This window comes from Dendropsophus ebraccatus, chromosome 9, assembly GCF_027789765.1.
Source record: "Dendropsophus ebraccatus isolate aDenEbr1 chromosome 9, aDenEbr1.pat, whole genome shotgun sequence".
NCBI classification, from domain to species: domain Eukaryota; kingdom Metazoa; phylum Chordata; class Amphibia; order Anura; family Hylidae; genus Dendropsophus; species Dendropsophus ebraccatus.
This window is the reverse complement of record NC_091462.1, coordinates 109,454,642-109,566,042: the sequence shown is the minus strand read 5'-3', so window position 1 is coordinate 109,566,042 and position 111,401 is coordinate 109,454,642. Positions and strand designations below refer to the sequence as shown.

At 47.9% G+C, this 111,401-nt stretch overlaps 4 protein-coding genes across 8 annotated transcripts; 1 reads left to right on the top strand and 3 right to left on the bottom strand.

Annotated features, from left to right (window-relative positions):
- Positions 1-9,602: 9,602 nt before the first annotated feature.
- On the bottom strand, positions 9,603-25,225 carry RHOT2 (ras homolog family member T2). The gene is made up of 19 exons (XM_069984318.1): positions 25,112-25,225; positions 24,194-24,252; positions 22,419-22,500; positions 21,479-21,522; positions 19,060-19,113; positions 18,696-18,748; positions 18,509-18,617; positions 18,274-18,375; positions 17,941-18,039; positions 17,328-17,436; positions 16,522-16,642; positions 14,580-14,664; positions 13,888-14,033; positions 13,695-13,795; positions 13,470-13,600; positions 12,495-12,575; positions 11,596-11,718; positions 11,113-11,309; positions 9,603-10,383 (listed from the first exon to the last, which is right to left on the bottom strand). Exons 1-19 carry the CDS (start codon positions 25,146-25,148, stop codon positions 10,266-10,268), a joined length of 1,851 nt encoding a protein of 616 aa, XP_069840419.1. The 5' UTR covers positions 25,149-25,225; the 3' UTR covers positions 9,603-10,265.
- Positions 25,226-27,912: 2,687 nt separating this feature from the next.
- WDR90 (WD repeat domain 90) lies at positions 27,913-48,256 on the bottom strand. Of its 2 annotated transcripts, none has more exons than XM_069984316.1 (43): positions 48,159-48,256; positions 44,407-44,498; positions 44,121-44,297; positions 43,902-44,040; positions 43,656-43,826; positions 43,315-43,438; positions 42,782-42,852; positions 42,322-42,431; positions 42,065-42,244; positions 41,802-41,861; positions 41,635-41,703; positions 40,796-40,906; positions 40,572-40,717; positions 40,430-40,487; positions 39,931-40,049; positions 39,672-39,833; positions 39,463-39,593; positions 39,040-39,156; positions 38,718-38,953; positions 38,492-38,631; positions 38,285-38,415; positions 38,003-38,133; positions 37,639-37,800; positions 37,361-37,489; positions 37,114-37,247; positions 36,943-37,019; positions 35,914-36,042; positions 35,658-35,840; positions 35,172-35,248; positions 34,334-34,436; positions 33,854-33,975; positions 33,620-33,779; positions 32,603-32,793; positions 32,259-32,427; positions 32,073-32,184; positions 31,831-32,002; positions 31,637-31,759; positions 31,372-31,537; positions 31,161-31,291; positions 30,935-31,078; positions 30,537-30,656; positions 29,863-29,947; positions 27,913-28,188 (listed from the first exon to the last, which is right to left on the bottom strand). In XM_069984316.1, exons 1-43 carry the CDS (start codon positions 48,166-48,168, stop codon positions 28,031-28,033), a joined length of 5,532 nt encoding a protein of 1,843 aa, XP_069840417.1. In that variant the 5' UTR covers positions 48,169-48,256; the 3' UTR covers positions 27,913-28,030. The 2 variants fall into 2 exon arrangements, with proteins under 2 accessions (XP_069840417.1, XP_069840418.1); XM_069984317.1 differs by lacking the exon at positions 48,159-48,256 and adding an exon at positions 45,543-45,596.
- Positions 48,257-52,714: 4,458 nt separating this feature from the next.
- Positions 52,715-77,045, bottom strand: CFAP70 (cilia and flagella associated protein 70). Of its 2 annotated transcripts, none has more exons than XM_069984310.1 (28): positions 76,966-77,045; positions 72,728-72,815; positions 71,299-71,485; positions 71,049-71,147; positions 69,756-69,835; positions 68,107-68,283; positions 67,559-67,741; positions 67,167-67,261; positions 66,263-66,362; positions 64,945-65,082; positions 63,107-63,271; positions 62,114-62,200; positions 61,348-61,439; positions 60,534-60,594; positions 60,253-60,444; positions 59,936-60,067; positions 59,407-59,532; positions 57,986-58,119; positions 57,634-57,749; positions 57,380-57,544; positions 56,691-56,864; positions 56,211-56,299; positions 55,854-56,006; positions 55,608-55,769; positions 54,889-54,978; positions 54,695-54,796; positions 54,528-54,575; positions 52,715-52,883 (listed from the first exon to the last, which is right to left on the bottom strand). In XM_069984310.1, the coding sequence occupies exons 2-28, from the start codon at positions 72,803-72,805 to the stop codon at positions 52,803-52,805; spliced, it is 3,306 nt and encodes a 1,101-aa protein (XP_069840411.1). In that variant the 5' UTR covers positions 72,806-72,815; positions 76,966-77,045; the 3' UTR covers positions 52,715-52,802. The 2 variants fall into 2 exon arrangements, with proteins under 2 accessions (XP_069840411.1, XP_069840412.1); XM_069984311.1 differs by lacking the exon at positions 76,966-77,045 and adding an exon at positions 76,865-76,917.
- On the top strand, positions 62,138-101,952 carry MSS51 (MSS51 mitochondrial translational activator). 3 transcript variants are annotated; one of them, XM_069984315.1, is made up of 7 exons: positions 62,138-62,255; positions 92,099-92,294; positions 92,381-92,536; positions 93,236-93,360; positions 96,823-97,386; positions 101,322-101,415; positions 101,640-101,952. In XM_069984315.1, the coding sequence occupies exons 2-7, from the start codon at positions 92,110-92,112 to the stop codon at positions 101,860-101,862; spliced, it is 1,347 nt and encodes a 448-aa protein (XP_069840416.1). In that variant the 5' UTR covers positions 62,138-62,255; positions 92,099-92,109; the 3' UTR covers positions 101,863-101,952. The 3 variants fall into 3 exon arrangements, with proteins under 3 accessions (XP_069840416.1, XP_069840413.1, XP_069840415.1); XM_069984312.1 differs by lacking the exon at positions 62,138-62,255 and adding an exon at positions 63,799-63,961; XM_069984314.1 differs by lacking the exon at positions 62,138-62,255 and adding an exon at positions 83,803-84,047.
- The last annotated feature ends 9,449 nt before the right edge of the window (positions 101,953-111,401 follow it).

Here is a 111,401-nt window from a genome sequence, read left to right as displayed (position 1 = left end):
CTCCTTAGTTGTCCTGGCTGTGTGTTTCTTCCTTAGTTGTACCGGCTGTGTGTTTCCTCCTTAGTTGTCCCGGCTGTGTGTTTCCTCCTTAGTTGTCCCGGCTGTGGGTTTCCTCCTTAGTTGTCCCGGCTGTGTGTTTCCTCCTTAGTTGTCCCAGCTGTGTGTCTCCTCCTGAGTTGTCCCGGCTGTGTGTTTCCTCCTTAGTTGTCCTGTGTGTTTCCTCCTTAGTTGTCCCGGCTGTGTGTTTCCTCCTTAGTTGTCCCGGCTGTGTGTTTCCTCCTTAGTTGTCTCGGCTGTGTGTTTCCTCCTTAGTTGTCTCGGCTGTGTGTTTCCTCCTTAGTTGTCCCGGCTGTGTGTTTCCTCCTTAGTTGTCCTGGCTGTGGGTTTCCTCCTTAGTTGTCCCGGCTGTGTGTTTCTTCCTTAGTTGTCCCGGCTGTGTGTTTCCTCCTTAGTTGTCCCGGCTGTGTGTTTCCACCTTAGTTGTCCTGGCTGTGTGTTTCCTCCTTAGTTGTCCCGGCTGTGTGTTTCCTCCTTAGTTGTCCCGGCTGTGTGTTTCCTCCTTAGTTGTCCCGGCTGTGAGTTTCCTCCTTAGTTGTCCCGGCTGTGTGTTTTCTCCTTAGTTGTCCCGGCTGTGTGTTTCCACCTTAGTTGTCCTGGCTGTGTGTTTCCTCCTTAGTTGTCCCGGCTGTGTGTTTCCTCCTTAGTTGTCCCGGCTGTGTGTTTCCTCCTTAGTTGTCCCGGCTGTGAGTTTCCTCCTTAGTTGTCCCGGCTGTGTGTTTCCTCCGTAGTTGTCCCGGCTGTGTGTTTCCTCCTTAGTTGTCCCGGCTGTGTGTTTCCTCCTTAGTTGTCCTGGCTGTGTGTTTCCTCCTTAGTTGTCCCGGCTGTGTGTTTCCTCCTTAGTTGTCCCGGCTGTGTGTTTCCTCCTTAGTTGTCCCGGCTGTGAGTTTCCTCCTTAGTTGTCCCGGCTGTGTGTTTTCTCCTTAGTTGTCCCGGCTGTGTGTTTCCACCTTAGTTGTCCTGGCTGTGTGTTTCCTCCTTAGTTGTCCCGGCTGTGTGTTTCCTCCTTAGTTGTCCTGGCTGTGTGTTTTCTCCTTAGTTGTCCCGGCTGTGGGTTTCCTCCTTAATTGGCCTGGTTTTGGGGTCATTGTCATGCTGGAAGACCCAGCCACCACCCATCTTCACTGCTCTTACTGAGGTTGTTGGCCAAAATCTCACTATAAATGGTCCCATCCATACTCTCTTCAATACGGTGCAGTCATCCTGTCCCTTTGCAGAAAAGCCCCGAGAGTTTCCACCCCAATAATTCATGGTTGGGACTGTGTTTTTGGGGTTGTACCCATCCTTCTTCTTTCTCCAAACACGTAGAGTGGAGTTGATACCAAAATGTTCTATTTTGGTCTCATCTGAACACATGCCCTTCTCCCATGGCTCCTCTGTATCAGCCACATGAACGTCAAACAGGCCTGGACATGTGCTGGTGTGAGCAGAGGGACCTTGTGTGTCCTACAGGATTATAATCCATGACAGTGTAGTGTGTATTGTTACTCTATAAGACTGTGGTCCCAACTCTCTTCAGGTCATTGACCTGGTCCTCCCATGTAGTTTTGGGCTGATTCCTGAGCTTTTTTTAGAATTATCCTCACCCCATGAGGCAAGATTCTGCACGGAGCCCCAGGCTGAGGAAGATCTTGTGTTTCTTCCAATTTCTAATAATTTCACTAACAGTTGTTGCCTTTTCACCTAGTTGCTTGCCTATTGTCCTGTAGCCCATTCCAGCCTTGTGCAGTTCTACAGTTTTGCCCCTGGTTCCTTAGACAGTTCTTTGGTCTTGGCCATGATGGAGAGGTTGGAGTGTGATTGATTGTGTGGACAGGTGTGTTTATACAGGCAACAAGGTCAGACAGATGCACGTAATCCAGGTAACAAGTGCAGAGCAGGAGGAGCTTCTTATAGAAAAAGTAACAGCTCTGTATGAGGCAGAATTCTTGCTGGTTGGCAGGTGATAAAGTACTTATTTCATGCAGTAAAATACAAATTCGGCATATGCACAGTTTGGCCATATGTATCACGTTCATTTAAACATAGAAAACTAAAAAAAGAAAAGTCAATATATTGCAAAACTGCAGATTTCTTATAAAGAAAACTTTGTCACTGGTATAAATGTGGTGCAGCACTATGGTCGACTGGTCACTTGCCAGATGGTGCTGTGTGACAACACTACTGTGGTGGATGGTCGGAATATAGCTCAGCCGGATGGTAGGTTGTCGTGACTAGACATGATCGAACATCGCTAATTTTCAGGTTCGTTTGAACTTGAACCATCAGCATTTGACTCCCGCTGCCTTCCCATTCCATGGGGAAGATAAAGACAGCATGAGTACCGCCAGGAAAACAGGGATACAGCCTATTACCAAGGCTCTAGTCGTGATGCCAGTGCCGGTTGGGTACACAGGTATGGGGGCACACCTGTTTTTATTTTAGGTTGGTTGGCTATACCCTTTCCCCTGTGGTCGGTGACCTGTTGGGCTCTGAGGGCGTCCCTTGGGTACTTATCAAGGTGGTCCGGAGTGCAGTTGTGACCCACCTGGACTATCGGTAACGCCACCCATAGAAACGGGAGATGACCCAAAGACGGTGTAACTACTGTGAAGTTGCTGGAGTAATAACCCTGTTACCATAAATAAGATATTTTTTACTGAAGGAACACTTAGTACACCGGCTGACAATAGACTGCTGATTTGACTGGACAGAATCTGTGCCGAGAGCTTCAGACGTAGAATAGTAGAGTTGAACTGGTTACGTGCTGAGTAGTAGAGTAATTTCAGAATAGCGGAGTAGAGTAGGTCGTGAGTAGAGATGAGCGAATACGATTCGATCCAGTAGATATTCGATCGAATATTGTGGTATTCGAAAGATTTGAATTCAATTAAGTAGTGAGTCGAATACGCGGAAAACATTCGAAAGCCCTCCCATCGCAGTTGGCGCTTTTTTTTAATCCAATGACCATGCAGGGAGGCCACGAGGGACCCTGGGAGTACGCACGCAGCGCGAAAACAGCATCTACCCTCATTGGATGGCTGAACCACATGACCTTGAATCTTAAATACTTGGCTCCCGCCTCTTGACCGCAGATGAGTTTTCAACCTAGCCAGGGAGAGCACACCACTGAGTGAGGTGCGGTCCGGAGAAGGGGGGGCTGCTGCGGGGAATCTGCCAGTGAGCTGCGGACGGTAATGTGGCAGGTGATGGGCCGAGCGCAGGGGCAGATGATGGGGTGGGCGTGCGGGCGGCACGCACGCCGCTGAGTGAGGTCTGAAGGGTGCACCAGCGCCCCCTATCTGTCGGCGCCCTGTGCGATCACCCGGCCTGCCCGCCGCTAGAAACGGCCCTGATAGTTGGGATACAGGTAGCTTTTAAGAAGAAGGTCTCTGTGTCTCCCATGTGTGTCTGTCTACCACACTCCAGACTGGACTACACTGGACTTGTTCTCTTGTCCCTGATAGGGGACCTGGCCGAGTCAGGGCCCAGCTGAACTACAGCAGGGACCGTCTTGTGTTGCTTCCTCTCTCTCTACCAAGACTTGGATAAGACTCCCTAAGTGTGGGTGTGTACTTCCTCTCCCCATGTGACAACTTCCTACAGGGTATGTAATAACTCCTGTGAGTGGTGGAGAAGAAAGTGCAAAAAGAAGAAAAGGATAGAGATGGGTAGAGAAAAGGAAGAGCTCTCATTGGTGCACGGATCACAAATAAACAGTAACCCCTTACTTACTACAGCTGTGCAATATACAAGTACAATAGATAAATAGTAGCGACATCTAGTGGCAAAACTTAGGCATAACTTCATTACCACTTCATTAGAGTACAGGCTTTTGGGACGGGTGTACAAACTAGTAATACCGTGGTGGGATACCACATTAACACACATCACTATGCAGACATGGCATACAGCAAACTTCAAGAGACAAACAGAATAAAGTGACAGCTGCAAGTCCTGTGTGCTTAGGGCACAGTGTCCTACCCAGAGAGTCTTAGAGCACAGTGTCCTACCCAGAGAGTCTTAGAGCACAGTGTCCTACCCAGAGAGTCTTAGAGCACAGTGTCCTCCCCGAAGGGTCTTAGGGCACAGTGTCCTCCCCGGAGGGTCTTAGGGCACAGTGTCCTCCCCGGAGGGTCTTAGGGCACAGTGTCCTCCCCGGAGGGTATTAGGGCACAGTGTCCTCCCCGGAGGGTCTTAGGGCACAGTGTCCACCCCGGAGGGTATTAGGGCACAGTGTCCTCCCCGGAGGGTCTTAGGGCACAGTGTCCTCCCCGGAGGGTATTAGGGCACAGTGTCCTCCCCGGAGGGTCTTAGGGCACAGTGTCCTCCCCGGAGGGTCTTAGGGCACAGTGTCCTCCCCGGAGGGTCTTAGGGCACAGTGTCCTCCCCGGAGGGTATTAGGGCACAGTGTCCTCCCCGGAGGGTTTTAGGGCACAGTGTCCTCTCCGGAGGGTGTTAGGTTACAGTCTCCTCCCCGGAGGGTATTAGGGCACAGTGTCCTCCCCGGAGGGTATTAGGGCACAGTGTCCTCCCCGGAGGGTCTTAGGGCACAGTGTCCTCCCCGGAGGGTTTTAGGGCACAGTGTCCTCTCCGGAGGGTCTTAGGGCACAGTGTCCTCCCCGGAGGGTTTTAGGGCACAGTGTCCTCTCCGGAGGGTCTTATCACACAGTGTCCTCCCCTAAGGGTCTCAGAGCACAGTGTTCTCCTTGGAGGGTATCAGGGCACAGTGTCCTCCCCAGAGGTTCTTGGGGCATAGTGTCCTCCCCGGAGGTTCTTAGGGCACAGTGTCCTCCCCGGAGGTTCTTAGGGCACAGTGTCCTCCCCGGAGGTTCTTAGGGCACAGTGTCCTCCCCGGAGGTTCTTATGGCACAGTGTCCTCCTCAGCACATTCACTGTAAGTCATTCTTAGCTGCCCTTATAAAGTGCAGCTACTACCCCCAGCAACCAGCATCAAAGGCGTCCAGTCCAAGTCACTATGCCGGGATATAGGTCACTGTATAGCAGCAAACTGAACCCAGGCCACAGAGTGATAGTAGAGGGGACCTCTCCTGTTCCCAGACCCCTCTACCCCCTCACTTTATTTACCAGATTCCACCTGGCATTTTTGGGGTCCGTGTAATAAACAGAATTACACCCACTATTTCACAGTGTGAAGAATCTTAAGGACACTTAAGGAATAAAGTCAAGAAACACTGCATGGTCCGGGGCTCTAGCTTTTAACATTGGCTTTAGGAGCAGGGGTAGTCTGTAATACATCTCCTAAATATAGTATAGCAGCACAGGCAAAAAGCAGAAAAAATTAATTAGTGCACGCCTCACCAGACTGGGCTCAATGTCCAGGATAATCCAATGAATTTGAAGGAGACAGCACTTTGTAGAGTGAAAAACGGTGACCTTTATTCACACCTCGATGTTGCGACGTTTCGGCTATACACAGTAGCCTTCCTCAGGAAGGAAGGCTACTGTGTATAGCCGAAACGTCGCAACATTGAGGCGTGAATAAAGGTCACCGTTTTTCACATCTCCTGTCTCCTCCATGCTTTACACTGCAGCTCTGCCTGCTCAGATTGGCTGCTGGGTAGAAGCACAAGCTCAGCAGGAGGTCACCACATGGACAGCTGATTCCATTACAACAACCACATAAAATTATAAATTATAAGTAAGTAAAGTTTAGGAGGCCTTGTAATAATCTTGTAATGACCCTGTTCCTGGTGTATACACTGAGCAGTTCATAATCCATATTTTATTGCAGTACCATGGCAGCCATTATTCCTCACCAGATTTTGCCGCCTCTTCTCCAGGATCCCAGATATTTCATTGCTGGCTCTCTGCTCCATGTCTCCAGGTGATGTTGACCGGCAGCTCACCTGGCAGCAGCAGGCAGGTATATAGGTGGCAGCTCCCACCAGATCCTGCGCCAGGAAGCTCCTCAGCCTCCTGAACTTTGCTTCCTTCCTTGCAGTTATTGCTTTTATCAAAGTTCACAGTTGTGTCCCTGCTCCTGGGAGGACGACTCCTACCATGTTACCCTGGGGTCACTGGGATCTGGTTGCATAATTGCGGATTATCCATCCTCTTCCAGAGATGAATGATTGATGATGGCAGAATGGGTATAAATTAATGATCATCCTCATGACAAACCATTAAGCTTGAAAAGAAAAGTTCTCATTCTGAGAAACAAAGAGGGATCTAGAAGCCGCAGCGAAAGGCCCCATTCGTGTACACAACGGCGCTCCATGCTGCATTGTCTCTAGACGTATACAGGCTGCTATGCTTTGTGTGTCCTGCAGAGGGCGTCCTATGATGCTTCATATGTCAATTATAAAGTGTGTTGGAGTACAGTAGCACAAATATTTAAACAGCTTCGGAGCTCCCGGCATCATTATAAATGTGGATGCCGGGAGCTCTGAGGTCAGGCCTGCACAGACAGAATGAATAGCCTCTAAATAGAGCCACATTTATAAAGGGGTGAATGCCACGTCACAGATGAAGACAGATTTTCCCAACCAGGACCATCTGGGATGGAGGCCCTTGTGTATGGACATAGCGCAGGTATTGGGGTGTCACTCTGGAAAGTCACACATCGGGTTGGTGGCCAAATGAAGGCCAGCTACAACCGCAGTCATTAACTTCAGTGTGAACCAAACAATAAAAATAACTTTATTAAAGCAGCAAAATTTTGTTGCTATATTACAGGCATGAGGAAGGCGCTCATGTAATATAGCGCCGAAACACATTGCATTAAAAGTTTTTTATTTATTGGTTCACACTGAAATTCTGTCCCGTTGCTGTGGTTGTAGCTGGCCTTCACATGGTCACCATCCCAATGTGTGACACCCCAAAAGCTGCGGTAGAGGTGGTATATATATATATATATAGCTATAGAGTTGTGCCTATATATCTGCACAACTCCTCTGGGTGAGTGAAACCACTCATATCTATTGTTTTATGGACTAAGATTTACTACACCAAGACAGCCCCATAGACTTACACTACAAGCTTCTGGATTTGCGCTTCGCAGGTTTTTGGGGAGTGATGTTCTCGGACCTAGGAATGAAGACCACGGTAGGTAGTAGCAACACTTTTTTATTGTTCATTCCTTCTGCCGAAAACAGCGCTCGCAAAAAACCTGCAGAATTCAAATCCAAAAGCTTGCAATGTATCCCCTGTGGAGCGGGGGTGAGCAAACACCAGACTCCCTCCAGTGTTAATTACTTCACCAGGGTGGTGCCTGTCTGTTAGCACAGAAAATCACCGGAGGTCACTGTGCTAGGGTAGGGCTCCTTAACGCGCTTTTCTTTTCTAAAGACTTACATTATGGGGTCCATCTTGGTCATGTGGGACAGTCCGCTTACCATGTGCTTCTCCCTGCTTAGCTGCTCAAACCTTTGACATTTCTCTACCACGTGAAAAGTGTACTGTTCCCATTTAATACATTAGCTGGACCTTTGTAGGTGACACTTCCTCTCCTAAACTCCATTCACCTTTCTCACCACTGTTGCAAAACTACAATTACCATCAAGCTTTGGCTGTCCAGGCATGATGGGAATTGTAGTTTTGCAACAGCTGGAGGGCCGAATTCATTATTTTCAGGATCTCCACTATCTCAGTGAATGGGGACGTCATCTGTTTACATTGAGAGGCTAAGCAGCTGTCCGTGTCCTGCAGACACCGGCATAGAGAGCTGTGATACACAGATGCAGAGTTCGTCGCAGTGTATCGCCTCTGTGCAATGAAGTCTATACTTTCCTCAGCACACATGTGAGCAATGAACGTTCCTTTTCCTTCCTGAATGGAAACGAAGGACAAAAGAAAGTGGAACACTGCAGAACTTTTCATTTGGCAAAGGTTAAAGTGCACATCTAACTTTTATTATAGTGTAACTTTATAAGTGGGATAATATCTTAACAGCTTTATAATAATCATCCAAATCCAGGGTAAAAAAAAGAAATCCTGTCTGTTGGCAGCCTCCTCTAGGGGGAGCCACCTGCATACTGTGTTATTCAGTATAATGCATCATCTGTATACACTGATGCCCAACCTGTGACAAAACTACAATTCCCAGCATGCCTGAGCTGTAATTCTGCAGCAGCTGGAGGGTCACAGGATAGGAATCACTGCTCTAGTGATAGATAACCGCCCCCATATAACTATTTAAGAGATATGGAGATATTTTAAAGGGGACCTATCAGCAGGTAAGACAAACCTAACCTGGTGATGGCACCCTAATGTGCACAGGGCCCTAAGGAGGATGTTATGTCTCTTACCTTCATTCGGGGCACTGGGCCCACGGCCCGGAACACTGCCCCACCCCTTTCATGCCGATCCGGCCTTCGGATTCAACTGCTAACTGCACAGGAACGGCACTGAGGGGGAAGGTAAGAGATATTCCCACCCTCCTCAGGGCCCTGTGCACATTAGGGGCTATCAGCGGCTAACATTCATCTAACCTGCTGATAGTTCTTCTTTAGGAATAGTTTTTAGCACGCAGTTTTGGCCTATTTTATTACACACCCAAAACCCCTTAAACAGTCATTGCAGTGTGAAGATTATTCCTGAAAGCCTCTGCACTGCTTTGAACTTCTCACCAGTGTGCTTATCCTACAGCTAGGTCTGCGCTCTCTGCTGAGCGGTCTACATCTTGCCTCAGACCTGTGACATCATACAGACAATAATGTCAGAGCTGATGATGTCACTGAAATCTGGACCAGACAAAAGGCTCAATAAAAGAGGATCACAACTGTTCAAGTCCATAGAGGTAGCTCAACTGCTAAGTTACCTGATCAAAACAGGACATGATCATTTACCTTCTTCCACTATCCACATACTGCAATAGCTGGCCAAGCATCAACCTCTCCTTACTACAACTCCTATCATGCAGCACATGGTGAGGACACTATACAACTGTAAATACCCTACAATGTGTACAGTCATCACACCAAGAAAGATACAACTGTGATGTGTCCAGCAGGACAGAGTATTTCAGGAGTGTGGGAAGTCATGGACTGAGAGATGCATAGTAGTAAGAGCCGAGTCCTCCTGCAGCACAGAGTATTTCAGGGTAAGAATGCATCGGTGCACTGGGAGTTTAAAAGTCTTCCTAGTAGACAGTCACTTGAGAAAACAGGATTTAGTGATCCCACCCCCTATGTATACAGCCCCTTAAAGGGGTATTCCCATCTCTAAAAGGTCACCCCTATCCACAGCATAGGTGATATAAAGACAAAAGGCGAGAGCCCCATAGAGAATGTATGAAGCACTGGCCACACATGTACAGTGCTCTCCATTGATCCATTATTGTGATCGCCAGGGGGTCCCACAAGTCAGACCCCACCGATGAGCTTATTATCTTCTTCCCTCTGGATTGGGGGTAACCTTGGGAGAGGGCAATATCCGCTTTAACACTTAACACCACCAATGTGCCCATAGACATGAGATAGCAGCAGGGAACATGGCCCCAGGGACCCCGCAGCAGGGAAATGTGAAGAAAGGGCTGAGACCCCGACACCTCGTGTGTGTAGTGACGTCACAACAAAGTGATGATACGGTGAGGGACGTGACCATTTCTTTAAAATTGCTTTATATATAAGTAAATTTTTTAATGTGAAATTGTCCATTCCTGTGAGACTGTACACACGGCTGCAGAGCGCAAGAAACCCTGCGGGACATCGGGGTCCACATGGTCTATAGCAGAGACGCTACTACTGCAGACAATTATATCAATCACATTAGTTCATTAGGAAGTAAAAACGTGAACCTGAAGCTTCTGTATTCACTTTGGTCTTGGAAGGGGAATTCATAGCCGGCTTTTCTCCTCCCTGTGTCCTGATCTGGAGATAAATCCCGTCTTATGCTCCACTCACATCCAAAGCTGCGTTCATAGTCCCACTGACTCTATCAGGAAAGCAGCAGAACTGTGAATGCAGCTGTGGCTGTGACTGGAGTATAAGGCACAATGTAAATCTGGATCAGCACAGGATCAGTGAAGCCAAGCTGCCTGGTTTATACTGTAATGGGAGAATCCAACACTGAACGAGGCAGAAAAATAATAAAAAAAATAAAATAAAATTAGGACAGGACACATTAAGGTTCCTCATCAGTGTCCATGTCAGAGCTGAAGGGGTTAAAAGTGACAGTGGCGGGCGGCTGCTCCTCCTCCCCGAACCGGTCACAGTGGTCGTGCAGTGGATGCTGGTCTTGATCTGGATGTGCGGAGGCATCGCCGGTTATTTGCTGCGCAGTAGAGCTTTATAGAGCGTGAATCCCATGACGGCGGCAACGGTGGCTCCCAGCGCCACTCGAAGCCAGAAGGAGGCCGTGCTGAGCTCTGTGTCATGCAGGTGCCTGGAGGGAGGCGAGACGGGACCAGAGTCAGCATACGGGACCAGAGTCAGCATACGGGACCAGAGTCAGCATACGGGACCAGAGTCAGCATACGGGACCAGAGTCCGCATACGGGACCAGAGTCCGCATACGGGACCAGAGTCCGCATACGGGACCAGAGTCCGCATACGGGACCAGAGTCCGCATACGGGACCAGAGTCCGCATACGGGACCAGAGTCCGCATACGGGACCAGAGTCCGCATACGGGACCAGAGTCCGCATACGGGACCAGAGTCAGCATACGGGACCAGAGTCAGCATACGGGACCAGAGTCAGCATACGGGACCAGAGTCAGCATACGGGACCAGAGTCAGCATACGGGACCAGAGTCAGCATACGGGACCAGAGTCAGCATACGGGACCAGAGTCAGCATACGGGACCAGAGTCAGCATACGGGACCAGAGTCAGCATACGGGACCAGAGTCAGCATACGGGACCAGAGTCAGCATACAAGAGAGCAAACGTGTTCTAGGACCCTGCAAAACCACTAAGGTCATGACCCCGAGGACTCTGCAAACAGCTCTGCGTATCTCAGCATCCTTATATTATCCATACGTCTAAGTCACGTGACATAGGGCTGAGAGAGATCATACTGACAATCAGGGTGATCAGCCAGCTTGTCATGTCATGTGGGAAGCTGGATGACGTGTATGTAAAGGGGAGATGTTCTCATCAGTCCAATACTCACGGGAAGGCAGCGGCTGTCGCCAGTTTATTATAGATGGTCTTATCTACGGACCCCCGGCAGCTGAAGTGGTACGGTGGTGGCAGTCGGTGTTTGTGGCAGAATTCGGTGGGGGAGATCCCGTGCTGTTGCTTTACTTCTCCTTGGTCCCATTTACACCCCACAAACATACAGGGCGTCTGACTTTCCATGTAGTGTTGCTGTAAAGGGAAGAGACACAGAGGAGAGGACATATACAAGAGGCTTATATACATTTATATATATATACTGTAGGAATTCCAATAATCCAGAGCCCGACATCACGGCTAGTCTGGAGCCGAGGGGACAGACATCACAATCCAGGATCTTCATGATGATTAAAACTTCGGCCCTGGATCTGCAATTCTGTTCCTGGATACTCTATAGTCCAGACATTCTGATAATCCGGCACCACATGACCCATGGTTACCAGTGATGATGGTAGAATGACTTATTAGGGGTACACACCTTGTAGATACTGGCGCAGTAGTTGAAGGATTTGGGGTCACTGACATCGTACATCAGGCAGGCGACATCACAGGCAGCATCTGACTGCTTCAGGAACTCTGTGTCAACATCCACTTCAAAGAGCTGAAAGAAATCTCCCAAATTACTTAAAGTGATGTTGTCCCCCCCCTTCCATATAAGAAGTTATAAGCACCGTTGTGGACATTTCATATCTTACCGTATAGAGGATTTATTGGTGGTCTCTCCCCTCAAAAATGCATGTTATCATTGGTGCACAGTGCCGTAGGGGTGGGGCTTCACAGCCGTCGTGCCCCACATCCCCAGCTCCACCTGCACTTAGGCCCCACCCCCTCAGTAATGTCATCAATGCTTAGGCCCCTCCCCCTCCATGGCATCATCGGAATGGGCAGACCTAGGGGCATAGGCCCTACCCCCTCTGTGATGGCATAGGCATAGGGGGGGGGGGGGGGGGCGCCTAAGTGCTGACTTACGTGGGGGTATGGAGCACAACGGCGTACAAACTGCAAGGAACAGTCAGCATGATTATGTATGGTGATGATGTATAATGATGGCATCGGACTTTCATCTACATGGTCTCTAACATTGGTATCTAACCAGGACTTTTCCCAGCTGCACCACTACAACTCCCAGTGAGCTCTAATGCTCTGCATGCTTGAAGCCGTAGCTGTGAAAAAACTGGAGGAGCCAAAGTTGCAGAACACTGGGTCATATGATCAATAAACCATATTTACAGAAAACCAGGAGAAGACTCATACAGCTGGGTGGCATCCCCTGGGGGTGAGAGGGGCTTTCTGGAGTTCCCCTTTAAGTATTGGGATGACTGCAGTATACAAGGCAGGTGCTGGTCACAAGCAGGCAGCGGAGGAGGTATGACTTACAATGAGATACTTCTCCTGCCCCCCGACAAGCACCGTGTTCACAGAGTAGAAGGAGGGCGCCCTGCGGCTCTGCAGCTGCTCCTGAGGGAGAAGAAGAGGATAATGTCACAGCAGGTATGGAGGAGCGGAAATATACTGTATACAGGAGCGGTAGAAAGGCAACATATAACACAAGTCATAGAAGATAAGAGGGGCCTAGATAAGCCGTGCTGAAGGTCACCCCTACTGCTGAACGGCATCCATAACCCCAATGATTCACCATGAGAGCACTCACCTGCAGGATTAGGCAGCCAAATGTGCGGGGTAAGCAAGCGGCGGTGCTCGTTTACCACGCCTATTAGATGGCTTCATAATCGTGTGGACATCATCAGTGATATCTGTACAGCCCTTGGAATATGCTTACCTCTTCCCAGCACCTCAGCAGCTTCAGGGCTGGTTACTGCTGACCATGAATAGTCACTAATAGCTGCCTCCTATCTGCGGTCAGCCATACAGCTGAGACGTGTGTGCCGGGGAGCCTGCCGCCCTGCTCATAAAGAGCCTGATAACATTAGAAAATGACCGAGCTCCCTGATACAGAACAAGCACTGTTATCTGCTGGACTATGACTGTGCTTCCTGCAACACATAAAGGGCCCCATACACAGACTGGAGTCGGCCATACCTGACACACGCGGCGGTATGGGGCTGTCCCAAACAACCACTGACAGATGGTGTTAGAGGTTATAGGGGTCAGGCATGATGAAAAATCCCCACCCGACCCCTTTGTTCAGGGAGAGATAAGCTGCAGCAAGAGCTGCCAATTACCCCTCCTCATAGAGCATACAGAAACACTTGGCCGTGCTGAATGATCGGTGGGTGGGAGAGATAAATGACGGCCGGACGTTCATTCAGGTGTCACTGAAGGTGTATGGGGACCTTAACAATACACAGGGGGACAACAGACAAGCAATACCCCCTCCCCACCCCCCCTCACCTCAAGGCTCTGCCCCAGGAACGCCTGCAGGAAGGCAGATTTACCCGTCCCGCGGGGGCCAATCACTTTACACAGGAAAACGTTTCTCTGCGTCTGTCCCTTTTCCAGGTCTATCCGCTTCTCCCGGGTCACTGCGTAAGAGAAGAAACATCCAGCAATAAATAACCAGTAGCTAAAGCGGAGCACAATAATCGGGGGATAAGAGATGACATCACAATGACATACCTGTGATAGCCTGTGTCTGGCTGTCCTGCTCACACAGGATCGGATACCCTAAGTACCCCAAATGCTCCAGGCAACGATGGACGTCCAGATAGGCCACTAGTCTGCCCGGGGGAAGCAGAGGACAATGTGATCATTATTAGGGACATTCGGCTGGCCAGGATCATGTACGGGAGTGTGCGGTCTGAGAACTTACGTCCACTGGCACATAAACCCGTGAAGAGGAAGCAGACCAGTGTCCGCCATACACACTGTGCTGCTAAGCTCCGGGCCCCAGGGGATGTATGGGAAAACACTGAAGAAGCTCTGCAGCTCTGGAGGACTTAATACGCCATCACCATCCTATGAAGAGCGAAGGGGAAGGCTGTTAGGGATTGCTCTAGAATTGATATTTTATTGACTCCTATATGGAGGTACGGAAGCCACTATTGTCCACAGAAAGAGACGCTGCAAAGATGGGGTCCTGCTATGGAAGACATTAGAGTGGAGCGGACTTCGAGCATGCTTGAGCTCATCCAAACCTGCATGCGCAGCATTTAATTAGCTGCGGCTGCTCGAATTGGAAACAGCCCTAGGGGGTCCTGCTATATCCATGTTTTCCAGGCAGGCTTACGGCCTCTGTCAGCCACCGCTAAGAAAATGCCACACGCTCGGGTTTGGACAAACTTGATCACACTCAAAGTTCGCTCCAATCTAATATCTATCATTGCAGGACCCCATCTTTGCAGCGTCTCTTCCTTTGGACAAACTCAAGCATACTTGAAGTTCGCTCAACTCTAGAAGACATGTCTCATGACCCCTATAACAAAACCCAATGGCATCACTCCAGTAGCTCTACAGGAATCAGTCTGTATAGGTCCTCAGGACAATAACTTCTGCCATCCTTACCAGGTCATGCTTCTCAAAGATCTTCTGGAGGAATTGATAGCCGAAATGGTTGAGCTCAGTGGAGGAATCATGGGGGATCCGCAGGCTGTGGGGGAGGGGAGAAAAAAAGAGAGATGTCATGTATGGGAACACATGTACAGACAGCGAGCGAGGAGCAGCAAGAGGGGCTGCCCAAAAGGTCTTCAGATCATTCCGGTTGTCCACTGAAGTCAGTGGTGGAGCGATGCGCAGCAGACTGTCGCCGACATGATCGGGCTTTTTCAGCATGTTGACCACAATCAACCAACAACATGCATGATGGCTGATCGATGCCTTTCAATATAGCAATCACCCAAAACCATTATCGTCTGGGACGGTCAGTAATCAACCAAGTAAGGCTGATCATTGTTTCGTGTAATAGAGCCTTAAAAGCAGGGGCAATGAGGGGCAAGATCCACACTGACAGTTGAGATCCAACTTGCCCGACATCTTTAGCTGGAAAACCACAGTATTATGAAGGTTTTGGTCTTGGTTGTGGTCTCACTGCTAAGAAGCCGGGATCAGCGATCAGGAGAAGTACACAATAGCACATTTCTATCCCTGGCTCATAGCAATCTCCGTCCAAGTGGCTCCCTTTTAAGACTATGGGGCTGCTGGACAGAGATTAGTGACATTAGTAGGAGGGTCTCAGCAGTGAGACCCCAAAGACCAAACATTTTATTAATGAGAGGCATGCTTTAAAGAGTCACTGTCGTGAATTTTTTATTTTTTTTGCAGAAATCAATAGTCCAGGCGATTTTAAGAAACTATGTAATTGGGGTTATTAGCCAAAAAAATTATTTTTTAAAATGAAAAAGCAGTTTGAAGCTCTCCCCCGTCTTCATTGTTCTCCTATGGAGAGAGGGAGAAGAGACACCAAAACAGGACAACAAAGAGTTAATTAAAAGCTACATTACCCTCTGTCCTCTCTCCTCTGATGTCACCACTGAGCTATCTGACCTCTGAATAGCCCCCCCCCAATGAGGAATCCTTTGTTCTCAGTTTTCTGCTGCCCACATTTCTGCTCCGTCTCTTTTCCCCCCTCCCCTCTTCATAGAACAGACAGGGCACGTCTGATTGAGATTTCCTGATAATGAGCAGTGGATTACAGAAAGGAGAGGAGGGGGGGACCTGGGAAAAGGCTTTTTAAATGCAGATAATGGCATATTTGCCTAACAAACCCAATTACAAAGTTTCTTAAAATCGCCTGGACTATTGATTTCTGCAAAAAAAATTCACGACAGTGACTACGTTTCTGGGGAAGCTGAGTAACAACCAATATAGCCAATGTCACTCAGCTCTCCCAGATTCCTGAATGACAAGTGTATAACTATTGCCCCTACATACTGCTGCATAGCCAGACTCTAGGAAAGCGGGGTGACAATACTCGTATCACAGCTATAAATAAGAAACCAGAGAATTGCTCTCCTCTCTGGGGCGTAAAGGGTTAAGTAATATCTGGTAGCGTCTGCCGTGTGTGAACAGATTTTCTCCACAGATGCTACATTCAGTAACACGTTTCGTGATGGCTCAATAAAATCTGTTCTCGGATATGCAACGGCAGGAGCGGAGGCCGAACTATCCCCACAAAGTGAAATCAATCAGGAAGCGGGAGACTGAACACTACAGCTTACCCCAATATACTGCTGAGATACAGGGAGCCATTTACATGTGCCCCTTGTACTATGGGGAAAGGACGTCAGTCACCAGGGATTACAATTCCCAAGATCCTTATATCTCAGCCTCCTGGAAGTCTGCGAGTGTTACATGCAATGAGATTATGGAGTTAACTACAGTCTTATAGGGATTTTCCAGACATTTATTGCACTCTTACAGGGTTTGTCAAAAATGTCTGCTAGGTGGGGGCCCGCATGTATCTATACAACCAGGGCAAACTAGAATCCTATAAACAGAGGAGACTTACGGTGGGTAGAGGTAGTCATCGGTCAGCTCCAGTGTATCATCATATCCAAAGCGTCGTAGAATGGTCCATGTGGTCTCATGGCGCCCCCGCTGGATGAAGAGGGTATTGAGGAAAAGGAATCCTGAGTGTGAAAAAATCCCAGAAAATAATACATAAAAGAAAAGTTTATTGGTAGATGATAAACTGTGAGGAATTATAAGCCTTAGTCATGGGGGAGGGGGAAATACATGGATGATTCAACCAATGCCCCTTCAGGATCTGGAGGAAACCTGCACCATAAACTGCTACTATATGTATGGATCCTACCTCTAATGCGGCCCTCTAGCTGGTGCAAAACTACAATTCCCATCATGCCTGGACAGCCAAAGCTTCCCAGGCTTATTGGGTTATACAATAGCTGGAGGGACGCAGGTTCCCCACCCCTGCTCTAATCGGTAGGTCACTTATGAATTGCGCCCCTACAAGTAAGTTACACAAGGATACAATTTTTATACGTTTTGTGTTATTGCAGAGCTATAAGTCTCCATGGTAACAGACTACAGACAAACACAGTGTAGTCTGATACGGTTGTCAGGTATTCCATTCACTTCTACTAACACATGACAGCAGGATCAGACACGGAGTTTGTAGTCCGTTACTATGGAGACAAATGGGTCTGCATAGGAGCTGTATACTGAAAGCGGTAGAAAAAATTTTAAATGAACCCTTTTTGCAAAGTTTAGATGTTCTGAAGAAGTATTCATGTCCGTTCTTCTAAATGTATGACAAACAGTCACATATTACCACAGTCCAACATCCGCTCTCACCGTTTAGCGTCAGCCCATTCTCCCGCACTCCATCCGCTGTATTTTTTCTGACAACCATCTTCACGTCCTCCATGGCCTGAGGAACCAAAGGATTCCCAAAGCAGGACTGCTACCTCCCAGGAGACAAGAGGCAAGACACCAATCAGAAACACAGGATCAGTGAGAAAAGCTTTATATACAGATGAAAAGACACAATGCAAAGAGTTATATACCCCAGGGTGAACAGGTGGGGGACTGTGACTGCATCACAGAGACCTGGGGTCAGGGGTCACGGAGCCCTGTGACAAGTTTTAGCTTTGAGGGTATAAACCCACACACCGTATACGCAGCAAAAACGCAGCAAATGTGAAGGTGAAGATTTGATGCTGTGTTCAGTTATTTAGATCTAATCTGCTGCGTATTTGCTGCGTATCGCAGTAGTAAATACGCTGCATATACGGTGTGTGGGTTTTACCCTTAGTCAGAAACTTTGCTCTGTACTGACAAAGAGCATGACCCCCACAATAGTCATCTACAGATGGGGGTCTCTGGTAGGGCTAATAACCATAGTCATGGTTAGACGTACAGAGTAACCACCTATAGGCCGTGCTGCCATTTGTGCACAGTGACATACCTGGAAATAATTTAGTTCATCATCGCTCAGGATCTGGTTGTTGTCTTGATCGGAGATAGTGAATATGCGGGTCAGAGCTTTCCTGCACTGCGGCCTCAGCTGGAGAGAAAGCAGATGAAATCAGCCATAGTCTGACATACACCTACCCTAAGTGAATATTGGCCTCCTGCCGCCATATTGCCTGCTGTATCCTCACATACATTACTCTGGGAAGAAAGACTGAGGATTGCTTGGCAGCAGCCACATCACCTATTGGGGAAGAGGCGGTAGATCCCCCTGTGACCACGGCAGATCACACAGACCTGAGGGCACCTGCTGACCTGTGCTACGTACCTGCTTCTCCTCCGGATCGTACAGGGGGGCGGTGGGGTGAAGCACAGCTTTCTGGGCGTAGTAGAAGACTTCAGAGATGTTCTTGAGATTCTTAGCAGAACACTAGAGGAAGAATAAATCTGCATGTCATAGAAATCCGCAGGGTGAAAATACACATAAACCCACCACCTACAGGACCAGGTATACACTCGGGCAGCCTGGCATGGTGTGGCAGCACATACACTTGGCATCTTACCTCCACACAGGTCTCAATTTCAGAAAACTGGTTCATAATCGGCAGGATGGACTCCATGGAGCTGCCGCACTGTAGATCGGACTTGTTTCCTACGAGGATTATAGGAAGCCTATGGCAACAGGCAAATTGTATTACACTTACACTCCCAAGATGTCATAGTAGAGAGGGTTACAGTATACAACCTTACCGAGAGTTTCGCTCTGCGCGGCCGTTCACCAGGGGGATCCACTTAGAGGAGATCTAAGGAGAAATTCACAACGAATAATAAGGCTTTAGAAAATAAGGTGGCAGAGAACAGGGGGTATCCAATAATCGCATGTCACAGGGGGGCCAGGGTGACTGCAGCACCTACAGTGTTATCTCTGATCCCGGCCATTGCAGCACAGTGTAATATACCGTGTATAGGGCGGGATCAGCTCAGACCAGAGTGTTATATCTATTACTGCATCACATTAGGTTTGCTTCTATCAACTGTGAGACCCAGCTGCTCAATATCAATAATGTCAGAAGAGAAGGAACAAGGAGCACAGCTCTGAAGTCATCTCTCTAACCTTCTCAATAGTGCTGGGCTCTGACACGTCGTACACGATGCAGACCACATTTGCCTGTCAGAAGAAAGTGAAAAAATGAGAGTCAATAATGGAAGTTACGTAGCACATTGATATATGACACTCCACCTGCAGGACAGGGCCGCAGGCATCATACAGGGATACAAGAGCCTTTCCTCATATACATGATGACAGCCCCCAAAAGACATGTCAAACATTGTCACCAGTTGGGGACGTCTGACCCTGAATGATTGTTAGATAGTCCCAGAGGAAGAGCTCTGCTAAGAGCTTCACTCCTTGGCTTGTTGCCTATTCAATCTCCCTGTAAGAGGCAGCCTCCATTGTAAGTGCGCTATAAGGGTATGTTCACACTGAGTAAATCAGGCGGAAATCTGCGGCAGAGTATCCTGTTTGCCTCAGTGTGCCATAGCCTGTCTATGGGAGAGCTCCCACGCCTCTGCTGCTGCTGCTGCACTCCATGTAACAGCGGAGGCGTGCAAGCTCTCCCATAGGTGGGCTATGGCACACTAAGGCAGGCGGAATTCTGCGTGATTTAAAAAATCGTTCGGATTTAAAGTGACACTGTCGCCCCCATTGTGCATTCTGACATCTCTATACAGGTGTAAAGGGTAAATTTAGCGTTTTTCATACCTTATTTTATATCATACGTCATGGTGCTTGTTCAAGTCAAAAGTAGGGCTGGGCGATATGAACGATATGCAAAAATATTGTCATCAATTCGGATTACGATATAGATTTTCGGCATATCGTCATATCGCGATACATGCCCACGGAGCGGTAGCGAATAAGCTTCTCACTTACCGCTCCGTGGTACCGCGCTGCAGGGCCTTCCGTTCACGCATCGTCAGCGCGCTAGCTGACGATGCGTGTGACGTCAGGTCTCTCCCAGTGCATGCTGGGAAGAAGACGCGGCCCGTCTCGCCTCGCGGACTCCATCAGCCAGCCCTGCAGGAAAGGTAAGTAGCAGAGGGGTCGGGGGGTGTAGATGGCTATGGCATGGGGCTGATGATGGCCCTGGCTGGGGCGACATGATGTGGCAATGGCATGGGGCTTGGCTAGCACATAGGGAAAGCTAATGATGGCATAGGGGAGAGGGAGATGACTGGCATCGGGGGGGGGGGGGGGGGGGGGGCTGATGACTGCCAACGGGGGGCTGATAACTGGCACAGGGGAGGGGTGATGACTGGCAAGGGGGGGTGATGACTGGCAAGGGGGGGTGATGACTGGCACAAGGGGAAGGCTGATAACTGGCACAAGGAGGGGCTGATGGCACAGGGAAAGGCTGATGACTGGCACAAGGGGGGCTGATAACTGGTACAAGGGGGGCTGATAACTGGCACTTTATTTTAAACAATTTTGTGTTTTACTAACACTTAATCTTTACATTGTTTGGAAAAAGATCTGTTATACAATACACATCTTAAAAAATTCTTAAAGTGTAGTAATTTGTATACACACACAAAAAAATTGATATATATCGTGATATATCGTGCATGCATCAAATTATATTGTGATATAAATTTTAGGCCATATCGCCCAGCCCTAGTCAAAAGTCATCTTTTATCAACTGCAGATTGTGGGCGTGGCCTCGCTGCATGAGCGCCACATAGCCCCACAACAGTACCGTTGGCCCCGCCCCCTTGATGTCCATTGGTTGGCCGATGTAAAGGGGTGGGGTCTAGACCTTTTGCCAGCCTGTTCCAATGGCCGGCGAGGGGGCGGGGCCAACTGTGGCATTGTGGGTGGGGCTAATTGGCGCTAATGTTGTGAGGCCCCGCCCACTAAACACAATCTGCAGCTGATAAAAGATGACTTTTTACTTGAACAAGCACCATGACGTATGATAGAAAATAAGGTATGAAAACCACTAAATTTACCCTTTACACCTGTGTAGAGATGTCAGAATGCACAAAGGAGGTGACAGTGTCACTTTAAACAACTAATGAGAAATCGTTGATCGCTTGTTTAGATCGAAACCTAAAATCATTGTTAATCGTTTGGCGTAATAACACGTCGTTCACGTATGTTCTGTAGGTGTAATAGCTCTGAAACAAATGATCTGCAAGGAGAGTAAGATCGCAAAAACGATTGCAAGTAACGATAGTCATTCCGTGTAATTGGGGGAACGATTCCAGGTCGTTCAAGGTCGTTTATCGTCGAAAAATCGATTCATCTAACAGGACCCGAAGTCTACAGAACCCGTCTCCTGCAGCATGAAGCCTGTAGCCGTCTCTAAGCATCGGTGGGATCAGAACATCCGGACCCTGACAGAGCAACACTTCTAAAATGGATCTAGAATGTGTCAAAAGGTTTTTTGTTGTAACAGGGACCCCGTAGGTAGCTGCCAACCAAGTGTTCTAGAGGGCGCTCCTCACTGTAAGGCTGCGGACACTTCTCTTACCTTGGTGATCTCTTCTCTCAGCTCATCCTCCGTCTGCTCCATCTCTAAGAATATAAAGATACAAAGAGATGAACAGCGAGCGCCAAACCACGGCCGGCGGCTAATATCACATTATAATAGAGGGAGAGGAAGATCATCTCCCCGAGCCCTGTGTATATGGTTATTCATCATGTGTACATCAAAAGCATGGCTATGACCTATCAGGATCTACCCCTCAAGCTTTACACTGCAGCTCTGCTCCATAAAGGAGCCACTACGGTGGGGATTACGTTACAGTATAAAACCCATCCCCCCGGGTTACTGTTCCGGATCCCCTATGCTTTACACTGCACTGCCCACCACTGCCAGGCTGCTGTTGTATCCCTTATGCTTTACAGTGCAGAACAGATCACCAGTACAGTGAGTGCAGACTGACTATAAACTACAGAACAGGAGGGGAAGTCATGACTTTAGGGCAGGAATGGGGAAACGTCGGCCCTCTACAATTCCCATCATGCCCAGAATAGCTTTAGCTTTGGCTGTCCAGGCATGATGGGGATAGTAGTTTTGCGGCTGCAGGGATTAAGGTTCCCCATCCCTGCCTTAGGGTTTGCCCAATAAATACTACCCCTGTGATGGGCAGATATAGGCAGGGTAAGTTGTAGCGCGCTGCACATTTCCTTTACAGCGGCATTACATGGCGGTCAATGAGATGAGGCTGGTCCATGTAACACACAGCTCTATGGCGTCTGTCGGCTCTATACACACACACACACAGACTTGTATAGGAGCACAAAGCTTCCCTGGGATCATTCCCTGCGTCCCAGGCCGTACAGACATGTTATAACAGTCCAATAGAATTACTCCACCCATAGACAGCTCAGGGTGGAGGCGGTGAGATCATTCCTGTGCAGCCCTGACAGTCCCCGATACACAGGACACTACTACTACAGGCAGTCACCTGAGGAATCCACAATGTGCGTCGGGACCTTCTCTGGGGTGACATCAGCCGGGATTGTGATCTCTTCTGCGCGGGCCGGTACCTGGGAGACATAGGAGATTATTACATAGAAGCAATAGTGACAGGAGGAGCAGCAGTAAGCAGGGTGGTCCTGTCACTCAGCAGATATGTGCCGGATTATCAATCGTCTGCTCCTGCTCATCTGGCATGTAACATAAATAACAGGGATCATGTTAACCCCTATGACACGGGGTGATTGGAAGGAGCAAGCGAGCGCTGACCTGTCCGCAAATCAATCCTATCATTGTCTCTCATCTTTTAACATGTTGAAAGACGTTATATTGTCATTGGTCGTTGCCTTTTATTCCACAAAGCAATTATCAGCCGCAATGGGCGATTAGCGGCCAAATCAGGGCAGTGTGTCCTCCACACCATCAGACCAGCAGGGGGCAGTATCCTCCCCACACCATCAGACCAGCAGGGGGCAGTATCCTCCCCACACCATCAGGGGGCAGTATCCTCCCCACACCATCGGACCAGCAGGGGGCAGTATCCTCCCCACACCATCAGGGGGCAGTGTGTCCTCCACACCATCAGACCAGCAGGGGGCAGTATCCTCCCCACACCATCAGACCAGCAGGGGGCAGTATCCTCCCCACACCATCAGGGGGCAGTATCCTCCCCACATCATCACACCTGCAGAGGTCAGTAATCCTCCCCACATCATCACACCAGTAGGGGTCAGTAATCCTCCCCACATCATAAGACCAGCAGGGGGCAGTGTCCTCCCCACACCATCAGACCAGCAGGGGTCAGTATCCTCCCCACACCACCAGACCAGCAGGGGGCAGTAATCCTCCCCACATCATCACACCAGCAGGGGGCAGTGTGTCCTCCCCACATCATTACACCAGCAGGGGTCAGTAATCCTCCCCACATCATCACACCAGTAGGGGTCAGTAATCCTCCCCACATCATAAGATCAGCAGGGGGCAGTGTCCTCCACAGCACAGACAGGATGATACACTCATCACAAGGTTCCATACTCAAACTGCTGCCAGATCCCAAATAGAACCGGTGACATTTTAGCAGTGCAGGGTCCCTTCCCAACTGCAGACAAGGATAATAGCGGCTGCTGTCAATGGGCCCCATCACACTGATTGTCCTTGTGCTCCTGGAGATAATGTGGGCAGGGGGTGTAATGCAGGGGACGCCTGGCCCCTTGTGGGCAGATGACACAATCCTCTGTACTGGTGTCTGGGGCGCCCGGAGCCTCTTTGCTCCCACAAAACCTCTGATCCCAGCACCATCTAACCTAAGGCAAGAACTCATCACAACCACCATCTTGCTTCTCTCAGTCCAGTGATGTCTCCTCTCAAAGTCTATCAAATGGGAAAATGTCTTCAAGTGCATCACAGAGAGATGTCTGGTGGTCACTGATCTCTACACTACCCAGAAGTAGCCTCTGAGAGCCTTTTATAGGGCAGCAGGGGAAGCGCCTGTACACCCCATTGTAGTAAGTATATAATCACTATATATCTGTGTGGGGCGCTGTGCAGCATCTGGTGCTTCCTGTCTATGCCTCTGGATTATTGGATGCCGGATGAGAGGAAGGTTCCTGTTATACACAGATCTGTCTCTGCCTCATTATACAGCTATTATAAGCTATTGCTTTATGGCTGCTGCAAGACCACATCTCCGCACATATACTGAGAGCATGCTGGGAGTTGTAGTCCATAGATAAGAGAGATAAGTGATGATGTGGGAGCACCTACCTCATCCGGGAACTCCTCCCCCACCAGCGCCATGATCAGAGACGTCTTCCCCACTTGGGCTGCGGGATAAGAGGGAGGATAGAGGATTGGTACAGACGTCTACAGCTGCAGAGGATTGTACTAACAATGGCCGCCGCTCCTCCACCACCTCACATAGTCCTTAGATCACAGGTGTCAGACTCTCCAGCTGTTACCAAACTACAACTCCCATCATGCCCAGACAGCCAAGGCTTTAGCTGTGGCAGCAGGATGGGAATAGTAGTTCTGTAACCGCTGGAGAGTCTGACACCTGCGCCTTATCAGCCTCCATTCACATCCAAAGCAGCACCCGACATTCTGGATTCCTGTCTCCAGAACACAGTGCATTGTGGGAGCTCTGCTGTTGGGTCACATGACAAAGTGGGGTGGAGTTAAACTGCTGGTTCCAACAGCAACAAGGAGACTTTTTTCTTTGCAGCTTTGGATGTAACTGGAGAAGAAAAGATAATGTGTAAGACTCTAACCCAGGGATGGGGAACCTTCGGCCCTCCAGCTGCTGCAAAACTACAATTCCCATCATGCACTGTGTATATGTATGAGGCTCTAGCAGTGCAGGTAGGATGGGAGTTGTAGTTCTGCAGCAGCCGGAGGTCCCCCCCCCCTGCGGCAGAACTACAACTCCCAGCATGACCTGACAAAGGCCATGGGTGCATGCTGGGAGTTGTAGTTGTGGCATTGATGGAGCTCAGGTAACATACACCCTGCAGCGGGAACTACAACTCCCATCAGCCCATCCCTGCGTGTGGTGGAACAGGGCATGCTGGGAGTTGTAGTTGTGCAGCAGCGCCTCCCGTATGTATCAGAGGTGACATTGACTGCCCGCAGCCCGGGGACATGTACCCATCACCGTCCCCTGCCCCGGGTCATCCCTTCTCTCACCCTCCCCCAGGAGGAGGATCCTCACGTCCCGCTTCATGATCCCGGTGCCGCCAACATCGACTTCCGGGTGCCCAGGCGGACCGCCAATGACAGAACTCCTCCACTTCCGGCGTCTCTGCGGCAACCCTGACGTAACTTCCGTTCCACGCTTCCAGCGCTAGGAAGAAGCGTCAGGTTACCATAGAAACAAGGGGACGGGCGGAGAGGAGACCTGGGCAAAAGCACGTAGACATGGGCAAGGCGTGCGCTTTTATCAATCACTTGTAGGCGACAAAGGTAGGGCGTTAGTCTATATTACACTGCCACCTGCTGGAGAAGGGTGGAAACAAGCAGTACTGCTGAGCCACCTGCAAGAGCAGGGGAGTAATAACTTGCACCACACTGCCGCCTGCTGGAAGAAGGGAGTAATAACCAGCAACACACTGCCGCCTGCTGGAGGAGGGGAGCAATGACCAGCAACACACTGCCGCCTGCTGGAGGAGGGGAGTAATGACAGGAACCACACTGCCGCCTGCTGGAGGAGGGGAGTAATGACAGGAACCAACCACACTGCCGCCTGCAGGAGGAGGGGAGTAATGACCAGCAACACACTGCTGCCTGCTGAAAGAGGGGAGTAATGACCAGCAACACACTGCTGCCTGCTGGAGGATGGGAGTAATGACAGGAACCAACCACACTGCCGCCTGCTGGAGGAGGGGAGTAATGACCAGCACCACACTGCCGCCTGCTGGAGGAGGGGAGTAATGACAGGAACCACACTGCCGCCTGCTGGAGGAGGGGAGTAATGACAGGAACCAACCACACTGTCGCCTGCAGGAGGAGGGGAGTAATGACAGGAACCAACCACACATCCACCTGCAGGAGGAGGGGAGTAATGACAGGAACCAACCACACTGCCGCCTGCTGGAGGAGGGGAGTAATGACCAGCACCATACTGCCGCCTGCTGGAGGAGGGGAGTAATGACCAGCACCATACTGCCGCCTGCAGGAGGAGGGGAGTAATGACCAGCACCATACTGCCGCCTGCAGGAGGAGGGGAGTAATGACAGGAACCACACTGCTACCTGCAGGATGAGGGGAGTAATGACAGGAACAACAATGCCGCCTGCAGGGGGAGGGGAGTAATGACAGGAACCAACCACACTGCCGCCTGCTGGAGGAGGGGAGTAATGACCAGCACCACACTGCCACCTGCAGGATGAGGGGAGTAATGACAGGAACCACACTGCCGCCTGCTGGAGGAGGGGAGCAATGACCAGCACCACACTGCCGCCTGCTGGAGGAGGGGAGTAATGACAGGAACCACACTGCCACCTGCAGGGGGAGGGGAGCAATGACAGGAACCACACTGCCACCTGCAGGTGGAGAGGAGTAATGACAGGAACCACACTGCCACCTGCTGGAGGAGGGGAGTAATGACAGGAACCAACCACACTGCCACCTGCAGGAGGAGGGGAGTAATGACAGGAACCACACTGCCACCTGCTGGAGGAGGGGAGCAATGACCAGCACCACACTGCCACCTGCAGGAGGAGGGGAGCAATGACCAGCACCACACTGCCGCCTGCTGGAGGAGGGGAGTAATGACAGGAACCACACTGCCACCTGCAGGGGGAGGGGCGTAATGACAGGAACAACAATGCCACCTGCAGGAGGGGAGTAATGACAGGAACCTTACTGCCACCTGCTGGAGGAGGGGAGTAATGACAGGAACTGATCACTTGTACAGTGGGCTGGTAGGGGAGAACAGGCACACAGCCAGCTGTAATGATCCCACACACCTACAATGAATGTCTCTGGCCTGAACCTTCCTGCAATTTTTTGGAAGCTACAGTGGTGATTAGCAGGATAATTTGGACCACTTTGGCAATAACTTTTGGCCCACCAGGCAATTCAGAGTTTGAATTACATCTGGCTCACCCTGGCTACTATATAAGTGACTATGGGGGAGGGCTGGCTACTATAGAAGAGACTATGGGGGAGGGCTGGCTACTATATAAGAGACTATGGGGGAGGGCTGGCAACTATATAAGACACTATGGGGCAGGGCTGGCTACTATATAAGACTATGGGGAGGGCTGGCTACTATATAAGAGACTATGGGGGAGGGCTGGCTACTATATAAGAGACTATGGGGGAGGGCCCTCTACTATTTGGGCACTATTGGGAGGGCTGGCTAATATGTGAGGCAATTTTGGTTTGGTTGGCAACTACATATTCATAGCATTGCAATATATCATATCATTTATCATAGTGCACAGTGCTGGGAGAAGCACACCACTGACAGGGCCAGGACCGCCGCATTCGTGCTTAAATAATTATCAAGGTTGGGCCGTGACATTGTCCAATTTTTTAATTTTGGCCCACTGTGTATTTAAGTTTGACACCCCTGCTGTACGTCCTTTTCTTCATCCACCAGTAAATACAGCGACGGGTCCTGATGGATCCAAGTACCTGTCCTGGTGGCTGAGGGCAATGGGGTGAGAACCAATATAAGCTGCTCTACAGCCCTCACAGCTGTGCCATTGTATACACAGGAGTCTGGGAGAGCTGGATGACAATGATGCATGTGGGAGCTGGACTATGGATACACTGATTGTTCCCCGACTTTCCAGAGATGTGTGACACAAGGAAGAATATCTATTGGTGATTTCATTGTAGTTACTTATTAGGTAACTTATTAGTCATTAAAATAATAAATGCATTAAAATCCTTTAAAAAATTTTTCATAAAATGTTTATAAAATTAAGTTACAAAAACATAAAAAAAAAACTTTTAAAAAAATTGAATGAAAATACAGCTTCAGATTTCCAGTAAGAAGCATCATCGTGGGAATGATCTGTCTATGATACAAACTATATACACAAGTGGCGTCCGGAGCGGCGGCCCCGGCCTGGGAGAGGTCACATGACACGCGGCTCAGGAGTGCTGGATGTCCCAGACCAGCACCTGGTTGTAGGACGCAGTGAAGAGAAGGTTTCCTGATGGCGACACCCGACACAAGTGCACGCAGTCATCATGGGCGGAGAAGTCCTGCTGCGTGCCCGCCGAAGAGTCGATGACACGAAGGAGGCGCTCTGTGAAAAGACAGGAAAGGGTTAAACTGTCCGGCTTTATGTATATGAAGATCAATAATCTTAGAATAACAAGTTCTGCAAATTAGACTTTGACTTTAATGGTTCCTTTTCCAGATGTTTGTTACAGTGTGTCAGCGCTCAGACTGATATAACTGTACCAAACCCTCAGCTGTGAGATTGGCTGGAAAAAAGCTGGAGCATAAATTATAATAAAGTTGTAGAACTCCATGGGGATTGTTCACATGGTGACTGTGACCTCTCACCCAGGGCTGTGGAGTCGGTAAGCCGCAGCTCCAACTCCAACTCGGACTCCTGAATTTTATCAGGACCGACTCCAACTCCGACTCCTGCTCCTTCATAAATGGTCGGTCAGATACCAGGGGGAGTTATCTATCACACTGGCTCAGCAGCTTCTCCCTAATGTCCTACATGATCCTGGGGCGACTTCTGAGGGAATATGGAAAGATATAATAAAGCAGCTTCTCCTGTGTGTGCAGTGGATGCAGCCAGTCTCCAGCCTCCATGTCCTGAACAACTCAGAACTAGACTAGATGGAGCAGGTGGTCTTTTCCTGCTGACAGTCTTCTATGTTTCCAACTAAATATTCACCATACACACAGAAACACTGCTAACAATGCCAGATCCCTGTAATATAGAGGTCAGCCATAGTGATATATGGGGGGTCACACATAGTGATATAGAGAGGGGTCACACAGTGATATAGAAGGTCACTGTGGGGGCACACAATAGCACGCACACACACACACACACACACACACACACACACACACAGCCTGCTGCGGCCATAGCACACACACACACACACAGCCTGCTGTAGCCATAGCGCGCACACACACACACACACACACACACACACAGCCTGCTGCAGCAATAGCACACACACAGCTTGCTGCAGCCATAGCGCGCACACACACACACAGCCTGCTGCGGCCATAGCGCGCACACACACACACAGCCTGCTGCGGCCATAGCACACATACACACAGCCTGCTGCGGCCATAGCACACATACACACAGCCTGCTGCAGCCATAGCATACACACACACACACACACAGCTTGCTGTAGTCATAGCACACACACACACAGCTGCAGCCATAGAACACAGAAGAAAAACACAATCTTCTCCCAGAGAGAAAACACCACACTGAGGACAGAGGTTACAGCTACACTACTTATGTCTCCTCCTCCTTCTCTGTATTACACAGGATATCTTCATATTACACTGCTGCTCATATACAGTCATCCAGCATCCAGGAAGAGAACAGCACAGATCTCCCCCCACACACAATGGACTCTTCCAGCTCAGAAACAAACTGCCAAATAGTGACCCACAACTTTTCCATGACCCCCTTATGTAATAGAGCCAGTGTCCGATTAGAATGTTGCTCATAATATATATTCATGAGCAAAACTTGTAAAGTTCATATTAAAATTCAATTCTACATATTTTAAAGATTTTTTAAAGCTGGAGTCGGAACATTTTTTTCCGACTCCAGCCAAAACTAGCTCCGACTCAGACTCCACAGCCCTGCTCTCACTAACAGTGACAACCACCACGTCCTTTCATCCACAGTTTGCAGCCATTCTGGTCACACATTGTACTTCACTACTGACAGTTCTGCCGCTATGAGCTGCCATATATCTGGACTTACCTCTGCTGCCGGTGACCAGGAGGGATGCCGCTGATGACAAGGACAGCGATGCAGCAAAATGAGAGAGCGGGATCCTCAGCAGAACCTGCAGGACAAGAGGAGAGACTAGATATGGCAGCGGTGTGTACACACATTATACAGCGGGGCAGTGGTGTGTGCACACATTATACAGCAGGGGGCAGCAGTGTGTATAAATATACAGCAGGGGGCAGTGGTGAGCGCAGCCCCAGAGACTAGATATGGCAGCGGTGTGTACACACATTATACAGCAGGGGGAAGCAGTGTGTACACATTATACAGCAGGGGGAAGCAGTGTGTACAGATTATACAGCAGGGGGAAGCAGTGTGTACACATTATACAGCAGGGGGAAGCAGTGTGTACAGATTATACAGCAGGGGGAAGCAGTGTGTACACATTATACAGCAGGGGGCAGCAGTGTGTATAAATATACAGCAGGGGGCAGTGGTGAGCGCAGCCCCAGAGACTAGATATGGCAGCGGTGTGTACACATTATACAGCAGGGGGCAGCGGTGTGTACACACAATATACAGCAGGGGACAGAGGTGTGTACACACATTATAAAGCAGGGGGCAGTGGTGAGCACTTTCAGATTGTGATTAGCCCGATATAATGATACATTCAGCACTCGTTGTCCTGGTTCTGATCCCGTTACCTGCTTCTGTGCCAGGCTGTAGAACAGCGCCTCCTTCTCTGTCCCAAACCCTGTATACACCACCGTGCCCGGCTGCCAGGGACAGAATGCTGCAAGGGTGGGAACTGCGGAATCTGCCTCCTGCATAAGAAACAATGTAAGGACGGATCCAGAGCTACATCTTACACCCTGGTTACAGCCAGAGCTGCATTCATAATTCTGCCACATGCAAATGTTCAACACCAAGATGACACATACAACTGGCAACATCCAGAGCTCATCTGCACTACACACTACATCTCCCACAATGCATCACAGCAGGGATTGCTCTCTACAGACGCATCCCTGTGCATGCAGCTCTGGAGGTAAATGGAGTATACGATATGACGCCACTGATCTGTATGCTCTTCACCGCTCACCTTCTCACTCTCGGGAGCCGGGAAGCTCAGCCAGTCCAGGAGCTCACACTTATCCTTCGCCCAATCAGAAGCCCAGATGCTGACACGCCGATCTGAACTGGCAGCCAACCAGATCTCTCCTCCTTGCAGGCCAAGTTCTTCAGACTTAAGAAAGAAAGCAGAAAGAGTTAATACCTGATCCTTGACTGAGAAGGGAATCTTAGTGTGGCGCCCCCCCATGTGTTACCTTCCTGGGCGAGAACTGGATGGCGCTGATGGGGGCCCCCTTGTGGTCGCTCAGTATTCGGATGGTCATCCCTGTCCGCGGGCTGCTGACCGCCATCAGTCCATCCTTCCCGCCAGACAGCAGAACGTCTCCTGTGTGAAAACAAGACCTGGTCAGCACACACAGTCACCTCTATTACAGTGAACCCGGTGAGCTCAGCTACATCACTGACCGGTGATAGAGAAGGCGATGGCCGTCACTGCACACGGGTGGGGGTGGATTTTCATCTCCATCTCAGTCTTTGACACACTGAAGAAGCGGATGGTGCCGTCACTGTACCCCGCCGCTATCCTCTGTGAGGACGATGGGTGGCGATTCCAGTCCAGGCACAGGCAGCTCTGAGGAGATGACCGGGAACATTTATACACAGCTGCCATACATACAGGGGGGCACAGAGCCACCATACATACAGGGCGGGGGGGCACAGCAGGCATTACCTGGTTGAGGACTTGGAACTGGAGGAGCAGCTCACAGCTGTGTAGGGACCAGACCCGTACGCTGCCGTCCTCACCGCATGTGGCGCAGTGCGTCTCCTCAGGACCCACCATTAAATCCGTGACCTGCAGGAAGAGATGGAGTCACCCTCTGTCCACCATCTATTCCCCTCCCCCAATGTCATGGTGGCTGGTACCTTGTTCCGATGCCCGCTGATGAGACGAATGCTGGTATTCTCCACCCAGTTAATGTACCACAAGGTGCCAGCGGTGGTGCCCACAATCCCCATTTCCAAGGAGTCGTCAAAGGTGGCGCTGACAATAGCACCATCTAGTGTCATCTCTTGTTCCATGAGTACAGAGGATGAGCTACAGAGAGGAGTGTTACTATATAGCAGTGACATATACCAGGACAATGTTGTGTACTGTAAGTTTATACCTGGCCTCAGAGCCCTTCTCCCTCAGCTCCTGTACGGCAGCCACAGACCACAGCCGGATCCTGCGGGTGTTACTGCCAGTGAGCAGCCGGTTCCCCCTGCACAGCAGGGCACCTGGGGGCACAGCACAGACGTGACCTCTATGTTACACATATACCTGGCATCGCAGCTGTAGAGCGGGCACTCACCTATCTCCCCCTCATCCGCCTCCCAGGTCATAAAGCAGCGGTGACTCTGCGCGTCCCATACGCACACCTGCCCCGTGCTGCAGCCGCCGTACAGCAGGGAGGTCGTGTTATAGGTCAGTGACGTCAACTCGGCTGAACCAACCTCATCTGGGACGGCTGCTCTGTAGACCTGGAACACAACCATGGAGAAGAGACTGAGGACGCTGGTTCATCTCACTGTAGTCACCAAGACACAGGCTGCACTACTGAGACATCATGTCCCCTCTAATCTCACATGCTGTTTAGTTAACTAACACCCTCTTGCTATGTGCTTTGATACTAAAGCAGTGCATCATGGGACCTACCTTCATCTGACTCGATGTCCCATTCTCCTCCACTCGCCAAAAGTCCACAGCTCTGCTGCCCACACAAGCAAAGGTGTCAGCGTGTGAGGGGTTAAATGTGGCAGCGTGTGTGGGCTGGGACAGCTTACTGCTCGCCAGCATCTCATAGGTCCTGGTGCTCCACAGCGCGAGAGTCCCGTCCCTGTAGTCACCTGCACATAAGAGGCCGAGAGATCAGAATAGTGAAGCATTATTTGTAGTCAATCCATGCACTTCTATACAGCTGCAAAAAAGTAAGTGAACCCATTGGGATGACGTCCATGTCTGCACTGATTTCTAATAACTTGTTATCTGATTGTTCTCAGTCACCGCTACAGATAAACACAAGGTAACTTATAACTCACAGACTATTGTACTGATCATGTCTGGTACTGGAAAACCTGGAGTAAACATCCACAGTGCAGGGAGGAAGGGTCATGCCAAAGGGTTCACTTATTTCATATTAGTATGTTGTCTTTAAAATTCATTATTTGAAGGGTCTTCACTTGCTGTCAGTGAATGGAAATATGTTATAGAGAGTGCACTGACACACTGGACTGCATCTATGCATCAGCTCTGTGCAGTCCCCTTAGTAAGACATGGCCAGGAGGGGGGAATCAGCCTCATGTACACCATGAATGCTATTTTCACTGACAGCAAGCAGCATCTTGAATAACAACACAAGGCAAAACAAAAGTTGATCCAACGATTAAAGCCACTTCTTGTTCTTATCATGTCATTTTTAGGTCCATACTTGTGTGCACTACACCTTTACAGTGGTCAGAGCTCCCTCTTGTGGGAGCTTCAGGTATGCCATGCTCCTATTGAGTTCAATGTATAATCTGTATACAGTAACCTCCTTCTACTTCAGTGATCAACAACTCTCTGGCTGTTGCAAAACTACAACACCCACCATTAACCTCTGACTATTCAAGGGGCCAAGAAAAGACTCCTCTATAACATTTTGGCGGTTGTAGTACCCCTCCCCTGTGTCCTCACCAGCAGTGACCAGCAGCCGGTCGTCTCTGGAGAAGCTCATGGCCTGGACCTCGGTGCGGTGATGCGGCAGGATCTTTGTGCAGGATCCATCTTGTGTATCCCATATTCTAATGTGACAGAGAGAAGATCCATCTCCAGAGCCGGAGGCCGACGCCAAGACCTGCGGAGAGAGAGAGCCTTAGCAACCTGCGGATACTGCCATTACTGATGGGAGGGGGAAGGGGGATTACCTACCAGAGCGTCATGGCTGAGCGCCAGGGTGGAGATCTCCTCGGGGTGTCCAAACCAGTGACGCTGCGCCCCAGAGTGAAGATCTTCTACTACGATGACACAGCCGCACGTGTAAGCGAAGAAGCCTGCGCACCACAACACAGACCAGAGTTACCAGCAAGTCCAGAAAACCTTCACATTTACTTTGTGTATAACTTCAAGATCTCAGCTTACTGCCAGTGAACGGAAACACTCCAGTTACATCCAGAGGCCAGACAATGCTCTGTGAGCTGAACACATCGGCAGCACAAATCCCTCTCCTGCCCAGATAGTTTGTTCCAATGAATCACGGCAGGTACAAAAGGTACAGGGCTTGCCTGTTTATGCAGGACTAAGATGGGACCAGTTTCCGCCTGTATTCCCATTCACTGGCAGCAATCAGAGATGTTGGAAATAATGATGATCCTCCTAATAGTGACGGCTCTGACGTTACACACATCTTACCTGTATCTGGGTTCCATACCATGTTCCCTCTGCCGTTGCCATTGTACCCGATCACTGCTCTGAGGGCCAACCTCTCCTGCCCGGCCGGAGGACAGCACACCGCCTACAAGACAGAAACCAGTACTGAGGTCCCCATACACTTTAGACTATTGTTGTCTGAACCCGCTGCTTTGGCCTTCAGTCTAGTGCGTAGATCATGTTGGTGGTGATAGGGGGCATAATGGAAAATCATGTTCCAAAAGAAGCCAGAGAGAGAGCACCAGGAACGTTCAAGCAGTGCCAAACGCTTCTGTGTATGGGGAGGACAGACTGTGGGTAGGAGATTTAGGTGACGGCCTTCAGATATTAAAGGTGTAAAAGGAACCTTAAAGACCCTGGTGTCCTATCTCAGGGGAGCATAAACCAGTGACAGAAGCCGAACAGAAAGATGTATCACTTACATTGTTCTGTGCAGCTGATCCAGAGATCTTCTCCTGAATAACATGGACAATAAGTAGTCCTCTCCATTATGTGCATGTGCTCAGTAGTCCTGGATATTCATGACAAACAGAAAACTCCGCACACCAGCTACTGATTATCTATGCTGTGTATAATCTGTGTTGACAGTCAACTGTCAATCAGCAGCTGGAGGGCGGGGGGAGGGGTGTGGCAAGAATCCTATTCTCCTGCATATTAGGAGAACGGCTGAACAGAATGATGTAAGTAATAAACCGATCTGTTCAGCATTTCTGTCCCTAGTTAATGGTGCCCTCATTTAGGAAGCATAAACCTAGTGACAGATTCCCTTTAACATTCGGGGACTGTTCAGTGGATGTTGGCATTACTGGTGCCTCCTTACCTTGGCAGGGCAGGAACTCTTGAATCGGGGGGTGAAGTGAGTGTAGACGTCAGGACGTGGCAGGTGTGAGTGCAGATCTATGAAGGTAAGAATCCTCATATTATTATGGAGCAGTGATCTGTAACCTGTGGCTCCCCAGGAGATGCAGGATTACATCGCTGGTTGTCCAGGCACACTGGGATTATAGACAGGTTACAGCGCTGGCTGTCCGGGCACACTGGGGTTATAGACAGATTACAGCGCTGGCTGTCCGGGCACACTGGGGTTATAGACAGATTACAGCGCTGGCTGTCCGGGCACACTGGGGTTATAGACAGATTACAGCGCTGGTTGTCCGGGCACACTGGGGTTATAGACAGATTACAGCGTGGCTGTCCGGGCACACTGGGGTTATAGACAGATTACAGCGCTGGCTGTCTGGGCACACTGGGGTTATAGACAGATTACAGCTCACCCCTATAGATCAGGGGGTCTCTTCCTTCTTACCTTCACCTTGGCTGGCGGTAATACCCCCTTTACCCCAGGGCAGCTTGTTCCTGTTTGGCTGGTTTTCTATAATGATCAGAGATGACTGGCCATCGCTTTCCTCTAGGTCCTGGACGTCCACCTCTTCTACCTTTGACTTTTCATGGAGAACTTTTCCCAGATCTTCATCCCCATCATCCGACTCTGATCACAAGAGCGAGGAGTTAGAGCCACCACCATTATCTAGCAGCCATATGGGACTGTGGGGTCTTCTCACCTGTATGTCCTGCCAGCTGCACCGGGCTGATATCCAGGCGGGGTGGAGAGGAGATACAGGGCCGGGGGGCCGCCACCCGAGGCATGCCACTGGAGATGAACGTGGAGTCTCTTCTCTGATCTGCACAGTCTGTGAGAACAGTGTAAAGGATCAGTCCAGTCCTTTGTACACGGAGCTCAATGAATAAACAAAGGAAAAGCTCTGCTACTTTCTTATGATCTCTGCTTGCTGTCAGGAATGGAAACTTCTTTACAAGCAGGACTGCAAAGGCGACGTGATCCCATCCAACTCGCATAGTGATTTGGCTTGTTACAGTGTATCAGGGCTCACATGACCAGCATAAAATGCTACAGACCAGGTTATTACAATGTCAGATTTATTCAATGACAACAGAGATCTGCACAATGGTACAGTGTGTGAGCTGCAGCTCAAATCTCTCCCACAAGCCTAAAAAAGGGTTGTTCACCTACTAAAAATCAACTGGTTCCAGAAAGTGTCAGAGATTTGTAATTTACTTTTGTTAAAAAATCTCCAGTCTTCTAGTACTAATCAGCTGCTGTATGTCCTGCAGGAAGTGGTGTATTCTCTCCAGTCTGATACAGTGCGCTCTGTTGCCACCTCTGTCCATGTCAGGAACTGTTCAGAGTAGTAGCATATCCCCATAGAAAACCTCTTCCACTGTCCAGACTGGACATACAGCAGCTGATATGTACTGGAAGGCTGAAGATTTTTTTAATCGAATTTAATAACAAATCTCTGGCACTTTCTGACACCAGTTGATTTGAAAGAATTTTCTTTGGGGGGTGAACTATCTCTTCAATATACCACTACTAGGTCAGAATGGGTATTCACCCTCTGAATGTTTGTCACCAGTGTTTGTATTCACTGACAGCAAGCTGAGATATGGACGGCTGGAAGGAACTACAACACAAATGGATGCTAGAAAGTTTCAGAACTTCTCCTTACACAGAGAACTAAACTTTGGAGGGTCCTTATAAACATAAGACCCCAATAACCTTTTAAACTTACCAGTGCTGGAAAAGAGAGTGAGGGGCAGACGCCCCCTGAGGCTGGACTGGCGGACAGAGGGCAGACCCCCTGCAGAGCTGCGGAGAGGAAAATAATTTAACAGGATGTAAATCTGATACCAGGCAATGAATGGAAGCAGCAGATCATGTAATGCTATATATAAAAATCCACCTGAGATCTGGCATGCCGGCGTCAGGAGCTGCTTCAAAGTCCCAAATAAAGATGGCGTCTCCAGCGGTGATCACGTGCTGCTGGTCCGGTGAGAACTCCGCCTGCTGAATGGGTTCAGAGTGGCCGATGAATACCTGAAGGGCAGGAGGTAGTAATGAGAATACACAGCGTACAGGAGAGGCCTCCCATATGTAGCTCCCCATAGTGCAGACACCCAGTTACAATGGATGAATTAACACAAAGTTACCTGCGGGCGCGAGTTTCCTGCCAGGCCATGATCCCACACTTTGATGATCCTGTCCCCAGCGGTCACCAGATACCGGTTATCTCTACTCACTGCCAGCGAGGAGCAGGATTCTTTGTGCACATGTGTGACCTGGGGGAGGGAGGATAAACAGACATGTCACCTGTAGATGGCTGCAGAGAAAAGAGCAGGCCCCCCCATAACATCATCTCTACATGGCGGTAGAGAGTACAGCAAGCCCCCATAGTGCAGACACCCAGAAACAATGAGCAGGCACTCACCTCCTTAGTCAGCCGCCCAGTAGCAGGGTCCAGCCACAAGATCTTGTTTCCCGAGGTGGACACCAGGAGGTGGTACGGGCGAAGATTACTGAACGTGAGTCCCAGAGCGGAGTCCAGTCTGGTGCTGTCCAGGTCCAGTATACTGACGTCCACCCGCAGGAGCTGGAAAAGACCATGAGGGAACTTTGCTCAACAGCAGCGCTCCCCTTAAAGTAACACCCTGATAGACTAATGGATGAGGAGCTGCAATTGTGTAAGGGTCTTCCTCCTCTATATGGAATGGTGTGTTCCCTATAACCTCCTCTCCACATAGGTGACATCAGATGGGGCCCACATTATACTGGAGCTATAATATTTCAATTACCTCATCTAAGGAGCGTCCATCCATGACGGTCACCGTGTATTCTGTAGGTCCCACGAAGGCCAGGAGACGGCCATCTCTGCTGAGGGACAGAGCCTGGGGCCCATGCTTGGAATTCTTACACACCACGTTACCTGCGTGGCAGACAAAACACCCAAATATTCACAGGTTCCCTCAATCTCATGTCTGAACCTGAACATTGTCAGGATCTCTGCTTGCTGTCAGTGACTGGAAACCTTCACTGTTCAAAACAATCGTGACCTTGGAATTACAGTCCTTTCTTACCAAGAACCCGCACCACGAGCTGCTCTCTGTGCCCAATACTGTACAGAGCCAGGGACCCCGCTGAGCAGGCGCTATACATCAGTCCTCCATCCGGAGAGAAGAGAAGGCCGGTGATGGCTCCTCTGTGCTGTCTGTGAGGAAAAGAGAGTCAGATGTATCCCATGTATCCAATGTATCCCAGCACAGAGCCCCATCCCCAGTACTCACTTGTGTTCTGATTGCAAAGCTGTCACTGCCACATCAAAATACCGGATCACTCCGCTGCTAAAGCCACAGGCCAGGGCCTGGTGGAAGGGGTGGAAGACCACGGTGCACGGAGTCTCCTCATTGGCTGTGAAGTCATACAACTGTAAAGATGGGAGCGAGCAGTTATGTGTATGCCTGGCCTGAACATGGCTGGGGGCGTGCTGTCACTGACATAGTGTGCCCGTACCTGCTGCAGGGAAGCCAGGTCCCAGATCCGGATGGTGTTGTCGCTGGACACTGTGGCGAGCTGAGGGTGAGATGGGTGAGAGGAGAAGGCGAGCAAGGAGTCGGTGTGAGAGCGCATCAGGGTCTGGTAACCCCGGGAAGGAACATCCAGGACCCCAAGCTCTCCGCTACTAGTACAGGACAGGACCCGCAGACCCTCCGGACTGATGGACACACAGCTCACCGGACCCTCGTGTTCTGTAGAAAGTCATGTATGGTCATTATCATGGCGTGTAACACCTACCTGATCTGTGCACAGGACAATCCAACATCCGCCAACTCACCCGCCTCCAGGAAGACCCCTGAAAAGTCCAGAGGCCACAGCCGCAAGTAGCCGTCCTCAGATCCAGTAGCGCAGTAGGTGGCAGATACACAAAGGCTGTTTATTGCAATACCGGGTCCTGAGGACGAAAAGTAGAGGAAAGGCTTAAAGGGGTTGTTTACCCAAATTTTTTTTCTTTCAAATCAACTGGTGCCAGAGATTTGTAATATACTTCTGTTAAAAAAGCTCAAGTCTTCCAGTACCTGTCAGCTGCTGCATGTGCTGCAAGAAGTGTGATTTTACTATATAATGACCATAAGCTGCAGAGGATTCTGCCCCATCCCTTGAGAGCGGTATAGCCCTTATTGCCATAGGGTGGGATCATCTCATGCGCCCCCACCAGTCAGTGGACATAATGACACAATGCTGTTGATTCAGAACTTACCAGAGTTGAAGGTTGTCTTCTCCCGGCGTTCACCATGTTGAGCCGGGGTTGGCTGTAGGCGACGCACATTACACAGGGTCACGTTCTTGTAATCTATCTCCAGGATGTGCCCGCTGCGGCTGCAGACGTAACTAACAGAGGAGAAAAGATGTGAGCTACGAGTCTGGGCATACGGCAGCCACCGGTGTCAGTCTGTGACCTCTACGTACAGTGTCCGCTCTTCCAATTCTCGCTCAGGGCTGTGTCCAACTTCAAACGCCAGATCCGTGAACTCCAAGTTATGGTACTCGCCCAAATTAACCGGGCAGGAGCGTAGTGCCCCACTGCGTACCCTCCATAGTCGAACATTGTCTCTGCCACATGACACCATCCTGCAGAGAGAGGACAACTGACTGCTGTATCAGAAACATTACCATGGGATGGGGAATGGTAGCACCAAGCTGGGTACATCACAGGCCTCCTACATACCTTGTGTCATCAAAGAAGGCAATCTTCATAGTCTGGATATCTACATCTGTATGAGCCTTTGCCAAGACAACCACCTCCCCACCGTGGCTAGCCTGCGATGTGTTCCACACAACCACCATCTGTGGAGAGAAACAGAGACCCAGTATATCCATACGAGTCCCGTGTACATACATTACTTATCCTGCAATCTACTGCAGAGCTGCACTCACTATTCTGCTGGTGGGGTCACTGTGCACATACATTACATTACTGATCCTGTACTGATCCTGAGTTACGTCCTGCATTATACTTCAGAGCTGCACTCACTATTATGCTGGTGGGGTCACTATGTACATACATTACATTACTGATCCTGAGTTACATCCTGTATTATACCCCAGAGCTGCACTCACTATTCTGCTGGTAAGGTCACTGTGTACATACATTTCATTACTGATCCTGAGTTACATCCTGTATTATACTCCAGAGCTGCACTCATTACATGACATATCTCACTCACATTTTTTCCATGTCCGTCCTTCCCGACTCCACAAAGAACTGAGCCGCTGTGTGAGAAGCTGAAAGAGACAATAATCCTTAGGAGCTTTGTCCTAACATAGTGGAGTCCCCCTCTAAATCACAATGATGGAGGTATTACTGACCTGAGGGAGGACACGGAGTGGGCGTGCGTTCTGAACATGGCCAGACAGCTTCCTTTCTCATAGTCCCAGAGTCGCACCATGCTCACTGTGCCGGTCTGTGCGGAGGCCAGGAGGCTGCAGCTACCATTGAATGCCAGAGCTGACACCTATGAGAATAGCAGAGCTGTGGTAGTAGAGGCGAGGAGCAGTCATTGCCACCTGGTGGCAGAGTACCTGAGCGTTACCTTGTCAGTGTGACCCAGGAGGAAGCGCTGCTCCCCATTCTCTACATCCAGCACCACAATTACTGCATGACAGGGATAGACCACTGAGCAACCAGTGCGAGTCCACAGAGCCTGCAACACACAGGATGATAGGAGTAGTAGTCACTGTACCCGGGTATGAAGGGAAGAATACTACACAGAATCAAGGGAGTAGTCACAGTACCAGGGTATGAGGGGCAGGACACTACAGAGGAGGATAGGAGTAGTAGTAACTGTACCAGTGTATGAGGACAAGATACTGCATAATGATGTGAGTATAGTATACTATAGAGTATGGTGGGGGTAGCAGTAATACGGGCAGGACACTATAGAGCAGGGATGTCAAACTCAGGCCCTCTGGCTGTTGCAAAACTACAAGTCCCATCATGCCTGGACAGCCAAAGCTTTAGCAGTAATACAGGCAGGACACTATAGAGGATGGTGGGGGTAGCAGTGATACGGGCAGGACACTATAGAGGATGGTGGGGGTAGCAGTGATACGGCAGGACACTATAGAGGATGGTGGGGGTAGCAGTGATACGGGCAGGACACTATAGAGGATGGTGGGGGTAGCAGTGATACGGGCAGGACACTATAGACCATGATGGGGGAAGCGGTGATGCAGGCAGCACACTATAGAGGATGGAGGGGGTAGCAGTGATACGGGCAGGACACTATAGAGGATGGTGGGGGTAGCAGTGATACGGGCAGGACACTATAGAGGATGATGGGGGTAGCTGTTATACGGCAGTACACTATAGAGGATGGTGGGGGTAGCAGTGATACGGCAGGACACAAAAGGAGTATTACTTCTATCTTACACAGCGCTCAGTCCAGCCTCCGAAGCCGATGATTTTTCTTAGTTTCAGGATCGGATCAGGAAGAAGTTTCTTAAAGATAAAAAAAAGGTTAAATGGAACATTACTATAATGGTACCCACTATGGGTGCACACTATGGCCGAGGAGCTGTGTGACCCCCAGAGCTCACCTTCCCCTCCTCGGGGGCCGCATATAACGTCACTGGTCTGTGGGATGTGGTGCAGACAACCTGTAATACAAGGGATAAGGCATAAACAGCTGCAATGAGAAAGCCCACCATATGTCAGAGTAGGGGGCATCAGAGAGCAGCAGTGGAGGAGAGAGTATGATGTCATCAGAGAGCAGCAGCAGAGGAGAGGGAGAGAGAGTATGATGTCATCAGAGAGCAGCAGCGGAGGAGAGAGTATGATGTTATCAGCACCCCTGACTCACCTTCTCATGGCCCCCCTTATGTCTGTGGATGGAAAGTTCCCTCCCCCTGTGTGTATATACATGGATCCCGCCATCATCCTCCTCTCCTGCGGAGCTCTCCTTCTCCTCTCCAGGTCTCCCGTATACAGAAAGGTAGCGCTCAGGGACGGAGTCCGCCAGTAGGGGAATGTGGCGAGGAAGCTAAAGGAGGAGAGCGAATGACATAAGAGACCAGACAAGCGGGTGACGGGGCTGAAAACATGGAAGGAAAGTCTCACCGGTTTGGGTGTGGTGATCTGCTGGATGAGGGAGACTCTATCCTGAACGGGTTTACTGACGGTGACTGAGCGTGGCTGCTCCCGCACAGGACTGCGAGATGGAGGGGCACCTGCCAGTCACACAAGAGAGAAAACACATAAAGCCCGGGCACATCCTTCTCACAGATGTAGTCACAATGCTGCCGCTGTCAGGGAAACAGTCAGCAAGCATGTGGACTGAGGCACCTAACAGCTGAGGCTCCTATACCACAGGAACCACCCAGATGACAAGAGCCAGCAAGACACTGAACAGACAGGGTGTGCTGGGAGATGAGAGGACAGAAGCCTGAGTGCAGCTCCGGAGCATAAGAAAGGAGTAGTAATGTCATGTAGGTAGCAATTTTATTCCTTGTAGACTATACAACTGGCCTATAGTCTCCCTTAGAAATCCTCAGTAGTCAGCCCGTCACATGTCTCTCACCTGGGGCGGAGGAGGGCGCCTGTCCCTTCTGGATGGAATCATATGGCAGCTTGGAAGCATCTGATGGAAACCTGGAAGAGGCAGAGAACCATTAGTGTCCAGAATATTCCTTACTATGAGCACAATGGCGGAGATTTATCACACATGGTGTAAAGTGAAACTGGCTCAGTTGCCCCTAGTAACCAATCAGATTCCACCTTTCATTTTCCAAAGAGTCTGTGAGGAATGAAAGGTGGAATCTGATTGGTTGCTAGGGGCAACTGAGCCAGTTTGACCTTACACCATGTTTGATAAATCTCCCCCAATGAGTCGCCTATGGGCACCGGATAAGTGATGACCACTCACGAGGCATGATGGCCATTGTTTTCCTGTTGTCATTATGAGAAGCTATGGGTAGCCTCTTGCTGCTCAGTTGCTTTATGGCACTGTAGGATTATATGGGGGTGGGGCTAATGACGGCCCCCTCCTCTCAGAGCCCCTTCTGAGAGATATGTCTATCCTTTAAATCACCTCACGAAGGATTTCTTACCCACCTTATGAAGTCATACAGGTCGTGCCACTTCTCTCCCTTAGGAAGTGGAAATGCCATCTCTCGGGGCATTGGGGTGACACCATTCTGTAAGGCCTTGGACTGGCGCGCCTCTGTATAAGACATCTCTGGAATGATAGACAGCATGGCGTTACCCTTTAAGAGGTTCTTTTAAACCCTTTTTCCTATGAACCACCTCTATGAACATGAGACCCCTTGTAGCACCCGGATGCCCATTCATCTCACGGGGAACCAGGAGGCCACATGAAGCAGTGGATGAGATGTCCCTGCAGTCCGACACCACACGGCTCATAGAGAAGGCCCATAGATACAATGATTTCTCACCAGGGTTGAAGATCAGATCACTTGTCACCAGGTTCTTCACCATTATGTTTGAGCACAGCTTGATGCTCCTCAGATGGCTGTATCTCCGGCTCAGGTACATGGATAGGATATAGCGGAGGTCCAGCATTAGACATGTCCACCGGGACCCTGAGGGGGCCGGACCCACCAGACCTGGGGAGGAGATGGAGATGGTAAGTGATGCCCCCGGTCAGGAGTGTAGATGTGGTGGTCACACTGCGCACTCACCGTGGCGGGCGCTCTGCGCTGTGCTGTCATACACCGAGCCCTTCACTGCTCCGCACACAAACGGGAACTGCAGCCAGGTGGCCGTGGACTTAAACTCCTTAAAGAGGTTGGAGAAGGAGATCCGGATGGTCTGACCGTCCTTAGAGAGGAGGACATGGTGAGGGCTGGCAGATTGCCATGAACTACCCCAATATCTCAGCTACCCCTCCCCCGTCTTACCTCAGCAACCACATCTACATGGACCACAAAGTGCTTCCCGGGCAGCGGCCGGAAAAGCACATAGAGGTAGCGGCCGCTCAGCCCCAGGCTCTGGCTGCTGGTCTTGGGGATCTGGATGTAGTTCCCGGCTGGGATGGCTCCTCGGATCTTGTACACAGTGCACTTCAGGCTTCTGTCCTGTGGAGGGTAAGATGAGGGAGATGGCACATGAGCGGTCACATGACATACCCCACCATCACCACCCCATACCGTAGTGGCACAATAAGTAACAGGACAGGACACCCACCATGAGGGCAGTGACGTCTCCTTCCCTGCTCGATCGCTTCCATTCTTCCAGCTGCACGTGCTTAAAGACGTTCACAAAGGGATGCTGCCAAACTGTGAGAAAGGTGAGATGTGACGTCAGGCGGAGAAGGGAGACGTGACGTCAGGGGGAGAGGGGAGACGTGACGTCAGGGGGAGAGGGGAGACGTGACGTCAGGGGGAGAGGGGAGACGTGACGTCAGGGGGAGAGGGGAGACGTGACGTCAGGGGGAGAGGGGAGACGTGACGTCAGGGGGAGAGGGGAGACGTGACGTCAGGGGGAGAGGGGAGACGTGACGTCAGGCGGAGAGGGGAGACGTGACGTCAGGGGGAGAGGGGAGACGTGACGTCAGGGGGAGAGGGGAGACGTGACGTCAGGGGGAGAGGGGAGACGTGACGTCAGGCGGAGAGGGGAGACGTGACGTCAGGGGGAGAGGGGAGACGTGACGTCAGGGGGAGAGGGGAGACGTGACGTCAGGGGGAGAGGGGAGACGTGACGTCAGGGGGAGAGGGGAGACGTGACGTCAGGGGGAGAGGGGAGACGTGACGTCAGGGGGAGAGGGGAGACGTGACGTCAGGGGGAGAGGGGAGACGTGACGTCAGGGGGAGAGGGGAGACGTGACGTCAGGGGGAGAGGGGAGACGTGACGTCAGGGGGAGAGGGGAGACGTGACGTCAGGGGGAGAGGGGAGACGTGACGTCAGGCGGAGAGGGGAGACGTGACGTCAGGCGGAGAGGGGAGACGTGACGTCAGGGGGAGAGGGGAGACGTGGCGTCAGGGGGAGAGGGGAGACGTGACGTCAGGCGGAGAGGGGAGACGTGACGTCAGGGGGAGAGGGGAGACGTGACGTCAGGGGGAGAGGGGAGACGTGACGTCAGGGGGAGAGGGGAGATGTGACGTCAGGGGGAGAGGGGAGACGTGACGTCAGGTGTCCACCTATACTATATGTCATCACCCACCAGTGACCTCTATATCATTACACATCACCCATCAGAGACCCCTATATTATACATCACCCATCAGTAACCTCTGTATTATTACAAATCACTTCCCACCAGAGGCCCCTATATTATACATTACCCATCAGAGACCTCTATATAATATATCACCACCACTTACAGTACATCATCTTCTGCCAGTGACCCCTGTATTACATGTCATCACCTATTAGAGATTATAAGGTAATGTACTTCCCGGAGGGATATCTGGCTGGTTCTGTGTTATGAGACTCTTAAATTAGGCTCCACGGGCTCTTTTTTTTGTTGTTGTTGCATATCCCTGTATTACACGTCTCCTCCGGTCAGTGACCCCTGTATTACCAGGTCTCCTCCGGTCAGTGACCCCTGTGTTACACGTCTCCCCCGGTCACTGACCCCTGTGTTACACGTCCCCCCCGGTCAGTGACCCCTGTATTACACGTCTCCCCCGGTCAGTGACCCCTGTATTACACGTCTCCCCCGGTCAGTGACCCCTGTATTACACGACTCCCCCGAACAGTGACCCCTGTATTACAGGTCTCCCCCGGTCAGTGACCCCTGTATTACACATCTCCTCCGGTCAGTGACCCCTGTATTACAGGTCTCCTCCGGTCAGTGACCCCTGTATTACACATCTCCTCCGGTCAGTGACCCCTGTATTACACGTCTCCTCCGGTCAGTGACCCCTGTATTACATGTCTCCTCCGGTCAGTGACCCCTGTATCACATGTCTCCTCCGGTCAGTGACCCCTGTATTACACGTCTCCTCCGGTCAGTGACCCCTGTATTACAGGTCTCCTCCGGTCAGTGACCCCTGTATTACACATCTCCTCCGGTCAGTGACCCCTGTATTACAGGTCTCCTCCGGTCAGTGACCCCTGTGTTACACGTCTCCTCCGGTCAGTGACCCCTGTGTTACAGGTCTCCTCCGGTCAGTGACCCCTGTGTTACACGTCTCCTCCGGTCAGTGACCCCTGTGTTACACGTCTCCTCCGGTCAGTGACCCCTGTATTACAGGTCTCCTCCGGTCAGTAACCCCTGTATTACACATCTCCTCCGGTCAGTGACCCCTGTATTACAGGTCGCCTCCGGTCAGTGACCCCTGTATTACACGACTCCCCCGGTCAGTGACCCCTGTATTACCAGGTCTCCTCCGGTCAGTGACCCCTGTGTTACACGTCTCCCCCGGTCACTGACCCCTGTGTTACACGTCCCCCCCGGTCAGTGACCCCTGTATTACACGTCTCCCCCGGTCAGTGACCCCTGTATTACAGGTCTCCTCCGGTCAGTGACCCCTGTATTACACATCTCCTCCGGTCAGTGACCCCTGTATTACACGTCTCCTCCGGTCAGTGACCCCTGTATTACATGTCTCCTCCGGTCAGTGACCCCTGTATCACATGTCTCCTCCGGTCAGTGACCCCTGTATTACACGTCTCCTCCGGTCAGTGACCCCTGTATTACAGGTCTCCTCCGGTCAGTGACCCCTGTATTACACATCTCCTCCGGTCAGTGACCCCTGTATTACAGGTCTCCTCCGGTCAGTGACCCCTGTGTTACACGTCTCCTCCGGTCAGTGACCCCTGTGTTACAGGTCTCCTCCGGTCAGTGACCCCTGTGTTACACGTCTCCTCCGGTCAGTGACCCCTGTGTTACACGTCTCCTCCGGTCAGTGACCCCTGTATTACAGGTCTCCTCCGGTCAGTAACCCCTGTATTACACATCTCCTCCGGTCAGTGACCCCTGTATTACAGGTCGCCTCCGGTCAGTGACCCCTGTATTACACGACTCCCCCGGTCAGTGACCCCTGTATTACACGTCTCCCCCGGTCAGTGACCCCTGTATTACACGACTCCCCCGATCAGTGACCCCTGTTTTACATGTCTCCTCCGGTCAGTGACCCCTGTATTACAGGTCTCCTCTGGTCAGTGACCCCTGTATTACACGTCTCCCCCGGTCAGTGACCCCTGTATTACACGTCTCCCCCGGTCAGTGACCCCTGTATTACACGTCTCCTCCGGTCAGTAACCCCTGTATTACACGTCCCCCCCCGGTCAGTGACCCCTGTATTACACGTCCCCCCCCGGTCAGTAACCCCTGTATTACACTCCCCCCCCGGTCAGTGACCCCTGTATTACACGTCCCCCCCCGGTCAGTGACCCCTGTATTACACGTCCCCCCCCGGTCAGTGACCCCTGTATTACAGGTCTCCCCCGGTCAGTGACCCCTGTATTACACGTCCCCCCCCGGTCAGTGACCCCTGTGTTACACGTCTCCTCCGGTCAGTGACCCCTGTATTACAGGTCTCCCCCGGTCAGTGACCCCTGTATTACACGTCCCCCCCCGGTCAGTGACCCCTGTGTTACACGTCTCCTCCGGTCAGTGACCCCTGTATTACACGTCTCCCCCTGTCAGTGACCCCTGTATTACAGGTCTCCCCCGGTCAGTGACCCCTGTATTACATGTCTCCCCGATCAGTGACCCCTGTATTACATGTCTCCCCGATCAGTGACCCCTGTATTACATGTCTCCTCCGGTCAGTGACCCCTGTATTACAGGTCTCCCCCGGTCACTGACCCCTGTGTTACACGTCTCCTCCGGTCAGTAACCCCTGTATTACCAGGTTTCCCCGGGTCAGTGACCCCTGTGTTACACATCTCCTCTGGTCAGTGACCCCTATATTACAGGTCCCCCCCGGTCAGTGACCCCTGTATATGAGACCACCCTGCCCCCATCACTGGGCTTTGCTCCCCTGTACCTCCAGCCATCGCTCCCAGTCCGCAGATCAATCCTCCCGCCGTGACCAACTGTCTGTGTACTCGTGACGTCACCTCCCTGCCCTAACGACCATCCCAGGGCGTCGCTCCGCCCCTGGAGACCGGTCGCGGGTTGATGACGTAATACACGACAGTAAAATGTTGCCGCGCAACCGCTGCCGTCTGTATACAACTGCGGCCGTGCGCTGTGCGGGGAGCTCGCCTGACACCGGCCGCCACTGCTGCATGTAGTTCCCGGCAGGGATGGCTCCCCGGATCTTGTACACAGTGCACTTCACGAGGCTGAAGTTGGTTTCTTATTCGGCCAGTTTCTTATTCGGGGCTGAAGTTGGTTTCTTATTCGGCAGTTTCTTATTCAGAGGATTTTTCTTTTTCCTGTTTTAGCTATTATTCTTACAGAAAATGTATAATATTCATACCCTACCGTAAGTGAGGGGCCCTGAGAGGACTGGTGATAAAAATGGCAAAAAAGACCCCACGGTTGGCATAAAAATGGGCATGAAAGTAAAACCACAAAATTATTATTTAAAAATAAAATTGACTTTGGGCCACTGATCTCACACTGATAATACACAGAGAGGGATGCCCCGCATCACATCCAAGAGAGTCTAGCCTGGCCCAAAGTGGTTCTGGGTATAAAAACTGGCATCAAAGTGGGCAGATTGGCATTTTTTCCTAATTTGAATAAGTAACAGCTGTTTTCAAAGGGTTAAATGAGTTTGGGCCACTGATCTCACACTGATAATACACAGAGAGGCATCCCCCGCATCATACCCAAGAGAGTCCAACCTGGCCCAAAGTGGTTCTGGGTATAAAAACTGGCATCAAAGTGGGCAGATTGGCATTTTTCCCAATTTGAATAAGTAACAGGTATTTTCAAAGGGTTAAATGAGTTTGGGCCACTGATCTCACACTGATAATACACAGAGAGGGATGCCCCGCATCACATCCAAGAGAGTCCAGCCTGGCCCAAAGTGGTTCTGGGTATAAAAACTGGCATCAAAGTGGGCACATAGCCATTTTTCATGATTTGAATAAGTATGTGCCCACTTTGATGCCAGTTTTTATACCCAGAACCACTTTGGGCCAGGCTGGACTCTCTTGGATGTGATGCGGGGCATCCCTCTCTGTGTAGTATCAGTGTGAGATCAGTGGCCCAAACTCATTTAACCCTTTGAAAACACCTGTTACTTATTCAAAATAGGACAAAAATGCCCATCTGCCCACTTTGATGCCAGTTTTTATACCCAGAACCACTTTGGGCCAGGCTGGACTCTCTTGGATGTGATGCAGGGCATCCCTCTCTGTGTATTATCAGTGTGAGATCAGTGGCCCAAACTCATTTAACCCTTTGAAAATAGCTGTTACTTATTCAAATCATGAAAAATGGCTCTGTGCCCACTTTGATGCCAGTTTTTATACCCAGAACCACTTTGGGCCAGGCTGGACTCTCTTGGGTATGATGCGGGGCATCCCTCTCTGTGTATTATCAGTGTGAGATCAGTGGCCCAAACTCATTTAACCCTTTGAAAACAGCTGTTACTTATTCAAATTAGGAAAAAATGCCAATCTGCCCACTTTGATGCCAGTTTTTATACCCAGAACCACTTTGGGCCAGGCTAGACTCTCTTGGATGTGATGCGGGGCATCCCTCTCTGTGTATTATCAGTGTGAGATCAGTGGCCCAAAGTCAATTTTATTTTTAAATAATAATTTTGTGGTTTTACTTTCATGCCCATTTTTATGCCAACCGTGGGGTCTTTTTTGCCATTTTTATCACCAGTCCCCTCAGGGCCCCTCACTTACGGTAGGGTATGAATATTATACATTTTCTGTAAGAATAATAGCTAAAACAGGAAAAAGAAAAATCCTCTGAATAAGAAACTGCCGAATAAGAAACCAACTTCAGCCCCGAATAAGAAACTGGCTGAATAAGAAACCAACTTCAGCCTCGTGTGCACTTCAGGCACTGGGGGAGAGGGGAGACGTGACGTCAGGGGGAAAGGGGAGACGTGGCGTCAGGGGCAGAGGTGAGACGTGACGTCAGGGGGAAAGGGGAGACGTGACGTCAGGGGGAAAGGGGAGACGTGACGTCAGGGGGAGAGGGGAGACGTGACGTCAGGGGGAAAGGGGAGACGTGGCGTCAGGGGCAGAGGTGAGATGTGACGTCAGGGGGAAAGGGGAAACGTGAGGTCAGTTGTCCACCTATACTACATGTCATCACCCACCAGTAACCTCTATATTATTACACGTGATCACCCACCAGAGACCCCTGCATTATACATCACCCATCAGAGACCTCTATATTATACATCACCCATCAGAGACCTCTATATTATACATCACCCATCAGAGACCTCTATATGATAATATATCACCACCACTTACATCATCTTCTGCCAGTGACCCCTGTATTACATGTCATCACCTATTAGAGACCCCTATTATAAGGGAATGTGCGCACTGCGGAATCCTGGCGGATCATCCTCCATTCTATGCACAGGCAGATTCTGCCATCCGCATGAAGAATGAACTCCACACTAATGAGGGGCAACATCTGTGTGTCTGTGGATGGCTACCTGGCCTTGGTTTTTCCCTTGTCATTACAGTGACTTATAGGGTCACTTAATATGGTGGGTTTGGTTGTTTCCCTACAGGACCCACCCCTCGGCCGAGTCCTTCCCGGAGGGATATCTGGCTGGTCCTGTGTTTTGAGACTCTTAAATCAGGCTCCATGGGCTCTTTTTGTGTGTGTGTGTGTGTGTGTGTGTGTGTGTGTATATATCCCTGTATTACACGTCTCCTCCGGACTCGGCACTGCGGCTGCACGTGAGGCTCCTGATGGTCGCAGCATGGTAGCACTGATCGGCTGAGCGGGACCGTCGGGGGCTTCACATGCAGCTGCGGCGCTGAGCAGGTAATGTAATGCTGCGGGGGATTAAAGGGCCAGGTTACATACTCACAGCGGAATGAAAATTCCGCTTCGAGTATGTAACCCCCATTGAACTTCACACTACCAGGATTCACAGTACATTTCGCTGCGAATCCGGTACGTGTGAAGCTACCCTTATTTAGATTTACACATACAATTATAGTTACTAACACAAGCATAACATGACATTTACATTTTATTCTGAACAATAATACAAAAGCCCTTACATTTTATCAACACAGGAGGTGAATTGAATCTGTTCTCCATCACAATTTGCACAGCTTTGCAGTTTCATCAGCCAATCCATTTATTAGAAAATGTTTCATCAAGATCCGATTCCTCGCAGACCACTCCTGAATAATGCGGAGGGGCCCCATCTTGTTGGAAATAAAGGTCATGTGAATGAGGCTGTTGCTGTAACATGGGAACAACTTAATTCATTAGAATTTCGAGATACTTCTCACCTGTGACAGTTCCATCCGAAAATATCAGTCCTAAAACACCAAAACTTGAAATACCCCCCCCCCCCAAACATTGCCCCCGGGCTCATTTAATTGTCGCTCTCATGTTAAATGCATGTTCTCAATATACCAGTAAATACAATTAGGTCTGGTAATATGACCGGTCATCACTCTACATAATGTCTAAAATCACTGTTAAATCTCCCCCTTCATAACCCTATTACACATACTGTCCACCTACTTTTGGACCACCCTGTATATGAATGATCTCCTGGACACCCCCAGACCTGTGTATGAATGATCTCCTGGACACCCCCAGACCTGTGTATGAATGATCTCCTGGACACTCCCAGACCTGTGTATGAATGATCTCCTGGACACCCCCAGACCTGTGCATGAATGATCTCCTGGACACTCCCAGACCTGTGTATGAATGATCTTCTGGACACCCCCAGACCTGTGTATGAATGAACTCCTGGACACCCCCAGACCTGTGTATGAATGATCTCCTGGACACCCCCAGACCTGTGTATGAATGATCTCCTGGACACCCCCAGACCTGTGTATGAATGATCTCCTGGACACCCCCAGACCTGTGTATGAATGATCTCCTGGAGACACCCCCAGGCCTGTGTATGAATGATCTCCTGGACACCCCCAGACCTGTGTATGAATGATCTCCTGGACACCCCCAGACCGGTGTATGAATGATCTCCTGGACACCCCCAGACCTGTGTATGAATGATCTCCTGAACACCCCCAGACCTGTGTATGAATGATCTCCTGAACACCCCCAGACCTGTGTATGAGTGCTCTCCTGGACACCCCCCTACCTGTGTATGAATGATCTTCTGGAGACACCCCCAGGCCTGTGTATCAGTGGTATCCTGGACACCCCCCTACCTGTGTATGAATGATCTCCTGGAGACCCCCAGACCTGTTTATGAGTGGTCTCCTGGGCACCCCCAGACCTGTGTATTAGTGGTCTGCAATACCTAGATCTTGTCTGTTGGAAGACTACAACCCCCAGCATTCCCTGACAGCCATAAGATACATATAAAAAAAATAATTATAGATCTGTATGCTATATAAGCTCCCTCATGCTTTACACTGCAGGCTGCATTTCATGGAGACAGAGAACAGGTTTATTTCATAACTGTACAGCTTTATTGGTATAAACAATGTTGCTCCGTATAGCCCCATATTCAGGGCTTTCTGTGCGCCCTGTGTCCTCAGAAGGATGGGTCCCCGAAGCCAACCTCCTCCTGCAGCTGATGGATCTCTGTCATCAGGGTCTGGTCCTGGACATTCAACTGCAAGAGAGGGAAGAGCATGTGTCACGGGTCAGTATGTACCCATATCTGCAGTACATACCCATATCTCCTGTATACTCCCATATCTGCAGTACATACCCACTATCTCCTGTATACTCCCATATCTGCAGTACATACCCACTATCTCCTGTATACTCCCATATCTGCAGTACATACCCAATATCTCCTGTATACTCCCATATCTGCAGTACATACCCAATATCTCCTGTATACTCCCATATCTGCAGTACATACCCAATATCTCCTGTATACTCCCATATCTGCAGTACATACCCAATATCTCCTGTATTCTCCCATATCTGCAGTACATACCCAATATCTCCTGTATACTCCCATATCTGCAGTACATACCCAATATCTCCTGTATACTCCCATATCTGCAGTACATACCCAATATCTCCTGTGTACTCCCATATCTGCAGTACATACCCAATATCTCCTGTATACTCCCATATCTGCAGTACATACCCAATATCTCCTGTATACTCCCATATCTGCAGTACATACCCAATATCTCCTGTATACTCCCATATCTGCAGTACATACCCAATATCTCCTGTATACTCCCATATCTGCAGTACATACCCAATATCTCCTGTATACTCCCATATCTACAGTACATACCCATCTCTCCTGTATACTCCCTTATCTGCAATACATACCCAATGTCTCCTGTATACTCACGTATCTGCAGTACATACCCAATGTCTCCTGTATAACCACAATATCTCCAGTATATACACCCTATAGCTCCTGTATACACTTCATATCTCCAGTATATACTACCAATAGCTTCTGAATACACCCAATATCTTCTGTATATCCCCAAACCTACCATTTACACCCCATACCTCCAGTATCTACACCCTATAGCTCCTGTATATGCAGCCAATATCCTGTAAACCCCCTATATTTCTGGTGTATATACTCAATATCCTGCATATACACCCCCATCTCTGATATATAACTTTGTCTCCAGTATACACTCCAGTACACAAGCTCACCTTCAATATACACACCCCACATCTGCAGAATACAACCTTATCTCCAGAATTTACCCCATCCCTCGTATATGCCTACATCCTCAGTATATAACCCCATCTCTGATTTTTACCGCCTCTCCAGTATATAAATCCACTATTATACACCCACATTTCTTGTATAGACCAAGAAGAGTCAATGGCGTTGTGGTGAGGGCTGTGCCTTTGTTAGTGCCCCTTCCTGACAGCAGGGGGCAGCCCATCCTTGTATCATCCTAACAGTGATCAGAGCAAATGGGCTGCATACACGGTAGGTGTATTTTACCATAAGGCTATGGGGTATTACTGGGCAACTGGCACTGTGGGATTCTTATAAGACTATATTACTATGGGCGTGGCTATGGATCTGGTACTATGGAATGTATTATAAGGTTGGCACTGTCTTGAGGGTATGACCAAGATCAGAACAGTCAGCATTGGGAGTAACACCTATCACTGCATCCATGTATGTATCCCTCCCTTCCATCTCCAGGCTGGGGGCATCATTTAAGCTTTAACCCCATATCAGACCTTATTCCCACTGACTACAATGAAGAGCTTTGCAGCATAGACAGTGGCGGTGTACACGCAGACAAGCACTCACCTTTCTGGTGTACTTGTAAGACTGCTCGGCCTCCAGTTGTCTCCCAGTCTACGAGAAACATCACACATCAATAAGAGGGACTCCTTACTAATTTCTACAGTCTGAGTATTGGGGGGGGGGGGGTTAGTCCCAGTATGTCTGGCTGTATGCTGACTGCTATCACTCACCCTCAGGCAGACCAGGGTCAGGTAGCCCCACACCTCAGCGTTGCTGTTATTCAGGGCATTGGCCTCAGAGAGAGCGTCCTCCGCTTCCTGCATCTCCTCCAGCTGTGGATATTATATGATGTATATTACAGATAATGGTCGTCATTGTGACAGTGTGTGAACCTAACCAGAATATGTTGTGATAAAACCCTTACCCTGTAACAAGCGACGCCGACACCCAGCCAGGTGAGACAGGTGGGAGAGCGCTTACAGGCCTGCAGGTACGTGTTCTTCGCCTTCTCAAACTGAAATATAAAGAACACAGATATTATAGGATATATATAGATATACTAAGGCGTCTACATGTTCAGCCACTGCTAATGTCTAGTTCAGGGGTAGGGAACCTTTGCTGTCCAGCTGTTGGAAAACTACAACTCCCATCATGCCTGCACAGCCAAGAGCTTTAGCTGTCCATGCATGATGGGAGATGTAGTTTTGTAACAGCTGGAGAGCCAAGGTTCCCTACCCCGGGTCTAGTTGGTCTACTTGATTTGCTCATTACATTACTTACCCTGTACTGACCCTGAGCAGAGATGAGCAAACCTTAAGCACAACCTCGAGCAATACAGGTGGCTGAAGTAGTTGGATGCAGCCGTAGGGAGTCCTGGAAAACATGGATGCTGTATCCATGGTTTCCAGGCAGACTAAGGACTTCTCCAGCCACTGGTCATCAAATGCGGAGCATTCGGGTTCAGACCCATTCAGAGTGTGCTTGAGATTCACTCATCTCTAGTGACTGACAACAAATTGCTGACTATTTCTAGCAGAAGAGCCACGCTAATATAAAGCTATACATGACTGGTATATAAAGAATAATCCAGTGCGTAATCCATGCTGTTCTGGTTTTACCAGTGATATAAGTGTCTGTACTCACTTCTCCTTCCTGAAGATAGATGGATCCCAGGCGGAGGTAGACGGAGTGCAGCTCTGAAGCATCAGTAACCAAGCTGAGAGCATGCTCGTAACACTGTCGTGCCTCCCCCTTCCTGCCGCTCATGTACTGCAGGTGGCCGGTGAGAGCCCATACATCAGGGTTCTGTAATGAGAGAAGACATGATTCTGGAGGACATGTCTCATCCATCCCTCTGTATAACCCCATAGTGATGAGAGGATGACGCACCTGGTGGTCTATTTGTGACGCCTCCTTCAGGTTTTCATTGGCCGCGTCATACTCCTTCCTCAGCAGGTGAACCTGGGCGCACAGGAGATGGTACTTACAGCTGGGCCCTCCATCTGGGCTCAGGAGCTCATGTGACAGGGCCCTCTGTACAAACTGTATGCAAGAAAGAAGGAAAACCAGCTGTAACTACAGGGGAGAAAGTGAATAGCACATCTTCCATGGACTTTATGTTTTTATTCTTGCTTGCTGTCAATGAATAGAAGAATTCATGACAATCTATGCCAATGGTTGGTAAAGTGTTATGCTGGTGCATAAGATGGCTGCAGCTTTGTTAGGATTACTTTCTATCTTACAGACCTGTGTTGCATTGACCTGTGCCAGGAAGTTGGCGGCTTCCATGTAGATACTTTTGGCAGCCGGCAGAGGAACGGGGTCAGTGCCGGGCTCTGTAAGAAAACAAGGAGATTGATGTTCACATTGGGTAAGTTCATGGCAGATGTGACTGCCGTAGATTACAGTACAGTGTAAATGAGACCGTGAGAATGCTATACCTATGCTGTAGATTTATCAGTGCAGAGACTGACCCCCGGTGTAGATTTATCAGTGCAGAGACTGACCCCCGGTGTAGACTTTTATACCAATTTTTTTGGTGAATTGTTTGTGGATTTTCTGCATAAATGATCTGTAGCAAATCCAACCCATGTGCTGGATTGGAACGATCCCCGAAGTCCCCAGAAGAGCGCAGTGCAGATTACCTACAGTCTTGGCTCAGCGTCATACCATATTACATGGAACAAACCCCACCCCACCCCCCAAACAGGATTACAGATCTCCCACCTCTGTGAGGCCTAGCTTTGCTTTTGGAGACCACCGATGAGACGGACTTGGGAACGGCGCCTGGGGTCTGCTCTTCTGGGGATCTGCCACCCATGGAAGGTTCTCCGGAGCTCGGCCGTCCCTGCGGTGATGCGGGTGCATTCTCATCTGGGACGTCACTCTCTCCTTTGGACGCTAAAAGCAACAATACAGCACAGATTTATCAGCAAATATATCTGCCACATTTTATGACTCCTCTAAGTCATCGCTGTCTAGTCAGACACAAGAAATACTCAGAATAAATCTGGTGCTGCCATTTTCAGCCACATGCAGTGTATCAATAGGGAACATGGTGTACTATAAGGACAGATTCACAGAGGATGGGGCTGCATCTGATGTAAGGAGGGAAAGGGAGACATGCGGGAGGACACAGACACTGACATTAACACAGTGGAGTTAGGCGCTTCCCCAGCAGTGCAGAGTAAGGGCAGGTTCAGACTACGGAATTCTTGCAGGGAAAAATTCTGCGGAATTCCGTCGTTTGTACGCGCTCACAGACGCACACCTTTCCGCCAGCTCTATGGACCGGCTGATTCCGCATTGCGCCAAAAGAATAGATGTGACACGAGAATTCCGTAGTCTGAACCCGCCCATATGGTGATAAGACCAGTATGCCACAGCAGCACTGAGTATTTCAGGACATCTCTTACCATTGTCACTGGCCTCTCCAGGAATGGTCTTTCCATCATGTGGCACTCCGGAGTCAGGCTCGTCCGCAGGTCTGTCCACAGTCAGCACAGCCTGGTGGAGCTTTCCTGCCTCGGAGAACGCCATCTCCATCCTGATGTCATTACCCTGGATTTCATAGAACAGGCCTGGAGGATGAACACAGGAGACAGCACAGGTCACATATGTTACATGCACATATTCTTATAGGGCAGCCATGATGGCAGCGAGCTCTTACCCAGTATAGTCCAGGCCAGGGCACTGCCAGGGGCCACACATGTAGCGTCTTCAAAGAACACCTCCGCCTCCACATTACTATCCATGAGAACAGCTACTATACCGCACAGGAGCAGGCTGCACACAATGAGATGTCATCATCAAGAGCCCAGTCCACCATCACCACCAATAGCAAGAGTCATTATTATGTGTCCTTACACTCTAGTAAGTTCTATCTAAATCTTGGACAGTTGAGTAACTTTGAGATATCACCAGCTTTCCCAAAGCTCCTGAATGGCAGATCTGTGTCTCTAGCTATAAATAAGCCCATAGAGCTCATACTGTGGTGTGGATGCTGCTGGAGCTTTAGTCACCTGTGTAAATGTTCCCGGTTTAGGACCAAGGCCTCATGGAAGCATTCCTGTGCTTTGATGTAGTCGCCGACTAGTAGTTTAAAGCAGCCATAATCCAACCAGTGGTCAATGCGCTGACGGTCACGAGCCAGTCTCTGTAGGAGGAGACAGAGGGATGAGGGTACAGGGGAATGACTGCCACTTACTGGCGAGGAGTGGTACAAAACCAGCCAACAAACAAGCTCCAACCCCAAAGTGAACCGTAAAGGGGTACTCCAGCAAAAAAGTTTTTCTTTCAAATTAACTGTTTTCAAAAAGTTATATATATTTGTAATTTATTTCTTTTTAAAAATCTTAAATCTTGCAGTACCTATTAGCTGCTGTTTGTTCTGCAGGAAGTGGCACATTCTTTCCAGTTTGACACAGTGCTCTCTGCTGCCACCTCTGTCCATGTCAGGAACTGTCCAGAGCAGCAGCAATCCCCATAGAAAACCTCTCCTGCTCTGGACAGTTCCTGTCATGGACAGAGGTGGCAGCAGAGAGCACTGTGTCAGACTGGAAAGAATATGCCACTTCCTGCAGAACAAACAGCAGCTGATAGATACTGGAAGACTTAAGATTTTTAAATAGAAGTTAATTACAAATCTGTACAACTTTCTGAAACCAGTCGATCTGAAAGAGAAAAGATTTTCGCCCGAGTACCTTTTTAACATTTGCTATCCACAGTATAAGGCGTGAGTGTATGACCACAGGGGGGCAACTGCTGGGCCCCTGACAAGATCCTTAAGTGTCCCTTTGCTTATGAATATTATAATGACAGGGTCACTTTAAATTCATTTAGAATCCAGATCGGACCTTAGACCAGACCCCTATATTATTCACACCCCAGACCCCAAAATGAATTCAGATCTCAGACCAGACTCTGCAAATTAATTCAGACTCCGGACAAGACACTTAAATTAAATCTCCGTCCACATCTTTAAATTAATCAGATCCCAGAACGAGATATTTAGGGCTCTGCATGTCAGGGGACAAGACATGGAACCTGGGCCAGATGGGGGGGGGGGGGGGCAACTGAAAATGTCAGCAGTATAGCAAGCCACGCCCACCACCCCCTTTCTCTACCGTGCCATCAGATGCCTCCACATATGGCCCCAATGTTTGTCATGAATTGCACCTATTCTTAGACCACACACCAGATGCCCGGCCTGCGCTCTCTTTATCAGTTTCTGGTTCCGCTCATTTCTTCATCACATTTCTCATTATGTTGGATGCGTCAGTGAAAGATGTCAATGCAAATCATACTGAGCCCCCCCAATACCGGTCCCGAGCCACTGAGCTCGCCACTGGGCTCGCACTAGCCTGTTATAGCCTATATATATTACAGTCACTGCTCACACCGCCTGACGGCTGTCTGTGTGGGTAATAGTGACTTTTCTTACCTCCTGGTAATACATTTCTGCCAGATTATAATCTTCAGTCATTTCAGCCTCCTTGGCAAATCGCAAAAGCTGCTCAGTGTCCGTCATGGGGGCCGTAGATGCCTCTTCTTTGTCATCAAACAGGGTCTATGGGGAAGATGGACAATGGGGATCACTACGTGATTCACACTTTAAAACCAAATTAAGGATACATATGTTATCTATCTGACATATCGCAATTTTACAAGAAAAAAAAAACTCATTTTGTGTCTACAGCTCCTATACAGGCTTCTGTGTCTCCATGGTAACAGACTACAAACAAAACAAACCCTGTGTAGTCTGATCCTGAATTCATGTGTTACCCCATCCCATCTGTCCATACAATGACTGGATGTAAGACAGGGTCAGACTACACAGGGTTTTTTTTGTAGTCTGTTACCATGGAGACAGATATCTGTATACACAAAACAGAAGGAAATGTTTAATATATATATATACACATTCTTTAAAAGGTGTATTTTAAAACACAATCTCCCCATGAGTCTTGTACCTTGTTGAGAGCAATGTGCATCTGATCCACGAGGTAGATGTACAGCTCACTCAGGAAAGCCTGCAGCTGATCGCGGTCCTCAAACGCAGTGGTTTTAAGGTACTTCTCCCTTACGATCTTCACCACCGAGTGCTGCACACAGACACACATTTCATTGGACAAGGAATGGGTTTCTCTTACCATTTAATCTCATCCAGAACCTCCTGATTCATGTATACCATATCAAGATACAGCATCACCTTCATCCAACATCCAACCGATCCTGAGACTGAAAGGGTTGCAGTGAGGGTTTCCCTGCACAGTTGGGTTATGAATACCTTGAGCTGCTCCTTAAAGGCAAAGTATTTCCCGGAGCAGTTTAGCTCATAGTTCAGTTGACACTTTTGTTCCTCCAGGACTTGTGGATCTACGTCTACAGTGTTGGTCTCTTGTTGCCCAAACAGCTGGCAGTACTCATCTAAGATAGCGCTGGTGATGCTGGTGACCTGGCTGTGGTAATCTGTGACGGCCTGAGAGGGAGACACATATATTATTAGATTAATGATGCTTTCCCACTGTCCCATGTATGGTGGAGCACGCATGTAAGATCAACTCTCACCTTCTGCGCCCCGGCTGTGCGTCGGCCAAGCTGAGGTCTGGTTGGTACCAGCTCATTCACCCTGCAAAGATGATGAGCATCTCAGTCAGACACAGAGAGGTCAGACCTTTCACTTACATGAAAAAAAAAATCAGATAATGGCTAATAGATCTGTGTTCTATAACCTAAGTCTCTCCAGCTATTGTAGAACTAAAACTCCCAGCATGTCTGTCAGAGCATGGCGAGAGCCAATCATTCACAGCAGCTGGAGAGCTTCAGGATGGAGACCAGTGATGTAGATGAGGGTGGATGACTATTACAGATTCCTCCTCTTAAAGGGGTACTCCAGCAAAAATATTTTTCTTTCAAATCAACTGGTTTCAGAAAGTTATATAGATTTGTAATTAATTTCTGTTTAAAAATCTCCAGTCTTTCAATACTTATCAGCTGCTGTATGTCTTGCAGGAAGTGGTGTATTCTCTCCAGTCAGACACAGTACTCTCTGCTGCCACCTGTCCATGTCAGGAACTGTCCAGAGCAGGAGAGGTTTTCTATGGGGATTTGCTGCTGCTCTGGACAGTTCCTGACATGGACAGAGGTGGCAGCAGAGAGCATTGTGTCAGACTGGAGAGAATACACCACTTCCTGCAGGCCATACAGCAGGTGATAAGTACTGGAAGACTTCCGATTTTTTTTTATAGAGGTGAATTACAAATCTATATAACTTTCTGGGAAGAAAAAAGGTTTTTGCTGGAATACCCCTTTAACTGTTCAATGTCTGTCTATAACACAGCTGCCTGCAGAAGATGAGACCCCCCCCCCCAATGTCACTCACTTCAAAGCCATCTCTTCAGCCATCCGCTTGGGTACTAATGGCTTCTCCAGTGTCAGCTCCAATACCAGGTATGTCCCAGAATCCACATATTGCTGCAAAGAGATGAGAAGAGTCATGTGACATGCCGCAGGTAAAGGGGGTCATTCAAATCTGTCCAGGGAGTTCAATGCACTACACAAGTACAACAATGTCAGCGGCTATTTCCTGAAGAACAGGGCGCTGAGGTTACAAGAACAAGACTGTAGTTACTGAATATATGAGATCGGGGGCACTTTATTCCATCATACGATCAGCGTTCAGATACAGGAGGACAAACAAGCGCCAATCATTTCGCATGAACAGCCGCATGCTTCCTCGTAAACGAAATCATTGCCTGTTTGTCGCTCTCTATGAAGCCTATCTGACTCATCAGCAAAACCAGTGTTGGACAATGTGCTGGATGAGCGAATATCTGGGTATCACTTACCAAAGGCTTTCTCATCATGAAGAATACTTGAAAAAAGTTTAAATAGTAATTAATAACAATGTAACATTAGAGATGCATTATCCTACATGACAGCTAGATGGCAGCATAAGTCAAGAACTACTGAGAGGCGATGACTGATCAGAAATAATTTAGGATGAGGGACCCTGTTATAGTGGAAAGGGGGAAAAACCTGTGGCTCATTCCTGCAACTTCACACTATAGATCCCTCCTCCCTCAGATCTGTATCCCCACAGGCGACATTGTATTTATAGTTTTATCCTTTAGGTAAATACTGTGTACCTGTCCTTCAATGTTTACTGGTGGTGTCTGGTTTATCGATGCAGGGTCAATGTCTGCCACCTCTGAGGATCGTAACACAGCGGACATCTGCAGGACGGAAAAGAGAACCATAAAGGCCCTGAATCAGTTCAAGTAATGTAATGTATGTACACAGTGACCCCACCAGCAGAATAGTGAGTGCAGCTCTGGAGTATAATGCAGGATGTAACTAAAGATCAGTACAGGATCAGTAATGTATGTACACAGTGACCTCACCAGCAGAATAGTGAGTGCAGCTCTGAAGTATAATACAGGATGTAACTCAGAATCAGTAATGTAATGTATGTACACAGTGACCCCACCAGCAGAATAGTGAGTGCAGCTCTGAAGTATAATACAGGATGTAACTCAGGATCAGTAATGTAATGTATGTACACAGTAACCCCACCAGCAGAATAGTGAGTGCAGCTCTGGAGTATAATACAGGATGTAACTCAGGATCAGTGGCCTGAAGAGCAGTTGTCAGTTACACTCAGCCATGGAGGAGGATGGAGGAGCTCATTGGTATCAGACCTGGTCAGGCTTAAAATCTGGGTGTATTTTTGGAAAGCATCATGGTCTTGATTTCTAGCTGACACTATATTTATGCACGTCCTCTCTCCCTGATAAATACACTTTATATAGAAATGCTCGGTAACCTCTGTATATTAGTAGCCCATGAGACGGCTGTTCTCGCACTGTGCTCTGGTACAGAATAATGACCTTGGTGTCTAGTGTCTCGAGGCCGCCATCTCTCATAAGGCAGCCACCATCTCTCTTGGCAGTAACATTTATCACCCAGAGCTCCCAGAGTGCTTTGCACACCTTTAATATGGGAAGACTTTCTCAGGGCAGAATATAGACAAGGCAGCTCTTCCCTTATTCACTGACAGCAAGCGGAGATCATTTACATTAATCAAGAGAAGCAGCTATGTTACCGATAGCAGCGACCATTATCCCCGGCACAGCGCTCACCCGTCTGCCGCCTTCTTTCTCCTTGCCGCCTTTCTCGTCTTTGGCTAAGCGGCTGGGGGATGGTTTGACATGAGGGGAGTTGAGGCCTTGTGGGGCAGCGGGCGGTTTACCCATCAGGCTGTTCTGCCGGACGAAGTCTCGCAGGACGCTGTGATCACATTTTGTCTACAAGAAGAAGAGACGGAGAGATTAGAGAAGGCAAAATGTACAACAAGCCATGGTATATTTTATAGGGTATTCAGACATATCCTTTCATAGTTACTAGTGCATGTTAATGGCTCTAATTTAAAGGGCTGGACCAGTTTTCTGTGCATAAAGCTTAAAGGGAATCTGTCAGTAGGTTTATGCCGCTTTAAGGGTATAAACCCACACACCGTATATGCAGCGTATTTACTGCTGCGATACGCAGCAAACTCGCAGCAAAATCGCAGCAGATTAGATCTAAATAACTGAACACAGCATCAAATCTGTACCAACAAATCTGCTGCGTATTTGTTGCATATCTGCTGCATATACGGTGTGTGGGTTTATACCCTAAATGAGGACAGCATAAAATAGTAACAGAAATGCTGAACAGATCGGTGTATTACGTGTATAATTCTGTTCAGCCGTTCTCCTAATATGCAGGAGAATAGCATTCTTACCACACCCCTCCCCCCCACCCTCCAGCTGCTGATTGACAGTTGACTGCCTATACACAGCATGGATAGATAACTGCCAATCAGCAGCTGGTGGGTGAAGTTTTCTGCTTCTCATGAATATCCAGGACTACTGAGCTCATGCACCTAATGGAGAGGACTACTTATTGTCCATGTTATTCAGGAGAAGATCTCTGGATCAGCTGCACAGAACAATGTAAGTGATACATCATTCTGTTCGGCTTCTCTATCACTAGTTTATGCTACCCTGAGATAGGACACCTACTATAATCCTAATGACAGTGTATTTAAAGGGTATCTTAAAATATTTCTGACGTGTCATAGCAATATGTCAGCAGTTCTGATCAGTAGGGGGCTGGGTACTGAGACCCCTGATGATCCCTAGAATGAATGGCTACAGACTGACAGAAAGCCAATAGACTTACTACGAGCTGTCATTGTATCATATTCCTGCTACCTATTTGCTCTAGGGATCGGTGGTGATCTCATCAACCAGACCCCCAATAATCAAAACGGCTGACATGTTGCCATACCATGTAAAAAAATTTTCTTTGTTTTTTTTTTTAAAGAGACAGGTACCCTGCTACTTTTTAGGTGAAACCCTTTCTCGCATTGCTATTAGAGCCTATGTTTGATGTATAGGATCCTGATACAATATATACCTCCAATGGAAGGCTATGAAGCATCCCACTGCATGGGCATATAGTGGGATACATCACCATAGGATCTCATTGTAAAACATACGTATACAGAGCAGTGAACTTATTTATAGTGTATACCTTTGTACAGAATAACCTAACAGACTGTACTGCTCCATACCACAAATAAAAAGGTGTATTGACCAGCTTCTGTGATGTGAATGGAGCCCTATGGATATGCTTGGATATATATTATAATGAGTTATGGGCACAGCCTAGAGGCTAAAAACTCCTAAATACTTCTCACTGCTGATGATTCGTCACAATGGTTTAGACATTTCTCTATGTCTGGCTAATTTGTGTTATCTGCACCGATACATTGTAACAAACTATCAGGAAGGCAGAGAGATTGTGCTGCTGATGGATTTAGCTCACAGGGGATTTATATACATGAACCCAGAGGCCGCACTTATTGAGATGTACCATGTGACTAGGCTGGTGGGCAGGTGTGTGTGTCGTGGGTGTATATGCCTTGTCCTACCTTCTCCAGCACCTCTGCGTCCTGATAGGCCAGAATCCTGTAGGCTCCGCGCAGACGTCTGACTCCTGGGTACAGCAGGGGAACCATGTTTACGTAGGCCACTCCATGGAAGGAGATCTGTGCGTCCTCATCACTCTGCTGGATGGAGCAAAGACAAAAACGTTATTTCCCGCTATTCATATCCACCCAGCCAGGGCTTGTCTTCAATCAGATTGTAAGCTCTTGTGGACAAGACTCCTACTGCAGTATGTGTCCACTATTGTGCTTTAGTCTTGCACTATCATTGGTAATAACTGTATAATCAGCTTCTTTTTACTTGTAAATCTACTTGGGACTCACTCTCCATCCGCTCGCTAATTCCCTATTATAGTCCTTGAGGCTAAAGTGTTAGAATTAACGGGCGGCCTGGGAGTGTACTGCGCTGCTGCCACAGTGACTGATGAAATGTCAAAAGTCCCCCCCACACACACACACACTATGCCTTCAGTGTCACTTGTTTTATCCCAGCTCTGCTGCTTACACTTTATTAGTGTAGCTGGGTCATGTGACCTCTGATCAGCCACCATCTTGACTCTCAGACTGCGTTCTCTCTCTTTCAGATCTGCTATCACTCCCATAATGCATCAGCACAGCATCACATGGGCAGCTAGAGTCGGTACCTTCTCTGCCTACTAGGAGGACAGTGTAATGTGGCTCTTTCTTATATCTCTCTAAATAACCTAAGAGGCTGTGGCTCAGATTTATGAAAGTGCGTAACATAGAAACTGGTGCAAATTGCCCAATCATAGCTCAGCTTTCTTTTTACAAAGTTGAAAGCTGAGCTGTGATTGGCAGTGGGTAGTTTATACTAGCTTCTATTTTACACATTATGATAAATCTGGGCCACGTATACAGTCAAGGGGGCCGAGCGGTCATCAAATCTATTATAAGGCTATGTTCACGCAATGTATTTTTTATGCCAAGAAGGCCCATTGTTTTCCATTGAAACGGCTGTTTTTGTAAAAAAAAAAAAAATGTGTTGCATTGAAGGCAATGCAAACAACGGCTGTTGTTCACACAGTGTTTTGAACAGCGGCCGTTGTTTGGTATGGCCATGGAAATAACTGACATGTCAATCATTTCTGGCCCTTGTGTATTGAAGTCAATGCAAACAGAGCACAGAGGGGATGAGACTGGGAGAGTGCTTATGGGAATCAGTGGGGGCTCAACAGTCAACCAATCAAAACTGTTGAGGTGACCGTGTATAGATAAACACACTGCAATGTGTAGAATTAGCTGCAGCATAAAGCGATATAACATCCTTGCTCAGGACACTTACCTTTTCTCCTTTTCCCGGTTTAGATTTGCCAGGAGGAGAAAAAGGTGCTCGCATGACCTCAACCGGCCAGTACCGGCACTCTGCGATCCGCTTCTGTAAACTGCAGAAAGCAAAAACATTACTGATCCGTCCTATAGTGACAGTAAGCGGTTTATTACTGTGATTATTTATATAATACATATATAGGATTTTATGCTTTCATTGGTTGAAGTGGTGATTGGTGGGAAGCTCTGTCTGTCCCTTATGTCAGGAGGGACATGATAAGTAACAATGGAGGCCGCTCGGCCATGACTACCGCCAGCAGTAGCTGTGTGTGTCTTCACTTCCTTGATGTCCCAATCCTGTCTGTTTCATCACTGCTGGCGCTTCCAATCTTATGGCCACAGGACCGCCAGGATCTTATGGACACGGGACCGCCAGGATCTTATGGCCACAGGACCGCCAGGATCTTATGGCCACAGGACCGCCAGGATCTTATGGCCACAGGACCGCCAGGATCTTATGGCCACAGGACCGCCAGGATCTTATGGCCACAGGACCGCCAGGATCTTATGGCCACAGGACCGCCAGGATCTTATGGCCACAGGACCGCCAGGATCTTATGGCCACAGGACCGCCAGGATCTTATGGCCACAGGACCGCCAGGATCTTATGGCCACAGGACCGCCAGGATCTTATGGCCACAGGACCGCCAGGATCTTATGGCCACAGGACCGCCAGGATCTTATGGCCACAGGACCGCCAGGATCTTATGGCCACAGGACCGCCAGGATCTTATGGCCACAGGACTGCCTGGTTTGGACGTCTTGTTGTTCAAATGCCTAACTGAATGTTGGGTGTCCTGTTAGCATGTACATTTCCCTCTAGTAAGGCATATGTATAGGAGCCGACGACCCCTGCTCACCTGTTCAGCGCAGACTGGTCAAGGTAGCAGCGTCTCTCCGTGTCCCACGTCACTCTCTTTTTAAGGGTCTCGGCTTCAATGCGGAAGTCTTTGTCCTGCAGCAAAACATGGAGGGTGGCCGGTTTACAGAAGCATCCAACAGCAGAGACCAGTGCAAATAAAACCAGTGAGAGGAAGTGATGTGTCTCCTGAGGAAGACCGCCAGGCTGACAGGGGGAATATAACAGGCCATGCAATGCTCTCTGGTAAAAAATAATGCAAAGCTGCTCTCCTCTAGGAAAACAGAGATAAAGCCCATTGTAACCAATCAGATTCCAGCTCTTACAGAGCTGGCTGGAAATGAAACTAGTGACCTGATTGGTTGTTACAGGGATCCCCTTCCGCCCACTCACCTCTCTCCGGTTCATTTCCCCGTCCTCTTCTTCATAGGCCTCTGAAAGAATGAAGGATTCTGGGATATGCTGGGCTCCTGGAGCCGAGATTCCGCTCATGGGCCATCGCTTCTGTCGTGAGACAGGCTCGCTTTCTCCACCGCCTTTCAGGACGCCATTGGAAAAGATCAGCATTGAATCTCTCTGCACCAAAAACAGGGAACAGGGCTCAACAGGTGATAATCTGCAGGTGTCTATATATTGTAGTCACACCGGGACCACATGGGACTAGTGGTGAGCAGTGTCCAGCTGCAGCAAGCCACTACTCCCAGAATGCAATGCAGCAGTGTGATGTGATCTCTGTCAACAACAAGGCAGTGCAGCCAGCAGAATTATGAGTGCTGCTCTGGATGTGAATGAAGCATAAGTGTAAATGAAAATGTGTACAAGTTCCTTAGGTTTTTAGCCATTCAGTGCTGTGATTTGTTGGAGGGGGATGGAGATGGTCCTGGGATGGTGCACAGGTAGCAACCACGTATGAACCACAGACAGAGCCGGTTGTATCCTACCTCTCCCACAGACGGTAACTGGAGGCTGGTCACATAATTGTACTGGGGGCCAGTGGGGGCCCAGGAGTCAGGGACACAGTAAGCGGCTTCCATGGTCACTCGGAGCAGGTTCCCATTGCTTATCTGTGACTCAGTGAGTAAGGGCACCGGGACAGACACTGCCACCTCCAGGCTGGGCTAAAATAGAAAGAGGTAAAGATGTGAAAATCAAGAGCTGCGAATTTCTATTACATCCTGTGTATTATTCCTCAAAAATGTCCTGATCTTTCCTTGCTGCCCGTAAATGGCACCATTCACGCTTACATCATGGAGATAAAATCCCTTCCTGGCACTTATCGGCCTGTCCAGCGGTGAGTGATGGATTTTGTAGGTTATAGATATAGTAACAAAACCTCAGCTGTGAAACTGGCCATACACATTAGAACTAGTCAGCAGGACCTGCTAATCTATATGGTGTCTCTGGGTTCTCCCCGATAGTAGAGAGCAGGTGGCAAGTTGGATTTTAACCTTACTGGATTCTTTTGTTCTTGGAGAGATAAGATGCCACCAGAGATGTCTGTCAGCGGCTTTCTCCCCTCTTCCCACATGTAGGACACATGTATGCGTATGCTCAGTCAAGCTGATCATGTAAATGGGCTATTGGGAGACATTGTCGAACAAACAAATGGATGACCAGATTATAAAGGAATAGACCAGAACAGGATTGCCTCTTCTGAGATTTTGAAAATGTGTAAAAATCTGAACATAAGTGCCGTACTTTATCAATCTGCGCCCCTGCCGTACGTCAGCCATATCACGGGCTGCCTGATCGGCAGGCAGGGGGGTTGCGGCAAGGTGGGGAAGAGGCAAGTCCTCCTCCCACACCTGATTTATCATGGTTATCATGCTACAAGTCTACGCCTGCTGGAAGCTGATGTAGATTTGCTGCGTAGGGACGGTTGACTTCTATGATGAGTTTACACGAAGCGATAATTCGCCCAATCGATCATTTAACTATTCTGAAGCAACAATTTGGTTTTAATAACGATTAGTGTTTAGACGAATAAATCGTTAGAAAAATCTATATTGTGATCGTTTAAAAGAGCGCTTAAGTCCATCTCACACATAAGGTGAATCTTTGAAAGACTGTTTACACAGTCTTAAAGGTCATAAAGGAAAGCCTGAGATTTCTCCTCTTTTCACATCCATTCCTGGCTTTGGCTTCAAATCTTTGGCAGATAATCTTTCTGTGTTTTCACACTGAGCAAATACAGAGGAATTGCGCAGCAGAATCCCGCCGTGCTCAGTGTCCTGTAGTGAGTGAATGGGAGGGCGCACGCACGTCCGCTTCCTCCCCTCTCCGCTCAAAGAATTGACATGTCACTGCTTTGAGCGGAGAGCCACGGCAGCGGAGGAGCGCGCTTTCTCCCATAGATGGGCAATGAAACACTGAGACAGACGGGATTCCGCAGCGGCCTGTTTTACTCAGTGTAAACATGCCCTAAATGGACCCTAACAGGCCTACATCTCTGACCAGGAAAAAGGGTCGGGGCTTTATTTAAAACGGACGTACTAGTATGCCGGTCTTGGAAAATGTCCCCCAAAGTATATTAGAAAGTTATAAACCTTTTTTCCCAAAAAAACTTTTGCCCCCCGAGTTTGATAGTTACCTTGGCCTCTGGGTGAACAGTTTCCAAAGGAGAGCCATGGACGGGGTGCAGAGGGATGGTGACCTTAAAATTACATTCACCTAGAGATACAATAGGATGAATGAATGAGAGGTAACAAGAGGAAATGGTAGCTGGTAATATAGAGGAAGGAGGACTACAGGGGTTGTCACTGTGCCTGTCGGTGACAGCCTCGGGGGTACCAGCTGTTCAAGCATTGCCAGTCCAGGCAGCCGGGGATGGGACAGGTTGGCAGGGCACTTTGTGTCAGGTACTTGGGTCTGGTATATGTAGTGCCCGCTGGAGAGATACAGTAAGGATGAGTAATACGTCATTATAGATTTAAAGGGGTACCCCAGATCAACTGGTTTCACAAAGTTATACAGATTTGTAAATTACTTCTATTTAAAAATCTCAAGTCTTCCAGTACTTATCAGCTGCTGTGTGTCCTGCGGGAAGTGGTGTATTCTCTCTAGTCTGACACAGTGCTCTCTGCTGCCACCTCTGTCCGTGTCAGGAACTGTCCAGAGCAGGAGAGGTTTTCTATGGGGATTTGCTGCTGCTCTGGAAAGTTCCTGACATGGACAGAGGTGGCAGCAGAGAGCACTGTGTCAGACTGGAAAGAATACACCACTTCCTGCAGGACATGCAGCAGCTGATAAGTACTAGCATGAGTTGACTTTATATTTGAAATAGGAGTAAATTATAAATCTATATAACTTTCTGACACCACTTGATTTGAAAGAAACAGATTTCCGCTGGAGTACCCCTTTAACAATACATTGAGTCTCTATTGACTCTGACAGTACAGATCAGAGACGCACTGAAGATCCCATCTAATCCCTTCTTATGAGCAGCCGATCAATGTTACAGGCAGCTCAGAAGAAGTGTCGAGACTCGGCCACAAATTCTCTGTATTCCCAGGAAGCACTACCTGAGGATTACTCTAAGAAAACACACAGAGGGGGATAGAGTGTGAGCGGCAGGATGGTAAATCAGCTCTGCGGGGGGCACTGCAGCTGAGATCTGAGGATCAGTGAGGAAAGTTCAGAGTCCGGTCACAGCGAGTGCAGCCAAATCCCCAGTGACGTCCTGATCCCCCTCACATAGCCAGGCCTGGGAGCCAACAATGTCATAAAGGCAGAGACCCTCAAAATCAAAGGGCACTGGTCATCAGTGACATGGAGGAGAGGACGGACCCTCTGTACACAGATCAGTGTCCTACAACCCCTATCATATCCTGACAGGCTGGGGGGCTGCAGGGGGGGATACTGACATAGACAATACTATCCTCACCTCGCAGTAAGGGCAGCAGATCCACAGCTGTTTGCCCCAAGACGCTGGTTTTCTCCTCCTTCTGCTTCTTCTCCTTGGGTAAGATCTCAATGACAGTCACTAGAGAGAGTGAGGGGTGAGAGGTCAGTAATACCAGGGTCTGCCACTATGAGGGGGACCCTAGAGCCTACATGTGTGGATATGGGGTTCAGCCACCAGGGGGCTCTGCTATCTCTTCCCCTGCTGCACTGGGTGGGTACAGGTGACTTACGTAAGACCGGCTTGTGGGCCACATCATCCAGGCTGTGAGGACTGTCTCCACCAATGTCAAAGCTGCTGGTGAAGTTGTACTCGGTGGGCTTGTTTGGGGTGGTCTCCAGCTTGGGAGAGTCGCCCAGGAGAATGTTATTAAATTCAGACCTCACATAGGTGACCGGGACGTCTCCTTTAACTCCTTTCTGTTTAAGAGAAATAAAGTTAGGTACAAACCATGGCACAACCTGGGCAGACAATCCAGACCACTAGGGAGATCATCATTAACACTGCCACTACCCCAGACCACCAGGGAGATCACCATTAACACCGCCACTACCCCAGACTACCAGGGAGATTATCATTACCACCTTCAGCACCCCAGACCACAATGCAGATTATCATTAACACCGTCACTACCCCAGACCACCAGGGAGATTATCATTACCACCCTCAGCACCCCAGACCACAATGCAGATTATCATTAACACCGTCACTACCCCAGACTACCAGGGAGATCACCTGTAACACCTTTACTACCCCAGACCACCAAGGGAATTTCTCCATCACTACCCCAAACCACCAGGGAGATTACCATTAACACATTCACTACCCCAGACCACCAGGGAAATCACCATTAACAACTTAACTATTAACACCTTTACTACCCCAAACCACCAGGAAGATTTCTCCATCACTACCCTAGACCACTAGGTAGGTTACTCCATCACTACCCCAGACCACCAGGAAGATTATCATTAACACCTTCACTACCCCAGACCACCAGGGATATTATCATTAACACTTTCACTACCCTAAAGAGCCATGAGCATTACTTCATCAATACGGCACACCACCAGGAAGATTATCATTAACACCTTCACCACCAAGAAGATTATCATTAACACCTTCACCACCAGGAAGATTATCATTAACACCTTCACCACCAGGTGTTAATGTTTATTACTCTAGACCTTCAGAGTTTACCAAGCATTAACCTGTAAACCACCATTAATCCCCCACTCCTAGCCTCCTATCCTTAGACCTGACCTAATCCATCCTAGCTCACTAGGAATATTCAGAGCTAAGATCCGGATTAGCCTCATGGTTTCAGCAATGACTTCAATGGTTTCCCTGTATGTATCATTACACTACCCCCCTCTGGGTGCGGCAGTGACTGCAGAAGATTAGAGGTGGGCACATTTTATTATGTAGAGCATGACAGACGGCTGGGAGACAGATAAAGGTAGACAGATATGTGAGGCTCATGTCAATGGCCGGCTGCAATAAAGTCTGCTCCCCCTGCATCTCATGGTCACAGCACGGGTGACTTAGGAGGCGTCCATTCCATTTCCATTATGTGTGAGATACAAATCTGTCGGTGCTGTGAGGGGTTAAGAGGCGGTGGCGGGGACTCATCAGGCAAGGTGCTATTTATGAGGTGTTACCAGATCATGTGCTCTGAGAACCGTGATGTGCACCGGTGCGGGGGGCCGAGTCTTCACGTCTTCCAGTGCTGTCTCCATAGCTACCGCTCTGAGAAGAGATAAGAGACATGAGATTAAGGATGTAGGTCCCATTACAAGTGTCACCACCGCCATGACTTATTAACATACTTTGTGTGGAGGGACGGAGGAATAGTAAAAGTGACATGAGGTGTAAGGTACGAGGATGGGGGGCCCCGGGGTCTGACTGTCACCAGACACAAAGGGCATGTATAATAAGTAATCGTATTACAGACAGGAGTGCTATATACTGATTACTGCACCCCTGACTAGTCAGGCAGAAAGGCCCTGTAGTTAGCGTATAGCGCACACCTACGATAAGGAGGCATCACAGTACTAAGACCTTTATATAATGATGACAGGTGCAATCAGTGACATCATTCTCTGATCATTATCTCCTCTACCCCTGGTGACCACTAGATGGCAGCAGTTACTTATAACTATCACATCACTGCAGCGTCTGAGCATACCCCAGAGCTGCACTCACTATCCTGCTGGTGGGGTCACTGTGTACATACATTACTGATCCTGAGTTACATCCTGTATTATACCCCAGAGCTGCACTCACTATCCTGCTGGTGGGGTCACTGTGTACATACATTACATTACTGATCCTGAGTTACATCCTGTATTATACCCCAGAGCTGCACTCACTATTCTGCTGGTGGGGTCACTGTGTACATACATTACATTACTTATCGTGTACTGATCCAGAGTTACATCCTGTATTATACTCCAGAGCTGCACTCACTATTCTGCTGGTGGGGTCACTGTGTACATACGTTACTGATCCTGTACTGTATTATACTCCTGTAGGTCTGGAGATGATACAATGGCCGCCATCAGTGGGATATCACTATGCAAATATGTAATTAAAACACCTGCGCTACTATAAATAAAGATACCACCGTATCCAGCTGCATGCTAACAACTGGTGGCTACCTGCCTCATCCTGTCGCATACCAATAGGTTATCTGTAGAAATGATCTAAAAACAATTAGTTGTGCTGTGCTATATGGAGGGAACTGTTGTAAAATAAAAATAACACAATAGTCCGCATCAGTCACTGTTCTATAAAATCATCGTATAGGTGCAGCCAATGTCACGCACCCATATACTTCAACTGCTATTCTTTGACTTGTAGTCCTTCGTAATGATTCACAATGATAAGCGGTGAGCGACGCCCTCCTGGTTGGTATCCCACAGAGGCGGCAAAGCTATCCTGTTACTGTTAGGTATCCCACAGAGGCGGCAAAGCTATCCTGTTACTGTTAGGTATCCCACAGAGGCGGCAAAGCTATCCTGGTAGGTATCCCACAGGGGGGGCAAAGCTATCCTGGTAGGTATCCCACAGAGGCAAAGCTATCCTGGTAGGTATCCCACAGAGGCAAAGCTATCCTGGTAGGTATCCCACAGGGGCAGCAAAGCTATCCTGGTAGGTATCCAACAGATGCAAAGCTATCCTGGTGGGTATCTAACAGAGGCAAAGCTATCCTGGTAGGTATCTAAAAGAGGCAAAGCTATCCTGGTAGGTATCTAAAAGAGGCAAAGCTATCCTGGTAGGTATCTAAAAGAGGCAAAGCTATCCTGGTAGGTATCCCACAGAGGCAAAGCTATCCTGGTAGGTATCCCACAGGGGCGGCAAAGCTATCCTGGTAGGTATCCAACAGATGCAAAGCTATCCTGGTGGGTATCTAACAGAGGCAAAGCTATCCTGGTAGGTATCTAAAAGAGGCAAAGCTATCCTGGTAGGTATCTAAAAGAGGCAAAGCTATCCTGGTAGGTATCCCACAGAGGCAAAGCTATCCTGGTAGGTATCTAACAGAGGCAAAGCTATCCTGGTAGGTATCTAAAAGTGGCAAAGCTATCCTGGTAGGTATCCCACAGGGGCAAAGCTATCCTGGTAGGTATCCCACAGAGGCGGCAAAGCTATCCTGGTAGGTATCCCACAGAGGCAAAGCTATCCTGGTAGGTATCCCACAGAGGCAAAGCTATCCTGGTAGGTATCCCACAGAGGCAAAGCTATCCTGGTAGGTATCTAACAGAGGCAAAGCTATCCTGGTAGGTATCTAACAGAGGCAAAGCTATCCTGGTAGGTATCTAACAGAGGCAAAGCTATCCTGGTAGGTATCCCACAGAGGCAAAGCTATCCTGGTAGGTATCCCACAGAGGCAAAGCTATCCTGGTAGGTATCCCACAGAGGCAAAGCTATCCTGGTAGGTATCCCACAGAGGCAAAGCTATCCTGGTAGGTATCCCACAGAGGCAAAGCTATCCTGGTAGGTATCCCACAGGGGCGGCAAAGCTATCCTGGTAGGTATCCAACAGATGCAAAGCTATCCTGGTGGGTATCTAACAGAGGCAAAGCTATCCTGGTAGGTATCTAAAAGAGGCAAAGCTATCCTGGTAGGTATCTAAAAGAGGCAAAGCTATCCTGGTAGGTATCCCACAGAGGCAAAGCTATCCTGGTAGGTATCCCACAGAGGCAAAGCTATCCTGGTAGGTATCCCACAGAGGCAAAGCTATCCTGGTAGGTATCTAACAGAGGCAAAGCTATCCTGGTAGGTATCTAACAGAGGCAAAGCTATCCTGGTAGGTATCTAACAGAGGCAAAGCTATCCTGGTAGGTATCTAAAAGAGGCAAAGCTATCCTGGTAGGTATCCCACAGGGGCAAAGCTATCCTGGTAGGTATCCCACAGAGGCGGCAAAGCTATCCTGGTAGGTATCCCACAGAGGCAAAGCTATCCTGGTAGGTATCCCACAGAGGCAAAGCTATCCTGGTAGGTATCCCACAGAGGCAAAGCTATCCTGGTAGGTATCTAACAGAGGCAAAGCTATCCTGGTAGGTATCTAACAGAGGCAAAGCTATCCTGGTAGGTATCTAAAAGAGGCAAAGCTATCCTGGTAGGTATCCCACAGAGGCAAAGCTATCCTGGTAGGTATCTTACTCTGTGACATCACAGAGTACTCAGGTTCGGGACTTACAGTGCAAGTTTATTACGTGCCGCTGGCCGGGGCATGTACCTTGCAAATAGCAGCCAGTTGAACTGCCTTCCGTGGGATACCTACCAGGATAGCTTTGCCTCTGTGGGATACCTACCAGGATAGCTTTGCCGCCCCTGTGGGATACCTACCAGGATAGCTTTGTCTCTGTGGGATACCTACCAGGATAGCTTTGCCGCCCCTGTGGGATACCTACCAGGATAGCTTTGCCGCCCCTGTGGGATACCTACCAGCATAGCTTTGCCTCTGTGTGATACCTACCAGGATAGCTTTGCCTCTGTGGGATACCTACCAGGATAGCTTTGCCTCTGTGTGATACCTACCAGGATAGCTTTGGCTCTGTGAGATACCTACCAGGATAGCTTTGCCGCCCCTGTGGGATACCTACCAGGATAGCTTTGCCTCTGTGGGATACCTACCAGGATAGCTTTGCCTCTGTGGGATACCTACCAGGATAGCTTTGCCGCCCCTGTGGGATACCGGCTACCAGGATAGCTTTGCCTCTGTGTGATACCTACCAGGATAGCTTTGCCGCCCCTGTGGGATACCTACCAGGATAGCTTTGCCTCTGTGTGATACCTACCAGGATAGCTTTGCCCCCCCTGTGGGATACCTACCAGGATAGCTTTGCCGCCCCTGCGGGATACCTACCAGGAGGGCGTCACTCACCGCTTATCATTGTGAATCATTACGAAGGACTACAAGTCAAAGAATAGCAGTTGAAGTATATGGGTAAGTGACATTGGCTGCACCTATACGATGATCTTACAGTGACTGATGCGGACTATTGTGTTATTTTTATTTTACATCAGTTCCCTCCATACAGGGCGGGATATCACTGGTTACACATAGAGAGGCCTGAGGATGCTGATCTGTGTGTCATCCCTCCTATCACAGTGGCTCAGGCAGCTGGGATATGGGGGCTGCTTGCAGGGTGACAGACCCCTCTTACAGGGACCACCATGGACCTCTGTGCTCCCTCCATGTCACAGCCCCTCATATCCCAGCATCCGGGACCTCTCAGGTGACTGAGCTCTAAGGGTGCCCCCCATGGCGGTGCAGTGGTATCGCCCTGACTCTGCTCCTCTATGGCCGGGTCTCCTAATGTTATCCCCGGTAGGAGCCGCCAGGACGCCGCTCGGACACAGCCGGCTCTGCTCTCCCAGTAGATCACCTACCTCTACAGTGCAGCGTTTCCGTCTCCTAGCAACCAGCCCGATCTCCCAGGATTCCCCGCGCAGCACGTTACTTAGTTACGCCACACTTTCGTTTACTGGCACAGGCAGCTTCCTATTGAACTACATCTCCCAGAATTCCTCCTCGTTCTGTCTCCGGCTGAGGAGTTATGGGAGTTGTAGTTCATACTCTAGTGACCAGTGGAAGGTTTTACATGCACTCTAGTTACTCTGACTGATATATAAGGAATGGGGGGGTACTCTGACTGATATATAAGTAATGGGGGGCACTCTGACTGATATATAAGTAATGGGGGCACTCTGATATATAAGTAATGGGGGCACTCTGACTGATATATAAGTAATGGGGGCACTCTGATATATAAGTAATGGGGGCACTCTGACTGATATATAAGTAATGGGGGCACTCTGACTGATATATAAGTAATGGGGCACTCTGATATATAAGTAATGGGGCACTCTGACTGATATATAAGTAATGGGGGAACTCTGATATATAAGGAATGGGGGGCACTCTGACTGATATATAAGTAATGGGGGCACTCTGATATATAAGTAATGGGGGCACTCTGACTGATATATAAGTAATGGGGGCACTCTGACTGATATATAAGTAATGGGGCACTCTGATATATAAGTAATGGGGCACTCTGACTGATATATAAGTAATGGGGGAACTCTGATATATAAGGAATGGGGGGCACTCTGACTGATATATAAGTAATGGGGGCACTCTGATATATAAGTAATGGGGGCACTCTGACTGATATATAAGTAATGGGGGCACTCTGACTGATATATAAGTAATGGGGGCACTCTGACTGATATATAAGGAATGGGGCACTCTGATATATATATAAGTAATGGGGGCACTCTGATATATATATAAGTAATGGGGCACTCTGATATATATATATATAAGTAATGGGGCACTCTGATATATATATAAGTAATGGGGGCACTCTGATATATAAGTAATGGGGGCACTCTGATATATAAGTAATGGGGGCACTCTGACTGATATATAAGTAATGGGGGGCACTCTGATATATAAGTAATGGGGGCACTCTGACTGATATATAAGTAATGGGGCACTCTGATATATATATAAGTAATGGGGGCACTCTGATATATATATAAGTAATGGGGGCACTCTGATATATATATAAGTAATGGGGCACTCTGATATATATATAAGTAATGGGGCACTCTGATATATATATAAGTAATGGGGGCACTCTGATATATAAGAAATGGGGGCACTCTGATATATAAGTAATGGGGGCACTCTGACTGATATATAAGTAATGGGGGGCACTCTGATATATAAGTAATGGGGGGACTCTGACTGATATATATCAGAGTGCCCCCATTACTTATATCAGTCAGAGTGCCCCCATTACTTATATATCAGAGTGCCCCCCATTACTTATATATCAGTCAGAGTGCCCCCATTACTTATATATCAGAGTGCCCCCATTACTTATATAAGTAATGGGGGCACTCTGACTGATATATAAGTAATGGGTGGCACTCTGACTGATATATAAGTAATGGGGGCACTCTGATATATAAGTAATGGGGGCACTCTGATATATAAGTAATGGGGGCACTCTGATATATAAGTAATGGGGGGCACTCTGACTGATATATAAGTAATGGGGGCACTCTGATATATAAGTAATGGGGGCACTCTGATATATAAGTAATGGGGGCACTCTTATATATAAGTAATGGGGGCACTCTGATATATAAGTAATGGGGGAACTCTGATATATAAGTAATGGGGCACTCTGACTGATATATAAGTAATGGGGGGCACTCTGACTGATATATAAGTAATGGGGCACTCTGATATATAAGTAATGGGGGCACTCTGGCTGATATATAAGTAATGGGGGCACTCTGATATATAAGTAATGGGGCACTCTGATATATAAGTAATGGGGGCACTCTGATATATAAGTAATGGGGGCACTCTGTTATATAAGTAATGGGGCACTCTGATATATAAGTAATGGGGGCACTCTGATATATAAGTAATGGGGGCACTCTGATATATAAGTAATGGGGCACTCTGATTGATATATAAGTAATGGGGGCACTCTGACTGATATATAAGTAATGGGGGGGCACTCTGACTGATATATAAGTAATGGGGCACTCTGATATATAAGTAATGGGGGCACTCTGGCTGATATATAAGTAATGGGGGCACTCTGATATATAAGTAATGGGGCACTCTGATATATAAGTAATGGGGGCACTCTGATATATAAGTAATGGGGGCACTCTGATATATAAGTAATGGGGGCACTCTGATATATAAGTAATGGGGCACTCTGATTGATATATAAGTAATGGGGGCACTCTGACTGATATATAAGTAATGGGGGGGCACTCTGACTGATATATAAGTAATGGGGGCACTCTGACTGATATAAGTAATGGGGGGCACTCTGACTGATATATAAGTAATGGGGGCACTCTGACTGATATACTAGTAATGGGGGGCACTCTGACTGATATATACTAGTAATGGGGGTACTCTGATATATAAGTAATGGGGGCACTCTGACTGATATATAAGTAATGGGGTACTCTGGCTGGTATATAAGTAATGGGGGCACTCTGATATAAGTAATGGGGGCACTCTGATATAAGTAATGGGGTACTCTGACTGATATATAAGGAATGGGGGCACTCTGATATACTAGTAATGGGGGCACTCTGACTGATATATAAGTAATGGGGGGCACTCTGACTGGTATATAAGTAATGGGGGCACTCTGACTGATATACTAGTAATGGGGGCACTCTGATATATAAGTAATGGGGGGCACTCTGACTGGTATATAAGTAATGGGGTACTCTGGCTGATATATAAGTAATGGGGGGCACTCATATGGTCTCCATCCAGGGAGAGTGACTCTGTTATTGAAGTACTAAGTTCATCCATTATAGTAGTGTGTAATACCTCCTTTCTCCTGTGGGGGCAGTGCAGGTGGATGATGGCCAGGGTTCTATCAGGGGAGAGCCTGTGATATGGGTATTGTCTGGATTATCAGATGTCAGATTATTGGTCTTTCTCAGTATATATGAGGTCACCATCGCACCCCCCCTCCCTCCCGTCTTCTGGTAGATGAATCTGCTGCGTCTCCGCGACCTCTTGTCCTTTGCTGTATCTTTCGATGCCTCATTGATTTTCTCGTAAAAATTCCCCCAAATCCATCAAAAGCTTTTGTCAGCCGCCGTCCTAAGTGCCGCTGCGTGCTAATATAAAGGTCTAAAAATAACCGTAATGAGATTGTAGAACGCATTGACAGGTCTCGCGTCTGCGGCTAAAGAAAGAGCCGGAGGCGGTGACGTCACCACTGGTGGACACTCAAGGGTTAATGCTCGGAAACAACGTCCCTTCTTAATTTCCAGGAAAATGTGTCGGACAGAAAAATCTCAGAATCTGAGCTTTTATTAATGGAGCGAAGAGGCTAAGGAGGAGAAACATGTCGGGAACGTCAAAAATCTGAGAAATGGTAAGAAAACAGCGGCAGATTGTGTGCAGTATTTATAGGGAGGGACGCCGCCGCCGCTCCAGATTTATCAGGAAACGTCCTAAAATAAACCCAGAGACATTCATCAGGAAAATGGTAGCAACACACTGTCCAGAGTCTCCAGGGAGAGCCGTGTATCCAAGCCTGCCCTGTGTGATACCGTGTTACTCAGATAGTGTGTCTGCTGAGCTGCTGTATCTAAGCCTATCATACACAGTACTGTATGCTGAGCTGCTGTATCTAAGCCTATCATACACAATACTGTCTGCTGAGCTTCTGTATCTAAGCCTATCATACACAATACTGTCTGCTGAGCTGCTGTATCTAAGACTATCATACACAGTACTGTCTGCTGAGCTTCTGTATCTAAGCCTGTCATACACAATACTGTCTGCTGAGCTGCTGTATCTAAGCCTATCATACACAGTACTGTCTGCTGAGCTGCTGTATCTAAGCCTGTCATACACAATACTGTCTGCTGAGCTGCTGTATCTAAGCCTATCATACACAGTACTGTCTGCTGAGCTGCTGTATCTAAGCCTGTCATACTCAGTACTGTCTGCTGAGCTGCTGTATCTAAGCCAAGCATACACAATACTGACTGCTGTACTGTACACATGTAAAAGTGACAGTGATCAGCTGATGAGTGGGAAGATGCCTGATACTTGGCTGACCACATCGGTTGTATCACTATCTATCCAGGAGATGTGAGGCCGAGAGCAATACATTTAAATGGACGCACAAATGATGCCGAGAACGTTCGTGCGGCCTGGCTGTGCGATTGTTTCTTATGAAGGCAATTCAAAGAGGCACAGATCTAATGGTGTGTTTACACAGACTGATAATCTGACAGAGTTTGAAGCCAAAGCCAGGAATGGATTTGAGAAGAGGAGAAATCTCATTCTTTCCTTTATAACCTGAACTCTGTTTATAGTCTGTTGCTGGCTTTGGCTTTAAAAATCTGTCAGCTAAATCTCTGTGTGGAAAGGCACCCTACATTGTTCTGTGCAGCTGATCCAGAGATGTCCTCCTGAATAACATTGACAATAAGTAGTCCTCTCCATTATGTGCATGAGCTCAGTAGTCCTGGATATTCATGAGCAGAAAACTCCACCCACCAGCTACTGATTGGCAGTTATCTATCCATGTTGTGTATAGGCAGTCAGCCGTCAATCAGCAGCTGGAGGGCGGGGGGAGGGGTGTGGCGAGAATCCTATTCTCCTGCATATTAGGGGAACGGTTGAACAGAATGATGTAAGTAATACACCGATCTATTCAGCATTTCTGTCACTAGTTTATGCTGCACTAATTTAAAGCGTTATAAACCTAATGACAGATTCCCTTTAAGGATATACGTCCATCTCCAGAGATCTTGATGTTCCTTTGTCCATGGTACATAACATAATGAAGAAGTGTACAACCCACCGCTCTGTGGCTAATCTCCCTGGACGTGGATGGATGAGAAAAGCTGATGAAAGGTTGCAACACAAGTGTGGATGGTGGATAAGCAGTTCCAAAAGAAATTCAAGCTGTCCTGCCAGCTCCGGGTGCCCCAGTGTCAGCGCCAACTATCTACTGACATGTGAGTGGAATGAAGGGCTATGGCAGGAGACCCAGGAGGAGCCCACCGCAGGCACCGCTTTGGTGACCGATCGCTCTCCTTATTATACAGAACAATACTCATTACTACCGATGGTTTTTGTGATCGTCCTGTTCGATTCAGCGCTGTTACACTTACAGATCATTAAAAGACGATTGTTCTAGTAGGTGGGGCGGACACCTTATTTCTGAGGTATCACGCACCTTGTTTTTCCTCCTCCGGTGGAAAGGGGTGTAATTTTCGAAGAAACACTCATGGCCAAATGTGGCCTTTCTTTGCCTTTTTACATGGAATATCTCCATTGATTTGTTATATATATATTTTTTTATTTTATTTTACATTATGTAAAACACATACGCTGCTTACAATACTATGGAGTCAAAATGTTCGTAAAAATCTCGCAGTCGTCTGGTCCAACGTCTGCCATTCCTATTTGGCGCCCAAAATTATACAGTCTCGTACGGAAAAACGATCTGATAATGTTCACAGTAGGGATGGTCTGAACCTGGTTCGGGTCGGGTTCGTACAAACCTGAACCCTCGGAAATGATTCCCGCTGTCTGCCCTCTCTGTGGAGAGGGTGGATACAGCGGGAGGACCGCCTGGAAAACTGGGATACAGCCATAACCATAGGCTGTATCCCAGTTTTCCAGGCGGTTCTCCCGCTGTATCCACCCGCTGCAAGGAGCGGGCAGACAGCGGGAATCTCAGCAGATTCCGACCATCCCTAGTTCACAGTATACATATCTGAAGAGATTTATCAAACATGCTGTAAAGTGAAACTGGCCCAGTCGCCCCCGGCAACCAATCAGATTCCACCTTTCATTCCTCACAGACTCTTTGGAAAATTAAAGGTGGAATCTGATTGGTTGCCGGGGGCGACTGAGCCAGTTTCACTTAACACCATGTTTGATAGATCTACCCCATCATGTCTATCTATGTGCGCAATAGCTTTTTAAGACAAGTATATGGTCCCTGTCAATCAATGTCTTTAACCAATGGAATTTGCACTAGGACATCATTGAAACCCTCCCTTTTTCTATTATAAGGACCAGGGAAGACTGAACAATGTGTTATTACAACAAACGATTTGCGAACGAGCAATGATTAAAATAGGTCCAGGTCTCAAGTAGCGATCAAAGGTTTCTCGTTCGCGTTTAATCGTTGACTGCTATTACACAGGACGATTATCGCCTAAAATTGTACAATGTAACTATTTTTTTGAATCTTAATCGCTCCGTGTACTAGGGCCCTAAGTGTCTTGTTAGACTAAGTGATTTTTTTTACGATTAAGGATCGTAAACCAGTGTCAGAAAGCTGGGAGTGCATCCTAGGTCATGGATCTTCCAGCAGGACAATGACCCCCAAACATACTTCAATAAGCCCCCAGGAATAGATGGAGACAAAGCATTGGAGAGTTCTGAAGTGGCAGCAATATGTCCCGATCTAAATCCCACTGATCACCTGTAGAGAGAAAATTGCTGTTGTGAGGAGGCGGCACCCTTCACACACACACACACATATATATATATATATATATATATATATATATATATATATATATATATATACGGTCTCCTGAACTGCTGCATTTAGTATGTTTGATGTGCAAGTGTATCTAAAACTATAAGTCATAACTACTAGTCTACTGAGCTGTGTATCTAAGCTTACATGTGTGATACAGTCAGCTGGCTCACAGAAGTCATCATGTAACTCCCATTCCACCAACCTGTCCTGCAGCCATGATGGGTATTTATAGAGAGACAGGTTGTTAAAGCATTTGGCAGCTGAAAGCGACCCCAGGGATCCCATCCCACTGATGTCCTGCGGGGCAGATCATTGTTGACTCATAGTCTCATCCTAAGACCCCTTATAAGACAGCCGAGGACCCCAGCACAGTGGACCCCTGAACAGGTACCTCCCCTCACATTATAACATTTAAGGAAATTCATTCTATCTACTGTATTTATCTATCTATCTATCTATCTATCTATCTATCTATCTATCTATCTATCTATCTCCTATCTATCTATTTATCTATCTATCTATCTATCTATCTATCTCTCTCCTATCTATCTATCTATCTATCTATCTATCTATCTATCTATCTCCTATCTATCTATCTCCTATCTATCTATCTATCTATCTATCTATCTCCTATCTATCTATTTATCTATCTATCTATCTATCTATCTATCTATCTATCTCTCTCCTATCTATCTATCTATCTATCTATCTATCTCCTATCTATCTATCTATCTATCTATCTATCTATCTATCTATCTATCTATCTATCTCCTATCTATCTCCTATCTATCTATCTATCTATCTATCTATCTATCTATCTATCTATCTATCTATCTCCTATCTATCTATCTCCTATCTATCTATTTATCTATCTATCTATCTATCTATCTATCTATCTATCTATCTATCTATCTATCTCCTATCTATTATCTATCTATCTATCTATCTATCTCCTATCTATCTATCTATCTCCTATCTATCTATCTATCTATCTATCTATCTATCTATCTATCTATCTATCTATCTATCTCCTATCTATCTCCTATCTATCTATCTATCTATCTATCTATCTATCTATCTATCTATCTATCTATCTATCTATCTCCTATCTATCTATGTAACTGAGGTGGTCAGCACTCGTAGACAAGCCGTTGAAGGTGCCAGCAAACGAATCCCAGACCAAGGATTTAGTCAGCTAAGAAGAAATACTCTGCGGCGCTCTGATGATGCAAAAACCATGCAATACGTGGATTTATTCCATATAACGATAAACAGCAACTGTTCAAGTGATACACAACGTTTCGGCGTCTCCTACTTGAAGATGGCTTGGGGAGACGTCGAAACGTTGTGTATCACTTGAACAGTTGCTGTTTATCGTTATATGGAATAAATCCACGTATTGCACGTTTTTTGCATCATCAGAGCGCCGCAGAGTATTTCTTCTTATCTGTCTATCTATCTATCTATCTATCTATCTATCTATCTATCTATCTATCTCCAATCTATCTATCTATCTCCTATCTATCTATCTGTCTGTCTGTCTGTTTGTCTGTCTAGGGTTACTCATTTCCTGCAGTCAGTGACACACAAGTAATATAGATGTATGCTGGATGGTCGCAGTCACTGGCAGGAAGCAGAGATATAAGAGATGGGAATATATATCATATATTAGTAAGCCGCAGTGTTACACTGATATAAATGAGGTCCTCCTCTATTATATAGATAGGATGCTGCAGCCATATGTCACAGTGTGGGCTTCCTCAATCCGTCCAGTGGCTGCAGCTCCATGTCCTTTCTCCCCCTTTAAAGTAATAATATAGAGCTCTGCTTTTCAGGGCTCTGGGAGAGCTGGGTGACCACCCATGTGGAGCTGCCGTGACTTCATGCTCAGTGTGATCATAACCTAAATATGGCCGTCAGTATATAAATGTATATTTAGCACATGTAATGAAGAAGTCTCATAAAGGCCAAAATATGAAACCTGAGGACAGAGATGACGGAGGAGGGGGGGATATACTCCAGCCACTGTACAGAGGATAGTATGGACCCCTATCACCTGTGTATTAGGAGGAGGAGGGGTCAGTGTCCTGATATCTGTGTATTAGGAGGAGGAGGGGTCAGTGTACTGATATCTGTGTATTAGGAGGAGGAGAGGTCAGTGTCCTGATATCTGTGTATTAGGAGGAGGGGTCAGTGTCCTGATATCTGTGTATTAGGAGGAGGGGTCAGTGTCCTGATATCTGTGTATTAGGAGGAGGAGGGGTCAGTGTCCTGATATCTGTGTATTAGGAGGAGAGGTCAGTGTCCTGATATCTGTGTATTAGGAGGAGAGGTCAGTGTCCTGATATCTGTGTATTAGGAGGAGGAGGGGTCAGTGTCCTGATATCTGTGTATTAGGAGGAGGTGGAGGGGTCAGTGTCCTGATATCTGTGTATTAGGAGGAGGAGGAGGGGGTCAGTGTCCTGACATCTGTGTATTAGGAGGAGGTGGGCTCAGTGTCCTGATATCTGTGTATTAGGAGGAGGAGAGGTCAGTGTCCTGATATCTGTGTATTAGGAGGAGAGGTCAGTGTCCTGATATCTGTGTATTAGGAGGAGAGGTCAGTGTCCTGATATCTGTGTATTAGGAGGAGGAGGGGTCAGTGTCCTGATATCTGTGTATTAGCAGGAGGAGGGGTCAGTGTCCTGATATCTGTGTATTAGGAGGAGGAGGGGTCAGTGACCTGATATCTGTGTATTAGGAGGAGAGGTCAGTGTCCTGATATCTGTGTATTAGGAGGAGGGGGTCAGTGTCCTGATTTCTGTGTATTAGGAGGAGGAGGGGTCAGTGTCCTGATATCTGTGTATTAGGAGGAGGAGGGGTCAGTGTCCTGATATCTGTGTATTAGGAGGAGGAGGGGTCAGTGTCCTGATATCTGTGTATTAGGAGGAGGAGAGGTCAGTGTCCTGATATATGTGTATTAGGAGGAGGAGGGGTCAGTGTCCTGATATCTGTGTATTAGGAGGAGGAGGGGTCAGTGTCCTGATTTCTGTGTATTAGGAGGAGGAGGGGTCTGTGTCCTGATATCTGTGTATTAGGAGGAGGAGGGGTCAGTGTACTGATATCTGTGTATTAGGAGGAGGAGGGGTCAGTGTCCTGATATCTGTGTATTAGGAGGAGGTGGGCTCAGTGTCCTGATATCTGTGTATTAGGAGGAGAGGTCAGTGTCCTGATATCTGTGTATTAGGAGGAGGAGGGGTCAGTGTCCTGATATCTGTGTATTAGCAGGAGGAGGGGTCAGTGTCCTGATATCTGTGTATTAGGAGGAGGAGGGGTCAGTGACCTGATATCTGTGTATTAGGAGGAGAGGTCAGTGTCCTGATATCTGTGTATTAGGAGGAGGAGGGGTCAGTGTCCTGATATCTGTGTATTAGGAGGAGGAGGGGTCAGTGTCCTGATATCTGTGTATTAGGAGGAGGAGGGGTCAGTGTCCTGATATCTGTGTATTAGGAGGAGGGGGGGTCAGTGTCCTGATATCTGTGTATTAGGAGGAGGAGGAGGGGTCAGTGTCCTGATATCTGTGTATTAGGAGGAGGAAGGGTCAGTGTTCTGATATCTGTGTATTAGGAGGAGGAGGGGTCAGTGTCCTGATATCTGTGTATTAGGAGGAGGAGGGGTCAGTGTCCTGATATCTGTGTATTAGGAGGAGGAGGGGTCAGTGTCCTGATATCTGTGTATTAGGAGGAGGGGGGATCAGTGTCCTGATATCTGTGTATTAGGAGGAGGAGGAGGGGTCAGTGTCCTGATATCTGTGTATTAGGAGGAGGGGGGGTCAGTGTCCTGATATCTGTGTATTAGGAGGAGGAGGAGGGGTCAGTGTCCTGATATCTGTGTATTAGGAGGAGGAGGGGTCAGTGTCCTGATATCTGTGTATTAGGAGGAGGGGGTCAGTGTCCTGATTTCTGTGTATTAGGAGGAGGAGGGGTCAGTGTCCTGAAATCTGTGTATTAAGAGGAGGAGGAGGGGTCTGTGTCCTGATATCTGTGTATTAGGAGGAGGAGGGGTCAGTGTACTGATATCTGTGTATTAGGAGGAGGAGGGGTCAGTGTCCTGATATCTGTGTATTAGCAGGAGGAGGGGTCAGTGTCCTGATATCTGTGTATTAGGAGGAGGAGGGGTCAGTGACCTGATATCTGTGTATTAGGAGGAGAGGTCAGTGTCCTGATATCTGTGTATTAGGAGGAGGAGGGGTCAGTGTCCTGATATCTGTGTATTAGGAGGAGGAGGGGTCAGTGTCCTGATATCTGTGTATTAGGAGGAGGAGGGGTCAGTGTCCTGATATCTGTGTATTAGGAGGAGGGGGGATCAGTGTCCTGATATCTGTGTATTAGGAGGAGGAGGAGGGGTCAGTGTCCTGATATCTGTGTATTAGGAGGAGGAAGGGTCAGTGTTCTGATATCTGTGTATTAGGAGGAGGAGGGGTCAGTGTCCTGATATCTGTGTATTAGGAGGAGGAGGGGTCAGTGTCCTGATATCTGTGTATTAGGAGGAGGAGGGGTCAGTGTCCTGATATCTGTGTATTAGGAGGAGGGGGGATCAGTGTCCTGATATCTGTGTATTAGGAGGAGGAGGAGGGGTCAGTGTCCTGATATCTGTGTATTAGGAGGAGGGGTCAGTGTCCTGATATCTGTGTATTAGGAGGAGGAGGAGGGGTCAGTGTCCTGATATCTGTGTATTAGGAGGAGGAGGGGTCAGTGTCCTGATATCTGTGTATTAGGAGGAGGGGGTCAGTGTCCTGATTTCTGTGTATTAGGAGGAGGAGGGGTCAGTGTCCTGATATCTGTGTATTAAGAGGAGGAGGAGGGGTCTGTGTCCTGATATCTGTGTATTAGGAGGAGGAGGGGTCAGTGTACTGATATCTGTGTATTAGGAGGAGGAGGGGTCAGTGTCCTGATATCTGTGTATTAGGAGGAGGAGGGGTCAGTGTCCTGATATCTGTGTATTAGGAAGAGGAGAGGTCAGTGTCCTGATATCTGTGTATTAGGAGGAGGAGGGGTCAGTGTCCTGTATATCTGTGTATTAGGAGGAGGAGGGGTCAGTGTCCTGTATATCTGTGTATTAGGAGGAGGAGGGGGTCAGTGTCCTGATATCTGTGTATTAGGAGGAGGAAGGGTCAGTGTTCTGGTATCTGTGTATTAGGAGGAGGAGGAGGGGTCAGTGTTCTGGTATCTGTGTATTAGGAGGAGGAGCGGTCAGTATCCTGATATCTGTGTATTAGGAGGAGGAGAGGTCAGTGTCCTGATATCTGTGTATTAGGAGGAGGAGGGGTCTGTGTCCTGATATCTGTGTATTAAGAGGAGGAGGAGGGGTCTGTGTCCTGATATCTGTGTATTAGGAGGAGGAGGAGGGGTCAGTGTCCTGATATCTGTGTATTAGGAGGAGGAGAGGTCAGTGTCCTGATATCTGTGTATTAGGAGGAGGAGGGGTCAGTGTCCTGATATCTGTGTATTAGGAGGAGGAGGGGTCAGTGTCCTGATATCTGTGTATTAGGAGGAGGAGGGGTCAGTGTACTGATATCTGTGTATTAGGAGGAGGAGGGGTCAGTGTCCTGATATCTGTGTATTAGGAGGAGGAGAGGTCTGTGTCCTGATATCTGTGTATTAGGAGGAGGAGAGGTCAGTGTCCTGATATCTGTGTATTAGGAGGAGGAGGAGAGGTCAGTGTCCTGATATCTGTGTATTAGCAGGAGGAGGGGTCAGTGTCCTGATATCTGTGTATTAGGAGGAGGAGGGGTCAGTGTCCTGATTTCTGTGTATTAGGAGGAGGAGGGGTCAGTGTCCTGATATCTGTGTATTAGGAGGAGGAGGGGTCAGTGTCCTGATATCTGTGTATTAGGAGGAGGAGGGGTCAGTGTCCTGATATCTGTGTATTAGGAGGAGGAAGGGTCAGTGTCCTGATATCTGTGTATTAGGAGGAGGAGGGGTCAGTGTCCTGATATCTGTGTATTAGGAGGAGGAAGGGTCAGTGTTCTGGTATCTGTGTATTAGGAGGAGGAGGAGGGGGTCAGTGTCCTGATATCTGTGTATTAGGAGGAGGAGAGGTCAGTGTCCTGATATCTGTGTATTAGGAGGAGGAGGGGTCAGTGTACTGATATCTGTGTATTAGGAGGAGGAGGGGTCAGTGTCCTGATATCTGTGTATTAGGAGGAGGAGAGGTCAGTGTCCTGATATCTGTGTATTAGGAGGAGGAGAGGTCAGTGTCCTGATATCTGTGTATTAGGAGGAGGAGGGGTCAGTGTCCTGATATCTGTGTATTAGGAGGAGGAGGGGTCAGTGTCCTGATATCTGTGTATTAGGAGGAGGGGTCAGTGTCCTGATATCTGTGTATTAGGAGGAGGAGGAGGGGTCTGTGTCCTGATATCTGTGTATTAGGAGGAGGAGAGGTCTGTGTCCTGATATCTGTGTATTAGGAGGAGGAGGGGTCAGTGTCCTGATATCTGTGTATTAGGAGGAGGAGGGGTCAGTGTCCTGATATCTGTGTATTAGGAGGAGGAGAGGTCTGTGTCCTGATATCTGTGTATTAGGAGGAGGAGGAGTCAGTGTCCTGATATCTGTGTATTAGGAGGAGGAGGGGTCAGTGTCCTGATATCTGTGTATTAGGAGGAGGAGGGGTCTGTGTCCTGATATCTGTGTATTAGGAGGAGGAGAGGTCAGTGTCCTGATATCTGTGTATTAGGAGGAGGAGGGGGGGGGTCAGTGTCCTGATATCTGTGTATTAGGAGGAGGAGGGGTCAGTGTCCTGATAGCCTGGTGTTTGCAGTGGGGGTCCCTGTGTATTAGCAATCAGGCGAGTTGGGGGGAGTCTCTGTGTATTTTAGCATTAGTGTTAAGTGCAGTGATGAAAGTGACAGTGAGCCCTGTGTATAGGGGTCACCCCGGCACTGACCCCCACCCTGCAGGCTGTCACGTCTGTCACCTCCTCTGGAAATTCCTGGACGCTGTGGGAAGTGTCTAATTATAGGGCAGACTGGTCCTGGGGGTCTGGGGGGAATCGGGAGTGCTGGGTGATGAGTGGTCAGTGATCATTGATATGTGTGCGGCCGGTGACACAGCCAATGGCATCGCAGGAATCCATCTGTACAATGTGGGGGGGGGGGGGGGGGGATAGAAAGACATTAAGACATGTCAGGTGTTATTGTTTCTGTATAAGGAAAGGTCGGAGATCTCTATAGAAGAAGAGGTGGGTGATCTCTATATAAGAAGAGGTGGGTGATCTCTATATAAGAAGAGGTGGGTGATCTCTATATAAGAAGAGGTGGGTGATCTCTATATAAGAAGAGGTGGGTGAGCTCTATATAAGAAGAGGTGGGTGATCTCTATATAAGAAGAGGTGGGTGATCTCTATATAACAAGAGATAGGTGATCTCTATATAAGAAGATATAAGGGATCTTATAATCTCTATGTAAGAGGAGGTAGGTGATCTCTATATAAGAAGAGGTACATAATCTTATAGCCTCTGTATATAAGAAGAGGTAAATGATCTTATGGCTTCTATATAAGAAGATGTAGGTGATCTCATTGTCTCTGTATATAAGGAGTAGATGATCTTATGATCTCTGTATATAGGAAGAGGTAGATTATCTTATGGCTTCTATATAAGAAGATGTAGGTGATCTCATTGACTCTGTATATAAGGGGTAGATGATCTTATGATCTCTGTATATAGGAAGAGAGAGATAATCTTACGATCTCTGTAGATGTAAGTGTTTTTATTAGGTGAGGTGATCTCTATATAAGAAGAGGTAGATGTCTCTACATATAAGAAGAGGTGGGTGATCTCTATATAAGAAGAGGTGGATGATCTCTATATAAGAATAGGTGGGTGATCTCTATATAAGAGTAGGTGGGTGATCTCTATATAAGAGTAGGTGGGTGATCTCTATATAAGAATCGGTGGGTGCGCTCCATATAGGAAGAGGTGGGTCATCTCTATATAAGAAGAGAAAGTTGAGCTCTATATAACAAGAGATAGGTGATCTCTATATAGGAAGATATAAGTGATCTTATAATCTCTATGTAAGAGGAGGTAGGTGATCTCTATATAAGAAGATATACGGTAAGTGATCTTATAATCTCTATGTAAGAGGAGGTAGGTGATCTCTATATAAGAAGATATACGGTAAGTGATCTTATAATCTCTATGTAAGAGGAGGTAGGTGATCTCTATATAAGAAGATATACGGTAAGTGATCTTATAATCTCTATGTAAGAGGAGGTAGGTGATCTCTATATAAGAAGATATACGGTAAGTGATCTTATAATCTCTATGTAAGAGGAGGTAGGTGATCTCTATATAAGAAAAGGTACATAATCTTATGGCCTCTGTATATAAGAAGAGGTAGGTGATCTTATGGCTTCTATATAAGAAGATGTAGGTGATCTCATTGTCTCTGTTCCAGTTATCTACATCATGATGTCACAGAAGAAGGTCTCTAAGAAGAAGAAGAATTCAAAGGAGAAGAGTGTAGCTCCCTCTGTGGCAGCCAGCAGCTACTACACTGACTCCCTTGGGTTCATGGCCATGGATAGCAACGTTCCGGGCCTGTCCAACGTCATCCTCCAGAAGCTAAACATGAAGAGCTTTGAGGAGTACAGGTGGCCATGTTTCCTTCCGCCACCAGGTGGCAGTCTCCTCTCTGCTCCTCCTTGTCCTCAGGGCTCACCTCTTTCTTATTTTCCAGGTCTGCAGTTGAGGGTAACAGTCTTAGCACAAACTTTGGTATCCGGACGTATGCGGAGATGTTTCAGAAGATGGAGGAGACCTACAAATTCTGTGCACAGTGCAGGAAGCTCCCATCTCGACTTGCTGATCCCCGGGCCATGAGACGCTGTAAGAGGTAGGAGGGCTCAAGACAGCTGCAAGACACCTAGAGAAGCTGATGGAGACCCCCACCCTGGGTACATGTACATGACAAGGCATGGACTATGGTGGACGTCCCACAACAGCTGCGAGACACCTAGAGAAGCTGATGGAGACCCCCACCCTGGGCACATGTACATGACAAGGCATGGACTATGGTGGACGTCTCATAACAGCTGCGAGACACCTAGAGAAGGTGATGGAGACCCCCACCCTAGGCACATGTACATATCAAGGCTTGGACTATGGTGGACGTCTCACAACAGCTGCGAGACACCTAGAAAAGCTGATGGAGACCCCCACCCTGGGCACATGTACATGACAAGGCATGGACTATGGTGGACGTCTCATAACAGCTGCGAGACACCTAGAGAAGGTGATGGAGACCCCCACCCTAGGCACATGTACATGACCAGGCATGTACTTTGGTGGAGTTCTCAAGACAGCTGGTAAAACTCCTAGAAAAGCTGAGAGAGACCACCATCCTTGGCACATAAAGAGGCATGGACTATGGTGAAGGTCTCATGACAGCTGCGAGACACCTAGAGATGTTGATAGAGACCCCCACCCTGGGCATACGAGGAAGCATGGACTATGATGGTGGTCTTTGAGTTCTTTACTACTTATCATGGAGGACAGGGCCTCACACAAAAACATCTCCTTTCTTTTTTTCTAGATGTCAAAACATTTACTATTGTTCTTCAGAATGTCATCGGGAGAACTGGCCGGTGCACAAGAAGTTCTGCAGGAAGCTGAAGCTGGCCGCCATTGACAGGCTGGTGGAGTGGCTGATATTTACAGGTAGTCAAAGCTGAAGGTTACAATATACCGTCCTCCCCATACACCTTCCATAGCCGCCATCTCCTGTCCTCCCCATACACCTTCAATAACCGCCATCTCCTGTCCTCCCCATACACCTTCAATAACCGCCATCTCCTGTCCTCCCCATACACCTTCAATAACCGCCATCTCCTGTCCTCCCCATACACCTTCAATAACCGCCATCTCCTGTCCTCCCCATACACCTTCAATAACCGCCATCTCCTGTCCTCCCCATACACCTTCCATAGCCGCCATCTCCTGTCCTCCCCATACACCTTCAATAACCGCCATCTCCTGTCCTCCCTATACACCTTCAATAACCGCCATCTCCTGTCCTCCCCATACACCTTCAATAACCGCCATCTCCTGTCCTCCCCATACACCTTTAATAACCGCCATCTTCTGTCCTCCCCATACACCTTCAATAACCGCCATCTTCTGTCCTCCCCATACACATTCAATAACCGCCATCTCCTGTCCTCCCTATACACCTTCAATAACCGCCATCTCCTGTCCTCCCCATACACCTTCAATAACCGCCATCTTCTGTCCTCCCCATACACCTTCAATAACCGCCATCTCCTGTCCTCCCCATACACCTTCAATAACCGCCATCTTCTGTCCTCCCCATACACATTCAATAACCGCCATCTCCTGTCCTCCCTATACACCTTCAATAACCGCCATCTCCTGTCCTCCCCATACACCTTCAATAACCGCCATCTCCTGTCCTCCCCATACACCTTCAATAACCGCCATCTCCTGTCCTCCCCATACACCTTCAATAACCGCCATCTCCTGTCCTCCCCATACACCTTCAATAACCGCCATCTTCTGTCCTCCCCATACACCTTCAATAACCGCCATCTCCTGTCCTCCCCATACACCTTCAATAACCGCCATCTTCTGTCCTCCCCATACACCTTCAATAACCGCCATCTCCTGTCCTCCCCATTCACCTTCAATAACCGCCATCTCCTGTCCTCCCCATACACCTTCAATAACCGCCATCTCCTGTCCTCTCCATACACCTTCAATAACCGCCATCTCCTGTCCTCCCCATACACCTGCAATAACCGCCATCTCCTGTCCTCCCCCTACACCTTCAATAACCGCCATCTCCTGTCCTCCCCATACACCTTCAATAACCGCCATCTCCTGTCCTCCCCATACACCTTCAATAACCGCCATCTCCTGTCCTCCCCATACACCTTCAATAACCGCCATCTCCTGTCCTCCCCCTACACCTTCAATAACCGCCATCTCCTGTCCTCCCCATACCCTTGAACTTTCGGCACAGTTAAACCTTCATGCGTCCTTTATGGGGAGGGGAGTAGAAGCCAGATTGCTCCAAGTACAAAAGTTTCAGGCTGTAAAGATCCAGCACACCTGGACCTTCCCACCAGATGATGTGGGTGGAGAATTTGGAGACCCCCATACAGTTTATATAACCACTTACTTTAGATGTAAGACATTTTTTCTCTCTCTCTCTCTCTATCTATATATATTTGAATGTTTGAATGGGCTATAACAGCAGATGTCCAGTTCTAGTGCCTGTTTATAGGGGAACAGAAAGAGCAAATGTTGTATTACTGAGCAGTGGAGAGACATGGCCCAGTCAGATGGATCCAGATCTCTGTGGAAAAACATGGCTGATCAGATGGGTCCAGATCTCTGTGGAGAGACATAGCCAGGTCAGATGGATCCAGATCTCTATGGAGAAACATGACTGATTAGATGGATCCAGATTTCTGTATAGAAACACAGCCAGTCAAAAGGATCCAGATCTCTGTGGAGAAACATGGCCGGTCAGATGGATCCAGATCTCTGTGGAGAAACATGGCTGGTCAGATAGATCCAGATTTCTGTGGAGAAACATGACTAGTCAGATGGGTCCAGATCTCTGTTGAGAAACATGGTCTGGTCAAAAGGATCCAGATCTCTGTGGAGAGACAAAGCCAGGTCAGATGGATCCAGATTTCCGTGGAGAAACATGGCTGGTCAAATGGATCCAGATCTCTATGGAGAAACATGGCCTAGTTGGATGGATCCAGATCTCTATGAAGAAATGTGGCCTGGTCAGATGGATCCAGATCTCTGTGGAGAAACATGGCCTAGTTAAATGGATCCAGATCTTTGTGGAGAAGCATGGCCTGGTCAGATGGATCTAGATCTCTGTGGAGAGACATAGCCAGATCAGAAGGATCCAGATTTCTGTGGAGAAACCTTGACGGTCAGATGGATCCAGATCTCTGTAAAGAAATACGGCCGGTCAGTTGGATCCAGATCTCTGTGGAGAAACATGACCAGTCAGATGGATCCAGATCTCTGTGGTGAAACATGACCTGGTCAAAAGGATCCAGATCTCTGTGAAGAAACAAAGCCGGGTCAGATGGATCTAGATTTCTTTGGAGAAACATGGCCGGTCAGATGGATCCAGATCTCTGTGGAGAAACATGGCCGGTCAGATGGATCCAGATCTCTGTGGAGAAACATGGCCGGTCAGATGGATCCAGGTCTGTATGGAGAAACACGGCCGGTCAGATGGGTCCAGATCTCTGTGGAGAAACATAGCCGGTCAGATGGATCCAGGTCTGTATGGAGAAACATGGCCGGTCAGATGGGTCCAGATCTCTGTGGAGAAACATGGCTAGTCAGATGGATCCTGGTCTGTATGGAGAAACATGGCCGGTCAGATGGGTCCAGATCTCTGTGGAGAAACATGGCTAGTCAGATGGATCCTGGTCTGTATGGAGAAACATGGCCGGTCAGATGGGTCCAGATCTCTGTGGAGAAACATGGCTAGTCAGATGGATCCTGGTCTGTATGGAGAAACATAGCCTTGATGGATTGAACCAGATCTCTATGAAGAAACATGGCCTGGTCAGAGGGATGCAGATCTCTGTGGAGAAATACAGCCATCAGATGGATCCAGATGTCTGTGAAGAAACATGGCCAAGTTAAATGGATAACAAATTTTAATGGAGAAGCATGGCCTGGTCAGATGGATCCAAATCTCTGTGGAGAAACACGGACGGTTACATGGATCCATAATAATGGAAGGATCAGGATTTGGTACAAGCAGCAGGAATTGATGATCCTTCCTGTCAGGTGTTGACAGGGTCATATAGCCACTGATTAGTTCCACAAACATGACATGTCAGTGAGTTTTCTTTGCTTCCACCAGCTTCCCCAGATCATATTCCTATTGACATCTCTGAGATGATGTAGAAAGGGCTGCTCAGATCAGAAGGATATAATCACCTTGTAGAATCTATGAATATAAGTCAATATAGTCATTAGATGGGGGGCTCTAATGCAGGGACCAGTCAGTGTATATTTCTAATCATGTATCTTCTCATAAGGTCGAAGTCTCTCAGCAGGTAGAGTTTTCCAGGTTGGTGACCACTGTTGTTGACGATTGTTGTATATTTCCCATAGGTGACATCCCATTTCCCACTTCTCCTTGGACTAAATCAATCGCAGAAATCAAAACATGGGAAGACTGGTTCGCCATGCAGGAAAATTTGGAGGAAAAATTGGACGCCATCATGTCTGGGCGCTATATGGGAATGCTCTGGTCCAATGCTGGAAAACCAAAACCGGAAACCAGTGAACTCCAGGAGTCCGTGAAACGCTTGACCACCGATTTCTTCACCAGGCCAATGACTATTGGTTTTGCCATCAATGCCTTCCGTGTCGACCCTTACACTGCACCGGTCACTGTCCATGTTGTTGGGGCATCTCATATAGAAACCTTAAATGTCAGAGCCACAGATTACGATGAACTCGCCAAGATGTTTCCTAAAAACCAGGGTCTTGAAGTGGTCATGATCGGACCTGAAGTGGTGGACGGCCCAGCAATCAGTCCTCCACTGACCGCGTATGGGCCACGCGGTAGAGTGTATATCAGCGGCTACAAGAGCCTATATCATGTCTTCTGGGAAACACTGGTGGAGAACCAGAGAGCGTCCAGACCTGATCTTGTGGTGGGATTCCATCCAGGTACTCGTCATATGTCAGGATCATCCATCTGTCTGTTCTGATACTTGATCCCTCACCACCCCAGACCTATTTCTTTCTTTTGCCATACTTGGATTACTGAGTACCCCAATCAGGGATCCGGTATACGTGTAACCCATAGTTAGTTCAGACATCAATCATCCACAATCTGACATGGCCAACTCTCTATAGTAAGAGGTCTACGTTATATGAGGTGCCAGGTTACCAGCCCCGAGCCTGGAGTCTAAAGAATCCCATGTATTTACAGTCCTTGTAGACGTGTAGCTGTGAATCTCATGTTGATCCATCCCCAGCCTGCCAGGGTTGGAAGCCTCACCCCAGCGAGCCGCTACATAAAGCCTGGATAAGTTCATAGTTCCCGTGAGCTGGGCAGCAGTAATCCCCTAAGACATCCAGGGACAGCTGGGGGGAGCTCAGAGACAGATCTCTGCTGTAAAGCCCCCACTAAATAATAGAGACCTGTCATTATGGTCATACCGAGAAGAAAGCTGTCGATCACTGGGAGCGCGTGGGGGGGGGGGGGGGGGGGGGGTAACTCAAGACCAGAAGGTTACATCAGGTGGGTGCTTGCCCCTCACATTTATTAAAATCCTGCCTGGTTTTGTTACTCTTGTACATAGTTCTGGTGAAAGTGCACTGGACGAAACAGGTGAAGGGGTTACTGATGCACAGAGTTTGTGAGCAGAACAAGGTTCTATGTGAGCACAACTGAAAGAAAGAGCAGCAGTACAGCTAGGAAGGGGTTACACTAAGCACTGAGCTACCTCTGCTGAGCAGCTAAAGAGAGGGGTAAGGGGGCTCACACTGCAAAACTGTGGGCAAACAACAGTAGGGACACTGGTATTTACACAGCTGTATTAGACAGCAGCCTGGAGCTTTATGAGTGGTTACCGGTTACAGAGAAGCCTTGATTTACCTTTCAGGAAGAGTGTGGATCATCTAGCTCAGTTTGCATGTACACAGCCCAGTATTCTTCAGGTTCTCTCTCCTGGACATAGCACATGCTAAGCCCTGCCCATACTCACTCCATGTGTTCTGTCCTGAGTCAGATGTCACCTTACAATAAGCTGTGCCAGCAGATTGCAAGTAAGCGAGACATATTGGGGGAGATTTATCAAACTGGTGTAAAAAAGAATTGGCACAGTTGCCCCTAGCAACCAATCAGATTCCACCTTTCATTTTTCGAAGAATCTGTAAGGAATGAAAAGTGAAAGCGGATTCGTTGCTAGGGGCAACTGAGCCAATTCTATTTTACACCAGTTTGATAAATCTCCCCCATAGAATGAATCTATCTATCTATCTATCTATCTATCTCCTATCTATCTATCTATCTATCTATCTCCTATCTATCTCCTATCTATCTATCTATCTCCCATCTATCTATCTATCTATCTATCTATCTATCTATCTATCTATCTTTCTATCTATCTATTTATCTATCTATCTCCTATCTATCTATCCATCTATCTATCTATCTATCTATCTATCTATCTATCTCCTATCTATCTATCTATCTATCTATCTATCTATCTATCTATCTATCTTTCTATCTATCTATCTATCTATCTATCTATCTATCTATCTATCTATCCATCTCCTATCTATCTATCTATCTATCTAGTCCAGAGGAAAGCCGCACATCCGGAGGTAAAGGCGTGGGTGCCAGCGAAGAAAGTCCCTTGGCTAGGGATCCCAAATACAGTCCACAGAAATCCGCAGCACTCCAACATGTGGTAAGAAAAGTACATGTTACCACATGTTGGAGTGCTGCGGATTTCTGTGGACACTATCTATCTATCTATCTATCTCCTATCTATCTCCTATCTATCTATCTATCTATCTATCTATCTATCTATCTATCTATCTATCTATCTATCTAATAATAAAATCCGCAATAGAGTGCACTCTGTTGTAGTGAATCAGGGTGCCAGCAGCTGAAGACTGAATCCACGTCTTCCCATAAATAATGAACAGAGTTCCGCTGCACTCCTTCGGTGAAAAAATCAAGTGTTTATTTCATAGCAAAAAAAAATTACAAACTGCAACGTTTCAGTCTCAATCTCCTATCTATCTATCTTCTATCTATCTCTCTATCTATCTATCTATCTATCTATCTATCTCCTATCTATCTATCTATCTCCTATCTATCTATCTATCTATCTATCTCCTATCTATCTATCTATCTATCTATCTTCTATCTATCTATCTATCTATCTATCTATCTATCTATCTCCTATCTATCTTCCTATCTATCTATCTCTCTCTATCTATCTCCTATCTATATATCTATCTATCTATCTCCTATCTATCTATCTCCTATCTATCTATCTATCTATCTATCTATCTATCTATCTATCTATCTATCTCCTATCTATCTATCTATCTATCTATCTATCTATCTATCTCATATCTATCTCCTATCTATCTATCTATCTATCTATCTATCTATCTATCTATCTATCTCCTATCTATCTATCTATCTATCTCCTATCTATCTATCTATCTATCTATCTATCTATCTATCTATCTATCTATCTATCTATCTCCTATCTATCTATCTCCTACCTATCTATCTCCTATCTATCTATCTATCTATCTATCTATCTATCTATCTCCTATCTATCTATCTATCTATCTATCTATCTATCTTGTATTCTTTGAATTCTTCACCATTTTTCAGGATCTCTGCTTACTGTCAGTATAGGGAAACCTTGGTTCTCTGACTCGCACAGGCCAGGGCTGGTTACAGTGTATCAGATCTTTCAAATCTTTCTAGGATGGAAAATCCCTTTAAATAGAGATCTCCCTTACCTAATATTAGGAGGTAATTTGTGAGATCCTGGAGGGACTCATCACCCTAGTTATCAGGTTTTTACGCCCGCCCTGGAGCGTCCTCCTGACCCACGTGACGTCATGAAGCTAGTTGGGATATTGATGTGGAAGGTTAATGTGCAATTCTGATCACCTGACATAACACAGGCCCAAAGCTTGAGGCAGCACTAGTGAGAGACTGATGGCACCGTGTTTATATTCTGAATTGTCAGGTGTGGTGTTGTCATGGAAACCATAGGTGGAGGCAAATCAATGTTCAAATACACATTTGATGCAAAGTAGGATGTAGATATTGATGTGGATGGTGATTCCTCCCAGTCAGGTGCTGCATCCTTATAGAGACCATGTGTGGTTACAAATAACCATCTACATCAGCACTGACGTAGGCACACATTAGGATGTAGATATTGATGTGGATGGTGATTCCTCCCAGTCAGGTGCTGCATCATCATAGAGACCATGCATGGTCCAGAATAACCAACCACACCAGCGCTGACGTAGGTACTTATTAGGATGTAGATATTGAGGTGGATGGTGACTCCTCCCTGTCAGGTGCTGCGTCCTATTGGAAACCATGTGTGAATTGAAATCACCTTCCAAATCACATGCACACATATGAATCCAGGTAGGATGTAGATATCAATGTGGATGGTGATCGATTTGAGATCCTGACAGGTGCTGCATCACCATGGAAGCCCTGTGTGGTTTTAAATCCCCATCCACCTGACATCTGTTGACTATGACTGTATCCATGTTTTCCAGGCAGCCCTCGGGCTGTATCAAGCTTCTCCAGGCCGCAGGATTCAAACGCTGATTGTTTGGGTTCGCTGATCTCTAGTCGGCACACATAATGAAAGACACTTAGGATGTGGATATTGATGTGGATGGTGATTCTTTGTCCACTTTTTAATAGTGTACGACTGTAAGAGTCTGATGGTAATGGCTTGCCCTGCGTCGTCATAAAGACCATGTGTGGATCCAATCCACATCATACTGAGGCCATTCAAGTTGTAGATATTGATGTGGATGGTGATATTTATTTTCAGGTGTAGATCCACAGCTGTAATCCTTCTCCTTTCTTCCAGGATTTCATGCCTCGCAGGGTCTCACCGAGGGCTGGCTCCCGACTCTGCTGCTCCTTCGTGACTACAACATCCCTGTGCTGTTCACCATGTACAGGTAGGGGACAGGGCTGCACGCCATGGCAGGAAGGGGCACGTTTTTTTCGTATTTTTTTTATCCACCATGACAGACATTGTCAAATGACAGCCTTTCCAACTTGTGAAACTACATCTCCCAGCATGCCACAACAGCCTCAGGGTGTCAGGCCAGGGCATGCTTGGTGTTGTAGTTGCACCAGGTTGGGGAGCCCTCTATGTAATACCTTGCTATCTGTTTTGCAGTGAGCAGGAGCTGAAGTATTCCCTGCAGATCCTGGCAGAGCTGGAAGTTCGGATCCTGGACTCCGGGCCTTTTCCATTCTGTTCCCAGAAACCAGAGCAGGTCCAGTCGGACCCTAACAAGCCCCCCGTGAGCAGCAACGCCTACTACCTTCTATTTAGGGGTGCAGTGTGGCTTGATGCAGAGACTGACATGGGACTGCTGGATGAAGATGAAAGGGACTGATCATCTCTTCTGCCAGGACTGATAGATGTCAGTTAGACATGACTAGCAGCTTATATTAGGAGTAAAAAGCTAACAGCTTCTCATATCTCAGCTTCCTGGACTATATTGAGTGTAACTTAATAGGGAAAAGTAAGGCTGTTCCTACTGGAGTAATATGTATATATTCTATAACCCTTTATATATATTCCATATGTGATTGTTACAATAACCCATGAAGAGACAGGTCTATCACGTTTTATCGTTATAACATCCTGTTCATGATAATGAATTTTGTGCAGTACCAGAAATGACCACTAGATGGAGTCATATATTAGCATTTATTCTATCAGTTTACAATGTTGCATAAGCTGAAGGCGTACAGTAATCACCATTGTAGCTACCTGACACCCAGACTGTATCCCACCAGGCTAGGGGGTAACCAGTAAACATATCACGTTTCTTCTTCTTGTTGTTTGTCACTTTTGTATTTATAATCTATCACTTCCTTGATCCACCCTCGATATATGGCTGCAGAAGCTGAGAGCTATATCATGTGTGACCGTATCATAGTAGTTATATTCTTGTTTATAAGTATAGGACGCAGTATTATAGTAGTTATATTCCTGTATATAGGAGCAGTATTATAGTAGTTATATTCTTGTATATAGGGGGCAGTATTATAGTAGTTATATTCTTGTATATAGGAGCAGTATTATAGTAGTTATATTCCTGTATATAGGAGCAGTATTATAGTAGTTATATTCCTGTATATAGGAGCAGTATTATAGTAGTTATATTCTTGTATATAGGAGCAGTATTATAGTAGTTATATTCCTGTATATAGGAGCAGTATTATAGTAGTTATATTCCTGTATATAGGAGCAGTATTATAGAAGTTATATTCTTGTATATAGGGGGCAGTATTATAGTAGTTATATTCTTGTATATAGGAGCAGTATTATAGTAGTTATATTCTTGTATATAGGGAGCAGTATTATAGTAGTTATATTCTTGTATATAGGAGCAGTATTATAGAAGTTATATTCTTGTATATAGGGGGCAGTATTATAGTAGTTATATTCTTGTATATAGGAGCAGTATTATAGTAGTTATATTCCTGTATATAGGAGCAGTATTATAGTAGTTATATTCTTGTATATAGGAGCAGTATTATAGTAGTTATATTCCTGTATATAGGGAGCAGTATTATAGTAGTTATATTCTTGTATATAGGAGGCAGTATTATAGTAGTTATATTCCTGTATATAGGGAGCAGTATTATACTAGTTATATTCCTGTATATAGGAGCAGTATTATAGTAGTTATATTCCTGTATATAGGAGCAGTATTATAGTAGTTATACGAACTGGAGAGAGTGGAACGGCTGCACATCCCATCTATGGCTGACACTATTGCCGCTAGGCCTATATTAAAAATCAACACCAGAGTGTCTGTATATGAATTGATCAAGCCATATTGCCCCGTGTACCACCGCGCAGGTCCTCTGGTCCACACGGGTCCCTACGCTAACTCCACACCGTGTCGGTCAGCGACCGCCAACCCCGCAAAGCGTGCACGTGCAGGGAAGGGAGGCCATGGAACGGCCCTGCAACCCCAATGTCACAGGACCAGACCCAAAAAGCCCCACCAAAACCCAGCCAGCACCACCGGCGGGGAAGGCTGCCCCCAAACGACACAAGTATGGATATGGTATTACACTTACCATTGCTGCTCTCACAGAATGGGGAAGACATAGGGTCCAGACATGTGAGCACAGACATATCCTGCTAATTTTGGTCATGTGGGTCTTATAAAGGAGTGCTAGCTGTTCAGAGAGGGAGAATTGTGAAACACGAACTGGAGAGAGTGGAACGGCTGCACATCCCATCTATGGCTGACACTATTGCCGCTAGGCCTATATTAAAAATCAACACCAGAGTGTCTGTATATGAATTGATCAAGCCATATTGCCCCGTGTACCACCGCGCAGGTCCTCTGGTCCACACGGGTCCCTACGCTAACTCCACACCGTGTCGGTCAGCGACCGCCAACCCCGCAAAGCGTGCACGTGCAGGGAAGGGAGGCCATGGAACGGCCCTGCAACCCCAATGTCACAGGACCAGACCCAAAAAGCCCCACCAAAACCCAGCCAGCACCACCGGCGGGGAAGGCTGCCCCCAAACGACACAAGTATGGATATGGTATTACACTTACCATTGCTGCTCTCACAGAATGGGGAAGACATAGGGTCCAGACATGTGAGCACAGACATATCCTGCTAATTTTGGTCATGTGGGTCTTATAAAGGAGTGCGAGCTGTTCAGAGAGGGAGAATTGTGAAACACGAACTGGAGAGAGTGGAACGGCTGCACATCCCATCTATGGCTGACACTATTGCCGCTAGGCCTATATTAAAAATCAACACCAGAGTGTCTGTATATGAATTGATCAAGCCATATTGCCCCGTGTACCACCGCGCAGGTCCTCTGGTCCACACGGGTCCCTACGCTAACTCCACACCGTGTCGGTCAGCGACCGCCAACCCCACAAAGCGTGCACGTGCAGGGAAGGGAGGCCATGGAACGGCCCTGCAACCCCAATGTCACAGGACCAGACCCAAAAAGCCCCACCAAAACCCAGCCAGCACCACCGGCGGGGAAGGCTGCCCCCATATAGTATATTATAGTAGTTATATTCTTGTATATAGGGGCAGTATTATAGTAGTTATAGTCTTGTATATAAGAGGCAGTATTATAGCATACTCCTGTTTTGTGGCAGTAAAAATGTTTCCTTTAGGTTGTCCCCTGGGCCTTGTACCTAAATGCCTGTTTTATGTAGTTATATTCTACATAAAATATTCTACATATTAGTAGTTATATTCTTGTATATAGGGGCAGTATTATAGTAGTTATAGTCTTGTATATAAGAGGCAGTATTATAGCATACTCCTGTTTTGTGGCAGTAAAAATGTTTCCTTTAGGTTGTCCCCTGGGCCTTGTACCTAAATGCCTGTTTTATGTCAGAGATGGCACCAGGTCCTGTTTTTCTCAGGAAGTGTGTAACATGTGTATCGCCTTCGGCCATAACCCCCACTCACTCTCACATATTTACAGGCTTGCTGACAGAATGTTATTACAATGACACCTAAACATCTTACCTCAGTGCATCATAAATCATTCAGATTCTTGGAAAGTATTCTCAGACTGTGATGGAGATGTGGTGCTGGGTCCAGGTGAATGATTTTACAAGCTTGTAGGGGTTATCCAGCCTTATAAAACCATGGCCTATCCTCACCTGAATGGGGCAATGCTGCAGTAACTTGCACTGCCACCAGCAATAGTACAGCAATGTAAGCCTGAATGCTGCACCCCCTTTAAATGGTCTGATCTAATATAGATAACTGATCCTGAGTAGAGATGAGCGAACTTTTCAAAAGTTTGGTTCGGCAGTTTCGCCAAACTTTAATGTAAAGTTACTGGGGGAGATTTATCAAAAACATGGTGTACAGTAGGGTTGGCCCAGTTGCCCCTAGCAACCAATCGGATTCCATTTTTCATTCCTCACAGACTCCACGGAAAATGAAAGCTGGAATCTGATTGGTTGCTAGGGGCAACTGAGCCAGTTTCACGTTACACCATGTTTGATAAATCTCCCCCAGTGTTCATGCATTAAAACAGCTAAACGCCTGCAGGTTTTTAGCTATTATAATTCGGATTATAAAGGCAGCTCCTTATACTTACATGTCCGCTCTCGCTAGAAGTTCTCCTTCTCCAGGCCTGCTCAGTCAATCACAGGCTGAATGGGACAGGGCAGCACCACAGCCTGTGATTGGCTGAGTGGGCTGTCACTCTAGAGACAAGAGTGACAGCCCTCTCAGCCAATCACAGGTCATGGTGCTTCCCCGTCCTAGTCAGCCTGTGAATAGCTGAGTGGGCCTTCACCACAGAAGTCGCTGGGATGGGACCAGAGAGCCACCAGGAGACATCGGGGGACTCCGAACAGGTGAGAATATGTTTGTTTGTTTGTTTTTTTGTTTTTTTATTACATGAGTAATGCCATCTTGCTGAACCTCTTCAAACTTTGCAGCAATCCAAATTTTTTTAGTTCGAAATAAATATGGGTTAGACAGGTTCGGTTCGCTCATCTCTAATCCTGAGAATAAATCATGACGACCGGATAATTACTTTTTTATGAGCTTCAATTAAAGGGGAACTCAGGAGGGCAAAAAAAATCTAATCAACATCAGCTGGTGTCAGAAAGTTATAGAGTTGTTTATTACTTCTATTTAAAAAAAAAAAAATCTCAAGCCTTCCAGTACTTATCAGATGCTGTATGTCCTGCATGAAGTGGTGTATCTGTCCAGTCTGACACAGTGCTCTCTGCTGCCACCTCTGTCCATGTCAGGAACTGTCCAGAGCAGCAGCAAATCCCCATATAAAGTGATCCTGCATCTGTGGCTTTCTTCAGCCGTTGCAAGACTACAACTCCCATCATTCTGGAAATAAGGTTTGTAGTCTTGGAACAAAACTTCTCTAGACAGCTAGGTCCATACTGTTCCTCACATTTTATAGTATTTCTGCTTGCTGTCAGTGAATGTAAAGCGTTACAAGCTGATAACATAATGTGACCTGTTCATTGGGCAAAACGCTGAAAAATTGGATGGATGGTTTCACTTGGCCTGAAATGCGCTGGTAACATGAAATCTGATCAGTTGCCATGGGAGAGGAGGGCGCTTTATGTCAGAGAGCCAGGGTAGCGTGTCGGCTCCTATCTATTCATACAGGACATCCGTGCGCCGTCCTTAGGGATGACAGTATATTGTACGAGTACATATCATCCACCATGTCACAATAAATCCTCCCGGGTGACATAAACCACCATATTCAGCGCTCATCTGACAAACCAAAGGGAAACTTACCTGAGCTGTGGTTTTTATTCAGCTACAGCCTGGGGGCGATGTGCTCCAACCACCAGTTTCCTGTAGACAGTGCTAAAGCGTACTTTCCCTTTAAGTAGAAAAGCTTCAGAGCTGTATGCAGGGAAAAACAAGACGTGACCCCCTGTAAAGCTTTTTGATGCAGTGAACCTCCATTTCTTCCAATGGTCAGTTGTCTCCTGGTCATACGTCTCACAGTCTGGAAATGCTGTGAGACTTATTAGAATATATTTAAAACAGTTTTTTTTCCCCTAATGTTTAAGGCCATAAGCCAGGGATGGGATCCTTCGGCCAACAGCTGTCCAGGCATGATGGGAATTGTAGTTTTGCAACAGCTGGAGGGCCGAAGGTTCCCTATCCCTGGCATAAGTCATACTTATATGGTTAAGGCCATAAAAAATACCCCGGATTAATGTAATACGGCCGTAAAGGCTTAGGGTACTATTACACCAAGCAATTTTCCGACGACTAACGATTAACGATAAACGATCTTAAACGACCGCTAAGGCAAACAACCCGAAATCGTTCGCCCAAGTACACGAAACGATGATTGTTATTTATGATCGTTCTTGCGGTCGTTTAGTTGTCGATAAAAATAAGTTCGGATCCTATTAAACGATCAAGGATTTCTCGTTGGTCGTTTAATCGTTGCCTACTATTACACGAAAAGATTATCGTTCAAATCCGAACGATTTAACGATTTTTCGAACGATAATCGTTCCATGTAATACCACCCTTAGGTTAAATAGGTTCTCCACAAAACAAAAAATAATTGATAGCCTATCCCTGCTCAGGTTACTGCAGCCTCGGGTCCTATTCACTTAAATGGAAGCTGAAGCTGCAGTAACGCAGTACCGCCACTATAAGCAATATGGAGCCAACTGCTTCCAGGCCCATTCTCCCTGTATTACAGGCAGGGCCGTTTTAATACATTGGTGGGCCCAGTGCACAGACCTCAAGAGTGGCCCCCCCCTTCCCTTTGGGCACATTGTATAATGTACTGAATTTGCCCCCACACTGTATCAAGAGCCCCAATACATACAGTAGTTACCTTATAACACTATTTCCACCATACAGTGATTACATATTACATAAAAATTGCACTAAACAAAACAGAAAGATATCACCAATGATACCATTACATAATACCGCCACATCATGACCCCTAACTCTACAACCCTATAACAGAGTGCAGTTACATCCAGTGACTCACCAGGGGCGTCTTCTCCGATCAGAGTCTGTCACCTTTTCTTTTTCTCTCCATCCAGCTTGGGCCACCTTAAAGTCTTCTCCTGGCTGTGAATCTTCTCTTCACAATCTGCCAGACAAATATTTTAGGCTCCAACACATCCAGTAGTTAGGTCCCTTGTACCCCTATACAGTAGTAACACCCCTCTGTACCCCTACATAGTTACACCCCTCTGTGCCTCCATTGTTTTAAGGTGTCCCTGTAGTATATAGACCCTCATGTGCTCCTCTAGTTATATACAGTCCTGCTGTGCGCTCCCCCATTAGTATATAGCCCCCCTGTGCACTCTCCCCAGTAGTATATAGCCCCCCTATACTCTCCCACAATAGTATATAGCCCCCTGTGCTCTCCCCCAATAGTATATAGCCCCCCTGTGCTCTCCCCCAATAGTATATAGCCCCCCTGTGCTCTCCCCAATATATAGCCCCCCTGTGCTCTCCCCCATAGTATATAGACCCCTGTGCTCCCCAATAGTATATAGCCCCCTGTGCTCCCCAATAGTATATAGCCCCCTGTGCTCCCCAATAGTATATAGCTCCCCTGTGCTCCCCCATAGTATATAGCCCCCTGTGCTCCCCCATAGTATATAGCCCCCTGTGCTCCCCCATAGTATATAGCCCCCTGTGCTCCCCATAGTATATAGCTCCCCTGTGCTCCCCCATAGTATATAGCCCCCTGTGCTCCCCCATAGTATATAGCCCCCTGTGCTCCCCCATAGTATATAGCTCCCTGTGCTCCCCCATAGTATATAGCCCCCTGTGCTCCCCAGTAGTATATAGCTTCCCTGTGCTCCCCCATAGTATATAGCTCCCCTGTGCTTCCCCATAGTATATAGCCCCCTGTGCTCCCCCATAGTATATAGCCCCCTGTGCTCCCCCATAGTATATAGCACCCTGTGCTCCCCCATAGTATATAGCCCCCTGTGCTCCCCCATAGTATATAGCCCCCTGTGCTCCCCCATAGTATATAGCCCCCTGTGCTCCCCCATAGTATATAGCTTCCCTGTGCTCCCCCATAGTATATAGCCCCCTGTGCTCCCCAATAGTATATAGCTCCTTCTCCCATATAACATTAAAAAAAACCAAACACTTTTACTCACCTAGGTCCACGCGTTCCTCTTCTCTTCCCTCCTGTGGCCGCACTTCCTGCGGTCACAAGAGGCTGCACTCCCCTTACCCTCGCGCCGACGCTCCAGTGACGTCGGGTGCTAGAGGGAGAGTGCGGCCTCTTGTGACCGCAGGAAGTGCGGCCACAAGAGTGACTGACAGGGAGGGAGCCAATGGCTCTCTCTCTGTCAGTATCGCTGCTGCTGAAGCGCTGCAGCAGCAGCAGGCGGGCGGGGGCCGCGGCGGATGGGGGGGCCCTGCAGGGGGCGCCATGGAGGGGTAAGTAGATTACCCATCCATGGCGCTCCCCCCTGACAGGCTGGTGGCCGGAGCCTTGTGCGACCGCACTGGTCGCATATAGCAACGGCCGGCCTGCTCGGGGGGGCCCCTTTAACCCCTTAAGGTCAAAGCCTATTTTCGTTTTTGCGCTTTTGCTTATTCCATTTTAAATGAGTATGTACCAATTATTCATTTATATCCTGTGAGCGCTGGGAATAGTGGTGCACTCGAAGGGGGTGGACTCCATTCGTAGGGGTTAGGTGTAGCAGACCTTTACTATTTTTTATTCCATTTTAAGTTTAAAAGTCCATAGCGCTTGCATTTTTTCACCTAGAGACGTATATGAGCGCTTATTTTTTGCGAAACCAATTGTACTTTGCAATGACAGGCATTATTTTTCCATAACATATGCTGCGAAACCGGAAAAAAATCATTTGCGCTGTCAAATTGAAAACAAAAACGAATTTGTTTTGATTTCGGGGAGTTTTGCATTTACGCCGTCCGTCCTATGGTAAAACTGACTTGTTATGCATGTTCCTCAAGTCGTTACGATTACTATGATATATAACATGTATAACTTATATTGTATCTGATGGCCTGTAAAAAATTCAAACCATTGTTAACAAATATACGTTCCTTAAAATCGCTCCATTCCCAGGCTTATAGCGCTTTTATCCTTTGGTCTATGGGGCTGTGTCAGGTGTCATTTTTTGCACCATGATGTGTTCTTTCTATCGGTACCTTGATTGCGCATATACGACTTTTTGATCGTTTTTTATTACATTTTTTCAGGATTTGATGCGACCAAAAATGCGCAATTTTGCACTTTGGAATTTTTTTGCGCTGACGCCGTTTACCGTGCGAGATCAGGAATGTGATTAATTAATAGTTCGGGCGATTACGCGCGCAGCGATACTAAATATGTTTATTTATTTATTTATTTATTAATTTATATTTATAAAATGGGAAAAGGGGGGTGATTTGGACTTTTATTAGGGGAGGGGATTTTTTATTAATAAAAACACTTTTTTACTTTTCTTTTTACATGGACTAGAAGCCCCCCTGGTGGACTTGTATATAGACAGCACTCATCTCTCATAGAGATCAATGCTGTGTATATACACAGCAAAGATCGATTAGATCGGTCATAGATTACTATGGCCTGCTGCAGGCCATAGCAATCTATTGCCGAGCCGGGATCAGCGTCAGTCCGACGCTGAGGCCCGGCACGGGCAGAAGAACGTATCTCCCCCCCGCGATCGCATCGCGGGGGGGGAGATCCGTCCCACTAGACACCAGGGATGTGTTTACCTGAGCCTCTAAGTGCAGCTGTCAGGTTTGACAGCTGCACTTAGAGGCTTAATTAGCCGGCGCGGCAACGGGACCCGCGCCGGCTAATAGAGGCACTGCCCGGCTGCACGTGTCAGCCGGGATCAGCGCCGTTCAGAGCGGGGTCCCGGCGGGACCCTGCTCTGAACACCCCGAGCGGCACCATGACGTATCAGATACGTCATGGGTCGCTAAGGGGTTAACCAGTGGGCCCGGTGCACGTGCACCATGTGCCCTCTGGTTAAAGCGGCCCTGATTACAGGTGCCGCACAGCTGATCTGTGGGGGTTCTAGGAGTAATGGTGCGTTTACACAGGCAGATTTATCTGACCAATTTTGGAAGCCAAAGTCAGGAATGGACTTCAAAAGACAGGGAATCTCAGTCTTTCCTTTATGACCTGCCCCCTGTTTATAGTCTGTTCCTGGCTTTGGCTTCAGAAATCTGTCAGATAAATCTCCCTGTGTAAATGCACCATAAGGGCCCTATTACAAGGAGACCACTGTGCTGAGCTGACAGGCCGCCCTGAAGCTGCAGCCACAGCGCTATTAAGGATGCAGAGAACAGGAGAAAACCCAGAAGGAGGTGAAGAGGTAATGTATAACACTTTAGGGCAAGGGCTGCACAGACATGGCTAACGATATATATATATATATATATATAT

Coding starts and splice junctions, on each gene's coding strand:
- RHOT2 (XM_069984318.1), bottom strand. CDS start 25,148: ATGAAGCGGGACGTGAGGATCCTCCTCCTGGGGGAGG. Junction 14,665..16,521: donor GATGACTACCTCTACCCACC/GTAAGTCTCCTC, acceptor CCTCCCCCACAG/CCTGCGGATCCCCCATGATT. Junction 11,719..12,494: donor GGCAGGAGAAGTATCTCATT/GTAAGTCATACC, acceptor GATTTCTTTCAG/CTCTTTGAAGTGGATGTTGA.
- WDR90 (XM_069984316.1), bottom strand. Junction 38,954..39,039: donor AGGGGTCTTCCTGGAGGCGG/GTGAGTTGGCGG, acceptor GACTTTCTACAG/AACACGAGGGTCCGGTGAGC. Junction 33,780..33,853: donor CGCTCAGCCATGACGCTCTG/GTAGGTAATCCC, acceptor CTCTCTCCGCAG/GTCTTGGCGTCGGCCTCCGG.
- MSS51 (XM_069984312.1), top strand. CDS start 63,886: ATGCACCTAATGGAGAGGACTACTTATTGTCCATGTTATTCAGGAGAA. Junction 92,295..92,380: donor AAGAGCTTTGAGGAGTACAG/GTGGCCATGTTT, acceptor CTTATTTTCCAG/GTCTGCAGTTGAGGGTAACA. Junction 93,361..96,822: donor GGAGTGGCTGATATTTACAG/GTAGTCAAAGCT, acceptor TATTTCCCATAG/GTGACATCCCATTTCCCACT.
- CFAP70 (XM_069984310.1), bottom strand. CDS start 72,805: ATGGAGACAGCACTGGAAGACGTGAAGACTCGGCCCCCCGCACCGGTG. Junction 61,440..62,113: donor CAGTAAACATTGAAGGACAG/GTACACAGTATT, acceptor ATCTCTTTGCAG/CAATATGTGGATTCTGGGAC. Junction 56,300..56,690: donor CAAAGCTAGGCCTCACAGAG/GTGGGAGATCTG, acceptor GTTTTCTTACAG/AGCCCGGCACTGACCCCGTT.